Here is a 121,896-nt window from a genome sequence, read left to right as displayed (position 1 = left end):
ATAGTAAAGTTTGGCACTTAATCGCAGGAAGCTCTTCCAGTTCAATGTCCTGTCATGAAACTAAACAGGTCTTCAGCTTATAATAATGCCTAACCACGCTTTCTACTCAGCTTTTACAACAGATATCTGGCGATAAAGAGTTAATGCTACGGCTCCTTCGTACCACTCCTACTTCTTGCTAGGAGTATCAAGGGACACGTCTGTTTATCTGTGTGTCTACTTTTCCTTTGTGTTTTTGAGGAAATAGAAATCTTCAAAAGTCACCGGCCTGGACCTGCGATTCCTCTCCACTACGATATAGTATTACATCACGAGGCGGAGTGAGCTCACTCTAGCTTGGCATCCTTTATTCTATACGCAGCGTTTGTAACCCTCCTCCTATTCCTTTCTCTGCCCTGAAGTTGAGTGCATCCCTATTTTTCTGGTATGGATTTTTGCACGAATTTTGGATAGTGGAAGAATTCATGCTCTCAGCTTTATAGCACTCAATAAGGATCAGGTGACGTATCCAGTTTAACCACTTCATGATGCTGGGGGACAGCCTACTGCCCTTTCTGTTAATTGCATTTTCAGCAAACCTTATAACAAATTGGATGGTTGATATGCTCCTTTGCTGCCAACCATCAGGAGCAATCTGGTGCATATTACTTGCTGTAGCGTTTTCCTTATAAGATCCAAAAGACAAATGGATCTGCAGGAGAATGGCTCAGATGTAGGTTTACCAAGATTAGCAGCAGCAAAAAATATCCCTTCGGACATGCACACTTCAAATAACTGAGCGAAAACCTATGATCTTAAATTTACTGTAAGCTTAAGGACGTTATCCGCCATGCTTGCTAGCCTTGCAGGCTTTGAACAGCTCATCTCTGGTTATTGCTGAAATTGCCTTCATATCCAGAAATCACTGGAAGCAGTCAGTGTACCTCTTGTGTCGGGGACAACTCCTGGGTGATTTTCAGCAACAGAGTAGGACAAGTGGATCTGTGGAAATGAATGGTCCCGTAATCACGATTGTATATGCGCTCTACATCCACCTCCCGGCAGAATCCCTTAAAGTATTCCCTCTTGCTCCACTGGACGTGCTATTTTTGCCCCTGATCGATCCTGTCTGCCCTCTGAGCCATCATCTGGCTGGTAGGCTGGTTGAAGGCTGACCTCGTACTGTTCCACCAGCAGTTAGGTCTTTTACTGGGCAATGAACATCTCCATGGCATGCATGAGTCTTCATGTCTTTCTCGGTTTCGGGCATACTGGTTCTCTGCTCTGTGGTTCCCCATAGTTTACAGAAAATAATGATGAAAGACATATGCTGCATCAGTGCAGGGCTGACAAAGACCAGATTCAAAATCGAGCCAGACGCCTCTTTTCGAAAGGAATTCACATCACCTTCTATCAAGAACAAGATTGTCAAGCATTTTCTCGAATCCAGACTCATGGTTCATTGTATGGTTTGCGACTGTACGCCCATATCGCCGCTCCATGTTTATGTAGGGCTCACGTGTGTCTGTGTGTATGAGGTGGGGAAGAAGTAAAGCCCCAGAGCACTCGGACCCTAGTGAGCCATTGTATTCGATTTCACTCCATTCGCCATCCACTTTATGGTGGACCGGACCAATTGGGAAGAAACTTTCTCTCACTGCTTTGCCCCCCCCCCCTTTCTATTGTGGACTAGCACCCAAATTTGTCCAAAAAAAGTATTTACTGATTCGTCCAGAGCACAGGCAACTCGTCAGACCATGCCTCGAAACTGTTGTGGGATTCAGGACTCCCTCATATCAAGAGCCGACAGAGGCGACTTACGGGTTCCGTACCAGGGCATAGGTAATTCATCAGAGGAGACCTCAATTCCTGCCCTGGGAGCAGCGTGACCGAAGCGGTTCACAAGTGTTACAGGCTCCTTTTTATTATTCGCAAAAGACAACCTAGGTGCGAATTATATCGATAGTAAATCTGCCCACACTTCAGACCAAAGAGGAGTCCTAGGTTTATGGACTGTGCCCCGTTGGGAAACCGTAAGCTGTCTTCGTCGTCTCTCGATGTTTGATACTTAGCCGCTAAGCCCGGAAAGAGGAGTCCGCGGATGACCGGTGACCGATGCTTCTAAGTAACAATTTTACTACCATATACCGCATGGTGAAAGAGCTTGCATATATTTGTAAGCGTTTCAATGTTAGGGGCGTTAACAGTCGATTTTTTATCCACGATGATGTATAACTGATAAATTACCTTTGTCATCAACGTATTCAAACGAGTCCATTCGCTGGCCTTCGTGCGGAGCTGTCCATCGCAGCCTCTGCGAAGGCACTACCTCCACCCATTAAAAAATCCTAAAATTTGGAATCTTTCCCAATGAGGGAAAGAAAGAGGTGATCGTCAAGATTCGAGGAGGGACAGGTCCCGATTGCGATAATCGGAGAGGTATTTGCATGGCTCCTGTGGTTGAGAAGTTATTAACTAAAATACTGTTCCATCAGCTCTTCATCGATTTCAGGGAATTTTCCGACAGCCTGAACAAAAAGTGTATGTGGAACGCACAGGGGGGGGGGGGGGGGGGCATTCCAGAAAAAAAAGTGGCTATCATCAGAGCAATATATGCTGGAGCAAAATATCACTTGTTGCATCGAGATAGAATCTCAGGAAATTTGAAGTCCAACGCGGAGTCCGTGAAGATTGTCACCGATAGTTTTTTCGATGGACAGCAAATGGGTCGCCCTAGAATTACATGGTCAAGAACGGTGCCGAAGGAGTGTCAGCTTCGCGGAAAGTCACGGGGGGAGCTAAAACATATTGCCGGGAACAGATAACGATGGTGCGTGTGGTGACGGCCAGTTAGCACCCTGCTATCCTTACAAAAAAAAAAGTTGATTTCCAGCCGGAGATTAGGACATTTGATCTGTGGAGGTAGACCACATCTAAGTCCACCCATTTCCCCACGAGTTTGCCTCCGGCAGCGTCTAATGAGTTACCTCTGCCCTGGATGAAACCATTAGTCCCTATTTTTCAGTTCTATTTAATTCCATTAAATATTAGCTGATGGGAGATGCCTATTACATTTCGAAGAGATCGTTGGACGAACTGAGAATGTGCAGGCAGCTGCCTGGAGAAGAAATAGAAGAGTACGGACACAAAATGTGATTAGCATGAAGTATCCTCGTGGTAATGAAGGACTAAAGAGAGAAATGCTGGTACAAAAAAACCATTTAGTGGGTAGAAGCTGGGCGACAGTTGTGAGCTTTTGGATGTTTCGCGGTTCGAAGACCAGTCATTGGGGCACTTTCCCGGGTGTAATTGGGAGGCTACCAATAGAGTCCCTTACGGGAGTACGTTGTATACGACTGGGGTGAAGTACCATCCACCCAGGGAGCTAGTATCGAATAATGTCCCCGGTAATATCAGCTTTTCTCCCATCCGCTCTTCTCGCATCTTCTCCATTCCCTCTACTATGTCGGAAGCACAGTATTACGTAATACCGCCGGCGCAAAATCGACTTTGGTCTGACGCGGAACCCCGGGATCCTCGCAATTAGCCCCGGTCCACCCACTGGTAGGGCAGAAAAAATATGGACTGTTTCAACTGTTGCCATACGTAGGGACAATGCTGTCGACAGGAATTTTCCCCGGTCGCCCCAGCAGGGTCGACGTAGCGTGAACTTTGTGGGGCTTCAAGATGATGTTGATAGGCAGAAGAGCCGAGAGAATGGGCTGGCGCTATATTGTAACTCCTGTGCTACGCGAGATCACGGTCCTTCGAATTGTTTGCGAAAGTATCTGGCACCACAGAGTCAACCAAAAAACAAAGAAGGGAAGATAAAAAACCCTAGACACGTATAAAGGTCGAGTAAAATTAGGTACAGGATACTACCCTTTTGTAATTTTAATGTAAATAGAGACCAGGGATCCCTTTTGTACGATGCAGGTAGGAACTTTCTATGGGGTCGGGCAATTATTGATTGGGTTGTTGAAATTTTACGGTCTTGAATGAAGCGCTCTAACATGCTTCAAGGCCCTGATCCAATATGGATTGTTGGGCCAACGATTATTATTATTATCGTTGGAATTTCGGTAGGGAGAGGTAAGAAGGAGTACATCCAGTATTGAAGGGGCTATATGTTGAGAATAAGGAAACCATGTCAGAAAGTACCAGAATAGCGAGGGAGAGGGTGTGGGAGAGAGAAGAAGAGCATAACAGTTTAGTTTCAGGACTCGGGAACTGGAAAAGTTACATACTAGGGCAATCAGAACAAGTAGATATTAAATATTAGGTGAAGATGGCTTTACGGTTTCTTGGTAGGGCAAAGCCAATTTGTTAGACGCTGCCCCTGCCGTTAAATGGTCCCTCATTTAATTCGCAGAACACGACATGACTGGAAGCTTTGGTCCAAAGCATGGTCGGGTTTACGCTCAATATAATTAGTGTCAAGTCGTATTTTGCGAATTATATAAAAGAGCATTTGACATCTGCGAACCGCTTCGGTCACGCTGCTCGCAGGGCAGATTTGTGGCCTCTGCCTCTGCTCTGGTAAGAAACCATAAAACCATTTTCGCCCAATATTCTTTAAGTTTGGGTACTAAGCCCTAAACCAGGGGTCCGTGAACCAAAAAAGGGGATGTAAGTTGTTCCTCATTTGGTCCGGTACGACATCAGGTGGATGCAGACTTAAGATTCCTCGATCCTTAAACAAGAAAAAGTGAATATTAGGTTATGTCCTGAAGAGGAAAGCATCTTGGAATTATCCATATCATTTAAAGAGTCCCGGATTTGGCTTCAGCAAGAAGTGGTTCTGGGCATATCTTTAAGTAATACCATAGTGAAACCCCGGAATGGGACTGTATTCGTTGGACTCATAAACGTGAATGAGGAGGAAATTAATTTTCAGGATTTGGGGGAGGGGGGGAGGACTTGCATTTAGGCATTTGTTAGACTATAAACTTTGACGATCGAAGGAGAGAAGGAACTAACAAGTTATCACAAGTAGGTTTGGGCAGTTAAAGGAGGTGCTCGATAATGATATATTCCTGATTCCTAGGGATAAGTTACCATTTACGTAGGTGAAAACTTTATCGATCCCTCTGTTGCTGGGTGCAATGCCCACGAATAAACCTTAGTACCGGATACCGCAAGCTCATCTGAATGAATGCAAGCGGCAAATAAAGCAACTTTTGGAGGACGACATAAATGAGCGTCGGTACAACTCCCCATTTATTCTGGTACCGTGTCGATTCCAAGATCTGCATACCAAAGTTTTACCTATGTCGTACCCGCTACCGCAAGTTGATAATATCCTGGATGAACTTGGAAATTCAAGACATTTTTATACCCTTGACTTTGCGGGTAAAATTGCAATCAGTTTTATGTATCAGTACTTATAATTTAAATGGTTACCTTTCAGTATTAAAACCGCACCGGCATCAGTCTTTACTGAATCAAGCCCTAGGCAGGGTTAGAGGGTATAAAGTCCTTGGTATACCTGGATGATGTGGTTGTATTTGCTAAAAACTGATGAGCCACAACCCTCCTTTTTCCGCACGACTTTGTTAACGATGGTATTGTCACTTATATTACTTGCCATACTGTTGAGGGAACGGGTTTTGATTTTTACTTAAACTCTCTTTCATCTTAATGCCACTTACTATGATTTTAAGGCTCTTACTATGTTTCTATTGGCCTATTTTCTGTGTTCTTGATGTGTTATTTTTTTTAACTACTCTTTCAGCTCAGGAAGCTCCCCTGACTTCTATCTTTTGGCGCTCTTATCTATAGAAGACAACTTGGAATCGAAAATCTTCCTCTGAATTGGCCCTTCTGTAGTCCTGCCTCTTACACTCTCTCCCTCTCTACTGCTCTCTTTTTGGCGCATATTTTACGTTTTGTTATGCATGTTCTTAGTAAAGTGCAACTTCTTCTAGCTCATGCCATGATAAATTATCCACCAGTGAAGCCCACAGTCCGCTTGTTCACTTTTAGAAGCGATGTTGGTCCAAGCACCAGAGATGTCAAAATATCTGCCTGTGCATACTGTTACATTGAGAGTCCAGATTTTGATCACTTTGGCACCAAACACGGTCACCAAGGCTATCAATCAACCAAACTCTCCTAACAGGTTTGCCAGTCGCGAACACCGAATGCGCGAGATAATATATGGAACCGGACGGCACGTGCTGGAGCCAACCCCAATGCTAGCAGTTCGGTGAGATATGGATCAGGGTTCTTAGTTCTCACATATTATCTCCCTGTCAGGATACAGAGATTTAACCGCGTGCCTTGACTCAGGAGTTAACAAAACTAAACCCACCCGGGGTAAACTACTCTATTAGAGACGTGAAGTCTCGGGGCGGAATGATACCACCGAAAGTTTCAATTCTCCAATGACGAAGACATTCGAAGGCCAACCGCCGACCAAGTAGATTAATCAGCCCAAGGGAAATACTAGAATAGGTTTAGGAAAACTCTACGTTCTGTGAGGAATCTGCCCGAAGTCGCAGACCTAAATCCCTCCCAAACTAGGGATGGGGTGACGGCACGGCCATCCTCCCAACTTCGACTAGTCCGGTCGAAACTCAAAGCCACAATTCAAACCAAACACCCACAAAGTCAAAAAAACGCATAAATGAGCTTTAATTTTAATCTATTGAATCATTAATTAGAGCTAACTCCTCAGCAAACATTTAAAAGGTGGAGCTCCTGAGTTTCGGATGGGCAAGTGAATGAACAACGCCCATTCTACTTCTTTCTACATCCTTGGCAATAGTTTCAGCCGACTATGCAAAGAAATCCGCTGAAGACCCCTGTTTTGAGCCTCAAGCTGGAACTTACAAAAGGATGTTCACCTGGTGACCAAAATCCTCCTACAAGCGGAGATTTATTGTCTCCTATTCTACCGCAACCAGCAACTCGCCTCTGATTACTGAAAGAATTGTCGTCAGATCCAGAGGTATCTGGAAGCCGTGGGTGCCCTATCTCTTGTTGTCGGAATAACCCCTGGATGATTTTCAACAAGAGGATAGGGCATGTGATCTGTTGCCTGAAGAGTCGTTAGCATTCCTTAATGGGTCGCTTACGATACGGGGGGTGGCGTCCTCTAGTTACCCGAGCAAGTAGTTCTGACCCCCTAGCTGGCATAACACCTGCGTCCTAGGTAGTAGTTTGTCGCTTAAGAGCGAATTGTGAATGATCGATACACCCTGGAACACACTGAGACTTGTCGATGGGATGATGTGTGTCTAGCTCTGCCAAGGTAGTAGTTGTATCGTGTATCAGGAGCCAGACCGTTCGGGACTCCGGTCGGGTAGAGTGCATTGAACCGGTTTTAGAAGATCGCGTTGCCCCGAGCGAACACTGATCCGTCAGTGAGTTCCGGGATCAGTTAAGCATAGGTCGGGTCCCACGGAACTCAGGTAGGAGCATTGTCCTTGACAGTACACCCGTCCCTGGCTATTGTGGCCCGCTCCTTTGTACGCTATGCGCTGGTAAAAACTTCAATGAAGTGCAAAAATGACAAAAATTCGGAGAGAGTTGGAGTGGAGAAAGAGCTGGCTGCGTTCGTACTCAGCACTAAAATGCGTCGCTAGCCCCAGCTTCTCACGAAGGACGCAGCAAGGACTGAAATACTCGATAAGACATCGAGATGCTCTAACACAGAAGAACGCTCGCAGAATAATGGGGCACCTAGAAGGGAGACGGCGACCCAGACAGTACCGTGCAGTACTGTTGCCGCGGAAAGCGGCACAGCCGAAATTGCTGAAACTGACCAGATGGCTTCGAATATAAGCCAAGTGCTGTCAACCGTTCTTGCGAAAACCGAGAAGGAAAGGCTTATCAAGAAAATCGCGAAAGTTGTGAAACGGTGAATGCGATTTGCGACGTTCCTGCAGAAAAACGTCCATAAAACGGTGAAAAACGGGCTGATCAAGCTGGAGGAGCTCTTGGACAGAATTTCGTAATACAGGCGAACATGGAGAGTAACAGAAGATGGGCGAAATGCAGAAGCAACCGCGCCCCCGCTGAGAACACCGCCAACGCCAAACGGATCGCAGATAGTTCGTTCAAGAGTGAAATGGGGAAAAAAGTAATAGGCAAAGAGGGGCACAAAATTAATAATTAAGGATGAAGCACCAAATGAAAAGGCAGGGAGACGAAAGGAGACTAGACCGCCAGCTAGAAGGCAAGACTTTTGTGGAAGTCCTCAACGCAATCCATTATAGGATCAAGCTCGAATATAACGGAGCGGAAGTATCTTCCATTCAGGAAACGACTGGTGGTGGAGTCCTCGTCGAATTAGGCTCGAGGACAACAGATAAAAGTACGTCCTGTGAAGCGATCAAGGGATTACTGGGAGAAGAGAAATCCAGGAACTTGACTGCCTAATAGAAAAGAACGAGGTAGGAGAGGCTACCAAGCGCGAATGTCCAGAGGTAACCAATGACGGAATTGGTAAAACTCGTTGTGGTGGAAGTTACGGAGCAATACGCGAGGAAGCTTCTTAACACCGGGAAAATCAGAATCGGCTGGGTGATAGGTAACATACGAATCCAAGCCGCCCCAACGAAATGTTGTAGATATTTGGATTATGGGCACTGGAGAGTAACATGCCTCAGATGCGGACAGGTAGGTCATAGGCTAATACCTGCAATGACAAGGAGAATTGCGTTATATGCAGGCATTGTGGTGCATCTGGTAAGAGCAAACTACAGGCTCGGGTGGTGTTCAGTCATCATAGCAGAACTGGAAAGAGCTACGACGCGATCAACATGATCTGACATATTCAGAATCACTACCATCTGGGTTCGGGATGGCACTCACCTTAGGGTTCTTGCCCCGGGCTGAGAGGACGGTTTTGTCTGGGTTTTTGGTTTGCTTGGAGGTAACGTGAGGTATTCCAGAAAACTTAGAGCGTTTGAGTGATAGTGGGATTCACTTTCCATGTGCACAGAATAGTTTGAACTTAATCTTGGTATTGAGTTAACTTCTTCAGTCTACTTCTACTTACCCTGCTTCTCTTTCCAAATTCGCAGCCATTCGGCCAAGTCAATGACCCAGAGAGAGAGCAAACAGATCTCATCAGCGTTGTCGAGGTGTTTGATGAAAGATGCTATCCTCTACTGAATTCCTCCACATCCTTCGGACAGGGCAGCATGAAGAATGTCACCGATAACAAGAAGAAATAATATAGGTGACAGGATGCAATCCTGGTGGACTCCGCGTTGGACCTTAAAATTTTCCGAGATTTTACCTCGATGCAGCACGTAGCATTTTGTGCCATCATATGTCACTCTCGCTCTAGTGGAATACCCTCCTGCGTAAAGCGCTCCAGATACACTCCCTGGCACGCTGCCTGCTCTCTGAGCAGGTAGATGTCCTTTCAATTGGCACACCCAAAACCGGTGCCCTTCTTTGAAACCTTGACAATCGTCCCCTTCTTCCATTCTCAGGGAGATATCTCGGATTACCAAGATTTCTGTACCCATGGAAGAAGCAGATCTCCAGTACCTGCCGGTGCAGCGATAAAGAACTTTGTGGGGAGACCGTCAAGCCCATCGGCTTTACTCCGTTTGAGTGCATTGAAACCCAAAATGATTCCTCTTCTACTTGGAAGAGGAGTCCGCATCCGCATGTTAAGGTGACGGCCGTCCACAAGGGGAGGAACTTCAATAAAGATGAAGGTTGCATTAAAATAATATGGATGCAAACTACTAGAGTAGAACTGTGTCATACCTGCGTGCTCCATACATTATTTCAAACGTTACAGAACCTTCTATATAAATTCTTTCGCCGAAGAAGCTTTCAGATTAATGGTCGTCCCCCGAAAGCATCCTTCAAATGCGGACAGAAAAAATAATCACAGGGGAACCAATGCATTTCCTATATTTCATTTTCCCATTAAAGTCACTTGTCCTACAGAACGGAGATCTCTCTGGTGGGGATATTCTGTCTTTTGTTTGGCTAGACACCATACTGTCACACCAAAGCTGCTAGTAGTAGGTGGCATTCAGCATATGGCAAAGTTACAAAATAGGGTAAAGAAAATTTTGAAATCAAAATGCTTCTTTAGGGTTTTGGTATATTGTTGCACATTTTCCTCAAAAGTTCCTTGAGTGTAGAGGGGGTGGGGGTGTGGTGACACCTCTACACTCTGACCGCAGTCGTCCATTGTACTCGATGCAACCTCTGATGGAATATCCAGAATTCGTTTGAATTTCGTAAGATTCCCTTTTCCGAACAGATGCCCAGCTAAATGAGACGATACCAGATTTTCGACGCAGGCTTGATGCTCTGGGGGATCTATCATGGGCACAGAGGGGCGAATCCCAGTCCGGGGCGACTTTAATGCCAGGACACTTGAATGGAGTATGTCTCAGCTAGACCCCAGAGGGAAACGAATTCTCGAAACAGCGGCGAGAATGTATAGCTATAAACCCTGGATCCGCCCCAACGTTTCGGTTCCCAGGCTGCAAGGGAAGCATTCCCGGCGTAACCTTTGCATCGGAATCACTGCTATCGCTGGTAGACAGGTGGCGAGTTCTGGAAGATTTTCGGCAAGCGAACATTAATATATTACCTTCGGTGGACGGCGGATATTGCGAAGCACCTGAATGATTGTCACAAACTCTAACACCTGACGTAACCCCTAAATGATGGGAAAGAGGATGTACCATAATCGCAGAGTACAGATCAGCCAAAAGGAGGCTCCAGGGGACAATAAACAGAAGCAAAGCTCGCTGCTGGCGACTTTGTCGATGAGGTGAATGGGGGTCCGTGAAGATTCGGTTACAAACTGGTAACCCAAAAAATTGGGGCCCTGCAGAAACCCTGTTGACTTAAGGTAAAACAGATGGACCGCATTGTACGGGAACTATTCCCTGCGCATTTCGTACTGGATGACTCTGGAGAGCGGCAAGAACTGTCCACTATTCTCTATAGAAGAGTTGGAAAAGGCAGTTCTCTCTATGAAAAACAAGAAGGCCGATGGCATCCCAGTAGAGGTAAACTAACAGGTGTTCCAATTTCGGCCAGACCTACTGCTTGGCCAGACCTACTGCTTGACCAGACCTACTGCTTGGCCAGACCTACTGTGGGGAGAGTTCAGCCTAAATTAGAAAATACTTCAGCCCAAATATTCCAATTATTCAATGAATGGTGTCATCTTTATATCCACAAGTTTTCCAATTTATCTAGATACATTCCATGAACCGACAAGTAAGCAGCTGTTCAATGTGTTCTTTAGCACTGAGGCTTGTGCGAGTTCCAAACAGAATAGTGACTGCCTCATGTTTGGCACATATGACTTCAGCGGGCTATGAACTAACCACAATGGGGTAGTGCCGCTAGCAACGCTGGAATCCCCGAACCAAAGGTACTCTACATCCGAAGGCACAGAGAGACTATGGTTACCTCCATTTCCTGGGGAGAGTCGCTTCATTTAGTTCAGAATAGTGTTACCAGGGGATCACTTAATTGAGACGATTCCAAAAGGGACACGCAGGTCCAGCATTAGTTGAATGGAATCGGGACGTAATGGAATCGAATGTTATCTAAAAAGTTCAAATGGAGTCATCCAATAATCATTGAACCCTGGACTAGACACCATGTATGATACCAATAACTGCTCACCACAGAAACAAGGCTGGGCAGGAGATGTAATGGTCACGAATGGATAGTGTGTTTGGGTATGGGAGGGATGATAGCTTTACAGATTGGATGGGTTCGATCGGAGTCTATTAGGGTTAAATGTGCGTTCACTTCAAGTTGTTAAAGACTCCCGGCTGTAGTTGAGAATTTTAAGATAACTCAATTTCGTGTTTCAGATAGTTGAGTTTAGTCAATCATTCATTGATTGGAAATAGATGGATGGGCTTGAAAGTAGTTTGTTTGCTTCTTGAAAATAGGTTCGAGTTAGTAGCAAGCAAATTGGGGAAGTTTTCCATTAGAATGCATTACGAGCATTGTTGTAAGGTTCTGGGTCGATGTAATTGTTCAGAACTCTTTGAGAAATGATGTTTAGGTCATGCAAGTCAGCCAACCATTTGCTGGGTAACGAGAATTTATTCCGAGAAGAGTTTTAATGTGGGTTCAGAAATCACACAATGATTACTCAGGCAACCATTATAGAAACTTGAACAATTTACCTTAAACAACTTAAATCCCATTCCTTCCACTAGATATACTGGCATTTCGCTCAGATACAACACTAGACACAAAGATAGACGGCATCCTGCTACGTGCACAAATATTTAGAATGCATCCTGAATTATTCAAAGAAATGACTCAATAAATTTACGGAAGAGGTGCCTCCATTTGTAGGAAGCCATCGAGAAGATGCAGAATGTATAATATCTATCGGATGCTTACTTTTTCTTCGTTCCTGAACTACTAGTTGCATTAAATATGTAGTACGGACGATTTACAGTGGCTGGGATTCGACTGAATGTTGCAGGGTGGTTTGTTTCCACAATTGACTGTTTTAAGGGATGAAATGTTGAAGGATTAAATTGAGTTTTAATTGATGATGGAATGGTCACAGGCCCATGTTGGATTACTGTTTGGTTGGGCTAAATGGAATCAACTAAGTATGTGTATTGAGTTCCAGTGAATGTCAATCTCTTCCTGCATCCGTTTTGAATCCATGCACCCTGCACGAAGAACAATCCAAGAAAGGAGACTGTGGTGTCGAAATTCCAGCAATACTCACCCTTCAGACGGTATCCACCTTTCAGCCCCCCTCCCTTCCAGCGAAAGGTTCGTCTACCGGTCCACGAGGAGTGGATATGTATAAAATGTTTCTTCCTTTGCCACCTGTCCAATATTCATTCGCTTCGAAACCGATGGAAGCAAACAAATGGATATCGGCTTTCAGAGGCATTCGTGGCCACAGATAGGATTAAAATGGGATCGTCTGAAGCGTGTTCTGGCATTTCCACCGAAAAATGCTGCCTCGTCTCCTTGGGAGTAACAAGTTATGGTCGGGTCTAGGCTCCATGGATTACAAGGTCTTAGCTATAGTAACAGCTAGTTCCGTTCAATGTCGTCTACCCTCACTAGACCGGGGCAGGGACATTTATATTTACTTCACTCATGCCGGAATTCATGAAGATTTTATATTCCAGTAAAGTATGCTTTCATGTTTCGTCACATTTTCATAATTTATTCAGTTATCCGTGGGATACATGTATCCTTAGGGTCGTCGTCGTCGTATAATTCTTCGCCGTCCTCTTTACTGAGTATCCTTTTTGCGTACGAGTACAAGAAAGGAGTGGCAAAGACGATATCCAGGACGATATCAGGACAACAAGCAGGGTTCGATGCAGAAAATATTGATTTGGCTATTTTTGATATTTAAGAAAGAATAAATTCAAGAATTTCATAGAAATTTTTGGAATAGAGCAAGGAAAAGGATATTAGAATGATAATGGGGTGTCATCGGCCCAGACTAAGTATTATAGATGGGAATTTATAGGGTGGAGAATGACTTTATTTATGTTGATAGGACAAGGCAAGATTGGGCGCAACTTTATAATTTGATGAAATGTAAGATTTATGAAGGTTTAAGGCGAAAGGGTTTATAGATGGTGATTTGCAGGAGATTAGTGAACTGATTGCTGTGATGTTATTAGTTGATTAATTGATGGGAAACGTGGGCAAAGGATTTGACTTCATGAGGATGTATTAGGTACGTGAGTGAAAGTCAGGGAAAATACATCAAATTAAACCTTTAACCAATTTTCAGATTTGACATCTCATGCCTGTCCTTTGTCCTGCGTCGTATCATTTAGACCTGTAACCGATAGAACCCTACTTCCAAGTACTTCAACATGGCATCTGGTATTAAATATTCTCCCAGGTGCCTGAGCCTATTTTGCGCGAAAGCCGGACACTGTCCCAGAACAGGTGTGCAGGTTTCATCACTCTCCTCACAGAATCTACAGACAGTGTCTGTAGACATCTCTAACTTCCCCAGATGATAATTGAGACTGCAGTGACCATTAAGTATCCCCACTATAATCCAGAGACTCTTCTTGATGAAGTTTAAAAAATCTTTCGAGCGCTTGGGTTCTTGTCCCCCAATGAGCACCCTGGACTGTTCCATTCCTAGGAAGTTCGCCTAATAAAGTTCCTTCAGCCGTTCCTATTCGTTTTCCAATGTCGTGGCCATGAACCCGTTTCTGACTCCACAGAATGGCACTGGCCTGTATAGCTGCTCCTTTCCTGGCCAGTTCGTCCACTGCTTCATTGCCTTGTAACTCAGTGTGGCCTGGAACCCAGAGACTCTCCACACCTTATTGAGCGAACCGGGCGTGTATATGGTAATGCCCTAACAGAGTTAGGGCATTACCATATCAGTTTGGAATTTACCTGGTAGGACCGAAGTGCCTCAACAACCGCTTGGCTGCCGGTTTGAATAGCAATTCTCTACCCGTATAGTTCCTTTCGAGGTTAAAGGGGGCATATCTGTCTATGGCGTATATTTCCGCTTGAAATATGCGATTGGTTCAAAGTGCGTTTTCCTTGGACCAATGATCCCGACACCTTCTCCCTCTATTGTAAGGGATCCGTCAGTGTACGAGGTCATCAGTTGCTGATTTGAGTCTTTTGTTTATGCTATGCTGTCTCAGTTTGCCCTGTTGCTCCAACGTGTTTCAAACTTCTTATCGAAGTGAATCCTTTTTGTCGTGTCATCGCTTGGTACATTCTAGTAATTGAGGATGTTGTTTAGAATGAATATCAATTTTCTTTCGATTTAGGTAGCTCCCCGCCTCACTGGTACTCCCGGACATTCTGAAAATCGCCCTCCTTGCCTAAATCTGTATGTGCAGATGGAGAGGAGTTAATTCCAGAAAGACCTCCAGGGATGCCTTTGGGCATGTCCTCATTGGCTCTCTGATGCGCAGGCAAACCAGTCTTTGAAGTTTGTGTAACTCCCGGGCTTGTGTGCTGAGTTCAGTTTTTTCTGCCCAAATTACCTCCCCATAGGTAATCAATCATTCGCCTTATTATTGTAGTGTATATCCAAAGTAGTATCTCTGACGTCTGATATCTTGATCTTAGACGTACCCTTGCTCGACGTTGACTTGTGAGCGGGGACATTTTTGGGTGCGGTCTTCGCAGTAAACTAATATTGGCCTTGTCTCCACTACTTGACCTCTTCTCCTTTCTTTGGTGTAGTCACCTGGCTCTCAATGTTGCGGAGATTTATCTCCGCCTGATGGGCTTTTTGGGCTTTTTTGTGTCTCTATTTTTTGTACTCATAGGCGACCAGATATCAGTGAGCTGGGGAGGGTGTGTCTTTCAACTCCTCAATCTAGATCTGTAGCGTTCGTTTTGTTAATGGTAGGGTTACCTCGTACTCAATGTATGACCTATGTCCACTACAGGAGCGAAGTTCTTCATTTGACAATATCTCAGGTCAGATTACCCCGATGGTATGGCGGATACAGGTCATAAAACGGGGTGGGAGCATTTCCCATATACTGCTTCCATACGGTACCACAACAAGGACGTTGGCGAAGAACAACTTCAGTTTTATGTTGGTGTTGAGATGCTTGCATTTCCTGATTTCGAATGAAACAGCAAAGGCGGATTTAGCGCTGTTAATTTGTCGAGTGACATTAAGTTCCGGTTGACAACTCTACCCAGGTATTCAAATTGCTTAACACCTCAATTTTTCTGCCTATTAAATCAAGTAGAGAGAGTGCGATAACCAGTCAGACTAAGGAACTTGGTTTGTTGGATGCATGACTTTAGCTACGACCTTCGCGGCAGCAGGAAGCACACAAATACCCTTTCAGTTATCGCGGTGCCCGTCTTTGGAATCCTCCCCTTCTTTCACTTATTGGGAAACGTCCCAGATTCGCAGAATTTATGAATCTGTCATATCATCCACAGGGTGTGGAACTTTAATGGATGTTATACGATTCAGGATCATGGTGAACTTCCCGCGCTCCCGGCTTACAATCAATTGCTTTTTTAGGATGCGGTAAATCATTGCCATTTGCAACCATTTTTCTTCTTCCCTAACCAATGCAATGCTGGAATTCTTTTTGCCACGGGGTACACTACGCTGAATTTTTGATACCTTTCTATGGTAACCGAGTTCCATTAAGCAACGAAACTTGAAGCTCCTTACGTTCATTGATCCAGCTCGACGATTCCGCACACAACCAGGTCTAGTAGCGTCCTTTTGTGACCTGGCCAACAACTTGAGTCTCTATGAGCTGAATATATGGAATAACGTATTTCAACTCGGAGCGCATATCGCTTAAATACGGCAGGAGTTTCGGATAGCTTTCGAAACCGCTAGTATAACCGCCGAACCAGTATTTAGAATTTTAGAATTAGACCCATATTGCTGTGACAAATTCAATAACTGCCCGTAGGACCCGGATATTGTAGATTAACCTATACAGTTAATACTTATTTATGTAAAGTGTCTAATGAACAGGTGTCAAAGGATCACATAAAAGAAGAAACCATTCGCTATCGATATGGGATTGCTCCAATCCTAAAGAAATTGCGAGAGAGGCGTCCTCGATGATATGGGCATGTACTTCATGCTGATGAAAACTCACTTGCCAAGATTAGTCTCAATATCTAAGGGAAACGTCCTAAACAGTGGCGGAAGCAACGTTGCCTTAATATGTTAGATTGTGATTTAAGGGTCCCTTGACTCCATCTAGATCAGGCATTTGACTAAGTAAAATGGCGCAACCATCACGAGTGGCATTTCGCGGTATAATCTGACCATGTCGGCCTTGGACACCATAAGTGAGAACTCCGAGATCATCCGCTTGCTGCGGTTGACCGTCAGTCATAATTTCCAGGTTGACCGATTCCTCAGACGCACAGTTAGACAAGTTGCTCACTGGCTTCGCACTCAGCAACCGACGTCCCTCGCGGCTACTACGCCACATGCGCCCACTCGTGAGCACGTGCATAGTAGACGACATCATTAGGGTCAAATTGCTGGACGTTACGTTTACGACCGCACCACGAACATACGCTTCCTAGTCGCCTCAAGCTCGGTTCTTTCCATCGTCCTGAAGCGGTATGCAGATAAACCCCTTCAGAAGCATAACCTGACACAGTAAGCCGCCAACGAGCACCCATTTTGACTTTCAACACCCAGCAGCTCACCCTAGATCTCGAGCTACGCCGACCCTTCCACTAGCCGCTCACCACCGCCGATGTGCAGACGGACATTTTGGGAGCCGATGCTCTTTGTCACCACGGGCTTTTCATAGACCTGCGCTACAGACGACTTTTGGACGGGAGTACGAGTCTCTCCACGGCCCACTTCCGGACGTGCTTACCATCATCGCCGTACCCACACCATTGTTTCCCGACGGCCCCCTCAGCGACGCATATTCTGATATTCTCTTTAAGTACACCGGCCCATCTGGAGATTTGGCCTTGATTGCTGATCTACCGATTCATCACCAGATTGTCACCACGGGACCACGGTGAGTTTCACGATCGCGCCGCCTCCCTGGATAACGCCTTAAAGCCGCAAAGAATGAAATCGACCTCCTTCTTGAGCCCGGCTTGATTCGACCATCGTCAAGCCCATGGACCAGCCCCCTTCATCTAGAACCCAAGAGTCTCAGCAAGTAGCGGTTCATAGCCGATTATTGCGAACTCAACGCGCATACTCGACCGGATCATTACCTGCTGCCCATCATCAAGGACCTCCTCCATGATGCCTGCGGTCGGTTTTCGCGGTTATCGATGTAGAGAAAACCTTTTATCAGATCCCGATGGCCCCGGACGACATCTGCAAGATCGCGGTAACTACGCTCTTCGGCCTTTTTGAGTTTCTTGGCATGTAGCTGGGTCTGAACAACGCCAGGCAGACTATGCAGTGCACCATGAACCACCTCTTCAGAAAGTTCCCTTTCGTTCGGGCCTACCAGGAGGGCATCTTTGTCTTTTCCGACAGTCACGAACAGCATGAACGCCATCTGTGCCAGTTCTTCGAAACGTTCCACCAAGACAAGCTTCGACCAAGTCGGTTTCCTAGGGGTCCTCTTCGTCGGATTTTCAGTCAAAAGCGAAGGCTTCCACCCACCACCATCGAAGATGGGTGCTATCACCCACTGACACTGAGTGATCGCAAGTCAGGCGCTTAATCGGTATGATCAATTATTGCTGGCGTTGCCTGCCTCTGAGCTGGTAAAAGGGTGCAAAACCAAACGGTCCAAGGTGAGCTGGGCACCGGACGCCGATGACGCTCTCGAATGCTACGAAAAAAGCATAGCATCCAAAGCAACCACTGCCTTTCTCGAGCCTTTCCAACCGTTGGATCTCCGGATCGATGTTTCGAACACAGCTCTCGGCGCGGTACTCAATCAGCACCATCGGGGTCCCCTGGGTTTCTTTTCGAGGAAATTATCGGATATCGAGCAGCGATACTCAACGTACGACCGCGAGCTTTTTGGCAAGCTTCACGGCCATTAAGTACTTCCAACGCATTCTTGAAGGGTGGAGTTTCGTCATTCACACCAATCATATTCACTTCTGCTCCAACGCAACGCTCTTACAAGGCTTCGCCCAGGCAAAGTAGGCAACTGGATTTTGTCAGCCAGTTCGACGCGCCCCTGTAATACAAGACAGACGCGGACAACGTGGTCGCCGACCCTCTCTCACGGGTTGAGACCCTCTCTATGGCCACAGCGTTATAGGGCCCATACACTATCAAACAAATTGTGCAACGCAGGCTGTTGCGCAATAATTTGCTAATGTATGGGCGCGATGGATGCGTTGCGCAAATATTTGACGGATTTCAAACATGTTTGAAATCTTTTGCGCAACGGAGACGTTTGCACAACGTGTTGTTTAGTGTATGGGCATATTGTGCTCTGTTGCACAATATTTGTCAGGTGACGGCTGAAATATAATTTTCGAGAAAGCGGAATTTCCAACCTCGTCACCGGAGGAGGTGGAAAGTTTATGGAGGAGGAAGGGTATGCTGCCTCCTGTTCAAACCTGGTCAAAACTCAATCCGCTTATCGCCTTTATAAGGTTATGGCCATTCAAAATCGGGTTCCTTTTACATCAGCATGGCCAACTTGAATTTTCAAACCTATCCCATGAGGAGGACATGATGGGGAGGATAGGTAGAGGAAAGAAAAGTTCTTTTTTTCTAACCCCGTTAAAGGACAGCGGCGGTCATAATCCCTTTAAAAGATAGGGTTTAATTTTGGACCCTATTCTCGCAGTGATAAAGGATGTCGTCTCTCTCGAATTCCCTCCGTCTAATGGGGGGTATTTTGTTACCATCAGTTGAGTCTGCTTTCCGTACCCCCGGAGAGTAAGAGTGTAAAGAGGATATATAGAAGGAAAAAAATGTCCCTCCTTTCCACTTCTGTCAAAGTTATGGCACCCCGAAAGGGGCTATTTTTGAATCATAAATAAGGTCGAGTAATTATTGTCCCAATTGGGAAGGGGGGCTACAGAGGGGGTCACCTCCACCATTCTACCCCTCCCGATAACAATACAGAGAAATGCAATACCATTTTAATGGCATGTTACTCGTTCCGTTTCCAACTTGCAACTAATGTTTGAACAAAATTTCACTAAGTTTATGGGAATTACAATTGCACAATGCAACGTTGCGCATCGCTCCATTGCGCAATTTGTTTGACAGTGTATGGGCCCTATTATATGCGAATAACATCAGCGAAGGGCATTCAGCTACCTCACCTTCTGGGCAGTCCTCGTCTCAAATGGCACCGGATTAATTTCGACGGCTACGAGGCCTACTATGCGGAGCTCGATGGTAACATCAAGCCGAACGTGTTGTCTTCTCTTCATCGACAAGCTTTCGATACGGCATACTGGCTCTCCCACTCGAGAAGATGTGTCACTACCAAGATGGTAGCGCTTAAGTTCTTCTAGCCTAGTCTTTATAAGCTCTCGAAAGTCGTAGCACTTGCGCCACCTGCGACGAAGACGGCAACCCACACCGTACCATGCAATGCTGTTTTCGCGGAAAGAAGCACACTGAAAACTATTGAAACTGACCAGATGGCTTCCAATATAAGCCACGTGGGAGCGCTATTGACTCTTCTTGCGAAAGCCGAAGAGGAAAGCCTTATTAAGAAATGCGCGGCAGCTATGAAGCGCATGCGGACTGCGACGTTCCACCAGAAAAACGTCAGCAAAGGGGTGAAAAACTGGTTGATCGAGCTGGAGGAGCGCTTGGTGAGAATTTCGCATTGCAGGTGGACATGGAGTGTAATTCCAGATGCGAGAAAAGCAGAAACAACACTCCTCGCTGAGAACACCGCAAACGCCAAACGGATCGCCGAAAGGAGGAAAGAACATCTGAAGGAAACTTTATTCAAGTACTCTCCGGTGCTCAAAAGAAGAAGGGGGACAACAGGCAACAACACGCCACACAATCAGAGAAACCTCTGCATAAAATTAAGGTGGATACGAAGGATGGAGCACCGAAAGAGAGGGCGCGGAGACGAAGGAGAGCTAGACTGCCAGCTCTGCGTATTGAGACGACGGAAGGTAAGACTTTAGAGGAAGTCCTCAATAAAATCCGTTATAGGATCAAGCCGGAAGATAACTCAGCGGAAGTGTCCTCCATTGGGAAAACGCGAAGAAGCTTCCTAACAGCGGGAAAATCAGAATTGGTTGGGTGATCTGTGGGATACGAATCCGGGCTGCTCCAACCAAATGTTACAGATGTTTGGATTATGCGCACACGTCTGCAACCTGCCGGAGGGCAATATGCCGGAGATGCGGTCAGACAGATCATAAGACTAATACCTGCAACGAAAAGGGAAGTTGCGTTACATGCAGGAATCGTGGCACGTCTGGTGAGAGTGCTTTGCACAGTGGGCTCGTGCGGCGTCCAGTCTTCAGAGCAGAACTGGAAGAGCTACAGGTTAACTTTAATTCGACCAAAACTATTTCGCATCAAATCACAAAGCAGGCATGGTTCCTCTTATCTAGGCAGGTATATGTGCATGAAATCAAGTGGAATTGTTCAAAACAATGAGTAAGGCGCCCCTTAAACATCAGAACTAAACATTTGCGGTTGCTCCGATTACCATTTCTCTTATTTTACTTTTATTTTGATTATAAGTACAATTACATAATAAATATATAGCAATTTGGAATTTCATGATTTATATTTTTAGCATTTTAGACATTTATATCGACAGAAACAAATATCCAAGCCACTAGGCGTCATACAATAATAATCGATGATCAGAAATCTTACTCGCTTCCCTTAAACTAAGTAAAACTACAAAAGCGATTAAAACCAATAAATAGTGAAATGTACAAGGGTTAAGGGTAGAATACTTGATTCGGAGGAATACATCGAAATCAGACTAAAATTAAAATCAGAGACAACAAATCATGTTGGGGGCAATTTATCGTTTATCATTGTATTGGAAGAGAGTTGTCGGGTCAAAGCCAAATGCAATTACATTAAAAATACAATCGAAGAAATCATACTAAAACGGTAAAATCAATTTTCTATAACCATGGAAAAATGCAAGATTATTTTAATAATATATTTGGGTCTCCTAGTCAGTCATTTGCAGTAGCGAATTTATCGTTTTGTCTTTGTTTCCTCGATTTGCCTCGAATACCGATTTAATGACTTCTGGATCAATGTTGGGGAACATTTCCTGAACCTGGAAGAGAAAGGATTCTGGTTTTTTCCTCGTTCTGTTCTATTTGATTCTAGACCGTGTGACAGACTGACAGTGATCCGATTTTGTGTACAACAAAACAAAAGGACATGAAACTCACCTGCTTAAAATCAACTTCACTAATTTGCAATACTTGTGGATTAGCTGGAGGTTGTTGCTGCATTTGTTGCTGTTGGGCTGCCACATAAACAGGCAAAGGCGGCCCACTCACACTTGGTACCATAACGACCGGCGCCGGAGTCAATTGTGGCGTGTAGACAATCGACTGTGTCGAAAAGCTTAATACCAAATCAATCGAACCCTCGAGTCCATCACCTTGTTTGCCACTCAATGGATACCAATCCTCATGCGTTTCACCTCGTAATACTTTCTCCGGGATCGGAATCTCAGCCCACGCAATCAACTCATCCATCTTAAAGCTGCACTCATCGTAGATTTCGATCGAGATCTTATTCACACCGGCTGGAAGTTGACTGTGAATGACGCGATTCCAATGCGGTGTTTTCCCTCCATTCGGATCTGTTTGGGTTTCGAATACAAAGTGACCGACACGAATTCGTACGTAAGGGTCCATTCGTGTAAGGCCATAGTTGCGAACCAGCTTTGCCTGAGCCACTGTTATACTGAGACGACCAACGCTGTTGGTGGGCTGGAAAGTGAGTGAGTGTGTTAATTTCCGAACAATAATAATGAATCATTGTTTGGGTTTCGATTGGTTTCTTACCACATACGATGATAAGGCTTGTTGCTGATAGAGAGCCATTGCCGCTTGACAGTCAGCCTGTTCCTGAAGTTCACGAGGTGTGGCGATACGTAGAAAGTCTGGTGGTAGTTCTCCGACTACAGCCTACGAGTGGAGAAATAATTGTAATTGCCAAAACACACACTTTCTTTTAATCAAATTTGCCTATTGGTGGAAATTCCAACATTATCAGCAACAGAAAAGATAAAATTAGAATTTCAAGATAAGTCTTTATCAGAGTTTGTTAGTCATTATGATTTCTGTTTGTGAGACTTCAATGTACGACAGTCAGCCATACTAATTCCTCTTCATTCTAATAATTTGCAAATTTATGGATTTTTTGGAATTTTTTTTGGAAGGGAGGACAAAGTTATATTTGGTCGCATTGGTAGCTGCGTAAGGTTGTGTAAAAAGTCAATTTTCAAAAGGGAAGAAAGTAGGCGGAAACGAAAAGTGCGGCCTTAAAGTATAAACGTCCCTACATAAAGAAGTCCTAGTTAAACTCCAAGCAGAACAGTGACCGTATATTATCACTTCAGTGAGAGCCCCGCATACTTTTCAAATTCACATTTAAAATCTTAATTTTTGGAGAAGTGTGTTCATTGAGAGAGCAGGAATGTGTCAGTTGCAGGCCATGCTGTCATCTTTTGCCTTGAAGCTGATCCACTGACAGTTTTTCAGGTCATATCCTATTGACTTCGTCGAGAGGTGAGAGAAGCTCTTCACCAGTAAACATTTTTTCTTTCACTTGTATAATGCACAGATTATTCTCGGCTGTCAAAACCACATTTGAAATTTCCTACCAGTCGCCAAAGTCCATACCTCATGAATCATGAGTTATCGGTAGGGAAATTAGGGTGGTCAAAGGACAGTATAGACTCCAGGACGAAATGTGGATTGGTACCCACGAAGGAGCATAAAACCTAGGAAACGCCTGCTGAACAAACACCAGCAGCTTTACTACCAAACCTTATCTTCACCTCCCGTGGTGACCGCTGGGAGCTCTTTTTCAACGAAAATCTGCATACGGAGAAGGATGAAGGCGAGTCTCCCGCGGCTAAAAACGGGACAAATTGGACCAACTGGTCCTCCAGGTTGGGTAGGGCTGACAACTCTACACGCAAAACAACTTGTTACGAAACCACAACAGGATCCTCGGACTGGACTGATAACACAACAACGAACTCAGCAACGACAACGGAATAACGATTTGCGCATTTTCTCATAGAACGTGCGCTCCCTGTACAGAGATGGAGCTACCAAGTCGTTAGCCGATACCTTGTCCCAATATAGGGCTGATGTAACAGCGTTGTAGGAGAGGCGTTGGGCAGGGACCGGGTTTCTGGAGAAGAGTCGCTACACCATATATTATAGTGGCCATCCAGTAAACCATGTGCTCGAAGTAGGTTTCTTAGTCAGCATAAAAAATGAAACCTGCTGTTATCGGCTTTGAAAACATAAGCGAATGGCTATGCACTTTGCGCTTGCGAGGCAAATTTAGAAATGTAAGCCTCATTTACATTCACGCTCCTACAGAGGAGATTCCAGATTGAAACGCTTGCGAAACATACAAGATCTTTTTTTCGACTCATTAAGATTAGATAATTCAGAAGTCTTCAGCCGAGCTCCCCGCGGTGGCCACTGCAAACCGTTTTCGGGCGAACCAAGAGTGTCCAGGGGTGGCCTGGGAGGAGAATCTGTTCGCTTGCTGGTCATGTTTTAAAAGCAAGTAGATCTAGTGAGTAATGAACCGAAGCAGCAGCACGGGAACCGATTTCCTTGCACTGCAAAAAGAGCTAACAGGACCCTTAGTCAAGGTGGAACAGCATATACCGAGGGCGGCGTGGCTGAGGGAAAGTTTGGTTTCTAATACGCGGAATCCGAATATCTTGGGCACATTCAATTTTATGTAGGATCCTTACCTTGGTGGCCGGACTAGCCAGGGTGAACATTTTCCCGGATTAATCGTGGGACCAAGACCCCAATCTAAAAATCAATAAATTGATAAAAGAAGAAAAGATGTTGATAGTAAGTGCACCGAGGTTAGTACAGCCAATGCCAGCCGTAGTACCGCTGTACTGGAACCAAAAGCGAGGCGGCAAACAGACTAGTTTTTTTTTCCAGCGAACACGTCCTGGGCGTAGCGAATGTCGGCCCTAGTACTTCGTCGGGGGTCTTCAATGAACAAGAGTCGACAAGAATGTCTGCTACCGAAAACGAAGAACTGCTTCTTCCGATGGAGGCCTGCTCAAGAGCCATTACCAGACGGCAATCCACATTTTAAGCAAGATTGCAAAGAATATAGAGGCCGATACTGCCGCCGAACGAGATGAGAAGGACTTTGCTAAATACCAAGCGATTGTCGAGGAATACAACAATAAACGCCTGGACAACTAACATAAGACAAAGCCAACGGCCTTCAAGCGCAATGGAAGTTAAAAAAAACAAGAGGAGCAGAGTGTGTAAGGGCAGCAACGGCCGGCCTACGAACCATGCACTGCGAAACCCTCCAGCGACGTGGCCAGGAGTTACTTATGGGTGGTAACTCTGCCAGCGGCAACTGGATCCGGAGGTGTGGACAGGCTGTCGGAGATAGTAATCGAGTATTTCCTGGATGGCACAGGTGGTCCGAGGTTACCACGTCATAGGACGCGAGGGTCAATTCTCCAGGGACTTCTTCGGCTCGGTAAGTCACGCTTAGAGTGGCGTAAAATTCAAGATTGTCTAATACGATGAGATTCCTAGTAGGCCAGTGGCTTGCAACTGGTTGCTGAACATCCGCATGGGTAGCAATAAGTTCATCTAATCCCTGCGTCTTCAAAACTCCAAGATTTAAATGGACAACTGAATAGAGATCAAGGAGAAGGAAGCCCAGGTGAAAAGCGAGTGTTTTCTACTCTACATAAATGGAGAGTGACTGGAGACATGGAAAAAGGCGAATTATAAAGTGCGTTCGGAATCAGGAACGCGCTTCATGAAACCGGGCAAAGTTGACGACGCCAAGAAGCTCTTGGTCGATAAAGAGATCGACGGTTCGACGGGGATTGACGATTTTTCAACGCAAGCAGATTATGCTGAGGGTAGCACAGATAAACCTACAGCACTTGGAAAATCTAAACTGCTGGTCGTCCTCCGAGAGGAACACATCGTCGTCGCTTTAATACACAATTGTTAGGCTATGGATGAGGCATTCAAAACCTCGTTTAAAATCTCGTGCCCTGCAAAATACAGGATAAAAGCATTGCCACGGACCAGGAAGACTTTCAACATCTGCTTCTGACATAAACACTGGCAGCCAAACAATCATTGCCTGAAGAGTTACAAGTCGACCATCAAACGGTCTTGGCTGGAATATTGGTAGAACAAGCGAATCTTCGAGACTCAGTAAAATTCTGTCGAAGGAATATAGGAGCTCATCTTTCTTAAAAGTTCGAAATCTCCTGACGCGACACTGGAGGTCAAGAGCAGAACCACTGGTGAGTTATTAAAAATGTAAAGCTGCGTCAAAATTGTGGACTTGCTCGCGTTAATACAGAGAATGGGTGGTTCCGGCGACTCAGGAATGAAAATACTTTGAATTTGATAGGGCGTGGGTGACTTTACAAGGCAGGCACACACGATGTCGGTGATGCGATTCCATTGTGGCGGCACATTGGAGACAAGAACCACTGACTGCATTGCCGGCGGTGAGAACACCTCCGCCGTCACAGCTGACGGTCTGGCACGAGGTTAGTACGTTGAACTTTCTCTTTCTTTTTGTACTGACCACTAGGAAGAGATTTTTCATTTTATTTTAATTATATTATTATTTTTGTTAGACTGATGGTAACGAATTGTAAGAGAACGAAATGTACGTGTCAAAGTGGTGACCCCGCAGAAAAGTGAATGTGCTAAAGTGACTCAACTAGCGTCCTCGTGGCCGATCGGACAATGGGGGACGTTGCACAAAAATTAGACGAGAGAATCCCGTGACAACAGACCTATCCTGCCGCCTACCGAAAACTAGGTAAATCCAACGAGCAGGGTTCTGGTTGCCTTGAAAGAGATTCCTCGGAAAAGGGCCAACGACGTGGACCTCAACGACAGCATAAAGAAACATTGCAAAGATTCCAAGACGAGAATTCAAGCCACCACTTGCATCTGACTCTCCACAACATTAACTTAACTTTACTGCAGATGGCCGTCATCACTAAACGACAACGGGAAGTTGCCACTTCCCCGGATTCACGCCACCGCTTCCATCTGCCTCTCCACAATATTAACTCAACTGCGCACTAGATGTCCGGCATCACTAAACGACAACGTCAAGTTGCCACTTTCCCCGAGTCGAAGCCAAGGTTACCCGGAAGCGCAGGACAGAAGAAGCGTCTCTGCACTAAAATCAATGACATATCCAGTTCTCTAATTTCGAGTCTGTCGATAAATCCTACAATAATAATCGTTGGCGCAACAATCCATATTGGATCAGGGCCTTGAAGTGTGTTACAGCACTTCATTTAAGACCGTAACGGTACACTACAAGATAGCCTGTAGGAGACAATGTGGTCAGCATTGCGCTCGTCGGATATTATTGCCTTGATTTGACTCTGGTACTCATTCACAGTTGATTCGACTGGTATCCCCGTCAAATCATGATACAAATACCACTGCTACCAGTGAGATATGAACCGTGATCTTCCGTGCAGTGGCAATCTTGCTCCACTCCGGGCTAAACAGAACTTCAACCAACGGAACTAAGACATACTTAGCGATTCTGCGTCGGAAGATCTTCTGAACTATCCACCGGACCAGCTTACGCCAATTCCGCCGACGCTTGCAGTCGAGTCTGCTCCGGTACAAAGCAAGACGAAGACACCGCAACCGGCTTTCCTTGGCCTTGGGTGCTTCCCTTTTGGCGGTGCAATCCGGCGGCGTGGTTTCGCAAATTGGAGGCGCAATTTGCGCTCGCAGGCGTCACAATGCACGTCACACGTTTTAATCACGTGCTTATCGGTCTCGATGAAGAGACCATCGGACTAGTCGCGGACGTGTTGGGAGGACGGCTCCTATGACCGGCTAAAGGAGCAGCTCATATGCCGGCTGTCAATGAGCGAGGAAGTGAAAATGAATCACTTGCTAAACGAATTGACACTGGTCGACCGCACCTCTAGCAAGCTACTTCGAGAAATGAGGCAACTGGGTGGGGATAAGGTCAACTTAGAGCTTTTGAAAACTCTTTGGCTGCAGCGGCTCCCGGAGAGCACCTGCGCTAACTTAGCCTGCGCGGATTCGTGGTCGCTGGAGGTGCTGTCCGCCACGGCTGAAAAAGTCCACGAGGTATACGCCCCTCGTGGTCGCAAGTCAATTGTGACGACACTTGCAAACGCAGTTTCCAAGTTTACGGCGACTGTAGGCACTTTGTGTTCAGGACATAGATCTCGATCGCAGTCACGGTCGAGGTCTGCTTCCCGAAAAGGGCCTTCGGGTAGTCGCACGGGATCCTCATCGGCCCCGACAATTTGCTGGTACCACCATAAATTCGGAACTCAAGCGACTAAATGTACCCCGGAAGCTAGTCATCTCCGCTCCATACGGTCTCTAAGCCAACCGCGAATGGAGGCCTTGCGGAGATTATAGGCGTCTGAATGCTCTCATCCAACACTTCGCGCATTAACTAAAAAACTGCCATGTTTTCACGACCTTGGATCTGGCCAAGGAGTATCACCAAATCCCTGCTGCTCCCGAAGACATACAGAGAACTCTTTGAGTTCACTAGGATGACTTTTGGCTTGCGCAACACTGCGCAGACTTTCCTGTTTCTTCTTCTGTTTCGTCAACATGGATGATGTTTTAGTCGTTGCTCTTCTTCTGAATCTGAGCATTTACACCACCTCAATTGCATTTTTCCGCGTCTCCTTGAGGCCGGGCTCGTTCTAAACGTTGCAAAAATGCGAATTCCTACAAAAGCAGGTGAAATTTCTTGGTCGCATGATCACCCCTGACGGAATTCAGCCAGACCAGATCCAGACAGGGTTGAAACGATCAAAAACTTTCCCTTGGCAAACACAGTGAAGCATCTGCCGTCTATCGTCATTTCCTGCCCAAAGCCGCTCACCACTAAGCAATCCTCAACGCTTCCTTACCTAGGCCCGAAACGAAGGACTCTCTCGAGGTTGCGTGGTCTCCTGAAGTCGTCTAGGCGTTTGAAACTGTCAAACAACAGCTTGCTGATGCTACACTACTGGCATTTCTTCGACCAGATGCGATTCCAGGGTGACACACTCGTCAGCCATCTAGGAAAGTTTGTTCTTTTGCATGACATAGCCAGCAATGCATTTATAGCCCTTTCTTAAAATGTAGTAATAAAAAAAATAATAACAATCGTTGGCGCAACAATTTATATTGGATCAGGGCTTCGAAGTGTGTTAGAGCACTTCATTCAAGACCGTAACGGTACACTACAGGATTACACTAGAGCATTGCGCTCACTCGAAATTATTACCTTGACTTGACTCAGGTATTCACTCACAGCTGAGTCGACTGGTGTCCGACGTCAAATCACGATACAAATCCCACTGACACCAATGAGATTTGAACCGTAATCTTCTGTACGATAGCCTTGTGCTCTACTTTATGCTGGTGTTGAGGAATTTGCATTTTCAAATTCCAATTCCAAAAGCAGATCTAGCTCTGTTAATGCGCTGAATGACATCGAACTCATCGCCACCGTTCACAGAAACAACGCTAATAAGATAGATTAGTTTATTGTCACCTTCGATGTTCTATCCAATGATGTAGATGGGGACAGTGCGATAACTAGTTACCTAAGAAACGTTGGTTTTCTTGGTGATTATCTTTGGCCCGACTTTCTGCTTCCGTCTTTTTCCAAAATTTGGAGTTGCGCCAAGATCCACGACTTGATGAGAGAACAGACAGATGTCATCGGTGCAGCCGAGGTGTTAAGAAGGTTTTTTGAAGCTCACCGGACTTAACTGTGGCACTGATAACAAAAGGGAATAATTTGGGTGACAGAATGCATCTTGCCAGACATTTCCGTGAACTTCAAGTTCCTTAGAAAATTTGTTTCGACGCAGCAGGTGATATTTTGCACCATCATATGTCTCTCTGATAATAGCTATTAGCTCCTCCAGAATGCCTGTTCTGTGTAAAGTATTTTACGTTGACACAGTCGAAAGCTTTTTCGAAATTTAGGAAGAGAAGGTGAAGTGGGGATCTGAACTCAGCACACTGCTCCAAAATGATCCGAAAGGTGTTGATGTGATCAATGCCTGGGTATACAGAGCGAAAACTAGCTTGCTTTTTGATGACTAACCTTCGGAGATGTTCTTTAATCCGTTACAGGATAATTTGAGCTATTATCGGCAGAAACCATGCAAATACCTCTCCAGTTGTCGCACTCAAGGCGGGTTCCCTTTTTCGGAATCTTCACGATCACTCATTGACAAAGGTTTTGGATTACTAAAATTTTCGGATGAGTGGAAATACAGCTCTGCAGCGATGATCAGTCCCGCAGGATGTTGATGTTCCTGTGTTTTTGGAAGATATCAATCCGCAGGTTACGGTGACTAGCCATTTCATTCACAACAAATGGAACTTTACCTCTTAAGTTGTTCGTCATCGTGGAGGAGTGACTTTCAGCTTCCGCCTCTCTGACCAGCACAATAATGAAATTCTTTATATAACTGCGCCCGCTACGTTTTACTTCCCAAAATTTTTCGCGATACCGAAACTCAAACGCATCTTGTTCTCCTCCACTCACAGCGACAATAAGAATCATGAATTCATCGATCCACCTGTCTCTCCGGCGATCGTGAGCGAACTACGTTGGGTTGCAGGGGTCGAATCAAATAATGGCTACGCTCGAGGCCGATGTCGGCGCCACTTTTATTTCATACACTCAGACAGCTTCTAAATCCACTCCTGATCGCAATGTGGTCGATCTGGTTAGAGAAAGAGTGCTGGTCAGTGAACACCCAACTGTCCTTATTGCAGGCTCTGTACCTGAAAAATGGGTGATCGGAAAACCGCAAACCTCTCGTCTTATCATTACAGTCTCCAAGACCGTGTTTCCTTATCAAATGCTCGATTAAGGTTTTATCAGAGCTCACCTTGGCATTCAGAACTCCCATTACGATCGTAATGCCTTCTTAGAAAGCCTCTCGTGGACTGCATTGATTTACTCATATTATAGGAGGCATCATTTTATTCTGTATCGGAAGTTTTAGTTGGTTCATAACATTGCACTATTAAGGGGGGAACCACAGTTCAAGCCTTTCAGAAGAATTCTTACGTGATCTTGCAGTAAATTCCTTGAGAAGAGGAACATCTCGATAAATGAATTTTCAAATTCGGTGAAGGACAAACCCAGATTTTCATTTTTCTTTCGGTTCGGATCTACGCACCTCAATAAGCCATTTGCGATGTGAAATAAAATTGTCAAACAAATCTTTATTTCTCACGAAGTAATAAATCAAATCAATCGAAAGGTACACCATTAGAAAAGGGAAACATAGAGCTTTCAAACAAAAAAAAAAATATTCAAAATGGCCGCCGCTAGCACCTATACAGCCCCGAAGTCTGTGAGACCATGCGTCGATCGCTTCACGCACGGTGTGAAGCGGCATTTCTCAAGATGCACGCATGATGCCGGCCTCCAAACTCTCCAAATTGGTGTAAGTTCGATCGCAGGCAGTCTCTTCTAACTTATCCCAAAGGCTATAGTCCAGAGGATTCAAATCTGGGCTGCCTGAGGCCCATTCATCCGCGGTTATGACATCAGGAACATGCGCCGCTAACCACTGCTGAATTATCTTTGCTTTGTGAGCGAGGACCGAGTCCTGCTGGAAGCACCACGGCTTTCCAGCGAATAGAGATTCATTCAATGGCTCAACTACATCCTCTAACATCTTTTCGTACACGCTCGCATCCGTTTTGACGCCGGCCTCGCAGAAATAAATATCAGTTTCTCCGTGATATGAGACGCCTCATCATATCATGACAGAAGTCGGATGGTGACGACGTGGGATTCGCAGAGGATTTTCTTCTGCTTCATAGCAATTGTCTACATAATATACTTGATCATCTTGAGAGCGGCACACCAAGTTCGTCGTATTTCCTCCGGTTTGGCGTCATCCTAAAAACGAATCTTTCGTTTACGGGCAACAAACAAAATGTGAATCTTTTCGGGGTATTTCCACATTGGTGCACGCAATAATCGCGATTCTTTTTTCATAGTTACCGAACCCCATCGTGTTGTCGTTCACGCGCTACTGACCTTCGCAACCTGAAAGTCTGACGGGGGGAAAGAAGGGTATGGGTAGATACTCTCCGTGCGCAGTGTTACCAGTTTCGACCGCCTCGCATCGATTGACAGAACTTATGGCCACACTATGCAGTTGCTGTGAATACAATGGTAAATAGTCAAGCAGAGTGTGCTTGTCGATGCCGCAGACACAGCGGTGGGCGCCGCTCTCACCAACGGATGAACCAATCCTGGCAGCCGTTGAGCTTCTTCTCGAAACAACTCAAGTGTACGTGCCAAACCGGCTTGATTGACTTCGTGGTCCGAAAATTCTATTTTCCTGGCTATGAAAACGCATTTATCTACTTTGATAATGACGCCGGGGCTACTAAGTCGCTCAAACCAAGTGCGCAGATGTTTTTCGTGTTGGTTAAGGTTCTGTGATGCGACTAAAATGCCGCCAGTGCCGCCTCTGACCTCTATCTTATATCCTCTGTCCCCTGTCGTCTGTCCTCTCTCCTCTGTCCCGTGTCATCTATCCTCCATCCTCTATTCTCTGTCCTCGGTCGAAAAGGAGATGGTTGAATTGACGACAGAACCCTTTTGGGAGAGGGTAGGAGAAAAGGAATGAGGGATAGGAGAAAGCTTTAAGAAGCAAAGACAACAGTAAGTTACGAACCTCCACTCCATTGTTGGTGTAACAAAATTTACACCCTCCCAAGGCCATTAAGAACAAGTGGAATTTCAAAGTGTTCGTAATGTGATGCAGAAAATGGGATTGAGCAATTTCGGAACATGCAAAAAATCCCAACCCATCGTCCAAAATCCTGCCCCAGGATCTAGCTTAGGAATAATATCTCAGCGAGGAATAAATGGGATTGCGACAACACACTGCAATTATATTAGGTTGGGGGAAAAGTAATGTCGTATTTTGTCAATAGATGGCGACACTTAAACATATCTTATGTTGTAATTATCGCATCGGGTCATACTATACGGCGATTTGAAGACGACAGGTGTCTCTTTGACAGTTTTATGATCGTACGTTTCAGTTTCAAGTTATAGCGCGTCAAAGATGGAGTTCACCAAGGAAGAAATTCGTCATATTTTACGTTTTTACTACCTAAGAGGTAAAAATGCAGCGAAGGCGGCCAAAAAAATTTGTGAAGTTTATGGGTCCGATACTGTAACGATTTGCACAGCACAGCGTTGGTTCGATCGATTTCGTTCTGGTGTAGTGGATGTCGAAGATACAACCCGTACTGGTGGGCCAATTGTCGTAGAAATCGTCGAATTTATCCAAGTAGACCGGCATGTGAGCATTCGCTCGATTGGCCAGGAACTGGGTAAGGACCATAAAACCGTTTGGAACCATTTGCAGAAGATTGGATTCCAAAAAAAAAGCTGGATGTTTGGGTGCCACACGAGTTGACGGCAAAAAATCTCTTGGACCGAATCAACGCTTGCGATGCACTGCTGAAACGGAACGAATTCGACCCATTTTTGAAGCGGATGGTGACCAGTGATGAGAAGTGGATCGCGTACGAAAATCTCAAGCAAAAAAGATCGTGGTCGAAGCGCAGCGGGCCAGCCCAAATCATCGTCAAGCCCGGATTGAGGGCCAGGAAGGTTTTGCTGAGTGTTTGGTGGGATTGGTTACAAGAGGGGGATAATGAAGTTGCCTTCTAAATGGCAACAAGTTTGCGAACAAAACTGACTTAAATCGGATAATTCTGAGTATGTTAAATAAAGCGTTAAAGTTCGATCACAAATACGACATTACTTTTCCCCCAACCCAATATTAAACGATATGTAGAACTCCTTGAGATGGAAATGTGCAACGATTGCCTTTCTGGCTGAAAAACGAGTAAATTGTGCAACAGATCGCCTGGAAGGGGAGCAACTCCGAAAATAAATGCTGGAATGGAAGGCAATTGTCGCAACCAGAACTTAACCCTGAAGGTGTCGATTTACCATCTCCGACCAGCTCACCAAGCCACGAAACCCAATCCTCAACTGGCCCAGTTTCTCTGCCATTTCTACGGCTTCGCCACGTTCAGACAATCACGGGAGCGGGGTCGCTGCTGAGACGAAAACTTGCAATTTACACGGTTGGCATGAGTCACGACGCCGACCCCAAGGTCGCCATCGGCCAACCGATCGTCTCGAATCGACAATTAGCAATTCTTTGCGATAAAGGCAAATCTCATGAATCAGCCTCGCATGAATTGTTGCGTAAATGATTGCTCAACAAACAACGAAATGCGCCGCGAGCTCGACACTTTCAAGAGCGCAAGAAGCAGCCGGCACCTCCCGCAAACGGGGAAAGTTGTAAACAAAAACAATTTACTTTCGAGATAACATCAGGGCATTGAATGGAGCATAAACACTCCTCGCCCGTTCGCTGCCGATCGTCCTTCACGTGCAAGAGGGTTTGCCTTATTGGGTATTTGTCGTACTCACCCGTTTCCATCGCTCTTCCCGCGATTCGACGTTGACGGCGGCCATCCTTCAGGACTGGTATCGTTGCAAAGTGTTTGGAAGCTTTGAGTTCACAGCAAGCGAAGTTTAGAGACAGAAAATGATGCGAAATTGCGAAATGTCACGCTGAAGTGACGTACAATGACTCGGGCGACCCTCTCCAACCGTGTTTTTTGCAAAAGTGGCAACGACTGACAGCTGGTGTATTGTGTTTTGGGAAATTTTAAGAAAGGAGAAGGAGGGGAAAAAGTGGGAAGAAATTTGTTGGGGTAAGTCGCTGAATATGTATTTGAGCTAACGAAATTCGAAAGTAATTAATTGAATTATAATTTCCAGGATTTTGAAATTCAATTATTGTTGATATGAGGTTGTATTGCAAATAAAATGGATGATGTTGAAATTATTTAATTCAATATTAAACTCTGGACAAAATTTCCCCTGGGATAGGCGTCCAACTTCACTCTGCTGCGGTGTGACATGCAGAAGTCAAAGTAGCGGCTACAAATTTGTTTTGTCATTGGTGTCAGGGAGTGAAGATGGTGAGTTTTGTGAAGAAATTGTGTTATTTCATCCAATCGGAATATAATATTTAAGTGGGACGTACCGGACAATGATATAGCGTCAAGGAAAGATTGTTTAGTCGTGTTACTTCCAATTTCAAAAGATTTTTTCCTTTCTAACCTCACTTGACTAGGGACAATCTATGGCAATTCATCTCATATTGAACTTTTTAAAAGACTTCTGGAGGTTGGTTGTGCGGCGATTGTTTTGAGGACGTTAAGTTAAGTATCCCTCGAGTGTGCAGAAGGAGTTCTGTGGTCTAATGTTCCTGCGCGCAGCTTGTGGAGCTCCTTTTGTTTGCTTCCCGTGGTACATTCTCTCTGTTCGCGGAACAGATCCCATTCTTTGAGCGTTTTTTAATTATAAATTGTACCGACATGCATGACATACTTCTCTATGCATCATTCTATCAAATTGAAACGAGTTTTGCCGACAGAACAGTTTTTACAAGCAAGCTGGTCAGGTTCCTCGAGAGCAGGAATAGCGTTCTCATTGCCGGGGATGTCAACGCCCACTGGGGATCTGCTAGTGATCCTTACACTTCTACCCAAATGCCGTGCCTTTATTCGGAGCCAAACAGCAAGCCTTGCGTCAGGCTCGGATGGTGTCATCCTCACCTTTGTCCAATGTCCGAACCAAACGGCTCGAGATCTGCTCCTGCAAGCCTCAAATGAAGTATGGATCAACCAAAATCAACCCCAAGATTGATACGAGGTCACACTAGTCTCGATCCTCAAGAAGGGTAAATCTCAAAATGACCTCAACAATTTTAGACCGCTCTCCCTCCTCAACATTTTCTCCAAATTAACAAACTTCATGGTTAAATTTAAGCTTGTCTAAGCTCTTGAGGATTTTTACCTGCTCCCGGATAATAGCATGCTGACAGGAAACAGCGGTCCACCCCTTCGTGCCTCAATCACTTGCTACTTCACATCTCCATTGAGAAGAGCCACAAAAACGTGTTCTTGGTTTATCAATGAACGGCAGCAAGGTCTACGGGAGGGTGCACCTGTACTTCCTCATGGGAATCATACCCGAAACTAACTATGCAGGGCCATCACATCTTGATAAACGATAACTTTCCCCAAGGGTGTGTCTTCAGCTCGGTTATTTCACTTACCTCTACAAGAAATGCTTCAGCAAAGTGGAAATTCTTTACTACACTGGCGCTTTCCTAATTATAGCCTCAGGGGACACGCGGGAGGATGGAGAAAACACTCTCGCGATGCAGGCGGAACTCTACATAAACCGGTGGAAATCCCTGAAACTTTCGGTCAATCTGGAAAAGTCATGCACGATTGCTTTTGATCGTTCTCTGCTCTATGTTTTCAGGCTAAGGCAACATCAATAACGCCTGCCTTGAACACATCACTTTACTTAAGTATGAACAAGCGATTTTATCATCATCAACGGTGCAACAACCGGTATCCGGTCTAGGCCTGCCTTAATAAGGAACTCCAGACATCTCGGTTTTGCCCCGAGGTCCACCAATTCTGTCTGGCGTCCTAACCTACGCTATCGCCCACACCGCAGGCAGGGTCTGCCTCGTCTTCTTTTTCTACCATAGATGTTGCCCTTATAGACTTTCCAATTAGGTGACCTGCCGCCGCAACCTATTGAGCCGGATTTTATCCACAACCGGACGGTCATGGTATCGCTCATAGATTTCGTCATTGTGTAGGCTACGGAATCGTCCATCCTCATGTAGGGGGCCAAAAATTCTTCGGAGGATTCTTCTCTCGAACGCGGCCAAGAGTTCGCAATTTTTCTTGCTAAGAACCCAAGTTTCCGAGGAATACATGAGGACTTGCAAGATCATTGTCTTGTACAGTAAGAGCTTTGACCCTATGGTGAGACTTTTCGAGCGAAACAGTTTTTGTAACTTGAAATAGGCTCTGTTGGCTGATAACCGTGCGCGGATTTCATCGTCGTAGCTTTTATCGGTTGTGATTTTCGACCCTAGATAGGAGAAATTATCAACGGTCTCAAAGTTGTGGTCCAGTTTGATGATTTTTATTGGTTGGTTTTTGGTGCTGAGGTTGCCACCATATATTTTGTGTTGACTTGGATACACCGTGTGTATTCGAGAAAACCCCCGCGCCGACTCCACAGGCCATCTTTGATTCATCCGTGAAGAATACTGTATCATAGTTTTGCAACACGCCGCCGGTCTTCCACTTTGCCCTGGTTGGAAGGTTTACAGCAAAGTTTCTCGTGAAATTCAGTTTGCGTGTGGCATAGTCCATGGGGGATGCCCAGATTTCTCGAGGTATTTCATCTTGGAATTTGCTGTGGCCATAGGACTTCGCTGCCCAGCATCCGGACTCACGTAGTCTGACGGCACTGCACGCTGCCACATATTTAATGTGCAGGTCTAGGTGGAGGAGATGCAGGAGTACATTGTACCGGGCAGGACTGCAGAACCCCAGTAGCACCTGCACACGCGGTTCTTTGAAACCTATTAAGTTTTGTTCTATTGTATTTTTTCTTCAAAGCCTGCCACCATATAATAGAGCCGTACGTTAGGATCGGACGCACTACAGCGGTGTACATCCAGAAAACCATCCTCGGTCGGAGACCTCATTTCTTTGCAAATGTTCTCTTGCAGGCGTAGAAAGCTATACAGGCCTTCTTAACCCTCAGTTTTATGTTCAATCTCCAATTTAGCTTAGGATCCAGGATTACACCCAGATACTTTACATTAGAGGAAAGAACCAATCTTTGTTCATTCAGCCGTGGTAGATGGAATTCAGGTATCCTTGCCTTGGTGGTGATTAGCATCAGTTGCGTTTTCGTTGGGTTTATGCTGAGTCCGCATCTTGCGGCCCACAGGCATATCTTTCGCAACGCTCCTTCCATGATGTCGCTCATAATGGACAGAAATATCCCTGATATTCAAATCACCAAGTCGTCGGCATACGCCACCACCTTCACCTCACTGCTGTCCAATGTACGTAAAATTTGGTCCATTACTATTAACCAGAGCACCGGTGAGATGGCGCCACTCTGGGGCGTGCATCTGTTCACAGCTCTGGTCAAGTGGTTGCCTCCCAGATCCAACTGGATTATCCTGGTACTTAGCATGGATATAATCCAATGCGTAAGATATCCCTCCAATCCAATACCGGTCAAGGCTTCCTTGATGACGTTGTTAAAAGTTCCCTCTATAGCCTAGAAGGCAGCTAGAGTATACTGCTTGTACTGCAGCGACTGCTTAACCGTGCCAATTACCTCGTGGAGGGCGATTTCAGTGAATTTTCCTTTGAGGTAGGCATGCTGAGACTTTGGGAAAGGCGTTCTCTCCATAATCGTCCTTAAGTGAATGTCTAGGAACAATATGATATTTTGTTATTTTTTCTCCGATTTCTGGTTGTGTTGTTGTTGTTGTTTTCGGACGCCGTTGACGTGGATCGTCTTCAAGGCTTGTACGACCACGTTTAACTTCAGCAATCCATTTTTCTACTGTACTAATTGAAGGCGTAGAGTCCTTATACACTTTCAACATTCGTTCATACATTTCCTTTGCTTTTAAACCTTCGAAAAATAAAAATTCAATCACTGCACGATAGTTGATTTTTTCCATTGTAAAAAATACTGTGACAGGTCGATACTAAATGGGTTGTAAACAAAGAATGAATTGACAGATTGCAATGAAACTTCACACAATTCATATGAAGAGTGTACCAACATAACAAAAAAATTTAGGGTAGTAGCAGCGCCCCGTCTTATCGAACCGCCAAACTTATTGAATAACTTAGTAGATCATTATGTATATTTATATATGTACATTACTGCAGTATTTTGCATATGGTTTCCATGATCACCTCAAAGGGGAATAACGTGGTAAACATACCTACATGTGATTGCTCTGGGATGGTGAACTCCAATGCATGAAATAGCCAACAATAGAATTGCGGCCCTATCTTAAAATGTAATCACTCCATTTCCACTTCCGCCTTCTAACCTCTTGCAAAATCTGACTATACGTTGATATTTTGCGGAACAATCTGGAATTTATGTTAGCGATGAGATATCTTCATTTCCAGATTTTATGCAATACAGTGAGGATGGAGCTTGATGCAATGAATAACATCGAGTTCGTTGCCGCCGACAGCAGAAACAACGCTTCCTAGCTTTACAATTTGATTCACGCCTTCAATGCACTGCCCATTAATGCAGATAGGAAGAGTTTTTGTCTTCAGCTCGATTTTACTTGCCTCCGTCTCCAAATCCAGGACTATTTCATCATCAGCATAGTCAAACTTTTTGGATAAGATGGCTTCGTTCACTAAAATCTCCCAGAGCAATCCAGATACATTCCCTGTTGATGTTGTCGACAATTTTCTCGAAGTCACAGAGCTGGCGAAGCGGGAGTCGGAACTCCACAGTGATTCGCAAGGTATTGATGTGTTCGGCGAAGGAGGATTCAGAACTGAAACCAGCTTGCCGCCTATATCGAAAAAGGTTTCGAGGCGTGTTTTGATTTTATTTAAGCTCTGCATGTTGGAGGTATTTTTTCTTATTATTTGGATGCTGCTTACCTGGTCGATCCTACACGTCGATTTCCGTAGCTCAAAGTAAATATTTCATATTCAATATTGATCACTGTGTCATTGAACACTCTTAAAATATTCATCAGTAATTTTCGGTAATAGGAAATTATATTAAAAGGGTGGCCCCAAGTTGGCATTTTGCTGATGAACGGTTAAATGTCCTAGTCTCCCGTATTTTGGCATTGTTTAGGTTTTGCAAGTAGCACACCATCTGAAGTTTCGTGTTTCCAAAAACGATTGCTCCCGATAATTGTGATCCCCTTCACTGTTGTTGACGATGTGTTCCCTTCGTTTATCCGAATTAATTGAATAATTTGAAGCGATATCCTCGAATTGGTCAGTGATTTTAGGCTTCGCAGAGAGTCGTGGTTCTTGTGATCTTCTTTTTCTTTAGCCTCTGTCCCGTTCACAAGCGGGGCCGGTTCATTGCGATCGTTAGCGCCATTTTATTTTATCAAAGGCCTGTTTGAGATGTAGGCGGGAGGCCTCCAAATCGCTATCCCGCGTATCAAGCTACCGTTCTTTTGGCCGGTCTTTTGGTCGTTTATCATCGACCTTGATGTTCAGAGCAATTTTGGCAAGTGAATTCTCTTTTGCACGAATTACATGAACATATCATCGAAGGCGCCTATCTCATTTCGGATGTGATCAAGCCGTGTCACGCTACTAGTACAAAGCAACCTCTTCGTCTCCATTGCGGCGAGGCGCGGTTCATTATCTTCTATGCGATCCATGGAGGACTGCAGGACGATTAGATTTGAGACGTTCGTTGAGACATGGACCACAACGAACGTCAGTTGTGGAACGCCACTTCATCCAGGTTGCGCTAATGTATGAAGCAATTTCATGACTCAATTCTCTATTGGCTGATATCATTGACCCGAGGTATTTCAATAACTCAGTTCTGGGCAGTTGTGGTTCTTGTGATCATCTTTCTATTTATACTTGTATATTGTATATTTTTAGTCACAGAAACGTTTTGTAAAAGTAATAAATTTCTTTCTCTCGTTACAGTTTCGAAATCAATATGACAGCGACGTTACCGTATGGAGTCCACAAGGACGACTCCATCAAGTCGAATACGCCATGGAAGCCGTCAAGCTCGGTTCTGCAACTGTAGGTCTGAAAAATAAGGACTACGCAGTACTCGTTGCACTAAAACGTGCTTCATCCGAGTTGGCATCCTATCAGAAGAAAATCATTCCCATCGATGATCATTTAGGCATTTCAATAGCTGGTATCACTGCCGATGCCCGACTCCTAAGTCGATACCTTCGCTCCGAGTGTTTGAATTATAAATATTCGTACGACACTGCGTATCCTGTGCCACGACTGATCATGAACTTGGGAAATAAGATGCAAGTGACAACACAACGTTACGATCGACGTCCTTATGGCGTTGGGTTGCTCGTGGCAGGCTACGATGATCAAGGACCGCATATTTATCAAGTTGTTCCCTCGGCAAATTATTATAATTGCAAGGCGATGTCAATTGGATCACGGTCGCAAAGTGCTCGTACCTATTTGGAGCGTCATTTGAAGGAGTTTAAGAATCGGACGAAGGATGAGCTGATTATCGATGGAATTAAAGCTTTGAAGAGTTCACTGCCCAATGATGAATCGTTGTCGTCTTTGATGGTAAGTTAAATTGTTGCTTAGATATCTCTTGTCAGAATCGTTTTAACAATGATGACAACGCCTTACAACCTCCATATCCATCGCGTTGCCCTGAATATCGGATGGTTTGTACTTGGCTTTAGATTGGCTTCTGGCTACATTAGTTCATTCAGGATCATTTTGTATTTTTCTGTGTTCAATGTTGCTCACTTTTTTTATTTTTTAAATTTTCCAGGAAATCTCAATCGCCGTTGTCGGCAAGGATCAACCCTTCAAAATTCTCGATGATGAGGAAACCAAACAATATCTAGACCGTACACCACCAGTCGGACCACAACCTTCCTCAGCAGCAGCTGCACCGGCAGTCCCTGGCCCTGGACCAGGTCCAGAGGAGGACTACCCGGAACGCGATCCGCCGGCGGACCCCGCCGTAGACGTGGGCACAATGGAGCATTGAACGCCCATTCCTTTATCGCCCACGATCATTCACCTTCGTTATTTTTCTTTTTTGTACGGGGGACTAGGGAATTTTGAGTGGGGATTCGTTGCTAGTTTTGTTTTTAGGAAGAACGTGACTAGTAGCGGATCCCCACTCAACACATTGCGATCAGATGAGCTTTACAGTTATTTAGACACTGTATTTGGTGTTATACTTATCTAATATGCTTCAATTTAAATTCTTTTCGTTTTATAATAAAATTGAGATATGAATAAATGTCTTTTGCAGTCAACACATTATCTTTTATTTTTATTTGAATTCTCGCTTTGTCATGTGTATGCGTATGGGTATTAGCGGTTTGCAAACTGCTTAACCATGGGTGAACATGTGAAAACAACTCAGTTTCTTTTTTGTTTAGGGATTGAAGACTCCTAAGTCTGCATCCACTTGATGTCGGACCGGACCAAATGGAGAGCAACTTGTTCCCACTCTTCATAGTCCACCGACTCCCATTTTAGGGTTTAAGACGAATGACGAAGACGGCTATGGTTTCGTACCAGGGTGGAGGCGACTCATCAGATGATGTCTCACCTTTGCCCGCAAAACCTTAATAGGGACGTCTTGTAAATAGTGGCCTGAGGATGTCAAGGATGGGAGGGAGCCTCAGGGGCCGCACCTCAATAACTATCTGAGGCAGAATAAACAATGATTGGGACTGTGATTCGTCGTGAATCTTCCCTCACGATCGCGGCACTCGGCTCCGGTCGAGCCGTTTATTTTTTTTTTATTTTCCACGTTCTGGTTTTTGTCGTTAGGCCATCGCGAATTTCTTTATTTGTTGTCTATTTTGAAATCTGGTGCGGACCCACGCGTCGGTAAAGATACGTTAATTTTGTTAATGACACGTGAGGGATCAAAGCGCCCAAAGGACGATTTGTTTTGCACCCATCATTGCTCTTTCTGTGTTGCTATAAAAAAGTGAGCTCCACTGTTACTCAATTGCTCCAAGGTTTCGTCAATCCCTGTCTGCATCGTCTCATCGGAGTACGCTGGCATGACACTATCTCAAACGAGCATCTTGGGCGGCGTACAGGCTTGGCACTTGTATGCGATGTGATAGGAAGACGGAAGCGGCAGTGGACAGGTTAAAGATTAAGGAGGAGCTATGCCATGCAGTGGAATCCACTCTCCCAAGATGGCCGACGAGTGGGTCAGGACAATAGAGGAGGAGTGCGAGCGTCTCGGGAAGTCGTGGGAGGAGCTGAAACGCCTTCCGGATAACCGCGAGCGATGGCGCGTAGGTGTGGTTGACGCACTATACCCCACCAATGGGTGAAAGGCAATCATACATTATGTTTGGGTATGATCAATAGACACTTTAATCTTACTCCAACACACCTTATACATTCAAAACCCCAATTTCTGTCTGGTGTCCTGCCTTACGCCATCGCTCCATCTAAGTCATCGTCTCCCAAGTCTATTTTTTTAACACAGATATTGCTCTGCGAGTTGTCAACAACCGTGTATGGACTTCATCATTATAGCTGTTATCAGGGATTCCAAAGTTGCAGCCTCCTATTTTCATTGCTTTCATTTCACGAGTGCTATTGGATGCTGTTTGGCATTTGTCTTTGGTGCAGATGTTGGCGCTATGTACTTTGTCTTGTGTTTATGTGCAGTTCAAGATCTTGCTCCGTCTGCTCGATTTGAATGAAGGCAGATTATACATATTCGGTTTTCTTTCCCATTTTGGTGGAGCGACGTAACTTTACCTTTTACAATCATCTACCATCGAGCGGACTTCGCTCCATTGGGTGGAGGTGCCAAGAACTGGTCATTCCGCAAAGAAACGGCTCGCGCATTTCGTTGCTTATCGTCAGCCCGTACGACCTATTGCTTCTGGCATACACCTCAGCATCGTGAATCACTTTTTAATGCCAGCTTGAAAAGGATGCATGTAGTTTGCAAAGCTCACGGGGTGCTCTTGGGTCCAGGATCTTCAGGGCTAGCTTAGTCCACCAAATCAAGATCACCAAACTAGACGGTCATTCCTTCATGCTGAAGTAGGAGAAGAAACCAACCCTCATCCTCAGAGGGATCTCCCCTCACGAATTCATCCCCGATGACGTGGCTTTAGAAATTAAAGAGTTAACGGAGGGTCCGGCTATCCGCGTATCTAGGCTTTCCACCCTATGCTCATGAGCCAATTACACTAATCTGAGCCCCTTCCGAGAGACCCTCAACTCTGAGGCAGATGTTAACTTAGTCACTAAGCAAAATATCCTACTTTATCAGCGGATTAGCTGGGAGAAACCCAGACAAGGGGACATCATCCAATGTTTCAATTGCCAACAATTTGGCCACATTTCATCAAACTGCGGATACGACCCCAGATGCGTCAAATGTACGGGCCCACACGCCTCCAAGGACTGCCCTCGTTCGAATGTACAAGACAACGCTGATGAGGGGTCAGCGACGCCCCTCAAATGTGCAAACTGTGGCCAACTGGGTCACCCATCCAACTTCTGCAAGTGGCCCCATAGGCTGGAATTAATCCAGCGCAAAGAGAGAGCCAAAAGCATCCCGCACTCCCGATATGCTCCGTTCTTCCTCAACCTTCACAGAAACTTGTTTGTTCGTATCTCTCAGCCTAGCCTTCTGCTTCACGCCAACTGGACCGCCCCTTCTCATTGACTCCGTCTTTCGCGGCAGTGGCCAGGGGTCGAGCAAGACCTTTAGCTCTTTATCGCCCTCACATTTTTCCATTCCCAGGGGCTTCTTCATGGAAGCCAGGTCCCTATTCAATATGTTATTCTCCTCTCTGTGGAACACAATCTCTGATTTCTACCACAACTATATCCGTCTCCCCCTGATGACAAACCCGAAGCATACTTACAATTCCTCTTCAAATCGGTAGACAACCAAAATGAAGGTGCTTACACTCAACACTAATTTGCTCATTTCTAAAGAAAAAGGGCTGGGACTGGGGAAAGTCCCTAACGTAAAACGATATGCTCCCGGTTACATTACTTTCCGCAAAGGCGCGGGCAAAGGCACGGCCATAGTAACCAAAGCGGGACTCAGGCAAATAGCATCCCATCGGCTGCACTGGCATCAAACCGCCTGTTATCAGGAGTCAGACTTCTTGTCGGGGGTGGAGGCGTCCTTCGAGTCTTAATCGGCTCCCTCTATTTTCCGGGCGGCACATATCGTCACCACACTCCCATTCTGTCCGAACTCTGGGAAATCGCGGGCAGTTTCGATGCCTTCATTTTTGGAGGTGACCTCAACGTAAGGCACGTATCTTGGGGCGACTCAGTTAACAACGAAAACGGCCAAGTGCTCTTTGATTGGCTTCAGTCAGGTCCATTCCTTAGCGCGGACATCATTGACGCTGGTGTGCCATCTTTCCCTCGTAGCATGTGCCACTAGCTGCTTCTCTTTGGCAGCCTACTCCGACCGTCATGCCCTTAGAGTCTCCCTACATCTACAGCAAATTCTCCCTTTACTCCACCAGCCGCATAAATGGATGGCGATTTCCAATGCGGCTTATCCAGTGCACAGGGTTTTCCCCTGGACAAACCGCGCATTCATTCTAATGTTGAGCTCGATACATACATCTGGAAACTCAACTCTGCCTTCGAAACTACAATTGACAAACAGCCTCCAGTTAAAAAAACTTACGTGTGAATTTCCCCCCTGAACCCTCCTCTAAGTCCGCGATAGAAACAGACTACTGCAGCAGAGGAAACGATTATTTCACCGGTTACGGAACAGATGCAATGCTGACTACCGTCTCAACTCCGAGATCATCAAAGATCTGTCCAGCAAAAGCAAATGAGCCATTCGGTCCGAACTGAATGCATCTTGCAAGAAACTCCTCAAATCCCTCAAACCTGGCCCACGAGTTTTCTCAATAATTAATCGATTGGCTGGAAGAAAAAAATCTTCTCTTAACGTCAACTACTACCCGATAAAAATAGGTAACCTCCAGTTTCATTCCCCTGAGGAAAAATATCTGCTTCAGTCACTTATTCAGAGCCAAATTGCCAGCGTACCCCATCTGGAACTTGGTGGTTATTACTGTCAGCAATAAAACGTTGAGGTTGGAAGGGTCTTATCTTTGCCCCTCTTCTCCCAGCTGCCCGGCTGATATAGTCAGAATAGGCCCGTTCGCCTCCTTCTTTACCTCCCTAGAAGAAGTCGAACTTGCAATCACCCGGTTCAACAATAAAAAATCTTCGGGTCCCGAGTACATCTCTAAGTTTGTCCTGCGGAAGTGGGTAACTACCATCAGTGAACGTCTCGCCATCCACTTCAACAACTACCTGAACGACGGACACTTCCTGGTATTACAGAAATCAGCCCTCCTTATACTTATCCCTAAGAAGGGGTGCTCGGGCGATCTTAAAGATATGTGGCGTATCTCTCCTCTTTCCGATGTTGGAAAAATCTTCGAAAGTATCCTACTAAGTCACCTCATTCCACTTAATCAATTCCGCTTCGAAAACCTCAGATCCGCCGAGCACGCAATCCTGTATCTGCAAGAACGTATCCACAATCACCCGGAAAATAGGCAAATGCACCGTAGTCTGCGCCTTAGACCTCGAAAGGCATTTGATTCAGTTTGGAAAGAGGGCTTGCTCTACAAACTAATTCAGTCCAATTGCCCCCTCCCCATATTCAGAATCTTCAGAGACTTCATCTCCAACAGAACTTGCCACGTGCGCTTCGATGGACTTCGCTATATCGACCTCTCCGGTAAACTATGTAGTTGCTCAGGGATCTATTCTTGGCCCGAAATTTTTTAACATCTTCCTCCACGATATTCCCCTCCCTCCTCGTAAACTTATCCCCTACGCCAACCGCAACTCAGGCAGCCCCTCACCTGCCCTGTTCCCCTAACGACAATGGTCCTCCCGCATCAGGAGGGATTCTCTTCGCTGATGACACTATCCTAGGACTCAGGCCCTCACTAGCGTCCCTCTCTCTTAAACTCTTAACCAATAGGGTCATCGGGTATTTCAACCGGTGGTAATTTGCTTTAGAAATTCTAGTGGGAAGTACCATTGGCGCACAATTCCAGAAAGTAAAAATCTCCATTTACGCATTGCCAACCGCACGCTCAAGTTGAAACCAAATATAAAATAAGTGGGAATCTCTCTCAACAACAAACTTAAATCCAACCCTCACGTCAAATCTGCTATTACCAATGCTTTTAGGGCCTCAGCTGCCTTCAAAAATCTCCTCTCATCTCGGTCCCAGTGCCCTGTCGCCAAAACTGTTCTACACAAAACTCTTATTCGTCCAATCCTGACCTATGGTTTCCCAGCATGGGCTACCATGTCACCTAACACAGCAGAAGCCCTTCAACGCTTCGAAAGGACGATATCCAGGAAATGCACGGCCAAATACAGAAGGTCAAACCTAAAATTTCACAAAAATTCTCTCCTGTACGACCTCTCCGGGGTTTGCATCATAATTCTACACATGATCAAACTGTCGCGCGTCAAAATCAAGAAGTGGCTGTCCCACCCTAACCCACTGATAAAAAATCTCGCTAAGCGCAATGCCTATGCGAGCAGATGTACGACGTTTCAGGGCTGGGTCTCCTCGCGGACAATATGTGATATCTGTAAATTTAAGGTCCCTCCTCCTTCCAATTAGGCTCCACAATACATGCCCCACAATCCCACAGTCCTCTTCTTTCCTCCTGTCTTTGGTCACTGCCCTTGCACAGGTCCAAATCGAGTAAAAGGTAGCCCTTTCTCAGTTTGCTATCACCATCGAGAAAGTAATTACGTTGCAGCGTGCAGTGCCGTCAGACTACGTGAGTTCGGATGCTGGGTAGCGAAGTCCTACGGCCGCAGTAACATCATATACGAAGTACCTCAGGAAATCTGGGCATTCCTCACGGACTATGCCACACGCAAGCTGAACTTCACGAGATACTCTGATGTGGACTTTCCAACAAGGGCAAAGTGGAAGACCGGTGTCGTGTTATGACTCAGTATTCTTTACCGATGGATCAAAGATGGTCTGTGGAGTCTGCGCGGGGGTTTTTCGTATGGTCTCCCAGGTTTCGCCAGTGTATTCCAAGCGGAAGTACTGGCGATATTGGAAGTCTGTCTATGGCTAGAGCGAAATTCAAGCCTCAAGCGTGACATAGCCATTCTGACCGACAGCCAAGCGGGCATCAAGGTCTTGTACTCAGCGACGACATCTTCCAGGTTGGTGGTCAAGGTCACCCTCCTTTGGGTTGTCAGGCATAGGAACATAGAGGGGAATGAGCGGGCTGACGGATTATCTAGGCGAGGCTCTGCTCTTGACAGCGCTTTATTGAATATGGTCGGTGTTTCGCCGGCGGAGGCTATTCGCAATACCTAGCAACCGGGGCCTTAGATGGCGTAGGCTTACGAGCTTTCAAGCGAGTCAAGGAGAATTCAGCCCACTTACAACATAGGCTGATCACGAGAGCTCCTGTGCCAGACGTGTGCAAATGCATTCAAGATTACGGCGGTCTGCATGGAGCACTGGGTCATAGGGGACCATGCCGCCAGGATCGACATACCCTACAATTCGCATTGCCGAAGCTGCCGAGAAGGAAGGGAAACCCTACGGAGAAGAAAGGGAAATCCCCATGCACCCTCCTAAAGACTTTACTGTCATTTTTAGATTGAAGTTGCCCACCTCCCGCCTTTTTGGAATCGGAATATGCCTCATTTTTGAATAGTTTCCACTTTGATCTTTTAATAACAACTGAGCGCATGGAGTACCCTCAACGTAGTATGAAGGGTCCCCAATTCAGCATGAGTATATTTAAAGAGATCTTCTTTGCCTCTAAAGGCAACTTTCAAAGTTATCTTTTTGGTATGGCTCCGTAAATATCTTTAAAGCGGAACTCTTTGGAACTATCTGCCATCTTCAGCAACTTCACTTTTCTAGGATGCCTAATTAAATAATTAGAAATTCCATTAACTGCAAACCAAGGAAAATAACACTTTTCAGCCGCAGCAGCTCAAAGCCAGTGAATGCTATTTAAGATTCTCTACATGCCCAGATACTATACCTGCGTCCTGGGGCCACTGAAGATTTCAAAGGGACGAGGTCATAGTGCCCAGAATAACTTTCGGGGCACTAACAGCGTAGTACAATCACGTCGTTACGGGGTAGCTTTTTGTGGCCTCTCATTTACGTGAAATCTCGTCCTTTTAATTTGTTAAATTGCCAGCAAAAATTCAATGACCGACAGTGTTACGTTTGTTTGGAGTGCTGCCTTTGGCCGCTGCCCGTAGCGGAGCCATGAAAAAATTTGGATTTTCTATAGAGACATTCTGAATAGCCCCACAACAAGGATGCAATCGTACAGGACATCCGACCGTATCTGCATTTGAAATTGCACGAATGGAACTGTAGACAGTGGGAAGCGGAGTAAATAGAGGAAATTAAGAGGATTTTGTGCACACCGGCCGATACATAGGCCACACCTTTCCAGAGGATGTAATGTCCTGAAATTCAATTTAGAAAATTGCCACGGACTGAATGGAATATTTGTGTGGATGGGGACGTTTTTTTTTGAGCGAGAGTTTCGGTAAAGGAAAAATTACTAATTAACGAGGTCTCAATCCTTTTGATGTGAACTTAACATTTAATTATGGAGTTAAAAATTGATGTCACATCGATAGCTGTAATAGAGTGATTGGTATATTTTCTGAAAAAAGGTTGTCAGTTGATTGACCATTTTTACGTTGTCATTCCAGTTACCTTTTTACTAACAGTGGAGGTCGACATTTCATTGTCCATATCGATTGCATTGGCCTTTCTCGTGTTGAAGCCAAGAAGGTTCAACGAAAAAATGGTGGTAAAATTCGACTTCTAGTTAAGGTAATGCCTCGAGTAAAGGGGGGAAGTAATGCTCCACTCAGTTCGGTTCGTTTTCGGTAGCCTTTCACACATACCCGGTTCTCACACGGTTCCTATTCGGTCAACTGTTTATTTCACCCAAATAAAACCTGACAGCTTTTAAAAACTTATCATTAAAATTCACACACTGTCAGGTGAAAACCCAAACTGAACCGTGCATATGTGAAAGCCTTGATTGCCTTTTGTCCCTTGCATCCGAACTCGAACCGTATTGAAACCTAATAAAACCTATTCTTGCTGTGGGAGCATTCGGTCCTATACAGTTCAATGAGGTACCGAATAGACACCGAAGTGAAAGCGAAACATCGTTTCACACTTGTCGGTAATGACCAGGACAAGTGATGTTGATTAGGGACTCCATGTTTTTTGGTCTTGTGGTATATAGAGCATTCGCGCTGTCTGATCCTTGTCAATTGTTGAAAATTTTGATACACAGTTTATAGTCTATGGTGGGAGGAGCAGAGTTTGGGATGACAGGTATAGAAGGTAAAAAGTTCCGGGGTACTGCGATTGCGGCTCCTATAGGCCAGTAATTGTACAGGTTCTCTACTGTAATTAGCTGATCTTCTCCCCTCTCAAATGAATGATGAAATGATTTTTTACTGAGCAGTCAGTAATCCATCCGCTTACCCGTCGGATCAATATGCCAAGTTTGCTTTGCGCATGTTCAACAGTGTGTCCGGCAACAAGTACCGCAACGTCGTCTTCATAACCGACCAGGCTTATCGAGTCTCAGCAGACTATCGTAGGAAGCCTTCCAGAGGTCCGGTCCTAGGATGGATCCCTGTGCTACTCCCGACGTGATTTCCATCTACCTCTGGCCCTCTAGCGTTTCATGGAGTAGGGACTTGTCTCTCAGATAATCCCTCGAAACATCTACAAAAGATAGCTTGGCTCGTGGAATGAGTTTTCTAATGTGCCTAGCATATCTGCCCATTTTACGGAATTGAAGGCATTTTTGACATCAAGCGTTATGAGGAGGACTATTTGTCGAGACTGGTGGCTCGATGAACCGCATCTACCACCTTCATAATAGCATCCACTGTGGATCTCCCTGTTCTGAACCTGAACTCCTTTGGGGTTAAATCCCCGCCAGCGCGGATCGCTTCGAGTCTACTCCTATTGAGCTTGTCGAGCACTTTTCCGGCCGCGTCAAGCATACACAGCGGTCGGTATGCAAAGGGAGCTCCGGGTCTCATTTATCCTGATTCCTGATCTGTCTGGACACTTTCCAGTGACAAGGAAATATTCCCTCCTTCAAGCTTGTGTTGAACGCCTCAGTAGCAAGTCTGGCCGTTGGCGGAATACCAGTTTGTAGACTTCCGCCGGGATGCCATCAGGACCAGGCGCCTTCTTGCTTTTCATAGGGAGAACCACTTCTTCGAGCTCCCTTATTATGAAAAGGGGGCAGTCCTCGACGCTTTCCGCGCTATTGACATCAACCTGCACCGGATGTCTGGGGAATAATGACTTCTTTTTGCTGATCTATACTGTGCCTTTAGGGCGTATGCTTCCTCGTTGGCGTGTAAACGTTGCGCCAAACAGCGGAGCTTATGACACTCCCTTCGTAGGTCGGCAATTTCTGCCGTCCACCTGTACATATAAGGCTTGTCGCAGCTGGGGCCCCTCTGGGGCATGGAAGTCTCACACGCCGTCGTTATCAGGTTCATCAGGGAATGTACGACGGTGTCAACTGCGACGTTACCACCCCAATGCGGATTTGATTGCCCCAAGAGCTTCGACGAACTTACCGATGTTTACCCTCGCGACATTTCACAGGAAGGGGGGAGCGGCGGGTTGGTGCTTGCCGGCAAGTAGCGTCATCACTTACCGAGAAGTCGTCTAGCACTCGCCACCCGTCCATCGATGATGCCAGAGATTCCGACGCAAAAGCGATGTCAGAAATACTTCATTCACAGCCTGAGCGCTGAAATATTGGCGTGAATCCGGTGTTTAAAACTATGGGTCAGGTTCTCGTCGCCATTTCCAGAATCCGTTTCCCTCTGAAGTCTGACCGAGGCATCCTCCCTGGCATTAAAATCACCGCCTACCAGAATTTGTCCCTCCGTGTCCGAAACGTTATTCCTAAACACCAAATCCAGACAAACCCATTCCCTCGGCCTTGGGCAAGAACACGAGGCCAAACGTCGTCCTGAATCCAGATGAAAGCGGTGCCGATAAGATGCCATGAAGCCGGGTCCATGTTTCAGTATTGCTCGCTGATTAGCACTAGATCAGCATTTACTTTCGCAGCGAACTGTACTAGCTATTGGTGAGCGGTTGCACTTCGGTGTATGTTGATTTGTAAAATGCGGATTATGCCATTCGCGCCCTAACCCTTTCCAGTTCCGCCCTGAAGACTGGACACCGTCCCGAGCCCGCGGTGTGTGCGGCACTCTCATCAGACGCGCCACGATTCCTGCAGAGAACGCAGCTTTCGATTTCATTGCAGGTCTTCGCTTGATGACCTATCTGATCCTCCTGTCCGGTCCCTTGCAAGTGGCTGACGTGTGTTCATAGTCCAGACACCTGTAGCACTTGGTGGGGACTTTTCGCATTCGTACCCTGCATACTACCCATTAAATTTTGATTCTCCCACTGTTAAGGAGTTTCCTCGCATATTCCTCGGGGACTTCCACCACGGCGAGTTTTTTGCCTCGAACATTTACAGAAGGTGATGCCTATCCGGGCATTGGTTACCTCTGGACATTCACGCTTTATCGCCTTCGTTACTCCAACCGTTTCTGTTAGGCAGTAAAGATCTCGGATTTCTAGAGAGCACATGGGCTCTAGGCTAGAAACAATAGCCTTCTCCCCTTATAACCCCTTGATCGCTTCGCAGAATGTACTCTTGTTAGTCGTCTTCGATGAGGACTCCGCCACTCCTCGTTTTCCCTATGGAAGACAAGTCTGCTCCATTGTCTTCGGGTTTCATCCTGTAAGGGATTTCACTAAGGACTTCCGTAAATGTCTGACCTTTCGTCGGCTTAATTCGCAGAGCCGACGGTCTAGTTTTTCGTTTCCAGGTCTTTTCTGCTCCTGGCTTTTGACGGCGTAGCCAGTCGTTACCTTTTTTCCTTCTTCGCCTTCTATTTTTGGGCCCTGGAAACTACTTTGATAAAGTCTCCTTCAGCCACGTGGTCCTCTTTCTGCCTCTTTCCCAGTTCGGTTTGCAGTGCGCTATCTGCGGTTTGTTAGGCGCTAGCAGTATTTTCAGCGGTTGTGGTTGTTTGTGCTCTTCAATCATCTTCCGCTGCTCTCCACATTTGCATATAGAAGGAGATGTGGTCCAATAGTTCCACCAGTTCCATCAGTCCGTTTTTGACGCTTAGCTGATCCCGGAATTCACGGACGGATCAGCGCTCGCTCGGGGCAACGCGGTATATGCATACTACCCGACCAGGATCCATAAGGGCTTGGCTCCTGATATACGTCACAACTAACACCTTGGCAGAGCTAGGCTCACATTATCCTAGTGACGTAGACAGAGAGCTGTGACGGCTCCGGAGACTCCCAGTGTGTCTCGCCTGGTACTGGTCATTCGCGGTTCGCTTTTCACTGAAAGGCTTTCTCAAGGCTACTACCTAGGACGCAGGTATACTACCAGCTTTGGGGGGGGGGGGCAGAACTATTTACTCGGGCACTTCTAGTTCTTCGTTTCCTCGTCTTTTCTGCTCCTGGCTTTTGCCTTGCAGCCCCTTGGACTTTAGACAGAGAGGTTTCTGGCGGCGTAGTCAGTCGTTTCCTTTTTTCCTTCTTCGCCTTCTTTTTTTGAGCCCTGGAAACAACTTTGATAAAGTCTTTTTTAGACATGACGTCCTCTTTTCAGTTTTTCCCCCAGTTCGCTTTGCAGTGGGCTATCTGTGGTTCGTTTGGCGCAAGCAGTGTTCACAGCGTTCTGTTCGCTAATCATCTTCCGCTGCTCTCCGCATTCGCCTATACAAAGAGATGCGGTCGAATAGTTCCTCTAGTTCCATCAGCCCGTTTTTGACGCCTTTGCTGACGTTCCGTACGTACGGTTTGTGTCTGAATCCATCTGCTCAGAAGTCTTTTTCGGAGTAGGGGCATTGCAGGGTATTGGAGTTGCCGTCTCTGCACGGTGAGTAGCACCACTTGGTAAGGCTTCCTCTTTATTTGGGCGTCCCGGTGTCACATCGGGTATGTCAGCCCTCGCTGCCTCTTTCGCTGATCGCTGCGGTGAACGTCCCACTTAGCTCTTTCTCCTTCACTGTTATTTCGTCGATTTTTTTTGTTGGTTTATGTGTGTTTTCCATGAAAAATTCACCAGCGCATCGTGTGCAAGGTAGCGGGCCGCAATAGTCAGGAACGGGTGTAGCCTTGGGGACACAGCCCTTACCCCAACTCCCTGAGGCCTGAGCTACGCTTAGCTGATGCAGGAATTCACGGACGGCTCAGCGCTCGCTGGGGGCAACGACCAGGATCCATAAGCGCCTGGCTCCTGATATACGTCACAACTAACACCTTGGCAGAGCTAGGCTCACATCATCCCAGTGCGGAGCTGTCGACAGCTCCGGGGATTCCCAATGTGTCCCGACGTGTACCGGTCATTCGTGGTTCGCTCTTCACCGAGACCTAGGACGCAGGTATAGTGCTAGTTGGGGGGTCAGAACTACTTACTCGGTTACTTGGGGACGTCACACCTCGTATCGTAAGCCACTCGTTAAAGGTCGTCTGAGTCAGATTAGGGAGCAGGGGCTAGCACTAGCAGACTAAAAGGTAGAAGCAGTCCACATCAAAAAGCGTCATAAAAGAAACTATGCTCGCAATAGAATTGGGAGGCATATCATCATATCCTAGCTGACCATCAAATATTATACTTGGGAGCGACGATAGATGCGAAGCTTAATTTTAAGTGTGGCCCTGGCAAGAATGATGCCGAATGTAAAGGGCCACGGGCCCGAAAAATCCAGATCACGTATTCTCCCAATACCCGAGGTTCGTGGAAGAAAAGAGGGACTTAGAGAGCACTCTAGGTGATGTGCTATCATCGGAAAATTTGGCCCGGAGAATGCTAGCATGCTAGGAGGACTGAGATGCGATTAATTCGATGATCGCCAAGATTCAGGGTAAACTGCGGAAAGAGGAAGAGGTAAGGAGACTTAAAGTAGGCTAACTCGGCCCCATGATGATTTGAATGAATTTGGGAAAAAGGTGTGACAGATGTGATTATCGGTTCTGAAGGGACAATTGACCGAAAGATGAAATGGAGGGTCGAAATGTGGGCCCGATTTCAACGTTGATATCTTTGTTAGTATCCTGGATTCGAAAAGGAATGAAATTAGTGACGACGAATATGAGCAGTAAAGTGGTGCATGGGGTATGCGGTTGAAAAAGGAGGAAGGGGTGACAAAAAATCTCGAAAATGAGGTAGTGCTAATAATAATTCGAAGACAAGGAGCCGGGTATGGGGACCAATAGTCTGTAGCCTGTGGGGTCGAAAAATTTTAGATATTAAACTGTTCAAAATAGTTCAATCCATAAATCATATCTTTTAATTTATCGCAAACATTGATTGCTTCCTCTGCTGCTGGCTTCCACCGCCATTTTCGCGTGCACTTTTCAAGATATAATCTCCTTCGAGTCTTATTCTATCCACTTTTCACTTAACCATTTCTGCAAACGTAGCATATGAACAGAGCAGCAATGCAGTAGGTGAATGACTACTTCCCCCAATAGAATAAAATTGAAAGACACGACAATCGATTTAAATAGGGACGGTATCCACCATGGCCAATAACTGTAGGAGCCCCTTCCCGCTAGAAAATATTAGTGATTGATCAATCGACTGAAAAGTGATTTTCCCGGAAAATGAGAAGTCAATAGGATATGAATATGATGAGGAGGCGGAAATGGTTTAATTTATTATGGGGCGCAATACCATTGACCGATGGGAGGCATGTCTTCAGCCGGCTCTATGTAGGAGCTAATTGAAATGGGGTTGAAAAATAGTTTTGTTTGAAGAATATGGGGCTCTATTGGCTCCTGTTATGTAGCTGAAAGGGGGGACCTTCTTTTCGCAACTACCATTTTTGAATAGAGGAAGGATGCTTATTCATCCTGGAGGGCAGTCTTGCGTTTCTACATCTTAAATAAATAAAATTTTGTCGAAATTTCCAAGAGACGGATAAGTCTCGATCTTCAGGATGTAAGCTCCAAACTTCATAACGTTTCACAGTAGTTTTTCGTAAACTCACTCATTACGGGTATGTTTGCCATCTAAACGAAACTTTAAAACATATTCAGCGAGAAAGGAGAAAGAATTCCTCGTCCTTTGTTCCCAGGCCTTTACTTCTGCACGGTGGATTTCATCTCCTCTAGGAATCACACTTCCAACCTCACTCAACCTGATAGCCTGCACTGTGGTGCATCCTAGAACCGAATTAGGATGGAGTTTATAATAAATGAGAGAACGACGTTAACGCGAGGTAAACGAAGCTGGAATAGAGGTGATGAGGTGAGGGCGTCTGTGTTACTTTAAACAGGATACCAGGATTATGGCTGTTCCAGAGTCCTCAATGTCGTCACTGAAACAAGTTGCATAACGTTGCATTTTCACTTGATGCTGTAATGAAAATAATACCGTAGCAAATATGAGAGGAATGTTGTAAGGACGAAAAAGTAATTTCAGGACCTGGTAACGAACTTGGGCATCAGGTTAAAAACACGAGAGCAGTACATGCTCAATTGTCTAAGGATATTCGGAAAATGTGGGAATGTGCTTTGTCCTTTTTTATATGGAATTACATTCTTATGAAGTAGAGTTATTTTTGCAGGAAAGATAGTCACTATTATTGTTGGAAAGGAGACGTAAGTCTTCCAAGCGTATCTAGTCAGATGAAGTTATCCCTACCCTATTTTGTCCTGAATTTTCTGTCATTTGACAATAATAGGCATCACACAGAGGAGAGATATAGCTCGTAGCAAGATTCTAGACGCAAAGGATGAAAGAGTGGGGGGAGGGGGGGGGGGGGGTTGACCAAATATTATCTTATACTTCTTCATAATAAATTCGGTCTTCCGGACGTCCAATATCAGACCAGCGGGTTTCATACTGAGAGCCACTCGAAGTGAATTGGAGTGCTCAAACGATATGGTCACGAACGGATAGAGTAGTTGCCTTGGAAGGGTGCATATGGTCTTATTCCTATTCCTATTCCTCAGTCCGTAGAATTTACTAAAACGCGTCCTTCAGGTCTAGGCTTGTGATAGGTCCTCCTCTGAATGAAAGTATCCTTTGCGGTAATACTGTTCCCCCCACGCGCATTAGGGTTAAGATGTTCTTTACCTGGTTTCCCCGCAAGGATGACTGGCGAAAACTATGAGGTGTATTGTGGGACTTGTATGTCCTAACTGTCCACGAGAGTATCGATACTTGTCCGCTGCTGAAGGTTCGTTGAAGATGTAAATGAGCCATGTATTAGTTGAAACTTGTGTATAAACTTGGCACCAAAGACAGACATCATGGATGGTCCAGCTAATGAGGACAGCGGAGTGGCAGAGAGAGCGATTGCGCGTCATTCGCTGTCAATTCTGTCGTAAACGAAGGGTGGAGCGCATAGTCATGTGTGTCGTTACCTCCGCAACCCTGAAAATCTATTCTCTAGCTATTTGGTATGCTGATGTTAACATACAACGGTCTCAGCACCGGCCGGTCTTCCAAATTATTGGTGGTAGTCTAGCAAGTCCCAGTTAAAGAGAGGTTTATGTTTTAGCACGGTAAATTTTGGCATTACTGTAGCAGACTTTATCATATGGATCTGAAAGAGGGACAGCCTGATGGTTGGACAATCGATAACCGAAGAAACTGCTCTCACCCAAGCAGTCTTCGAACGAATGTCACACCTGCCAATCAGTCTAGGAGACCAAATGAAGCCAGAAACCTGGGGCTTCAAATTAAGGGTTTTCGCAGATGCACTGAATGCTTACCTTCTCAGCAGATTCACAGAAATAATTGATGATTGATCGGAGACCATACCTGAGAGGCTTCTCTCTAAGTCCTCACTCTGTTGTACTGTACGTTCGGCCTTTACTTTTTCCCCATTTCAAAATTTTCATGTCGAACGCACAACTTTCTGGTAACTCTCAAAATTCTCGACAGAACCTTGGGTGCGATTTTCCATCAGTTGAAGGATATCCCGTTCATCCAATGAGTCTTTAAATTGCTCACTAAGAGCCTCATGAAAAGTGGTCCACTCGATTCGACCGAAAGACTGTTGGTGGAGTAATTGAGTATCACTCCGCTGGTCAGAGGTAGACCAGCGATTCAGTGATACTGAGTTGGTGCGTGAGTACACAGCGGTCTGCAATCTCGCTGTAGGGTTGAGCCAGTCAATGCTTTCACGCCGAACTTAACCAGGTGATGAGCAAAAATGTTGGGGAGCCATCAAAAGTCAGTTCCCAGTATAGAAATGATCCACTAAGATGTGACTAAGTGCTCGTATCTGGCGTCCTCCAGGCTTATAGTCATATTCGTTATGTCTGTAAAAGTTGGTTGGTCCAGATCAATCGTTTAATTGGTAAAAGATGTCAGATTTAGACTTGCTGTCAAATTCGCACAATTTGGGCTGTCGTGTAGTCTGGAGCATCGGATGCATGTTTGAAGTCGGGGATTAAAAAGGTATTAATCCTCGCGAGGAAAAACCAGCAAGTCTGTCAAGACATAGGAGATTTTTTTGGTTTGATATCATTCAGTTACCCTAAGTTGAGAGCGACCAAAAACTATTCAAAATCTTGAAGGGTGAGGATTTCTCTCCATGGATGTGATCGAGCATTTTCTTTTATTATCGTCGGACTTCCGCCGACGATACCTTGATCGAGAGGGGAGGCCGAACAGATTGCGAAAATGAAACAACTTTTACGCTATGATGTCGAGGAGGCGAGATAACCCGGAAAAACCGCCATCGAGGAGACTGGCCGAAATCCAAGGAACTTGAAAAATTCCATGACCCCCGGGTCGACAAAATGGCCAAAAATGTAAGATCGTCAGATTTTCTCGGGCGATACCCAGCTTGACGGCTGTGGATCACAGACTGGAAACCCGTAGTCCTTCTGCCGCCTTGCTTCGGGAGGTCCCTGCGGTTGGTTTCAGTACAACGGTGCTACGGCTGACGCTGAGCGTGGTGCTCTCGACGGCTACTGTCTCCTGGCTGGATGCCAGCAGCTCGTTTTCCGGTGATGCGCCAGGCATCACCACCTCCTCTTCTGTCGTCGGTATGTTTGTTTCTTTAATAATTGAATTCATGTCTTATACCCACGGGCAGGTCGGAAAGAATGTCCAGGGTGGCTAGTCGGACCACCAGGGTAAGGGTCTTATTTGAAACTGAAGTTGCCCAAGGTATTCACAGTTCGCATACTAAAGACTAAGCTCCCCATTGGTCACGTTGCCCACGGCGTATGCTCTTCCAGCTTGGCTTGGGGTCCTATTAGCACCTTCTCCAGTGCAGGCAGGACGATCCCCAGGCTGTTACTTCGGTTCAACCCCCCGTCAGATCCACTTGCCCTTAACACATGACCAGCAGGCAAGCAAATCCCGATCAGTGGGATGAGCCTACTCCTAGCCCGGCCCTACACACTCTTGGCCCGTCTAAAGACGGTTTCCAGCGGCCACCGTGTCGGGGTCGTGTGAGGACTTGCCGAATTATGCAACTTTAACCTGAAGCACAATCAGACCAGGCCGCAGATTTCTGATAGCAGTACCTCTCCAAGTCTTTTCTTGGTTCCGCCTTTCTTCCACAAATCTTGGACAGTGCTCCGGGTCCTCTGGGACTCCATCGTAACTTGGATAATAGGGTAAGGTGTCCAGTTTAAACATGTGCGAGTACTGGCAATATCGTCTGTGTCTCGTGAGAAATTGGGTACGATTACAGTTGACCTTAACGTGCCGTCTTCCCAAACACTCATTGACGGCAGGGATCAGCTTGTGAGTCCACCGATTTCCGGAGTGTTTCCAATGCTTTTGGTAACAATTTACAAATATCTCCCTTTCGGCTATCTTTTTTTGCAATAAGTAAGAGATTGACACTGTATTGTTCGTCATTTCGGCTGCCAAGAGATCAATCGAAATCATTTCCAAAGTGACGAACGCTGCATCATCTGAGACAGTCCTGAAGGCAGAACGCACCCTTAGGGCTATCCTCCTGTATACCACACCCAGTTTGTTAACTTTGACTAAAATTTGCATTGTCTATCTCCAAACTGGGGCTGCATAGACCATGATTCAAGCTCACTACCCTAGTTATGTGCAACCTAGAGGTATACTACTTGTCTGTCTGTCACACGTACTTTTCTCAAAAACGGTGGCACCTATTGACTGAAAATTCAGGAGAAGAGTTGGAACTGTGAACTCACACACACACGCTGAATTTCATTGCTGTACGTTGAATTTAAGGTCCCTCACTCCCCCTCGGGGGGGGGGGGGGGGGGGGGGACAAAGCCCTGAAAAAAGTGTTCAAAATTTCTTTTTACCGAATATTGCATGTGTGGTATCAAATGAAAAGTCTCGAGGAGTACTTTCCGAAGCAAGTATTAGTGTGACATTGGTTGCGAAGGAGAAGAGTGAGATCCTCTACTTTCTTATATTTCGACTATAACTTCATCGAATATACCTTTCACAAGGAAGCTCGTCATAACATAGTATGCTGGTCCCAAGCCCAGGTAAAGGAGGAGGGTTTGAGACAACATACTTTGTACTATCCTCAGCGAAACAAAAAAATAAAATGCTGAGATCGGGGAGGTAAAGTAAGTATAGCTTGCGAAAAGCCGAAGTGAACCCACACAGGATATCGAAAACTTCTGTTGCGTTAATGACAAGAACGGTACTTTACTTACCAACCGTGGAGCCGCAACGGATAAGTGGCGAGAATACTTCAAAGAGATTTCAACTGAAAAAATTGCTCATCCTCCATTTCCACAATCATTGCCGTCATTTGGAGCGGTTCCACCTGTCGATTCAACTTCGGCTGAACCAAAACCAAGTACCGAGGAGAGCCTCCATAGGGGTGGCACTGGGAGACGCTGTACCGCATTGATTTGCCGGCCGCGATGCAGTAGGCGAACGCTCCAAAGGCCTAATTATGACGATCAGACCCGAGTCTGCACGAGGACTCATCTGAAGTGGCAATAGTCACGACACCTTACCATGGGTATACTGGTACCATGGAAACCGGGATAGCCCCTGAACTCACATACTTCAGGAGAATTCCTGTTGTATGTGCGTTCAACTCGGTTGTTTGCGGTTGGCCCCCTAGTGCCCCCTAGTTGCGTTCAAGCGAACAGAGACCTTCGGCTCTCAGCGTGGTGTTGTGTTTCAACACGGGTGCCGTACTCCTTAGTTCGGTAGAGATTTTGGTAGGTCTTGCATCCACCAGTATGGATCCTATCGTGGAAAAACTGCGAGAGAGGCGTATTCGATGGTATGGTCAGTAATCCGTGCCAACGAGAATTCACTTGCCAAGATTGGTGTGAACATCGAAGTCGATGGTAAGCGACCAAAAGTTAGGCCGAAACAACGGTGACATGATACGCCGGATGGGGATTTAAAACACCTCGCGATTGCGCCCAGATCAGGCATCTGATAAAATAAAATTGCGAAACCGATCACGACGAGCCGACCCCGCTTGTGAACGGGACAAAGGCGGAAGAAAAAGAAGACTTTCGACAACTTCTTGGATGTAATGTTTGCGCAGGATTTTTGAACCGCTGGCATTCAAGCTAAATTATCCATATTAATGGAATATTCGGAAAGAAAGATTGACATGGTGATCCCTGAGGGAGTCAATAGTTAGCGGGTGGAGAAGAGTGTCCCCTCTTCAAGTTCTATGAAAGCTTGCAGTTGCCCCTATTAAAAAATTAAGGTCTTTCATTTTCTTCGTGGTTAAATCCGAATTTTCAACTCTACCGTGAAGAAAGAGGAAAGGCTCCTTCGTCAAGCCTCCGCTTTAAAACCCATGACGGCTCAAAGTGGGGTTACATGTAAACGGCAGCTTGTAATTTTGTAATTATCTTCACCTCTGGGAGTTTGGCGTTCAAAAGTAAACGCTACTGTGTTGACATGAAAATAACTCAAACTCGAGACGTCATTTCTCTTTAAGGGGAGTGGCCGCCGCCTATATTTAACGGAATTAGAAAGAGAGGTTTCTTCTTTCTTTTACATACCCTTGTCCGTTCCCCTAGACGGGGTACAGTTGAAAATTCATGTTAATTTAAAAAACCCGCTTTGAAGAGCCAGGACTTTCTAAAGGGAGCTGACCGCCCCCCGTCTGGATGTATTCTGTGCCCTATCGACATACGAAAATATACGAAAAAATATATTCACCCACGGGCTTGTGCATCACTCCCCACCTTGATATAAAATACCATTGCGATTGGCGTGCGACCACAACAACGACTTCAGGCTTGAACTGTCTATACTTAGTACCTGCGTTTATTATAAAACGATTAATCCTAAAAACAAATATATACGAGTATTATTCACGCAAAAGTAGTTGTCGTTTTTCGCGGTCAACTGTTCGGGGCTGAGCAACTAAAGTGATGTCGTATACAAGTTACTCCCAACTGATCATCACTGGTAGCTATACAATCTTTCCACCGTGCATCTAGTTGATCATAATGCCAACAACAGCACAACAACAATAATGGGAAAAATAATTGGTGGAACGCAGAGATAAGTGGATTGATGGCAGCAGGAAGAGAAGAAGAGACGGACGATAGCACTAAGATTCGAGGCAGCAAAGGGTAGATCAATTAATTTAAATTTGCCTGGAAAAATTTGGTCATTTAATATGCAGTTTTTCAGAATACTCTCGTCGTCTCCTTCTGACATTGACCATGAACACCATCGATTCCATAAGCTACTCATAACTTCAATGAAATGCATGCTCTATTCTAATGAATATGACGAAATTGGGCGAATTCTTGAAATGTTGCCAACCTCCCTTGGGGACCAACACAATCACCATTTGTCCCAGGCCCCGGTCTTCCACTTTATTGAGAGAGAGGGAACTATATCCCCAAAATATCGTCCGCATAAACTCCAATTAATTTCAATTTGCTCAACACAAAACCGAAACCAACAAAAACTCTGCAGCAGCATCCAAATGAAATGAGTTTCCACAATAATTCTCAAAAACTGTTTTTCATCTTCCCGTTGGCAATTATCTTCATGCTTCATACCCTGAATATCTGTTTCCCTTTCCAATTCCACTGTTGTCCTGGAAAAAAAGAAAATATAACACACACAAGTGTATCCAGGAAGTTATTGGAACGAGACGGTATCGCAGCTTAACGATTGCACGGCTTATGGTAACGTCGTTGAAATATTTTCCACAATTGCGAAAAGTCTGGTCCCGTACGAACCCACGGAGCTCACGGTCGGAAAATTGAAAAATATAACAATAAAACAACAAACAAAAAAATTCAGTTCAGCACAAAACAAGAAATTAATTAAAAATTTTCGAAAATCGTCTCTCGCTCTGTTTCGGCTGCGGCTATAATCCCTACCTCCAATAAATCCACTTTTTCACGGTCCCTATCCTGTCGATAATCCTGGGTAGTGGTCCCGGAAAATACTGGAAGTTCTAAGAAATTGTAACGTATTTTTTGTTGGAGGCAAAACGATCATTAATCGGCAGACGATACAGAACTGAATCAATTTGTCAGTGAAGTGGTAGGAACAAGTGGTGTTGAAAAATTTTTGAGTACTTTAGAATATGAACAGATGACAAGATGCTGGTTGAAAATGATAAGAGGAAATGGAAAATATTGTCTCAATTTGTAGCCTTCAGGCGAATGCTTGTGAGGGATAACTAATGACCGTCAATATTTCAATTCGATATGAACATCCTCAACAGGACTCGTGGTTGGAAATGACTGAATTTATGATTTTCTCCAATTTCACTTTCTAATGATTGAATAGCCTTGAAATCGACCCCAGCAAAATATTTCGGCACTATCTTCATTTGAGAACACAATATTTGATAACACAATATTTTCCACCCTTCCTAATCCTTGAAAGTAGAACGCCTCTTTCAAGGAAGCAATTACTATTGCTCGGCAAGGAAGCTAGCAGGAGGTACAATAGAATTGTTCGTCGATCCCCTTTGATCTGCCTTCAGGGTATTAAGTGAGACTGTACTTTCAAGATTCATTCATATCAATTTGGCTCATCCAAGCCACCCCATATAAAGACTCTAGAGCTCGACACCAGGAATCCTAGATCTGCCTTCACTTAATTACAGACTAAACTAGTTGGAGAGACTGCCTTCCAGTATTTTAATCCACGATCCAATAACAGAGGTAAGAAGGTTGTGTTTTCTCTGCCCTGGATGAAACCGTCAGTCACAACCCCTTTGAAAAATACCCACGTTTCCAATGAGTATAAAGGAGTATCCAACACTTATAGGGGGTCAGGCGACGGGGAATATAGTACCCTAAGGCCAACCTATCTTTCTCTGAGAATGAGCTGTCTCTCTTGCAGAGTGATGTGTGCTTTTCCAGGTGCCAAGCTTCTCGTCTTTTTTTTTTTGAGGAGGTGTAAATCTTCAAAAGACTCTGGCCTGGGCACGCCAGAGTGTGGGATTTTTACCCACTAAAACCACCCCCGACTCCCCCCCTACCCCGTGGAACCACCTTTAGGTATTACAGCACGGGGCGGAGTTAGCTTACTTTAGCTAGGTCTCCTTTCGTCTACCTGCGGGGTTCGTAACCGCGTCTTCCTCATTGGAATTGATCGCATCCCAGTCTTCCTGACAGGCTACCATTCTCCGGACAAAATTTTCCGGTGATAGTACTTCACCTAGAGTTTCTTCTAGGTTCCTCCTTTCTTCCACGAACCTAGGACACTTGAAGAAAACATGCGCTGGGTCCTCTGGGAAACTGCAGTTTGGAAAATTAGGCGAGGTGTCCAATTTAAACCTGTACAGGTATTGATGGTACCCTCCATGGCCGGTGAGAAACTGGGAGAGATTATAATTGATCTCCCCATGCTTTCTCTCCAGCCACTCCCCGATGGAAGGGATCAACCTGTAAGTCCAACGACCCTTTTCTGAGTGGTCCCATCGCTGTTGCCATCTGCTTATGGATCTCTCCCTTTCGGCTTTTTTCATCTGAGATAAGGAAGGGATGGACCTGGTGTTATAAATGTCCATCATTTCGGTTGCCAGGATGTCAATCGGCATCATTCTCGAGATGACGAACGCTGCATCGTCTGAGGCGGTCTTGAAGGCAGAACGCACCCTTAGGGATGTTCTTCTGTAAACCGTACTCAATTTATGTGTATTGCCTGAACCTGTAGTGCTTTTCCCCCAAACTGGGACTGCATACAGCATGACAGAGCTCACCACCCTGGCTATGAGCAGCCTGCAAGTATGCCGCGGGCCTCCTACGTTCGACATCATCCTTGCCAGAGCAATGCTCGTGGTGGATGCTCCTTTACAAGTATGCTCTATGTGCTGCTTAAAATTTAGTCCTCCATCTATCATCACCCCCAAGTATTTGATGGCCGGCTTGGAAGTGATGATCCAATTCCCGATTCTAATGCACGCGTAATTTCTTTTGCGGTGCTTAGTGATGAGGACTGCTTTCGTCTTTTCCTCCGCGAGTGAAAGTCCAGCACTCCCTAACCAAGCCTTAACAACACTGATTGGTTCGCTTGAGTACAACTCAGCATCCTCGAGATGCTTTGAGACCACAACCAGTGCTATATCATCATCGTAACCCACCACCCTGGCCTCCTCCGGAACCGGAAGGTTGAGTACATCATTATACATGACGTTCCACAGTAGTGGACCTAGTACAGAGCCCTGTGGGGCACCCGCGGAGACAACGTACTCTTTAGGTCCATCATCGGTATCATACCAGAGTGTCCGCTCTTTCAAGTAGCTATCGATAATAGCGGCGAGGTAGGTGGGAACACCAATAGTCGCCAGAGACTTTCGTATAAGGTTCCAATTGGCCGAGTTAAATGCATTCCTCACATCCAGGGTAACCACCATGCAATATTTGCTGGTACAACCCTTTCCGTGAATTGCATTTTCGGCCAAGCCAGTAACCATTTTGGTGGCATCAATGGTTGATCTGGCTTTACGGAACCCATACTGCCCATCTGAAAGGCCCCCTTGGCTCTCGACGACTGAAAGTAATCTATTATAAATGACCCGCTCCAACATTTTCCCCATAGTGTCTAGAAGACATATGGGTCTATAGGAGGAAGTTTGCCAGCCTTAGGCAACAGCACCAGCTTCTACCGCTTCCATGGTGCAGGAAAGATACTCTCCGACAGGCACGTTTCGAACAGCTCCGCGAACATATCCGGTCGACATTTGAGCTCGTCCCTGGTGACTGGTGGAATCGGCGTCACATTCAGGGGGTGTTGGAAGGTGTCCTAAATTCTGGGCATTTACCATTTCCGGCAATATGCCGGTTATCCCTTCCCTCCTTTTCTTCGCACAAAATGCATTTGGGGTCTCTATTGCACTCCTTGGCAATATGTCCTTTTCCCCACATCTTCGACATCGATCGGACCGACCGATGCCGCTAGTGCATGCCTTCGCGAAGTGTCCAAACATTAGGCATTTGAAGCACCTTTTTAAAGAGATCTGTTTCCTTAGTCGGCAAACAACCCATCCAATTCGAACCTTCCCCACGGCCAACAACTTCTGCGCTGACTCCACTGGCAGTCGCATTGTGGCCGTTTGAGTACCGCCATAAGCTTTTCTTAGGCTCACGATAGATTCTTCTCTGAATTCCTCCAACTTGAATTGTTCCTTCAAGGCAGTGCAGATCTCTCCTCTGGTGGTTACCTCATCGAGATCCTTGCACTGTATATAGACCTCATGGTTTTGGGAACGAACCGCGACATTCTCCCCAAGTGAGTTTATAACTTGGTTACGAAAGCCGTCGGTTTTTCCCACGCTCGATTTTTTCAGCTCAAACATGAGATCCCCTTTCTGGGTCCTTTGGATTTTACTGACACTTCCGCCTAGGTCTTCTAGGTCGGGGTCAGATTTCACCTTCTTCAGTATCTCCGCATATGTAAGATGTCCTTTGCTGGAGATTACAATTGCCTCCGGGCGAATTCGCACCTTTGGTTTCTTATTTCTTTTTTTATTCACGATCTTAGTCCAACCATCGTTTTTATTTTCTTTCAGTTTCGGTTCACTAGCTGATTTTACTATTTTTGGTACTTTGGACCCTTCTAAACTTTTAGTTCCGTTTGTTGGACTGGTCAAGACCCCTTTTTTCCTTTTTCGGGCATGTTGATTCCCCAAAGCTTTCCCCTCCTTGTCTCGCACTCTTTTACTTGAGCGAAGGTGGACGACTTTGCGCTTGGGGGTCACTTGGGTCGCCCCAAGCCTCTCGTCTACCAAGATCGTTAGCCAGTAGTGATAGCCATACCCTGTACGAGGTGACTACATTATGAGCAAACGCTATATATCTAGTCGAAAAACACCTCTCCTAATCCAGGGTGACATACAAACCGTGCTCATTGGATAGTTTGCAGTCGGAGGTAACTGACTGTATTGGAACGGAGCCTCACTGATACCTGGTCACTTCAGTGTGCAAGTTTGATATTACAACAACGAAGAAAGACCAATGCTCAAAAAGCAGGGAAAAGCAAAAGCACGTCTGAGATCAGACGTCAGGAAGGCGACAGGTCTCAGTGGCGCAGGTGCTCAATGGTACGGAATATCTCATGGGCCTTCTAATCCCTCAGAATGGGGATCTCTATAAGCAATTATGGGGAATCTTCAGATGCAAGGTGGAGGGCAAGGGTAGACTCCTCACAATCGCGGTGGATGACCAATCCCTGAAGGCAATCAAACGTCGGAGTTACCATATCAACTATAGATTTGGCAACATACCTGTGCACGTCACAGGGAAAAGTCGAGAAAAAAAACTTTGGAGGAGACGTTGGATGGAAACCTTACCGAGGTCCTCGAAGGGATCTCGGAGACCATAAAGGAGTAAAGAACCGGATAATCAGGGAAGCAAACCTGCTGCCCAGTGAAGGGCTTAGGGTGGACAACGACATACAGGAAAGCGCCATGTCAGAGGAGAAGGATGATACCAGGAAGGATGAGGCCAGGTAAACCTGCACTATGTAAAAGCTATATCTGTGGTAGTTGCAAACGCGAGTTCCAAGGAGAACATTGGAATAGTGCTGGCTTCCGAGCCCTGGGTGTTACGGGGGCAGATTCGCGGTCTGCAAGGGGGAAACACGCAGGCAATTCGGGACTCCTCTTGTGAAAAACCAAGTGCTTGCATAATTTTCAAACGAAACTTAAAATATATATGTCTTTCAGAGTTCCTGACCGAGAACCTTGTGACTACCCAAATCTCACTGGAAACCGGGGGGAACACTCGAGAGGCAGTCGTGGCACCGGGCTATTTCCCAGAAGACGACATCCGGGTTCCACCGGAGCTAGTCGCTAAACTGGTGAAGTACTGTAAGAGGAGGGCGTTACCACTTCTCCTCAACTGTAATCCCAACGCCCATTATGAACTCTGGGGAAGCAGCGACACCTATCGAAGAGGTAAGTGCCGACTTCAATTTGTTCTTACCAACAAGTTTAAAATATATAACATTGGAAATTTGCCAACATTCGTGACCAACACTAGATAAGAGGTGCTAGACGTAACTCAGAACTCATCTTCCGGGGTCCTACTCGACGACGAAAGCGACAACATTCTGCCTTACATCCCAGCAACGAATAAAGGGAGCCGAAAGAAGAACTCGAACCTAGCAAAAGAGGTATGCTCAGAAGAAGGAAGGAAGGAACCAGTGAAATCACCCGGAGTAAATGATATCTTCCCAGCATTAATCGAGAGAGGCCTAGAAATCATCTTACAGTCTCTTCCAGGGGTGGTAAGGGGCAACATATCCCTGGAATATAAATCAACTGCGTAAAAGCTGGCGAAAGTGGTCTTCATTTCGAAAGCGGGTAAAAAAGGTTCTAGGCCCTAAATCTTTCAGACTTATTTGCAAATCTCGTTCGTACCCGAAACGGCAGAGAAGGTCATAGACGTAGACAACGGCGGTCTCTTCTTGATAAATCGGGTTCCGACATCACAGCGTAAAAATTGTTGCATTTTCGCAACCTGGGCGAAAGCGGGTAAAAAAGATCCTTTTCACAGTAAATCCTTCAGACTAATTTGCAAATCTCGTTCGTACCCGAAATGGTAGAGAAGGTCATAGATGTAGACAACGGCGGTCTCTTCTTGATAAATCGGGTTCCGACATCGCAGCGTAAAAATTGTTGCATTTTCGCAACCCGGGCGGCCTACCCGGGGGTTGTTTTTCCGCGATTACTCGCGTTGCCGACATCATAGCGTAAAAATTGTTGGATTTTCGTAATCTGGGCGGCCTCCCCTTTCGATCAAGGTATGTATCGCTTGAGAAAATCTGATGATTTCGCATTTTTGGCCATTTTGTCGACCCGGGGGTCGTGGAAATTTTCAATTTTCTTGGATTTCGGCCAGTCTCCCCGCCGGTGGGTTTTCCGCGATATCTTGCGTTCCGGAGATCATAGCGTGAAAAGTGTAGCACTTTCGAAGCCAGGGCGGCCTCCCTCTTCGATCAAGGTATCGCCCAAGAAAATCCGACGATTTTGCATTTTGTCGACCCGGGGGTCGTGGAAATTTTCAATTTTCCTCGAACTCAGTCATCCTCCCCGGGCGCCGGTTTTTCCGCGATATCCCTCGTTCGCGACATCAAAGCGTAAAAATTGTTGCATTTTCGCAACCGGGGTGGCCTCCCCTTTCGGTCAATGTGTCGCCCGAGAAAATCTGACGATTGTGCATTTTTTGCCGTTTTGTCGACTCCGGGGGCCGTGGAAATTTTCAGTTATCTTGGATTTCGACCAGCCTCGCTGGCGCCGCTTTTCCGCGATATCTCTCGCTCTCGACATCATAGCGTAAAAATTGTTACATTTTCGCAACCGGGGCGGCCTTCCTTTTCGATCAAGGTATCGCCCGAGAAAATCAGACGATTGCGCATTTTTGGCCATTTTGTCGACCGGGGGGTCGTGTTTCCCCGATATATTGCGTCCCCGACATCATAGTGTAAAAATTGTTGCATTTTGGCAACCGGGCGACCTCGCCTTTCGATGAAGTTGTCACTTGAGAAAATCTGACGATTTTGCAATCATAGCCATTTTGTCGGCCTGGGGGTCGTGGAAATTTTCAATTTTCTTGGATTTCGGCCAGCCTACCCGCCGGCGGTTTTTCCGAGATATGTCGCGTTCACCGACATCATAGCGTGAAGTGGTTAATCTGATTGCCGTACAGCGCCCGTCAGTTGAAGCTCTGTCGTCAAACAATGTGCTCCCACAGCGGCGGAAGTTGCAGAAACCGTGATTCTCCACCCGATGTCCGAGCAGGGCGTTGTCAGAGTTCACTTCACCACGATCACAATGAAGACATTGTGATCGTGATGAGTGAAATACTCTTTTGAGTATTTCGATCCCTCACATGTCATTTCATAAAATAAGTCAAACACGAGGGTTTGCGCGCACTTATTGAAATGAACAACACGCAGGCTGGATCTGGAAAAAAAAAGGAAAAAAATATGGCTCGACCGCATGCGTGGTTCCGTAAAACTCCGGACTCGAGTGCCGTCATTGAAAAGGAGGATCCACGGACCACATCCTCGGTTAGTGTTTCCCCTCCTTCAGATATATTGTGAAGGGCGCCTTTGAGGTTCCTGCCCTTCCTTGACATCCTCAGCCCATGATTTGGGAGGATGCCCTGCGGGGTTAGGGAGGAGTAAGATAAAAGGAAATCAGAAGTGTCTAGTGATGTGTGTGTGTGTATGGTGGGGGAGAAGCTACAGCTTCTGAGCACTCAGGCCGTGTTGGCCCATTGTACTCGCCTCCCCCGTCTAATGGAATATTCCGGATTCGTTAACGTATCGCAGGATTTCCGTTAGTGGATGTGATGCTACCCGTCGCAATTGGAGGACATCGGCACCAAAGATCTGATGCCTGATGCGCCATAGGCGGGGCATTCACATAGGAAATGCTCCGTGGATTCCGCTTCCTCATTACAGGAGGGACACGTATCATCTTCGGTAATTCCTATTCTGAACATATGCCCAGCTAGTGAATTATGGGCTGTCAGAATGCCCACAATACTCCTGCAAGTCCTCCTGCTTTTCGACAGGATAAACTTTGTCGTACGTATGTTGGGTTCTGGCAGGAAAAGTTTGGTGTGTCGAGCAGCATTTAGGCTCTGCCACCTGTCGTTATGGGAAACTTGTTCCCAGTTTTTGAAAACAGATTTAGCCATGCTACTGATACCCCAATTGCTGGCTCCGGTCCCGGCATAAAGGAGATTGACCCCTCTTTCGCTAAAGCGTCCGAGATTTCATTTCCCTCTATGCCACAGTGACCAGGTACCCAGAGTAGTTCCACCGTATTGAATCTAGACATAGAGTTCAAACGGTCTCTGCATTCCTGAACGATTTTCGAGGTGATCAAAGGACTGCTCAATGCCCTCAATGCAGCTTGACTGTCACTGCAGATTGCGAGGTGCCTGCCCTTCAACCGCTCGTCAATCACCCAGTTTGCCACCCTTAGGATCGCATAAACTTCGGCTTGAAAAACCGTTGCATATTGTCCCAAAGGAAAAACCCACTTCTCGTTTTTATTCGAGAGGTAGACTCCGGCTCCAGGACCCTCTTCTGTTTTTGAGCCATCGGTGTAGAAGACTTCCGTATATCCCGCCACGCATTCCTCTGGGTCTTCCCAGTCCTCTCTACGCTTCAGGGTAACTACATATCTTCTACCAAACAGATGTATGGGGACACGAGAATCGGAAGGCATTGTAAGAACTGGATTTAGTCCTCCCAGTAACTCTTCCAATGCTCTGTGCCCCCCACATCCGTTGTTTTCGCATAGATCTAATCGAATTAGCCTATGAGCTGCTCTCATTGTAGTGCTTTGAATAAATATATCCAGTTGCTGCAAATTGAGTAGTGCATTCAGAGGTGCGCCGGATGTCGTGCTCATGACACCAGTGATACCCAGACAAACAGTTCTTTGCAGTGCGTCTAGTTTACGGTGAAAACCTTTTTGTCTCATCTTAGCCCACCACATTACGGATGCATATACGAACATCGGCCTAATGATGGCAACGTATATCCACATTACCACATCAGGCCTGAGTCCCCATGTCGAGGCAAAGGTCCGTCTGCACAGCCCATAAGCTGTGAGAGCTCGTTTCATCTTTACCTCTACATGCTTTTTCCAAAGAAGTTTTTTATCTAGAGTAACCCCCAGATATTTCACTTCTTCGGAGAGTTGAAAGATAGTACCCCTCATCTCAGGGAGACAAAGTCCATCCAGTTTTCTCCTTTTTGTGAATAAAACCATTGTGGTTTTATTTGGATTAACTCACAAACCATGTCTAAGGCACCAGGTGTCTATCAAATCAACGGCACGCTGTATATTCCTACACACCGTTCCAAGATCCCGATCAACAGCAAGTACAGCCACGTCATCAGCATAAGCTTGAGTGTGTATTGGAAAATTTTGCAGTTCGCATAGCGGTGAGTCGATCAGCATACTCCACAGAAGCGGCGAAAGCACACCTTCTTGGGGGCAGCCCTTCGTTGCTTCCGTAGTCAGGTAGCGATCGACCCCTACCACAGCGCACAACAATCTTTGCGTTAGCATAGCATGGATCCACTTAATTAAAGCATCATCAACACCATACGCCCTGGAGGCATCACAAAGTTTTTGAAAAGGCGCACAGTCAAAGCCCCTTCAATGTCCACGAACACTCCCATCGCGTACTCATTATTCAAAGTTGCATCCTCTATCTTTGTGACCAAAGAATGAAGAGCAGACTCACAGGACTTTCCACGTTGGTAAGCATGTTGGTTTTCACTAAGTGGGTGTGACCTAAGTGCGTTTCCACGAATGAGACGCTCCACCAGTGTGTCTAGTGATAGTTCGTTACAAAATATATTTTTATAATAATGAGATTGAAGCTACTCCTTTAGACCTCCAAAGGTGAAATTCACTTTAAAAAAATTCAACGTCCTCCACTCTTTCACATCAGGACACATTCAAAAACAAGAAAAAGAAAAATTATTGCAGTTGAAATTTTTCTCAATAACCGCGGATGAATAATCAACGGAATTCAGCAGCGGAATCTGGTGTTGACCAACTATCAGCATAATATAATACAAATATTAGTCACTGCAGATTCCAATCCTTTTATATGCTGCGACAGTTCCATTTCTCCTTCCTAATTCATTCATTTTTTCTTCACTTTCTTCAGAAAGTATTTTTTAATTATTTTTTCTAAATAAAATTTTCCACTGTTCTCCTCTGAAACTTATTACGACCTACGCATACCGGAGCATCTTTTGTTTCCATCTTTGGGGACTTTTCTGCGACAACTACCACCCTGCCCGAACACCTCTCTCTAAATCGACACCTTACGCACAGCTTTTCGAAAGGGAACTCTTCCTTATAGTCAAATCGCACCTTCCTTACTGCTTCCACTATTTACTTAGGTAAAAACTTTTTAGGACGCGTTCAAATCTACCCTTTCCACAATTAGCTTCGCTACCAAACTTGTTGTCCTAAGTGCTAGTCTACAAATAATCTTCCAGTTGCCTCGCTGTTAATAGGTCTCGGTCCCGCTAACTTCGTGCAAAATGCATTTTCATTCGACTCAACCAGATCAACTGTTAGGCCTGCATTTCGAAATATCGGAATCGTCAGGTCTTTGGAGAAAGTATGTTTTGGCGTCCAACGTGGGTGACGTGGCTTTATCTTATGTATATCTTGACCTCTCCATCCTCTCCAAACTCCATGTCTTTCCATTATGTTTAGTATATAGATTTATAACACTTTATATGCCCCCCCCCCCCACAATCAATGGTAGCTCTATTATCCCAGTTTATGTTTGTGGGCACGTTTCTAGACTAAATATAATTTTTGCGCCCCACGTGGGTGATCACTCCTAGGCTTAGACTTAGGTAATATCTTTTGGTTTCCATCTCTTTGAAATTTGGATTTTATAATTTCACAACAGATTCTTGGAAAATACAACAATTCTAGGACTAGATTACAAATAAAAGATATTATCCGCTCTCCAGATTGCAATTTATTATAAAAGCTCCAATAATCTTCCAACCTTTTATCCGCTTTGTTATTTTATTCATAAATTGTTTGATTGTAAAACGATTACATCGAATTTCACGGAAAGCTAAATAACATTATAAATTCATTTTGATGCCGATAAAAAAAACGGAATTACATATTCGAAAAATATGTTAAAAAATAAAATCATGTAAAGTTCGTTCAGTTGAAAAATTACTTGGATTTATAGAAAACGCCATGTTGATTGCCAGCGTCGACAATTTATATTGAATGAAATCGTGTAAATCCCTTTAGTGACTTTTGTCCTTATTCTGGACTCGTTTTTTTTTTTTTGATGCAGGAATAGCAGCAGAAGTCAGGAAAAAAAATTCCGATAAATGTGTGCATACAGTGAACATTTTGATGAACATTTGCATGAGGACAATTGATTGAATGTTGGGCACAGATTTTTTCATTCGTAAAAATGACTTCATTGTTAATATTAATATTTGTATCATTCGCTGTGAAGTATGACGGTAAATTCACAGGTAGATAGATGTATCTTCCATTGTAGTTACGGGAATGCATTCACCTTAGGGGATTTTATTTAAATTGAGCTTTTGGATAGTTCTGGGGACCTGCTCTACTTGTCATTGCAGTTTCCACAGTTGAGGCTGTTGTCGGTAAAATTTCATTTCTTCGCAACGCTACTACTGGCTTCCTTTAACATTTCCTTCAAAATGTTGGGGTTCAGTGCCCATCTCCTCCAATTTTTTACATTTTATAGCATTTCACAATTAGAGTGGGACGCAGCCCCCTCCTCGGTTTCTTGACAAGCGTCATTCCGTCAAATTTTCGTTTGGAATATCCTTTTGGGAATATCACATTGTTCAGACGATGAAGATGACCACCCCTGGAGCCTTTAGTTGAAACTTCTTCCTCATCATAGATTTCACACAACTGGATGCTCTACCTGCTCCGAAATGACTCTCATCTCTTTCGGCAACTAATCCCAATAGTCCTCCTAGAACCTTCCTCGCAAAACGATTCAGTATTTTTATTGTTGGCTTGGTGTTAAGTCCTTAGGTCCTCACACTTGTAGATGGACAGCTTCATGTATACATTTTGGATTCTACACTACGGGCATCACTTCTCTTGTTTGGCAACATTTTCCCAAACTCTGATTTCCTTCACTGTTATATCAAGGCTTTGAAACGTCTCTGTCACATCGGGGAAAGATAGATTAAAACTGTTAATATCGCCGTAATATGCACTTCTAGTCAGATCACGATAGTAGAGTCCTTCTGGTGTCGATGGGGGATTTTTCGACTCCGTTGAAAAATGGATCAGTTAGCGTATTCTAAACCCACTCTTGAGCTATCGTGCACCGCTTCTAAATGCTCTATTTTAAATATTCATCTAATGTTGGTTGCCGAAAAGTTATTAACAATGCTCCGCCAAGTCTCATCAAAAAGATCTCTTCTTACACTTAAGTCTTTGTCCGGGTCAGAAGCAAGGTCGCCCCGTCTTGATCGGTCGCGCCTCGATAATGTCCCTGATCTCCATGGAGTGTAGTATGAAATCAAACCAAGTATGGAGGACGAGAAAGGTAGCTCTTTTTACGTTGCAGGGCTTTGAAAACCTAGTACCGACGGTTTATGGGAATGGGTGCCTCAGTAATGGGAAAATTGGTATCTAATGCTACAAGAGATCTTAGTGGAGTGGAAATAAGGTCTACACCGGATCCTTTTCGCAAAAGCTCAAAACTTGGAGGTCATCACTGAAGGCAACTTTACTCCTAGGTAGTCGAGATTCGTCGCGGGACTCGGGAACGAACTTGGAGAGTTCCCGGAGAGACATAACTATCGATACTATAAAAGGCGATCGTGGAAGGCAGCAAATGGTATCAGCGTTTGTTTCACTGCAGGAAAGCATAAATGAATTCTATGAGTTCATTAAAGAGAGGCGGAATATCAATCAAAATGAGCTGAGGCTCTGATACGTGGTATTAAGCTGTCCTATATCCTATTATAAGAGGCTCGTGAGGTGCCCGAAACGAGACTCCTTTAGAGCGTACTGTGAAGAACTGGAAGGCGAAAGGGAGACTTCAAGGCTGTGCATAGTTCTCAAAAGGGATGAGTCGGCCAAGTTGGATTCTCTTAGAAAACCCGACGGTACTTTCACGAGCTCCAGACTGGACTCAGTATGGACCCTCCTGGAAGTACCACCCGGGAGAACGGGTGAGAGAAGTGGTAGGGGGAGAGTTGACGGTTCTTGCAACCCCTTCAACACGCAAGTGTTGCAAGGGGAACTGGAACACTGCGAAAGAGGTTGTTACCCATGAAAAGGTGAGAGCTGCCATACTGTCCTTTGAACATTTCAAAGCACCTGACATGGATGGCATCTATCCGGCAATGCTAAAGGAGGGTATGGAGCATTTAGAGCGACCTCTAAGAAATATTTTTCGAGGATGTCTTGCTCTGGGCTACGTGCCTTCTTCTTGGCAACAGGTTAAGGTAGTTTTCATACCGAAACCTGGGAAAGATGACTATTCTAATCCAGAGAACTTCAGACAGATCAGCTTGACTTCATTCTTGCTGAAAGGTTTGGACGGACTGGTGGAGCGTCACATTCGTGGAAACGCACTTAGGTCACACCTACTTAGTGAAAACCAACATGCTTACCAACGTGGAAAGTCCTGTGAGTCTGCTCTTCATTCTTTGGTCACAAAGATAGAGGATGCAACTTTGAATGGTGAGTACGCGATGGGGGTGTTCGTGGACATTGAAGGGGCTTTTGACTGTGCGCCTTTTCAAAAACTTTGGGATGCCGCCAGAGCGCATGGTGTTGATGATGCTTTAATTAAGTGGATCCATGCTATGCTAACGCAAAGATTGCTGTGCGCTGAGGTAGTGGTCGATCGCTACCTGACTACAGAAGCAACGAAGGGCTGCCCCCAAGGAGGTGTGCTTTCGCCGCTTCTGTGGAGTATGCTAATCGACTCACTGCTATGCGAACTGCAAAATTTGCCAATACACGCTCAAGCTTATGCTGATGACGTGGCTGTATTTGCTGTTGATCGGGATCTTGGAACGGTGTGTAGGAATATACAGCGTGCCGTTGATTTGATAGACAGCTGGTGCCTTAGACATGGTTTGTCAGTTAATCCAAATAAAACCGCAATGGTTTTATTCACAAAAAGGAGAAAACTGGATGGACTTTGCCTCCCTGAGATAAGGGTACTACCCTTCAACTCTCCGAAGAAGTGAAATATCTGGGGGTCACTCTAGATAAAAAACTTCTTTGGAACAAACATGTAGAGGTAAAGATGAAACGAGCTCTCACAGCTTATGGGCTGTGCAGACGGACCTTTGCCTTGACATGGGGACTCAGGCCTCATGTGGTAATGTGGATATACGTTGCCATCATTAGGCCGATGTTCGTATATGCATCCGTAGTGTGGTGGGTTAAGGTGAGACAAAAGGGTTTTTAAACTAGACGCATTGCAAAGAACTGTTTGTCTGGGTATCACTGGTGCCATCAGCACGACATCCGGCGCAGCTCTGAATGCACTACTCAATTTGCCGCCCCTGGATATATTTATTCAAAGCACTGCAATGAGAGCAGCTCATAGACTAATTCGATTAGATCTATGGGAAAACAACGGATGTGGGGTGCACAGAGCATTGGAAGAGTTACTGGGAGGACTAAATCCAGTTCCTACAATGCCTTCCGATTCTCGTGTCCCCATACTTCTTTGGTAGAAGATATGTAGTTACCCTGAAGCGTAGAGAGGACTGGGAAGACCCAGAGGAATGCGTGGCGGGATATACGGAAGTCTTCTACACCGATGGCTCAAAAACAGAAGATGGTTCTGGAGCCGGATTCTACCTCTCGAATAAAAATGAGAAGTGGGCTTTTCCTTTGGGACAATATGCAACGGTTTTTCAAGCCGAAGTTTATGCGATCCTAAGGGTGGCAAACTGGGTGATTGACGAGCGGTTGAAGGGCAGGCAGGGCGCAATCTGCAGTGACAGTCAAGCTGCACTGAGGGCATTGAGCAGTCCTTTGATCACCTCGAAAATCGATCAGGAATGCAGAAACCGTTTGAACTCTATGTCTAGATTCAATACGGTGGAACTACTCTGGGTAGTTGGTCACTGTGGCATAGAGGGAAATGAAATCTCGGACGCTTTAGCAAAAGAGGGGTCAATCTCCCCTATGCCGGGACCGGAGCCAGCAATTGGGGTATCAGTAGCATTGGCTAAATCTGTTTTCAAAAACTGGGAACACGTTTCCCATAATGACAGGTGGCGGAGCTTAAATGCTGCTCGACACACCAAACTTTTCCTGCCAGAACCCAACTTACGTACCGCAAAGTTTATCCTGTCGAAAAGCAGGAGGACTTGCAGGTGTATTGTGGGCATTCTGACAGGCCATAATTCACTAGCTGGGCATATGTTCAGAATAGGAATTACCGAAGATGATACGTGTCCCTCCTGTAATGAGGAAGCGGAATCCACGGAGCATTTCCTATGTGAATGCCCCGCCTATGGACGCATCAGGCATCAGATCTTTGGTGCCGATGTCCTCCAATTGCGACGGGTAGCATCACATCCACTATTGGAAATCCTGCGATACGTTAACGAATCCGGAATATTCCGCTAGACGGGGGAGGCGAGTACAATGGGCCAACACGGCCTGAGTGCTCAGAAGCTGTAGCTTCTCCCCCACCATACACACACACACACACACACGGCGGTGGAGGAGGAAAATGCCCAATCGGAGGAGTGATGTGGCAAAGTCAGGAGGTAGACGAAGGTGATGGCACCTGGGATGGAATAAGTGAATCTTTTGGTGGTCTTGTAGCGGTCAAGAAAAAAAAGCCGACGAAAGTTCCGGGTAGTTTTCCAATTACGGTTCCAACTTTGGCAAAAGGGGAGGGGGTAGGAAGCCTACAGCTCTTAAACCCGAAGAATGGAGAAAGGTGGGCGGCAAAAAGCAGCACAAGTAGAAAAGAAGATTCGCCCGGAAGTAATCATTATTTCCAAGAAAGGAGACATATCCTACGCCGATATATTTCGGATCTGACAGACCTGGATGGCAGTGTAAGCCGTATCAGGCGTACGTAAAAGACCTAGACGAGGTTACATCACGAGAGGATATCTGTGCTGCGCTAAGGGAACAATTCAACCGTACCGAAATAGAAGAAAGTGCTATCAAAAGGATGAAGAAGGTATATGGAGGTACACAAACCGCTGTTATTAGCTTGTTGGTGGAATCATGGATTACTGCGGGTAAGGTAAGAATAGGTTGGGTCGCGTGCTGACACGGGAAGCAAGTATCTCTCAAGAGTTGCTTCAGATGCTTCGATTTCGGTCACTTTGCAGCAACATGTACTAGTGAGTATGATGGGTCGAGACGGTGCAGGAAGTGTGGAGAAGAGGCCAACCTTTTCAAAGACTGTAATGAAGATCGACGATGCATGTTCAGCAAAGGGAAAACGGCAGTAGACGACCGAAATGTTGAAGGTGGTGGCAGGTGCCCGGCATATAGGAGGAAGCTGAATAGGGGGGGGGGGGGGTGGGGGATTGAGGTCTAAATGAGATTGATACAAATCAACCTCACCCATTGCGAGGCAGCTCCAGATTCGCTTTCGCAAACCATTCGAGAGTGGAATGTGGACGTGGCGGTAATATGTGAACCGTACCGAACTTACGTTAGTGCTACGTGGGTGAAAGACTCATCGGGAAACGCGGCGATATGGGCATGTGGACGGCAAGCCATTCAACAAAGGCATCCCCAGCAGCCGGTTATTTAAAATTTTTGCTTGAGGATTGAGGAAGCCGCAAGTCCGTATGCAGTTGATGTCGGTCTGGACCTATTGGGAAGAAAAATTTTAATCAAAGCATAAATACGGAAACGTAGCGGATGGTATCTGCTGATAAATAAAGTTGTTAAAAGTTGTTAAAAGTTGTTGAAAGAGAATATTCTTGTAGATAACAACCGTGGTCTTCTCTATTATACAGCCCAGTAGCTCCAGGATTTGTACTGTAGCCATGATCTTTCTTACAAAATCGGTTCGCTTCTGAGGTTTTCCTTTCTAGAAGCTCTCTCCCTCTGTCCTAAAATTTTGGTAGCCGTTATGAAAAATAATAATACCGGTTAACCCATCTTCTGATCTAAATCTCCCTCACTTAAACCGGACTATCCACACCTTTAACGAAAAAGCATGCAAGGATTTCCCAATTCATAGCAACCATATCTGACATCAATGCATATGAGGCTCAAATATTAATAATCAATGTGTCATTCACGGTGTTTCTAGCGAACCGGTTGAAGAAAATTAAAATGTAATAACGCCGCCGTCGCTAGTAGCGACTATTTTATTAAACAAATATTGATATTTCGGGAGCAACTTGTTCTTTCTTCAGGTTACGGGTGTATACACAGTATACATTCTCCCTGTGTACTGAAGAAGGCAATTAGTTGTTTCAGAAATATCGATATTTGCCTAATAGTCAAAGGGTAGTATATGTCCAGGGCGAAACGTGGATTGGTACCCACGATTGAGCATAATACCTGGGAAACACCAACCAACACCAACAGCTCTACTACCAAACCCTATCTGCACCTCCACGTGGTGACCGCTGGGAGCTCTTTCTTAACGAAAAGCTGCAGACGGAAAAGGATGAAGGTGAGTCTCCAGCGCCTAAAAACGGGACAAATTGTACCAACTGGTTTTCCAGGTTGGGGGTTGGGTAGGGCTGACAACCCTACACGAAAAACCGATGTTACGAAGCCACGAAAGGAGCCTCGGACAGGATGGATTTTACAACAAACCCGTTAACGAAAAAGGCATAACGATTTCCGTATTTTCTCATGCGCTCCCTGTACAGAGATGGAGTTGCTGAGCAGCTAGCCGATACCCTGTCCCAATATTGGGCTGATGTAATAGCGTTACAGAAGATGCGTCGGGCAGGGACCGGTTTCCTGGAGAAGAGTCGTTACACCATATATTATAGTGACCATCCAATAAACCATGCGCTCGAAGTAGGTTTCTTAGTCAGCCAAAAAATGAAACCTGCTGTTATCTGCTTTGAAAATATAAGCTAACGGCTATGCACTCTGCGCTTGCGAGGCAAGTTTAGAAATATAAGCCTCATTAACGTTCACGCTCCTACAGAGTTGGAGAAGGATACCTTCTACGAGGCAGTAGAACGAACCCTCGAAGCCTGTCCCAGAGATGATGTCAAAATCATACTTGGGGATTTTAACAGCCAAGTAGGGAAGGAGCTCGTATCCAGTCGATACGTTGGCTCCCATAGCTTCTATCAAAATACAAACGATAACAGACTGCGGATCATTCAATTAGCAGTGTCACACGAAATTGTTGGTGGAAGTACCTGGTTTGCGGAAAGCGGTCCACAAACATACATCGGCCTCTCCAGACGGGACCACTTTTAACCAAATTGACCACGTGTTGATCGAACGCCGCCACCTCTCAGGCTTGATGAATGTCAGAACATATAGGGAGGCCAATATAGACTCGGATCACAATCTCGTTGACATGATGCTCCCAGCTCGAATAACAACACCACCCAGAATTGCCTCTGACAATCAGGTGAGAGTTAACACTGAAGCCATCCACAACACAGCCATCCGCAACACCTATAAGAGGGAAATGGATGCCGCAATAACCGCAGTCAACAGAGATCCTGGAGATGAAGCATCAATAAATGATCTTCACAATCACCTGAAGAACATTATCACTGATACGGCCACAAACATACTTGACCCTAGGCGCAAAAAGAGTCGGAATGGTTGGTTTGACCACGAAGGTAAACTAGCAACGGAACGGAAGAATGCTGCATACCGAGTAATGTTGCATTCTCTAAGAACGCGGGCACGCGCGGGAACTTATCACGAACCCCGGCGAGTGGAGTAGCGACTTCATAGATAGAAAAAGGAAGCCTGGGAGAACCAACAAGTCTGTGAACTCGAAAAGTACAGGGAGCAACCGCACCAGGCACGCAAGTTTTACCAACAAGTCAGCGGGATGAAACCTTACACACCTTGATGCTCATCCTGCCGAGACAAAGAGGGAAATCTTATTTCCGACAGAATGGGCATATTGGAGCGATATGTTGAGTACTTTGATGAACTACCAGAACATCAGCGAGTTGGAGGTCCCGCCAACTGAAGACCATGGACAAATAATGCCATCACCACAGGGTCAAAGCTCTTACTGTACAAGACAATGATCTTGCCAGTCATCATGTATTCCTCGGAGACTTGGGTTCTTAGCAAGAAAAATTGCGAACTCTTGGCCGCGTTCGAGAGAAGAATCCTCCGAAGAATTTTTGGCCCCCTACATGAGGATGGACGATTCCACAGCCTACACAATGACGAAATCTATGAGCGATACCATGACCGTCCGGTTGTGGATAAAATCCGGCTCAATAGGTTACGGTGGGCGGGTCACTTAATCCGTATGGATGAGGATGATCCCCACCGGAAAGTCTATAAGGGCAATATCTATGGTAGAAAAAGAAGACGAGGCAGACCCTGCCTAAGATGGAGCGATGGCGTGGGCCAGGACGCCAGACAGCTTTTAGGGATATCGAATTGGTGGACCTCGGCGCAAAATCGGGATGTCTGGAGTTCCTTATTAAGGCAGGCCTAGACCGGATACCGGTTGTTGCGCCGTTGATGATGATGATGATGATGATGAGTAGTAGCCATGTCCATATCTAATGTCAACTTGTGATCCTGGTCTGTCATTTTAGCTTCTTTATCGGGAAAATCGTATCTTCTTCAGGTAAATTTGCGAAATTCAGTGAGACTTCTCACAAATTCGTATTTAGTTTCTTGATATAGTAGATATTTTTTCAATGTTAACTGGCTCCATTACCGGCTGCCCGATTTTGAGTCGATCCCGGTTCACTGTTTCTTATAAAAATCCTGCTGAAGGTGCATGTCAATGCACTAGTACCTTAGATGTGCCCACGTGAAGGGATTTCGACTTATCTTTGCAGAATCTTAAGCAACCGGTTATGATTAAAGGTGTTGATCAATTCCTGGCAATGACTTCTCGCTGAGATGGTGGAGATGGGGGATCCAAGTCAGAAGATTCTACCAGCAGGAAGAAAGTTCAGAAGAAGGTAACACTTCTCACTAATACTGGTGGAGAGAAAAAGAAATGGACGAAATGTTTCCTGTGTATGGGAAAGCATAGCGCTGTCCATTGTCCCAAACTTATTGAGAGTGACGACAAGGAAAGGTTGCTTCGGTAGCATTATCTATGTATTTATTGTGCGTGTCATAAATACAAAAGGGGGGAAACTTGTAATAAGCGCAAGAGTCCCAGGTGCGAAGCAGGTAAAGAGCCGCATTTAACACTCCTTCGTCCATGCAAGGTTGACGGGGGAATAGTAGCACCGCCCTTGATGCCGAAAACTCTACGACTCTCTCGTATTCAAGTACTGCCCTTCCCACGGCGGTGATCAAAATAGGAAAGAAGGATGGACCGACTTTTCAGGTACGGTGTCTAATCGACCAAGGTAGCCAGAGCAGCTATATAACTGAGAACCTGGTGCAAAGACTTCGATTAAGAAGGAAAAAAAATAATATCTAGGTCGCCGGGGTCGGTGACATCTCAGTGGCGAAGGTGTCATCGGTGGTGTGCATCACACTTAACTTGGATGACGGTTCCAAGATTAGTAAGAAGGCTTTGGTGGTAAAAAGGGTGACTAAAAGAGGCCTTCCTCAAATACCACATCGATTGAAATCCTTGCTGCAGGGAAAAAAATGGCAGATCCTGTAACCGAGTATGCCTCGCATGTTGCGGTGTTACTGGGATCTAGCGCTCTTCCGCAGCTTATCGTGAATGGACTGACAACTGTGGATAGTTTTCAGCTCCAAAATACGAAGCTGGGGTGGATAGTGCCCGGCCTGGCTGAATCGATAACATCTCAGTACGTGTCAGTGCATGTATCAATGGAGGAGTGGGAGCTAAAGTTGAGGGCCTTCTGGGATATGCCGCTAAGTAGAGACGACTCCAATCTAATAGATGATCAGGTTTGTAAGGAGCTTTACGTGAAAAGTCATGATCGAGCGGTTAGTACGTGGTACCAATTCCATGGGGACAGGATAATGTAAAGCTTGGAAGTTTTTATCATGAGGCAGTTCAACATTTTCTCGCTTAGGAGAAAAACTGGCTAAGAAATGAGGATCATAAGCTCAAGTCGGACGAATTTATGGCTGAATGTTTGAGGTAGGGACACATGGAAGAGGTTCCAGAAGAGCTCCGCGAGGATACCACCGGAAAAGTATACTACATTCCGTATCTGAGTATGTTCCGAGGAAAGGCATCACCAAAATGTATCGGCAATTTCAATTGAGACCGGAGGATCAATTAAGACTCAAGATTCTTTGGAGAACTAAACCTGAGGAATCCAGACAAGCCACCTGTACGCTCCACCAGGTAGCCGATGATAACGCTCTAGATAATCAAGAATTCAGGGGCCAAATATTTATTTTACGGACCTAATAGAATTCAGGAACCAAATATTTATTTTGCGGGCCTCATAGAATTCAGTGGCCAAATAATTATTTTCGGGCCTCACATTTGACAGGTCAAAAAAAACAGAGAAGCCTGCTGTCGCCCCCATGGGGTAATGGATTGGGCGAAGAGCTCTCGGCAACCAAAAGAGGGTTGCAAATTGAAGAGTTGCAGAGGCATTTTTCGACAAAGTTCGAGGGAAACTGTTTGGGCTATCTTCAAAAGCGGCATAAGTGGAAGAAGTCTGGAAGGCGGTTGGTCTGAAAGTTGTAGGCAGCATGGGAAGGCACGACGTCGAGCAAGAAGTTGAAGCAGTATCAGGTGGTCCAGCTCGAGCGCTGAGTACGTTCTGGTGAGCCTTTAGGAACCTTTCAGCCACCCTTTAAAAAAGTTCCGTCGGAATATCACAAGCGACCTGGAGCAAGCGAGCCGCGGTAACATTTCGGTGGGTGTATCTGGGAATCGCCCCGTCGGTGACGAATCTTTTAAACAAGTATTCATGTTGCGTCCAAGCTTTCTGTATATGCGTGATTCACTGCTTCAATTAAGAGGGTTGGCGGTATTTAGTTTAATTAAAAAAAAGTAGTGTTTTGCATGGTGACCTTTATAATACATCACATATATAACATTTGACAAATTTGACATAATAAAATTACATGGGGTTTAACCCACATTGGGCGCTTATTTACAAAACTAGTTTTTATCCTTGTTACAACAGATTTCTAGTGGTTGGTGGAAATTTTTTTCATTTGGATAAGTGTCATTCCTGTCGAGTCCTCATAGGCCATATTTTTTGTTGATATTTCGCCTGCGCTATCCTTTTGCTGGCATTTAAATGAGTTGATGTCTTCACGGAAACCTAAAATTAGATAAGGACAGAAATTATTATTTTTGGGAAGATCGATGTCCTAATTTATCTGAATAGTATTTCATTCAAATTAAAAAGCATCTTTCTTGCCTGTTTTGTAACAAAATGGGCACATTAGCCTGGATAAAACTAGATAACCTCGGCTCATGTTTGAACTGTTATGATTTTTAAGTTTGAGCCCTAAGAGTGAGCCATTTTCATCCATCTTTGACTCCTGGATGAAGCTAAATTAAAGAGGGTCTGAATTTTTAAAATCATTGCTCTGGAATCATTTAATGAAATTTCCTACCCTTGGGTAGGTAGGTATCAGTGGCCGCTCCGAGGAGACGCCCAGACGGTTGAGCGCATCTCTGCACTGCCCTACCAGCCGGGAAGATGTCGTCGTTGAGTGCAAGGGCTTGATGGCCGCTTGGCTGTCGGTCAGAATGGCTATGTTACGCTTGGGGCTCGAACCACGCTCCAGCCATCGACAGACTTCTAATATCGCCAGTACTTCCGCCTGGAATACACTGACGAAACCTGGGAGACCATACGACTTGGATTCACCGTGCGTATTCGAGAAAACCCCCGCGCCGACTCCATAGGCCATCTTTGATCCGTCCGTAAAGAATATTGTGTCATAATCTTGCAACACGCCGCCGGTCTTCCACTTTGTCCTGGTTGGAAGGTCCACAGCAAAGTTTCTCGTAAAATTCAGCTTGCGTGTGACATAGTCCGTGGGGGATGCGCAGATTTCTCGAGGTATTTCATCTAGGATGTTGCTGTGGCCGTAGGACTTCGCTGCCCAGCATCCGGCCTCACGTAATCTGACGGTACTGCACGCTGCAACATATTTGATGTGGAGGTCAAGGGGGAGGAGATGCAGGAGTACATTGAGAGCATCTGCCGGGCAGGACTGCAGAGCCCCCGTAGCACCTGCACACGTGGTTCTTTGAATCCTATTAAGCTTCGTTCTATTGTATTTTTTCTTCAAAGCCTGCCACCATATAATAGAGTTAGGATCGGACGCACTACAGTGGTGTACATCCAGAGAACCATCCTCGGCCGGAGACCCCATTTCTCTTGCAGGCATAGAAGGCTATACAGGCCTCTGGTCAAGTGGTTGCCTTCCAGATCCGACTGGATTATCCTGGTACTCAGCATGGATGTAATCAAATGCGTGAGATACCCCTCCAATCCAATAATGGGCAAGACTTCCTTGATGGCATTGGTACTGGCGTTGTTAAAAGCTCCCCCTATATCCAAGAAGGCAGCAAGGGTATACTGCTTGTACTGCAGTGACCGCTCAATCGTGCCAATTACCTCGTGGAGAGCGGTTCCTGTGGATTTTCCTTTGAGGTAGGCATGTTGGGACTTAGAGAAAGGCGTTCTCTCCACAATCGTCCTTAAGTGAATGTCCAGGACGCGTTCTAGAGTCTTCAGCATGAAAGAGGTCTGGCTGATTGGACGAAAATCCTTCGTGGACTCATGATCGCGCCTGCCCGATTTCGGTATGAAAACCACTCGTGCGCCTCCAGGACTGCGGTACTCATCCTAAAGAGATGCAGCTCCGGTAAATCTCAACAGGTCACGGCACAACCCTTTCCTGATGATTCTGTAGCATGACTGGCATTATGCCATCTGGGCCTGGAGACTTGTATGCGGAAAAACTGTTTATAGCCCAGCTGATCCTATCCTAGGTAATTACCGATTTGTTAGTCTCGCACAGCTGGGGTTGCCGCAAACCCTCCAAGCAAGGTTCTGACTCAACGTCCTTCTCGCTGGAGGGAAAGTGCGTTTAAACCAGCAGCTCCAAGGTTTCGCTAGAAGATTCCGTCCAGGAGCCTTCCGACTTTTTAAGAAAGGATGGGCTCTTATGTTCCTTGGACAGAATCTTCCTACCCCTAATATCTCAGTTATATCTTTAATTATCCTCGAATTAGAGTGAATTTATTTGGGCTTGCTCTTTCCATTCATTCCTGCAGCATCAGCGCCGCTATCGATTTCCTTTCCAAGAAAAAAACTCCCCGTTCTCTGCCTGCCAGTTCTTTATGCTGTTCTTTCGTCGGTTTTCGCTTATTTAAACATTAAACTGACTGACTGGCGAGAGAACAAATTGACTTAAACCTCTTGTTAGTCACCCGTAAGGCGATCAGCTCACTTGAATTTTTATCGTTGGCGTTATGAGATGGCTATAATAGGATTACGTCCTTAGACTTGCTTCACTGTTCAGTTTACACTCACGATAAACTTTTAAACGTAATCTCATTCACGCAGATTCAAATGCGGTCTACCAGCTTGCAAAATATCTGAATATCGTTGTTGGAAAAGTATCTTTGCTATTGTTCAGGAGTTATTTCGCTTGTGGAATATTATGAGAGCTGACGATGTAGGGCTTCAAAAATTATCGATTGTCTAGCGTGTATGTTGAAGGAATCTGTCGACCTTTCGAGAGGCTTTAGAATGGTGAATAGTAGTCATTGGACTTTGGAAAATACTGGGTGGAGTACGTTTTGTTTTAATTAGAAAAACATGAACAAGCAATTATATCATAACGCAGTTTATTGCTGCAATGAAACATGGGAAAGTTTTGACGTGTTTTGCCGGACCCATGTGTAGGGGCTTTTTATTTTCGAGCTGAGTTCTATTATTGTGCCTTTCATGCCTTTACACCGTCATAGTTGAGGGTAGTTTTATTTTCTAACTAGAGGAAACGATGTTGAATGAGCAACACACCTAACGAAGTCCAATAAGTAAGGGAGGTATGACGATAGGGGCTCATTGGTGAAGTCACCATCACAAGTGTCAGGAATTGATCCTTTATAAGTGGCTAAGATTGAGGGATGTATGTTGGTGATTTGAAATTTTTCGTTGAATCTAGTATGCGGGTCATTTTTAGTTCCTTGTATTTGAAAAAGTAGAAAGGAGGACACTAAGTATTAAGTTACTACCAGATCCCGGATTTGAGGTCTATCCGAAGTTCCAAGAGGGTTTGTTGGACCGAAAGATGTATTCATTTGCCATAATCTACTCAATTCAATTTATTTATTATTAAGGACTTTCCAAATTTAGCTGTGAATACGGGCATTCGGGAGGGGAGGACTTGACGTCAAAGGCAACTAACTCTTAGGTCATGAAAGAAATTATATCCCACAGAGAGTTATCACCGAAAAGTGTAGGAAGAACTTCAGTGAAATATCTCATGAAGTGACATTCATTGACGCCCATCAGTCTCATAACTTTGGAGTGCTACGTAATCGTCGAAAGTCATAATAAAAGCAATTTCTACCTTGACAGCTGATATCACCGATACATATGTGAAAAGTAATGGAAGATTGTTGGAAAGAAATGCTGACACCTTCCATATAACTGTCATTCGCTTGAATCTAAGATGAAATAATGCAATTTCATGCAACAGATTCCGTATTTCTATACGCCCACCAATTATGAATGATAAACGAATAGAGTTTGCCAGGTCATACAAAAATTGTGTAAGGCCATGGTATGATGTTAATGAGGGATATTAGGTCGTCTACCTATATTGTTAGGTAATTGCTTACAAAAGTGTACATTGAATCAAAGCATTTGTGAAAGTCAGATTAAAATGTTAAAGGATGAAGAAAAAGGCCTGTCGGTATTAAGTAGATTTTGGTGGCTTAGAGGATGGGCCCTCGCGAACTCCGCTTTGAATTTCAAAATCTTCTGGGTTTTACCTCGATGCAGTACGTAAATTTGTATTGATCGTCATCATATGATTATGTCGTTGTGATAAAAGCTATTTGTTTCTCTGGAATCCCCCTTCTGTGTAGAGCATGCCTAAGAGTGGGGGAAGTGAGGATCTAAACTTCGTGTACTGTTCGAAAGTGATCCGTAAGGAGTTGATGTGGTTATGGCAGGAGGATCCAGAGCGAAAACCAGCCTACTTTCCGTTGATACGCTTTGGATAAGTTCTTTGATGCATTCTAGGACTATTTTAGCTATTATCCTTGCCCCAGCAGGGAGAACGGAAGCGGTACTCCTTCAATTGTCACGCTCTCAGCGGGAGCGCTCTTTGGAATCTAAATGATAATCCTCTTCTTCCACTCTCTGAGAGAAATCTCGGATTGTCAAGATTTTCATGCGAGTGGAAAAAGCGGATCTGTAGTAACTGCAGATGCAGCGATAAATTGCTCTGCGGGAAGACCGTCAAGCCTAGCGGCTTTACTCCCTTTTAGTGCGCTGATGACCAAAATGATTTCTCTACTGCTTGGTGGATCAGTTCATATCCTCGTATTACGGTGGCTAACATCCTGATATAGCCATCGAAAATTTGTGGCCACATGAAAGCTCTTTTATGGTGCGGTGTACCCTTCTTTCCAAAAAAAGAAGGCGAAGAAGGGAAAGAGGAAACAACTGACTACGCCACCAGAGACTCGTCTGTCTAAAGACAAAGAGACTGCAAACCAAAAGTCAGGAGCAGAAAAGACGAGGAAACGAAGAGGACTAGACCGTCGGCTGCTCATTAAGCCGATGGAAGGCAAGATATTTGGGGAAGTCCTTAGTGAAACCCGCTACAGGATGAAACTCGAAGACAACGGAGCAGAGGTGTCTTCTATACGGAAAACGTCGAACCGGGCCCGAAGACGACTAGCAAGAGTACATTCTGCGAAGCTGTCAAGGGGTTATTGCGGAGAAAGCTCTTGTTTTTAGCCTTGAGCCTATGTGCTCTTTAGAAATCCGGGATCTTCACTGCCTTACAGAAAAGGTCGAAGTGGAGAAGGTGATAAAGCGTGAATGTCTAGAGGCAACATGTCCGGATAAGTATCACTTCTGTAAATGCTCGAGGTGGAAAACTCGCAATGGTGGAAGTGTCCGGGCAATATGCGTGGAAACTCGTTAGCAGCGAGAGAACCAAAATTGGATGGGTAGTATGTAGGGTACGAATGCGGATAGTCCCCACAAAGTGGTACAGGTGTCTGGACTATGGACACACGTCAGCAAACTTGCAAGGGACCGGACAGGAGGACAGCATGCCGGACATGCGGCCAGGGAGGGCATCAAGCAAAGGCCTGCAATGAAAGCGAAATTTGCATTCTCTGCATGGATCGTTGCGCGTCTGGTGAGAGCGTCGCACACACTGCAGACTCGGGACGGTGTCCAATCTTCAGGGCGGAATTGGAAAGGGCTATGATGCAAATGGCATGATCCGCATTTTATAAGTTAACATGCACCAGAGTGCAATCGCACACCAGTTGCTAGCACAGTTCGATGCGGAAGTAAATGCTGATCTAGTGCTAATTAGCGAGGAACCCGGCTTCATGGCATCTCGACTTATGGGTTCCGGACAACGTTTGACTTCGTATTGTTGCTCATGGCCGAGGGAATGGGTTTGTCTGGGTCCAGTATTTCGGGATGACGTTTTTTAGCGTTTGCCTGACGGCGAACGAGACGATGCCGGACTTCCGGCGCCGGCTTGATGCTTTGGAGGATGCCGTTTCGAGCATGGAGCGACGAATCCTGGTAGGCGGTGATTTTAATATCAGGGTTCTTGAATGGAGCATGCCTCTTTCAGACTCTGAGGGAAATGGATTTTGCAAAGTGAGATCTCGCCTCGTAGTTTTAAACACCGCATTCACGCCCACGTTTTAGCGCCCAGGCTGTGAAGGAACCATTCCTGACATCACCTTTGTGTCAGAATCTCTGGTATCATCAGTGGACGGTGGCGGGTCCTAGAAGACTTCTCGCAAGTGATCACCAATTCATCGCGTTCGAAGTGGTTGACGCTACTTGCTGGCGAGCACTAACTCGACGTTCCCCCTGCTTATGGAATCTCGCGAGGGTGAATATCGGAAAGTTCGTGGAAGCTCTTGGAGCAGACAGAGCTGTGTTAGAAACACTGGGGGGGGGGGGTGTTAGCGTCTCAGCTGACACCATCGTAAGTTCAGTGATGAATCTGATAACAACGGCGTATGAAGCTTCCATGTACCGGAGGGGTCCCAGTGGCGACAAGCCTCCTATATACTGGTAGACGGCAGAAAATGCCGACGTACGGAGGGAGTATCATAAGCCATAAAGGCACAGTATAGATTAGCAAAAAGGAGACTAAAGAGACTAATAAAAGCAAAGCTCGCGGCTGGAAAAACTTCAATTGTCAATTAGGTGAATGAGGCCCGTGGGGACTTGGCTTTAAGCTTGTGACCCGGAAAATCGTTGCTCTGCGGAGGCCTTGCATACTAAGTACCGACCAGATGGACCGCATTGTACGGGCATTATTCCCCAGACATTCTGCACCCGGAGCTTCCGTCTGCATACCGACCGCTGTATTTGCTTGACACGACCGGGAAAGTGCTCGAGAAGCTCATCAGGAGTAGACTCGCTGAAGTGTAGGCCTTGCCGGAGACTTATCCCCCAAGGCAATTCGGATTCAGAGCAGGGAGATCGAAAGTGGATGCTATGAAGGAGGTTATAGATGTGGTTCATCGAGCCGAGGCACACAGCCTCCGATTTCGACGGATAGTGCTCCTAATAACGCTTGATGTCAGAAATACCTTCAATTCCGTAAGATGGACGGAGATGCTAGGCACATTAGAAAATTCATTTCAACTGCTAAGCTACCTCTGGTGGATGCTCTATCAGATGCTGGAGGGACAGAGGAGGATGGAATTCACGTCGGGAGTAGCACAGGGATCAATCCTAAATTCGGACCTCTGGAACGCTTCCTACGATAGTTTGCTGAGACTCGATAGGCCCAATGAGTCACGCCTGATCGGTTATGAAGACGACGTTGCGGCACTTGTTACCGGACGCATTGTTGAACAGGCGCAAAGCCGACTTGGCATATTGATGCGACGGGCAAGCGGGTGGATCAGCCTTGCATTGGAAAAGACCGAACTAGTTACCTTGATCAGAAAGGGAATCCCGACCCTGCGTCCCATATGGGTCAGAAAGTTGACTATAGAGTCAAAACTGGCGGGTAAATACCTTGGTTTAATGCTTCACTCGATGATGAGCTTCTTCGAGCAAATCAAAGTAGCAGCAGGCAGGGCTGCAGCTAAAATCGCGGCCTTGAGTCGGCTAATGGCGAATGGTGGGGCCCTATATCTACTAGGAGACGTCCACTTAGGGGAGCAATGCAATTGGTTATGCTCTATGGCGCGGAGGTATGGGCTGATGCCCTTGACAAGGGGGTGCATAGTAAGCGCCTTGCTGAAGTGCAGAGACGGGGAGCTTTGCGAGTGACGTCTGCTTATTGCCCTGCTTCCGAACCGGCCGTGATGATGATCGCGGGAGTGATCCTCGTTGCCCTCCTTGCCAAGGAGCGTAAAGCTATCTACCGCCGTAAGGGCGAGAACTTAAGAGAGGTCCGTAAAGAACGTCAACGCACTCTTACCGAGTGGCAACTCTTTTGGCAAAATGAGCCAAAGGGCAGATGGACTGCGCGGTTCATCGACAATTTAGACCCGTAGCTGAACCGAACGCACGGTGAAATTGATTACTTTCTTATCCAACTTCTAAGCGGACATAGAGGTTTTCAGTCTTACTTGCACAAGATTAGGAAGACACAATCTCCTGATTGTGTGTTCTGCAATAGAGTGGCGGCCAACGCTGAACACACTTTTTTCTCTTGCAAGAGATGGGATGGCTTTCGTCAGCAGCTTTGTGCAGACACTGGGGAGCTCTTTCCAGACAACATTGTCAGAGAGATGCTGAAGAGCGCTGACAGCTGAAATCGTGTTGCTCATTATGTACGGGCTCTTCTTATTGCGAAGAAGATTGAACTCGACCAGCGGAAGAACCAAATGGAAAGGGGTTGAGGAATATATTGCAGAGGACTTTAAAGCATCTTTTCAGTAAGCTCAATTTCGTCCGCAGCCACTAAAATGACATCCTGGTTTCCTCAAACGACCATGACCAACATTTACATCCCCACCAGGAACATCTTTCGCTCCTACAGGCAGTTAAACTCCAGATCAACGGCAACATATCCTAAGTAAGCCAGTGTGAGGTCGTTGGTTACTACTTCAGCAAGAACGGCTTCAGTTCACTAGAGCCCAGAATCCAGGCAATCTCGGACTTCCCGAAGCGCACAGACTTCTCGCAGCTTAGACGTTTTTCGGAGTGAGCAATTATTATTGCCACTGGGTTTTGAACGCCGTTGAACGCGTGGAACGAGAACGTGCAACAACCTAGTCCGTTCTTCCCTTACAATCTTTCGTACCCACATAAATCATATTTTATCCTTTTACCTGGAAAACATAGAGAACTAAGTCCACTTTGCAAGGTCGCAAATCGACTCGAATGAGTTGTCTTTCTAAAATATGTTTCATCCAACCTTCCGACTGTCCCTCCCTCGACCTTCACCTACTCTTCACGTTACTATGAATTTCTGCTTCCTTTTCCAATAATCCCAATAAATTCCTGCGATCCTGACATCATACCCAAATCAACTACATTGCGTTGCATCTTGAAGAACTCCTTGGTCATCCAGATAAGTAACAGTACATTCTGTTCATCCTTTCGATCGTATATCTTGTCCTTGGTACCCATCCTCTTCCCGTGAGCCTCCTCGTGCATCTCAATAGGATCAAATTTCTACATTAAGACGTAATGAAGCGTAAAAAGGGTACATCAATTTCGACATTACAGCACAAGCTACGGACTAAGAGCCATGAAATGGACGGCTATGTCGGACATCCAGGCGCCTTCCATGAATCCTGTCGACAGGAAAAGTCTAGCGGAAAATCACGTCTGTTATCCTTGAAAAAATCTACACTGAAATGTAGATGGATGTATTATGTGGAGGTGAAAAGTGAGTCAAGTCACATATTCACTTTAAATGGAGGAGGGTCCGTAGTAGTAATCGTTAGAGGGAAATCCTTATGGACGCCCACAATCGAAAGCGAGTGTAACATAAATATACGAAAAAAATCGGAAAGAGTGGAGTAACGTAAAAAGGAAATAAATGTCCGATTGAGTATGGCAAATTGCGAACCGGTTGAGCGTGTAAAATTAATGTGAGACAAATCAGCGGTGATTTTTCATAAAAGAAGGAAAAATGGGGAAAGGGCGAAGGCGGCAAAAAAGGATATTTGTGTTTTAAGTACCTTTTTATTGTATTTATAGGTCAACTGTTAACTTTACGGAACTTCGGATTTTTCCATGCTTTGGGAAACGGAAATGTTGAAAATTTAACCAGCGCTCAAGGACGAGTCTTATCTAAATAAGAGCTCCCGAAGACCCCGAAATTCCTGAAGTTATAGGTATTAAAAGTTATGGCATTCACCCTCAGGGTAATTTCTGATTTTCTCCAGAAGTTATTTCAGTCTTTCCTGAAGGGTCCTTTTCACTTGATTTTCCTTGGCATGGTTTCCCGCATGAATTAAAAATAAATTGTGAGCTATTGAAATATCGATTGGTTCCGAACAGCTCTAAAAAATAGAAGGACGTATCCATCTCATTACTCCTTAATAAAGCACCACTCGAGGAACCCATTCTGTTGCTTGCTCCTTGGAAACCAACCTAAAATACGAATCCTTTCATTTAATAGTTGAAATATCCATAATTTATGGCCTGGTCTCGGCTTTGAGGTTTACAATGCCAAATAGACTCAGGAAGTATATCTTAATTTTTTGTCCACACTCCCATATCGAAATAATTCACTTTGGAATTCGGTTGGTTGCCATTGGGTCCGTTGGAGAATACAGGAAAGGATTGGGAGCGAAAGTTCAAAGGGTTATACACCAGAGTTAGAAAAAAATGGATGAATAAATTATGCGATAAGTGGAATCAAATTGTTTTTCTTGGGAGTGGAATTTGAATCGGTTTCCAATGGGGTATATGAGGGTTTTCATGGTGCTAAATTTAATTGTGTAGGAATTGTGGGAAGATAGCGGTCGGTTTGGGTTTGATAGCAGCTGTAGGAAGATGAAGTTTTTTGTTGTTTACAAAAATAATTTCAACGCTTGAATGATTCTCATTGAATCGAATAGGCATGATTTTACGTATCTGACAACAGTTAAAAAGTTCGTTAGGTTCGTGGGGACGCTGAAAGCAGGTCAACTTTTACTCATCATCTACTCCCTCGACGATTACCTACCTTGTCGTAGTGAGGGAGCTGAGTAAGGAGGATCCTCCGGAAACTCAGAGGTGATACTTGAAGCTAAGCGGCAATCAAAACCCGACGCCAAGATGTGACTACCCTACCTCGGGCTGAATGGTCATAGAGGTTAAGATGTGGCCGTGAACCGTGAACTCTGAGTAGCAGGCGACGCCCAGTTTCAACTAGCCTTATCTCGCCAAAAAGGGCTTTTGCCGGGATCGATTTATTTCTTCTGGTAAAATAAAGGCCATGGCAGCCAACTATGAAGAAACTAAATACTTAAAAAACAAAAGAATTCACAGCACAAATTGCTGACCATCCAATCCTTAGCGAAGGGGCAACTCCTAGCTCTTCGAAGGAGTCTAGACTTAGATTCGCCAGTTATATAAGTGGCAACCAAACCTATTTGGACTCAGTCCGTAACGGACGAGTCGAAGAAGCAGTTAAACAGAGCCCCTTCTGTTGGATTCCTGACCGAGGGCTCCAATCAGCACTACCTGCTGAGGCTAAAGTCTTACCTACGGATGAGCATCTGTCTTCAGGCAGCAAAAAGTCTCCGGGCAAATCGCCTTCGGGCAAACCGTCTCCAGACAACCGCCTCCGGGGAAACCGCGTTCGGGCAAAACACAACCTCCCGGTTGTGCCAATGTTGAAGAGAAAGGATCGTCTGGGGCATCTGTGGCTAAGGGCAAACCAAAGCGGTAGCGGTCTTCTGACGATCCCAACTCTTCGGCTCAAATGGTTGCAAAGAAGGCTCGGTCGGCAACGGCTAGGTCTTGATTTGCAGACAATGCTATCGAAGCCGACGAATGGGTCTTTATGACGACACCAATCCTTCCAGTTATGATACAGAGCAGTATCAGCAGCTTAGGGGGAAACTCTTCCTAGCCATAAGGAATGCATCCTTGCAAGGGATTACACTACGCTTTGAGTCTCTAGGTGTATACCGTTAAGTGTTACGGATAAACTTTGCGGACGAAAGCATGAACGAGTGACTTAGACAGTACTGCTCTTTTTTCAATGATGTGTAGGAAGGTGCGCGACTGACCCTGGGAAAGGTTCCCGAACTACCATCATTTAGAAAGTATTTTCTCTGGCTTCCAGACGAGGAGCGTAATGGTGAGATCCTGGACCAGCTTCGACTTCTGAATACCCTCAACACCTTCACCTGGATGCCACTAGGAAGCAAAGGAAGTGGAAGAGCCGATGGGCCAGAAACTTTCTTCACTATCAGCGTCCTTGAACCGGATATTAAGAAGGTTCGGGAACGAAGAAGCTACCGGCATTACTGCGGGCTTGGAACCGTCACATTACAAGCGTCGACTTCTAAAACCATTAATGGGGACGTGCAATCCACGGCATCTTCATCTGAACCGTAGATGAGGTGCCATATCAGATAAATTTGCAGCATTATGAACCGGCAACTGCACTTATCAGTCATCGGATCAATAGCTGCAAGACATTTATTTACCTCATACAAGAACATGGGTTGTTGGTGGGGAAATTACGGGCTTAAACTTCTGACATGCTGACTTGATGTATGCTAAGGGAAGTGATGGACCCCGCTGCTGCATGACGGTGTCAAAGGAACCCCAAGCTATCTTGGTTAACGGCCTATATAGTGGCGGCACCGTGATGATCAAATTGACCATAAAAAGCCAACAGAAAAATAAGGATTTCCCTCATGACGTGGGCGAAGTTCCCAGTGGAACATTCATCAGAGCTAGCCAATATGCCAAAATTAAAGGAATGGGTATAATAGCAGAATGTCATGTTAACGCCCATCATATGTGCTGGGAAAGTTCCAACATCAACGCGAGAGGTTCCAGACTACTGGAGTATCTGATAGGAAAGGGGTAGGGTGCAGATCTTCAATTCGGGTGATGAATCTACTTTCTTCAACGTGGTTAGGCACAAGGTCATCTACATCACAGTGGCATCCCCTGACATTGCGGCTCTTCTTGGACAGTAGAGAGTATTAAACGATAACACGCTCTCTGATTGATTTCGTAATGGACATGGATCCAACTCCACCAGCTCCATTTCGGAATCCACGTAAGGCAGATTGGTCGACGTGCAAAACAAAACTGAGCACCAGAGTTACGATCTCTGGTAGACCCATTAAATCCATTGCTGGAATTGAGAAAACAACCCAGATATCACTACTAGCATGAGAGAAGATTTCGAGTACAGGTGTCCACTCATAATGCCAAAGAAGGGTAAAACACGATGGTGGAACTCGGATTTGGCGAAACAGAGGAGAATGACAAGGGTGCTCCTCAGCCGAGCTCTAAAGTCTGATTCAGCCGCTTGCTGGATTTGGTACGGAGAGGCTCAAAAAGCTCTAAAGAAAAACATAAGGTCGTCCAACTCTCTTGAGGCGACTTTAAAGCTAAAACGGATCCCTGTCAAAGAACCTAGCCAGCAGTTGCTTTATCTACGTTTAGAAACATCACCCGTGGCAACTGAAGGAGCGTTCACAGCAAGAGAAGTATTCAATATTCTTAATTATTTTCTTCCTTTATTTCCAACCATACATGCCATCCCGGGATCTTGTGATGTTGAACAATCGCTTCAAAAATGGAGCTAATGAGATGAAGTTTTACCATATTTCTTCTTGACTGTAAACGTCACAGTTCCTTGATTTAATGGTGGAATCATTTCGCAGACTACGGGAGTCAGAAATTCTCTCAGATACTCACTTTTTTTTAGTTCACCGGCCCCTCGTTTGGGCTTAGCATCTACAATAAGTACTTGAAGAAAAAAGACAAAGACGACCACCGATTTTAACGTAAAAACCGTCATAGTTTAAGCCTAAACTGGGCCCAATCTAAGTTTCGAATACTTAGTTACCAAGTCCAAAGGAAGTGTTCATGGATTATAAAAAGGGAAAGTAAGTTACTTCCCATTTAGTCTGGTCCGATATTAAGCGTATGTTGGACATAGGACATCCCTTTGTCTTAGACTTTATTGGTGGTGAAACATCTTGAGAGTGATTCAACTGGTCTGTCTCGTTGGTCAGGGTCAGTCTAGCCAGACATCTCATTTTAGTCGGGGTAGAAAATTTTGGGATCTAAGCATGTGACGCCACTAGTCCAACGTAGCATCTTCGTCTCCATTACCGCAAGACGCCGTTCATTGTTTTTTATAGTCGGCTAGCACTCAGAACCATAAAGGGCGACAGGACGGACGACATTGCGGTAAATTTTAGATTTGAGACGTTCGTTGATACGTCGATCACAAAGACCATTAGTTGGGGAACGCCACTCCATCCAGGTTGAGTTAGTGCGTGAAGCAATTTCATAACGCAGTTCTCTATTGGCTGATAGCGTTGACCTGAGGTAGGCCAAGTTCTGGGCAGTTTATTGCTATTGACATTGATTGTGCTCGTTTCATGAGGATCATCATTATCAACGGCGCAACAATCGATATTCGGTCTAGCCCTGTCTGAATAAGGAACTCCAGACACCCCGAGTGTGCGCTGAGGCCCACCAATTCGATATCCTGAGGATCGGTCGATAAAAATTCAATTTTATTCAGATTCAATCTGAGACGGTGTTGCGTGAGGCAATCATTCCATTTTTGGACAAGTTGCTCGAGATCATTTTTGCTATTAGATGCTAGGAAAAAATAATCTGCATAAAGCAGTGTATAGGGCGGTGGATGTTGGATGTCCCTTGTGACGGTGTCCATAACAAGAACAAAGAGGAGTGGTGAGAGGGCGTTTCCTTGATGAACACCAACAGAGACACAAAGCGGTTTTGATACACATTGCGAACTTGACTTTTCGGATCGTGGTAGAGCATTTGAACCCAGCACACGAGTTCTTCTGGCACAAGTGCTGCTGTAGAGCATACCAGATGAGTTCGTGTGGCACACGATCAAACGCTTTCTCTAGGTCTAGAAATGCAATGTAAAGAGAGCGATGCTTATCACGGTATTTCTCCATGAGTAACCTCGCAGTGTGTATTGCGTCAGTAGTCTCACAGTTCTTGACAAATCCGGCTTGATTCACGGTTATTTCAACGATTTCGCGAAAACGGTTGTCAAGAATGCGTTCAAAAATCTTCATGGTATGGGATAGTAACCGGATCGGGCGGTAATTTGAACATTCTGCTGAACTACCTTTCTTTTTCCATATTGGAACAGTGGTACTTTCTTACCAGTCAGATGGTGTTCTTGCTTCCTGAATAAGCCGGTTAAAGAATTCCCTGAGCCACAGTGTTTGGTCCCAGCTCTTCGCTTTCCAGGGCACAGATGCGATGTCGTCAGGCCCCGTGGCTTTCACCGATTTCATTAATTTTATTGGCTCCTCGACTTTAGTTGGGCTGATATGAAGGTCCTGGGGGTTTAACGTGAGAACCTGCCGTGTAGGCATAACCCCATGGTCCTCTTCAGACACGGATTGATTTTTAGACCACAATCAGATCCCCGCCATGACTGGCACAGCGGTGCTGGTTTATACTGAGTGCAGTCTCAGCATTCATATCAGTGGATGCAAAGCTTATGTAACACCTTTACTGCAACTAAGGGGTACGGCACTCGAGTTGTGCAGCGCAACTCCACGCTTGAGGAAGCAGTTCTGCCCGCGATGTAGGCATAACCACAACCACCATGAACTCCTACAAGGGGGCCAACCGTAAATAACCGGGCTGAGAACACATCCTCCAGGAATGCTCCTGGAGCATATGCTCTCAGAGGACCATCCCGGTTCCCATTGTAGCAGATACCCTCCGGTGAGGCTTCGTAGCCAGAGCCACTTCAGATGAGTCCCTTTCAGACTCGGGTCTGATCGCCCTCCTCGAGTACGTGGGGCGGCACCGTTGCGCTGACATGTCTGACAGGCTCTAAATGTCGGCAATCATTGTGGAAGTGGAGGATGAGCAAATTCTTCAGTTGAAATTTGCTCGAAGTATTCTCGCCATCTATCCGTCGCGGCTTGACGGTTGGTGAGCAAAGTATAGTTCTTGTCATTAACGCAGCAGAAGTGTTCGATATCTTGTGTGCATTCCTTTCGGCTTTTGGCAAGTCGATGCAGATCTCTCGCCTCCCCGAGTGTTCAGTTTATCGTAAAGTTTTTTGCAATAGTCCGCTCGGGTGACATCGACCGCTTTCTTTGCTTCCCGCTTGGCATTGGCCGGTGTTTTACAGTCGAGAAACTTGTGGTAGAGGCATTTGTTTTACGGACCTTTATTTCAACATCGTCATTCCAAAGTCAAGTATCTCGGTTGCCTTGCCTTGGTGACCCCGATTGTTGCAGAGGCCGCTTTGAGGATCGTGTCTTTCATTTGGTTCCACGATTCTTCCATCGCGTAAGTAAGGTATGTTCTTCTCTCTTTTCACGAAATCGCCACCATTTAATGCATGGTGGGCCAGTGCGTTTCTCATGCTGTTTTATCGGTGACTTGATTCGCAGAACGACAATCAACAGCCGATTTTCAGAGGCGATGGTCTCATAGGGAACGGCTTTGGAATCAGTGACGGTGGTAAAATGTCGGCGTCTTATGAGAATATAGTTGCATTTTACAGTTCTCACTATAAAATATAGGAATATGAGACAATCGTTTCATGAACCATGTTTTCATAAGTGCAAGGTCATGGGTGTCCGCAAAATCGATTATACGCTCGCCACTCTCACTGCGCGCTCCAAACCCCTTTCCCCCATGGCACCTGTTACCGTCTGCCTTTTCATCAGTCAATGATGTGCCTGCTGATGACTATCAGCAGGCACGTTACAGGTCTTTTCATCGAGAAGCCAGATTTCTTTAATGGCATCACGGAAACCCTATGAGATGGTAATGCTAACACTGTATTGTGTGTGTGGGCTACCAAAATAGAGAAGTTTATAGCCATTTTGACTGGGTTCGCGATCTATGTCGCAGCTTTTGGGCCCAGACCATCGGGTTTCTTGCAGAGCCCAGATATTCATGCGCCTGTTCCGAAAGGCTTTTGCGAGTTCCTCGATCTTTCCAGTGAGGGTGCCAACATTAAGCGTGCAGACACGTATTTGTTTTGCTCGGACTAATTTACTTAAATCCTGGCGCCGTCCATGCATCAAGAACGCTTGCCCATTTTGAGACAGGACCGGGGTCCGTTCTGTCGTGTCGGCTGAGGTGGACGCCCTAGCATTTTTCCAAGTTTTGTTACTCGATCCGAACATGTTGACATTAATTGCATTTTCTTGGTCGGCCTGTCGCGGGACCTGTCACTAAGAGAGATCAGGTAGGATTTAGGACAGTGGAATAACTAAAACTATTCTTTCTCTTATCTCTTTCCCTGATATCAGTATTTTGTTTTTGTTTTACTGAAGATAGTAAAAATTACGTTGCCTCAAACTCTCGTTCATTACCTGGGCTTGGGATCTGCATGGTATGTTAATAGCATGGCGGAGTTCTTTCAGGTCTTCCACTAGCTCCTGCAAATAATTTTACTTGTGTATGTTAGTACTTTTCGGATTCAAAAATTAACTTACGAAAATTTATAGTAATTTATGCGTAAAGTAAAATTTTCGGTCTTCCAGCACCCACACTTGGTTAGACAACACTTTGCAGCTTTTGTGCCGAAAGGTACATATGAAAAATAGCATGAATCTAGGAGGTTTGAGTAATTTTCGAAAGTGACCGGCGGTTGAGACAATACCACCTCCTTCAATCATGACTCCTCACGTCTCCACCCGCCAAGAGTTGGCTCCTGTTTGCTGCGTATACATAGTCATCGTCCAATCAACTTCGGTCACAACCGAACATTTTCGGTTCAGCGCCCAACAATAAAAATTCCAGGCATCGTCATGAATACACTCATTTCACAACTGTTTCTCATTGGTCGCATTGATCCGCAGAGCACACTGCATGTGATTGTATGTTGGCATGGGCATGTAGTTAATTGTGATGTGAACTATTGGAAAAGGGATGAATGATCATTTTTGACTTAGAAAGTATATAATGTACTCATTAATAAATGGGATTTATTGTTTCGCGAGATTTGAATAATGGTGGGTTTTTGGGTGAAGACGTCTTGGAAAAGGAAAATGATCATTTAAGATGTAGAGGGTCGGACTGAGGAATTAGAGAAGGGAATAGGAGAAAGTACAAAAAAAAATCCGTATCAGACAATAAAGAAGCAGCCCAATTCGACACAGGCATACCTGGTCAGAAACAGAAATTTTCTTATCGTAGATATGCCTGTCTTCATCGATTTATCATGAATTTGTACCGTTGCAATTGTTCCCCCAAGAATTTTCTCATTTACTTACGCTAATACTGCATAAGTAATTTGAAACCATTGCCATCTACTGTCTGGCACTATCTATCTTCTGCTCATCAAATGAGCTCTGCGCAAGTGGTCAGATAAAAGAGCCTTGTGACTCTTTATTCCTAGAATGAATGAAATACTGCTATCTGTGAAGAATACATCTTCATCTATTCCAATTTAGCTTTTTCTACGAATGATTCGCATATTCAATTTCGTTGAATGGAATCAGCTTATTGTGGCCTTTGCTGTTTGGTTACAATCGGATTATTTAACTATCTCAAAAACAGTTGTTGCATCAGATGGTCATTGGGCTGGTATAGCAATTTCTAAGATTCCGATCAGCAGTTTGTAGCTCTTGTTGTTCCACGTGTCCTTTATCTTAGGAGACGGGCAAGAAGTTCATCTAAGATACTTATGGAATATGTTTTGAAGGTTGTGTGCGTCGCATTCATTATTTTCAATGGAATGTTATGCGGGTTTCCCGAGGATATTCAGGATTATTGTTAATAGTTGCTTCCTTCAGATTTTTCTTTTCTTCGTCCTAGCTCCCCATTGAAACTACAAGTCAAAGACGAGTCTTTTGATTGAAGGGCTCAATTTTAAAATTTAAGGCAAGTTAAAGTTTTGTTTTTTCCTAAAGCAACGCAAACATCTATAACCAGAACCACAAATCGAACCAGGACATTAGGGTGAGAAACTCATGCTAGCTCTCCTCGATGGCCGATGGCTGTCAAGGAGTGACTCTTCCATTGAATTCAACTCATTTCCTTGTTTTTGAATCTCAACGTGTTTGCAAAACGAATATTGAGCCTTAGGGGAAATACTTCCTGTTACTGCTCCTGTAACATTTGCTGTTATCCTTTGATATATGATTCCAATCATTCCCAGAGTCAAACAAAGTCAACATATCCTTAGACTTGTCTGATTTCTAGCAACGATTCCCAACTAATTGTTTGACCGAGATGAATGTCTCAAGGAGTTGAATCAGTTGAAGGATGTTCACACATATCCACATTAGGCGTTGTATCCTGGGGGTCTCCAGAGAAGCCTCTTTAACAAGTCTTCTCTACATTAGTTGATATCCAAAATGTAATTAATGGGTTTTCCTCTGAAAGTGAATAGCACGAATGATTCATGATATGTTACATGTTATAAGTTTGATTTGATATTCATGTTATTCTAGACGAGTGAATTTGATGCATGACATCTTGGATGTGAGGATGCTTTCGTATGGTTTCAACTTCTCTCGTTCAAGAGCTAAAAGGAAAGCTGGATCGTAGGCATATTCATGGTAGTTGAGTAGTTTTAGAAATTTGGAATTATGTCAAGTGAATTAGCATCTGGAGTGATATTTGATGGGCATCACTTCATTTTAGTCATTATAGATGGTGATCATTTTCTTGGATTTCAAGTTTCGGATGATTTCATATTCAAGCTTTGACGGATGAAACAAAGGAGGATTGGAGTGATAAGGTATATTCTCTCATTGAAAATATTCTTATCATTCCATAGTCACTTACTCAATTAATTAATAGTTCTAGTTGCAGTACACATGGTTCTCCAATTACTCATTTCTCAACGCTCTGTTTTAAGCCTTGGCTTCTTTGTGTTTTTCCTTTTAACTCTCTCAATTCCATAACCACGCCCTCCGGTGTCAGACTACCCTTGAAGGCTACCTCGAGGCGCATTCTTATGATCTGGAAACAGGTTTTTAACGGGGTCTTAACGGTGAGAATCTGGTCTGAATTGAGGAACACTGAATTGAATCGGGCTATACCCCAATGGCGATTTCACATACAAAGGGGGATGTTTTCTATGAGCAACTACATACAGTTCAGGACAGGTTTGCCAAATGCGACATTGTTTTGGTGATGGGTTATCTAAATGCTCTGACAACGCCTGGCTTTGATATGTAAGGGGGGCAGGGCTTGGTGAACATTGCAACCAAGATTGCAGGTTTATTGAGTAGTTTAACTTCCACCATCTCGTCATTGTTGGAGTACAAGATCTGCTGTAAAATTAGTTGGGTTTCGACGAACTGGCAACGCACATCAGATCGACCATATCGCAATCAGCGGTAATTATAGTAACTGTTTTCTAAATGTGCGTAAAAAATCGATGCTGACACTGGCCTTGAGAAACCCCATCTAAATCGCCACTTACCTTCGGTTACGTGAAGTTTTTGCACCTGCCCACGGATGTCAGATATTTATGGATGTGAATGTCGAAGTGGCACTGGGTAGGGGGTAACAACTTGAAGGCGGGTTGTTTCACGCACCACTATTCCAGGATTTCCGTCGAGTGAGTCGTCCTAGAGCTATATGGCAGAGAATAATGGAAGAAGAGTGTAAACTTCTCGGAAAATCATGGGATGAGTTGGCTGAAGCACATTGCGAGGAATGAACAGTAGTTGCGTGTAGATATGGTTGACACGTTTTTCCACACATAGGGGTTGTAGAGTGTCCCAACGAACCCTTGTGCCGCAAAATGTGTCTATTTTGATATCATAACGTAGGGTCTAATATCCTAACCTTCTCCTAGAAGTGAGGATGAGCTGGATATAATGGAAGAACTAGGAACTGCTTACCTTTAACCTCGTTGAAAAATGGTTACAGCGGTACTGCCTTAACATGTTCTGGCGCCGGGTAATTCGATATGATCGTGGCAAAGCTTTAGCTTCCATTCTATTGGGGGGGCGAGGGTTCACATTTTCCATTTTTTATAATTTTAGATGTTTTGACAGTACAGTTTTTGGTTATACTTTGCTACCGGCTATGAATTTACAATTTTTCCGTTAGATGGCCGCCTAATATCCAAATTTGTTGGGATGGGGGGCACGAATGAAAGCAACTAGACTTTCGTGGTAACCTAGAGGGATTCTGTTCCAACGCTGAGTAGCTAGACAGTTGTGTGTTCCTATTTTAAAGCTTCCCAATCGAAAAAGTTTGAAGACGCCACCTTGCAAGCATTATTGGTCCAGGACCCAAGCAGTTACCAAAGAACAAGTTTGAGGTTGGACAGTTAACCGTCTCTGGCCATTTGTCAGTTTCATAAAGTGGGGAAGGGGGCGCCTCATTAATTAACCAAAGGCAGATGGAGAAATTGAAAACAGTGTTGGGTGTGGGAACAAGAAGCGGATGTACTTCAAGACCCAGAGGCGTCAAAACTTCTAGGTTTCCTCCCAGCGGACCCTCCACATCGGCGTCAAGAACTAATCATTTCTATTAGAACCAGCGGGTAGTATACCAGCAGATATTGAAACTCACCCAGATGGTCACGGCTGAGCGTTACCGTCAGAAATTAGCCAATTTGAGAATGAGTTCATTTAGGATAGGCCGGAATGGGCGTGTAGATACGGTAATGCCATTTTGCAGCAGATCACCGCCCAAGTCCATTCAATGGCTTTGATGAAGGATGGCATTCTAGCTTTTACCTCATCATCATCATCAACGGCGCAACAACCGGTATCCGGTCTAGGCCTGCCTTAATAAGGAACTCCAGACATCCCGGTTTTGCGCCGAGGTCCACCAATTCGATATCCCTAAAAGCTGTCTGGCGTCCTGGCGCACGCCATCGCTCCATCTTAGGCAGGGTCTGCCTCGTCTTCTTTTCCTACCATAGATATTGCCCTTATAGACTTTCCGGGTGGGATCATCTTCATCCATACGGATTAAGTGACCCGCCCACCGTAACCTATTGAGCCGGATTTTATCCACAACCGTACGGTCATGGTATCGCTCATAGATTTCGTCATTGTGTAGGCTACGGAATCGTCCATCCTCATGTAGGGGGCCAAAAATTCTTCGGAGGATTCTTCTCTCGAACGCGGCCAAGAGTTCGCAATTTTTCTTGCTAAGAACCCAAGTTTCCGAGGAATACATGAGGACTGGCAAGATCATAGTCTTGTACAGTAAGAGCTTTGACCCTATGGTGAGACGTTTCGAGCGGAACAGTCTTTGTAAGCTGAAGTAGGCTCTGTTGGCTGACAACAACCGTGCGCGGATTTCCTCATCGTAGTTGTTATCGGTTGTGATTTTCGACCCTAGATAGGAGAAATTGTCAACGGTCTCAAAGTTGTATTCCCCTATCCTTATTCTTGTTCGTGCTTGTGTTTGACCAGTGCGGTTTGATGTTGTTGTGATGTTTTACCTGGAGCTGCTAATCTGAAAGCAAACAAAGCAGCACATGAGTATTAAGTGTGAACCGGGATTCTTAGGGGTCTGCTCGAACATGGTATGCGCATATTCCTTAATAAAACGAGGAGTCATCCTGGCTCTATGGAAACTAATACTACCAGAGAAAAACGAAAAAAGACCTAGGCGTGCCAAAGATAATCGTGACTTACCCCAAGTAATTTTGGTAGATGAATGTTTTATCCTAATGGCGGTGGTGAAACAGGTTTGTTGAGGGTTGAGGGTAGGTTAAAAAATCTCCACAACATACCATAAATCATCTAGCGATGGTCCACATGACCAAATGCTGTTAATCGCAAAGTTTCTTCTGCAGAAGTCCTATAAAAAAAAACAAAAAAAAAAAACAAACTCTTGGGGACTTGAAAAGTGGGAATGACAGATGGTCTCACCATTTCAGTTAGCAGACGCCAAACAAATCGAAAATTATTGGAGTTTGGCCAAGCTTTGGTGAGAAAGATGAAATTCAAGAATAAAGAATCAACGCATTTTTCTACTGAAACGGACGTGGCTTTATGATGTATTTTACATCCGACAGAAATTTTCTTTCATTTTTGGCCACATTTCCGATTAATCTGGATAGGATTCTAAGATTCTTGCAGCATTTATCCGGTGCCTTGTATCTATAGGATCTTTTTTCTTGGAAGCGAAACAGAGAAATCACAAAATCGCGAACACGATGGCTGTATCCACCTGTGGCACGTTGTAACAAAGTTCACCCAAAAATCAACCAGGAATCAGGGGACGGTAAAACTTATCCCCTTCACGAGGCAGTCTGCAGGTACGGGCTGCAGTTTTGAATGACTGACAACCGTACCGTAGAAGCTCTAGGGGAACTAGCTGTCAGCATACCCGTTAAACCACATCAGCCGTCAATTGCGATTAGTATTGGTATCTGGTGTATACGCACGGCGGTGAAGGCCCTACGCTTCCCCATCGTCCAATTTAACCAATAGGACTATCTGTCAGTCAGGCGGAAGAAGTTAGTACCGCACGAATAGCTTGGATATTTTCAATTGTATGACACACTTAAGGCTCCTCGTCGGTTCATGACCTTTTACTTCGCTACTTTCAAAATCTTCAGTTAAACAAAAGCCGTTTCAGTGTCTCTTACGTTGTGTGCAGCCCATGCCTCAGTAATTCACAGCCATTATTGGCGCAGATTTTCTGGATTATCACGGTTTACTTATAGACATCAAAGTCGGTTGACGTCTGGTGTATACGCACAGAGGTGCAGAAGGCTCTGAATTTTCCTATCGTACAATTCAAACCAATAGTACTATCTTTAATTTAGACCGAAGAGAGTATTTTCGATCGTCCTACCCGCGTAAGGTCCCTCATCATCAATTCAGGATCTGCGTTAGTTCCTTAAGTTTTGTGCAGCCAATGATTCCCCTGCTAGTTCACTATTAATGCTCAGCGTGAGGTTATGTCGATCTTACCTCTGGGGTTTTATTATCGCAGATATCTACTCAACTTTTTTAGGCGTGGATTTTCTGGTACAGCACGGTTTGCTTATAGGCTCCTCTTTTCGAGCATCTGCGTAGGCTCATCGACTCCGTCTAGAAGCAGTTAAGCAGCAAGTCAAGGGGGCCGGCCTACTCCACCTCCTTCCCTGAGGCAGGCATTTTGTGACGAGTTACGCATTTCAGCCTCCCCAACAAGCAAAGGACTATCTTCTGCACGGCTGTCCATTTGCAAGACGGTAATTGGAAGACAACCAGCAGTATCTCTGGCACCCGTGTTAAATTTTTGAGATTCTTTGCAAAGCTTCGCCTATATCCCGATAAGTATGTTCTTGGTAAGAGCCAGGTCGAATACCTCAGCTTGAAGATGCAATCAAACCACGGAAGATCCACGTCTTCGAAAGCCGCGGCATTGCCAGGTCGGGGGAAATCACAACGCCGCTCAATGACCTTGTGGAAGTAGAAACGAGATTCTGGCTAAATAAAACAGCGCTTTCCGCAGCCAGAACAATCGCATGCTTTGTATCAGATGATCTGTTGTCTTTGAGGACCATCGAGTCATCCCTAACACGGCCTACACGGACCATTAATAATGATAACCGTTGGCGCAACAATCCAATTGGATCAGGGTCTTGAAGTCTGTTAGAGTACTCCATTCAAGACCCCAGTGTTACACTACAGGATTACAGTACCCTATAGAAGGCAATGTGGTCAGCATTGCCCTCGCCCGAGATTATTATACTGATTCACAGCTGAGTCTACTGGTATCCGAATTCAGTTATAATAACTAATTCCTCTGTCACCAGTGGGATTTGAACCGCGCTACGACAGCCCAGCGGTCTAATCAGTTGAGCCACCCACACCTCTTATATATGTAGAACTACAACGTTCAGACGCCACGTCAAACTCGGTAGTTAGATTTTTTGTTACAATAACAAGTCAATCTGCGGTATATCCAGGGGACGGACAACATGGTCCTTGGTGTTTTTTCGCGCACGTGCGCCGGAATAACGCTATGAATAATCAGTCAGTCGGTAAAGCAAAGGCGAATGATGCAAAGATGCTTCACCTTTTCAACTCTGCTTCGCTAAACTTTCAGCATTTAATCATGGACGACTATAAAATTTAGAGTGACATATTAAAAGGAAGTGTCAGGACATATCTCTAAGCCACACTCCATAGAATATCTTTCGATGTGCTCCACAACAGGACGTATCCCAGCGTTAAAGCTACGGTATCCCTTATGGTATAGAGATCGGCGTGGAAGGGGATAACAAAAGGACATCCCACGGTGATGCCAACAGTGTCAGTCCCGTCAGCGCGTCAAGGTACACGACTATAACCTATCGGCCCTGGGGATGTCCGTCGCGCCAGACGCACGTTTCAACCATTTCGACATACATCTTGGCTGAGGCTCTATACAGATCTGTACATCGGAGCAGGGGGACAATAAAAAATAAGCGAGGCAGACTAAGTTCGCTAAATTCCTTGGTGTTAATCGGTTATATAAGACCCCATATAAAGAGGTTCCATCGCACGCTTTGATGTGCAATTTAGACATGCCATGACCCGCACTTTTATCAACCCTTCTCCTCGGCCATCGAATGGCATTCAACACGACAGGCCTCACCAGCCTGTATTCTCTGCAGTACTGCACTGAAATTGCTAGTGGAGTTTTTACTTCTTTGCAACACGCCAATTGTTCCCGTCCTCCAGACATGTTGTCCCACAGAAGCCTTATATGTTCTTATGCTGTACTGACTCGTTATAACCAGTCCCTTGGACGACTAGACAACTTTGACTGTCTATTTGGTTAACGAGTAAAAAATCTCTTTAAATTAGGCGAGAAATCTACGCCTCTCCTTCCGGAAGAGAGAGGAGATTAAGGCAAATTTTTATCCAAAAGACCTTGATTCTGTCATCATTAGAGGGTCAAAAGTCAGGCTTTGGTCCTTTCAAGGGTGTCAACTGGAAAAACCCGGAAAACAACCCTTCCCGGGTGTGACGCTGATCGACTGGCATCCTGAGGCCATGATCCGCATTTTGCAAATTAACATGCACCGGAGGGGAACCGCTCACCAGAAACAAGGACCCGTCCTCATGGTATCTCGACTTATCGGGCACCGTTGCCATCTGGGTTCGGGACGACGTTCGACTTCGTGTTCTTGCCGGATTTGTATGGATTCGGTGTTTAAGGATAACGTTTTTTAGCGTTTACCTGATGCCGAATGAGTCGGTTCCGGACTTTCAGCGCCGGCTTGATGCTCTGGAGGACGCCGTTTCGAGCACGGAGGGACGAATCCTGGTTGGTGATGATTTTAATGCCAGGGCTCTTGAATGGGGCATGCCTCAATCAGACTCCAGAGGGAAACGGATTCTGGAAATGGCGGCGAGAACCGGGCTCGTAATTTTAAACACCGGATCTACGCCAACGTTTCGGCGCCCAGGTTGTGAAGGAAGCATTCCTGACATTACTTTTGCGTCGGAATCTCTGGCTTCATCGGTGGACGGGTGGCGAGTCCTAGAAGACTTCTCGGCAAGTGATCATCAGTACATTGCGTTCGAAGTGTTTGACGCTACTTGCCGGCGAGCACCAACACGACGTTCCCCCTGCGTGTGGAATGTCGCGAAGGTGAACATCGGAAGGTTCGTCGAAGCTCTTGGAGCAGGTAGGGCCGCGCTGGGGGGCACTCCGGGGGGTGGTGGTGTCGCAGCTGACACCGTCGTAAATTCAGTGATGAATCTGATAACGACGGCGTGTGAGGCTTCCATGCCCCGGAGGGGCCCCAGGCGCGACAAGCCTTCTATGTACTGGTGGACGGCGGAAATTGCCGACCTACGGAAGGGGTGTCATAAGCTCCGCCGTTTGGCACAACGTTTGTACGCCAACGAGGAGGCATGTGCCATAAAGGCACAATATAGATCAGCAAAAAGGAGACTCCGCAGCGCTATAAATAAAAGCAAAGCTCGCGGCTGGCAAAATCTTGTTAATGAGGTGAATGATGACCCTTGGGGACTTGGCTATAAACTTGTCACTCGGAAAATCGGGGCTCTGCGGAAGCCCTGCATACTGAGCACCGACCGGATCGACCGCATTGTGCGGGCATTGTTCCCCAGACACCCTGTACGGGTTGATGTAAACAGCGCGGAAAGCGTCGTGGATTGCCCCCTTTTCACAATGGGAGAACTCGAAGAAGCGGTTCTCACTATGAAAAACAGGATGGCATCCCGGCGGAAGTTTACAAACTGGTGTTCCGCCAACGGCCAGAATTGCTGCTCGAAGCGTTCAACGCGTGCTTGAAGAAGGGCATTTTTCCTTATCGCTGGAAAGTGGCCAGACTCGCGTTGATTCGTAAGGGTAAAGGAGACCCGGAGCTCCCGTCTGCATACCGACCGCTGTGTATGCTTGACACGGCCGGAAAAGTGCTCGAGAAGCTCATCAGGGGTAGACTCGCTTAAGCGATCCGTGCTGCCGGGGACTTATCCGCAAGGCAGTTCGGGTTTAGAACAGAGAAATCTACAGTGGATGCAATTATGGAGGTTGTAGATGCGGTTCATCGAGGCGAGGCACACAGCATCCGATAGTGCTCCTCATAATGCGTGATGTCAGAAATGGCTTCAATTTCGTAAAATCGAGAGATATTTTAGGCACAGTAGAAGACTCATTTCACGTGCTTAGCTATCTCTTGGGGATATTGAGGGGTTACACTGCTCCCTGCTCTATGAGAGGCTAGGGGGCCAGACGAGGATGGAGATGACATCGGGAGTAGCACAGGGATCCATCCTAGGGTAGGACTTCTGGAACACTTGCTACGGTAGTCTGTTGCGACTCGATATGCCCAAAGAGTCACGCCTGGTGGTTAAGTAGATGATATTGCGGCACTTGTTGCCAGACTCACTATTGAACAGGTGCAAATTAGACTTGGCATATTGATGCGACGGGTAAGCAGATGGATGACTGCTCATGACTTCAGCCTTGCGCTGGAAAAAACCGAAGTAGCCATCCTGACCAGAAGCAGAATCCCGACCCTGCGTCCCATATCTATCGGCGAGTTGACTGATTGAGTCAAAACCAGTGGTTAAATACCTTGGTTTAATGCTCGACTCGAAGATGAGCTTCTTCGAGCAAATCAAATTAGCAGGGGACAGGACTGCAGCTGAAGTCTCGGCCTTAAGTTTGCTAGTGGCGAATGTTGAGGGCCTTATATCTACTAGGAGATGTCTTCTAATGGGAGCAACGCAGTCGGTTCTGTTCTATCTCGCAGAGGTTTTGGCTGATGACCTTGACAAAGACGTGCATCGTAAGCGCCTTGCGCGAGTGCAGATTCGAAGAGCTTTGCGTGTGGTATCTGCTTATCGCACTGTTTCAGAATCGGCTGTGATTGTGATCGCGGGACCGATTCCTGTAGCCCTCCTTGTAAGGAGCGCAAAGCCGTAAGGACGAAAGCTTAAAAGTGGTAACTCATTGACAATTTAGATCCGTGGCACAGGATTGGGAAAGCACGATCTCCTGATGGTGTCTTCTGGGATGGAGTGGCGGGATGGCAAACTAACTATTCCCCTCCTCCCTTGCCCCCCGTTGGTGAAAGGGATTCCCTGACTTGAAGCTCCAAAAGCCGGGAGAGCAGGAGGGCTAGCTCGAAGTAATGTGTCAAACGGTTCCAAGCTAGTTCTCAGCTGCAAGGAGGTGTCTAGTTGGTAGTTCGACAGCGTACTCTTACGGGAGTCAAATACTCTATTCGTAAATGCATTCTTCTACTTAAACTCCCAAAAAAAAAAATGCCAATGGTGACCGCGACTGGGCTCAAGTAATTTTTGCAGATGAATAATGTTTTCTCTTATCCGCAGTGTTAAAGCAGGTATGTTGCAGGTAAAGTAAAAATTGTACATTACACCGCAAAAGATCTTGCAAAGGTTCATGTTTACAGAAGCGTTTCGTTGTAAATCTAGTTTGCAGGAATCTGCTGAAAGACCGGTTTAGAAAAACAGTCTCGAGAAGGCAATTCCCTCAAGAGCAGAAGTGGATGGCAGCCAAAAAGGATTTTGAGCAAGCTCTGGATAGATTGGAAAATGGCATAATTATATAATGGGGTATACCTTGCTACTAACCGACCATTCCTTTCGAAGATAGGATCCTTGAGCAATTGGAATATTTATCCTGTGACCCGAGTATCTAAGCTTTTTTTTGGAAGAGAAACAAAGAACGTACAGAGCCGCCGACAATCACAATTGCGTCCATACCCGGCACACTACCATAGCGTTCATATACAAGCAAGCGGGTCGAGTCGATGCGATCGCCAACTGACACGTGCTAAAATTTTCGAAATGCTCCTCGACCCAGACCTAGAGGTGGCGCTCCTCGATCACTTCACCAATTCGGCACATTTTGGCACCGATTCCAGCTGCATAGATTCCATAAGGAGCTACCGCTCGCACAATGGAAAGCCTTCAGAGCTCGTGCGGTAAATGTGGGCATCCGCCTGGAAGGCAATCACAGAAGGCGTGCTTAGAGTCAAACGTTTGGACATGCAGACATTTAAATGTCAGCCTCCAGTCAGTTGGTAAGGTAAGGCGAACGATGCATCTATCCTTTGCTACTCTGCGTCGCTAAACTTTCAGCCATTAACTATCGAAGACCATCAAATTTTGTGAGATTCATTATCAGGAAATGTCAAGCCATATTTCCCAGCCATAATTCGTAGAACATCTTTCCATGTGCTCCACAAGAGGACCCATCCCAGCCTTAAAACCACAGCACCTATTAAGGCATAGAGATTAGCATGGAAGGGGATAAAAAAAGACCTCGTATGGGGATGCGAGCAGTATCACCCTCGTCAGTATGCCAAGGTACACCACTATAACCTTTCGGTTCTGGGGAAGTTCGTCGAGCCAGACGTACGTTTTGATCATTTCCACATATATCTTGGCTGAGGCTTTGTACACCCAATGGATTTGCCTCTTCGGGTCCCAACACACCCACCCACCCCAATCGTAACCAAACGGCATGGTGGAGAGATTCCATCGCGCGCTTTGAAGCACGTCTGAATTGGCGTGCTACGGTCAGCACTTTTGTCAACGCCTCTCCTGGTCCATCGAACGGCATTCAAGGACAATTTACAGGCCTCCTCAGCCCATATTCTCTTTGGTGTTGCACTGAGAGTACCAGTGGAGTACCAGTGGAGGTTTTACTTCTTTGCAGCTCATCAATTTAGGATCGTTCGTTGAATGCCAGAGACATCTCCATTAGGTCTCCAGACCAGTGTCGTCCTTCAGACATGCCGCCCCATAGAGACCTTTTATGGTCTCACGCTCCATTGGCTCGTTATAACCAGCGCCTTGGATGAGTAAAAAATCTATTTAAATTAGGCGAAAAATTTCCTTAAACTCATAAATCCATGTTGAGATTATTATGAAGAGATGGAAGAGAGAGGAAATGTCGGCGAATTACTATCCAAAAGACCTTGATGCTGTCATCATTAGAGGGTCAAAAGCTAGGTGGGGAGCATCCGTGTCTGAAGATACCGATACTTGGTTAGAAGGGAGCGGAATACCATGCAGGCTTTCAAGAGTACTACCCGCGAGTAGGGCTATTATTCAGTGCATTCGTCCTGGCTTAGGTCCTTTTAAGGGTGTCAACTGGAAAAACCCGGAGAAGGAACCCTCCCGGGTGAGACGCCGTTTATGATGCTATCGAATCAAATTTCAGCCTCAGGCGACCTTCTATGAGATATGTAGACCCTTACCAGGAAATCCATGTCCTTCATTGGGAGTGAGCAAGCGGCCTCCCGGCCGTCGATATCCAACGAGCGCAGTGCCTCAGTAGTGGGAAACTTGGCTACTGTGGCATCTAATGCTACAAGAGATAATGGTGGAGTGAAAATTAGGTCCACACCGGATCCCTTTAGGAGGAGTTCGAAGCTTGGGAGATCACCACCGAGAACAATGGTTCTTTTTGGTAGTCGAGATTCGTCGCGGGACTCTGAAAGAAATACGAATAGTCCCTTAATCGGGATCATTCCTTGTGGCACAAGGCGCGAAAGCAAATGGGAACATACCGGAATGGCGTTCGTTACACTCGGGGAACGAATAAATGAACTGTGCGAGTTCATCAAGGAGAGGCGGAATATCCACCAAAATATTCGAGCCTTGATAAGAGGCATTAAATTGTCTTATATCAAGGCACTCGAAGAAAAGAATTCCCAAGCGTCAGTTTGCAAGGTCACAAGGGAAACGCAGGTGACGCCTCCCCATGATAAGGCAGGCGGAAAGACAGGAAAGCGGGCTAGAGACGGTACCAGCGAGCCTCTTGGACCACAGCAAGTCCCGAAGAAGAAAAAAGCCTCTTCACCAAAGAAGGCGGAGCCAGCGAGAGTACCCGCGAAAGTCGGTAATCTCATGATTGCAGCCACAACACCTACAAAAGTGGAAGAAACCACCTGAACAATGGACTAAGGTGAGCAATAAGAGGAAAAAGGACAAAAAGAAGCTCCGCCCGGAAATAATAATTATTTCCAAGAAGGGAAATATGTCCTATGCCGACATCCTCCGAAAAGTGAAGTCAGACCCGGAATTGAAGGATTTGGGGGATAGTGTGAGCGGTATTAGGCGAACACAGAGAGGGGATCTGATGCTGGAGTTAAGTAAATCCGCCGACAAGTCGGCCGATAACTTCCACGGGAAGGTGGAAAGTGTACTTGGAGAGGAAGCTGAGGTAAGAGCTCGGAAACAGGAGATAGTGGTTGAATGCAAGGACCTAGATGAAGTCACCTCACGGGAGGACATCTGTGCTGCGCTAAAGCAGCAGTTCAACCTTGGCGATATAGACCAGAGTGCCATAAAATGGATGAAGAAGGCATATGGTGGCACACAGACCGCTATTATTAGTTTGCCGGCGGAATCAGCTATTAAGTTAATTACCGCGGGCAAGGTAAGAGTAGGTTGGGTCGTGTGCAGGCTCAGAGAGCAAATCTCTCTAAAGAGATGCTTCCGATGCCTCGATTTCGGTCATTTTGCGGCAGCATGCACTAGCCAGCATGATAGTTCGAGGAGTTGCAGGAAGTATGGGGAAGACGGCCACCTCATCAAAGATTGCACCGGAGATCCACGGTGTATGTTATGTAGTGGGAAAGAGGGCAGGAAGCAGCAGATGTCCGGTATATAGGAGGGAGCTGAACCGCACAGGCAAACGAGATTGATACAAATCAATCTAAATCACTGTGAGGCAGCTCAGGACCTGGTCTCGCAAACCATTCGAGAGTCGAATGTCGATGTCGCGGTTATTTGCGAGTCGTACAGAAACTACGGCGGTGCGACTTGGGCGGTGGATGCGTCTGGCAACGCCGCAATCTGGGCGTGCGGAAGACAGGCCATTCAGGAAGTCATGGCCCCCCCGGCAGCCGGTTTTATAAGGACGAAGGTCAACGGTGTCCATATTTACAGCTGCTACGCTCCTCCTAGTGCTACCATAGCACAATATGAGGAGATGTTAGACAGTCTGGTGTTGGATGCTAGAGACCGCAGCCCTACAATCATTGCGGGCGATTCCAACGCATGGGCCCTGGAGTGGGGAAGCCGATCGACGAACACCAGAGGTCAAATTCTGTTGGAGTCATTTGCGGAGCTGGACATCGTGCTGGCCAACGTTGGATGCGTGCCCACCTTTCGAGGAAGAGGGTCGGGTTCGATCGTTGATCTGATATTTGTTAGCACTTCACTGGTGAGGGGGATGGCTTGGCAAGTGAGTGAGCACTACACCCACAGTGACCACCAGGCCATCTTCCTCCGCATTGGGAACCAGGGAAGCAGTCAACGACACTCTGGAGGTGGAAAGACTAAGGCGGTTTGCTGGTCTATCGGAACTTTCGACGAGGAGACATTCCTGGCCGCATTGGAGGGAGCCCATGATCCGAATGGAACAGCGGTGGAAAGGGTCGCACAGCTGTCTCAGCGTGTAACCGAAGCATGCGACGCTACGATGCCACGACGACGTTTGCACCACGGCAAGAGGCCAAACTACTGGTGGAACACGGAGATCGCTGCCTTGAGATCCTCTTGTCTCCGAGCGAGGAGACTTTCCCATAGGACAAGGGGAAGGCCGGAGCACCAGGAGCGTGAGGAGGAATACAGGGATCTGCGAAGCAACCTTAAGAAGGCATTCGGAGAAGCAAGCGGGAATGCTACCAGAAGCTCTGCATGAAGGCTAATACGAATCCGTGGGGTACAGCCTACCAAGTTGTAATGAAGAAAATCCGCGGGCGAAAATCACCTCAGGTGACATGCCCACGGCTCTTGTTGCAAATAATTGCAACTCTTTTCCCGCAGCAGGAGCAGTACGAAATAGAACCCCAACTGGCAGCTCAGCAGGACGTCTTCTCGATCCCTGATGTTACCGAAGAGGAACTTTGGAAAATCTGCAGACGTATTGGGGACAGCATGGCTCCAGGATTGGACAGAATTCCGAACAGGGCTCTGAAGGTGGCGGTCAAGGCCAGACCAAGATGGTTCGCAAGCACATTCGAATCGTGCATGGCGGAAGGAGTGTTTCCCGCCCAGTGGAAGAGGCAGAAGCTGGTATTGCTACCGAGGCCTCGGAAACCACCCGGCGTGCCCTCTTCATATCGCCCTATTTGTCTCTTAGACACCATGGGGAAGATGTTGGAGAGGGTGATATACAACAGGCTGCTCCCGTTCATCGAGCTTGCGGGTGGTCTTTCAGAGCGGCAATGTGGGTTTCGGCGAGCCCGTTCTACGGTCGATGCAGTAGCAAAGGTCGTGGAATTGGCTCGAAATGCAATGGCCATGGGTAAATGCTGTGCTCTGGTGACGCTGGACGTCAAAAATGCTTTTAACTCAGCCAACTGGGGCTGGATTAAGGGCGCTTTGGCCAAACTGGGTGTTCCTAGCTACTTGGCTCGGCTCATCGAGAGTTACTTTTCGGACAGACTTCTCTGGTACGAGACGGACGACGGGCCGAAGGAGTACATTGTGACAGCAGGTGTGCCTCAAGGTTCTGTATTGGGACCACTGCTGTGGAACATAATGTACGACGGAGTGCTTGGCCTTCGCGTGCCGGAGGAGACAACGCTGATTGGTTTTGCGGACGACGTGGCGGTAGTTGTAATTGCAAAGCATCCCGAGGACGTGGAGCTTTATGCAAATGAAGCCATTCATACCATCAAGTCATGGTTACGAATGGCCAAGCTGGACCTGGCGGACGAAAAGACGGAGGCGGTCCTCATTACCAACCGTAGGAAGAACAACACGGTTACCATCCGGGTTGGTAATCGTGAGGTCGTTTCAAAATCGGTTGTCAAATACCTGGGGGTGATGATCGATGCCAAGCTGAGTTTCAAGGGACACTTGGATTATGCACGAGAGAAGGCAGCAAATGCCAGCTCATCCCTTGCAAGGATGATGCCTAACGTGGGAGGGCCGAAGTATAGTCGCAGGCTACTCATCGCGGGAGTGGTGAGGTCGATCCTGCTATACGCGGCCCCTGTCTGGGCGGGAGCGTTGAACCACGCTGTCAACCGGAGGAAGATATGTTCGGCATACCAACCAATTGCGCTAAGGGTGTGCAGCGCATTTAGGACGCCGTCGACGGAGGCAGTGTGTGTTATCGCAGGAATGATCCCTACAGATCTTCTAGCGAGTGAGGCACACTGGTTCTACGAAAAACGGAAGGCAAATCCAGCCGAGGTGAATGCGGATTTCCGAAAAGCCATCAGGAGACAATTGTGTGGCAAGTGGCAACAACGATGGGATAACTCCGACAAGGGCCGGTGGACCCATACATTGATCCCGTGTATCGAGAAATAGGTCGACCGAAAGTAAGGAGAATTGAATTACCACCTGACACAATTCCTTACGGGACACGGTGGCTATAGGAAGTACTTGCATCGCTTCGATTTGGACGACTCTCCCAACTGTCCTGAATGCGGTGCTACACTCGAGGACCCGGAGCACGTTATGTTCCATTGTCCCAGATTTCTGCAGCAGAAAAGGAGGTTGAACAGCATCTTAGGGGCGGACATCGAGCCCTCCAACCTGGTGGAAGAGATGTTGAAGTCGGAGGAAAACTGGATGGCGGTAAATGAGGCAGTAGCCGTGGTGCAGACAAAACTCCTAGAGTTGGATCGAGCTCGGAAGGCGGCGCGACGGAGACGTGACATGGACGAGCTGGTATAGCGAACCAGAGCCTCCCCCGCGAAGTAATACTTCACGGTGGTCCCGCGGGGAGGGGCGGAATAGTGGGGGTGGTTTTAGTGGGTGTGAATCCCACACACTGCTGCAACCTGGCGCAGCAGCGTCTTTCTAAGATTTCCAACTCCATCCATAAAAAAAAAAAAATGTCCTTCATTGGTGCTAATAACACTTGTTGATTTGAAGTGCCATGAGGTTACATATTTCTTCAATAGATAAAGGGTAACGTCTAGCTATTCATTGTTATTAACCATTTGGATGAGGGCGTAAAAACAGATTCATAAATTCAAACCTTAAGCACAACATGACCGATCCCTACACCGAAATTAAATCAACCCTTGGTGGTGTTGCTTCTTAAAGACATCAATTTATATCCAAAAGCAACCTGATATCCTTCTGGAGTTTCATGACCTTTTGTTTTCTTTCAATTTTTTGGTAAACTTCGCCATCTCAATTCCTGCCTGGCATCGACTTTGACTACGATTCGCGAAAAGTGGCCATGACTTGCAAAAGAACAATTTTTTTTCTTCTCATTATACAAGTCATCCATCATCGCCAATCCATCATCAAATCAAAGACGACATTCAATTAGAGGAAAAGATCTTCCCTCATGATGGTGCTGTGTCATTTGTGTATCCTTAGTGAGTTCACTAGCTTCGCGTTTACTACATGGATAAATTATCTTTTATGTATCTTTACAGTGAATGTGACGGGATGGATGGATGAATTTATTATTCCAAGATATTTCTTTGTAATAAAGTTTGGGGTAACATTTTCAGTTAAGATATTTCGTGGTAATTGTGATATATGTAGGCATAGGGGTATGGGTATTGACTGATGAGTGGAATTGGAACGTGATGGGATTTGATCTTCAAAGTTGAGATTTCAGTGGGAGGGATTCCAATGAAAGGTTAGATGAAAACTTGTCATTTTAATTTAAAACGAGCGAGGATGAATAGAAAGTATCAAGGAAAAAATTGGCACCGGTGCTCCAAAGAATGGTGGGTGTTGAACCCCCGGATGGGGTGGGGTCGAAAATTCAACTTTATGGCTCCCATGCGTTATCCATCTTTATCAAAACTTCACCTTTTGCAAGGGGTTGGTCCTCATTTTTTTGAAGGCTAATGCTTCTGCGAATTGTCTTCCATAACTTCTTAAAGAAATTCCTCTAGACTATGGTACCTGTTTGACCATATCTGTCATGATTAAAGTCAATTACGATGCACATCTACCTTCAGTTGAACCTCCTCAAACATGAATTCGACTTCAACAAAAGGCCACCCCAACTTTATCAGCAACTATTCTGACATTACACAAAGTAGTACGTAATCTCACTTAAGTCATCTCTCAAAGGACTCTCTCCTTCTACAATTTGATAATTACGTGAACTTAAAAAGACATCTTGCTATTTAAAGGGCACTTTTTGTGCTTAAGTTCTTTCCTCTCTCTTTAAGTACCACCTCAAATCATTTTATCGATTTTCTTTTGCCTGTAGTGAAGTTACTTTGGGTGGCATAAAGATTCTATCTCCGGACTTGTAGCTATTAAATCGTTTAATGTTTTTTGTGCTGATGTTGACCCAAATGCCAGATGATCATTTTCTGCTTATTCCGATGAAAACATGCATGAACGCTGGGGGAGAGAGACAGGAATCAATATGTTCAAAGATATAAAGATTTTCAGATGGCCCTTGTGGCGAGTTTGAAGATAGTAAGATTATCTAATGGGGCTCGTTTGGGGCTTTATGGACTGTCGGAAGTATTTGGACGTATTTATATGGACAGAAGAATTGAATTGATATAGCTTGGTGATTTGCAGTTGGTTATCTGCATCTTTGTTTTTTTTTTTTAAGGAGGTGAGAATTTTCAAAATGGGCTGGCTTGGGGATTTTTACCCACTAAAACCACCCCAACTTCCCCCTACCCCGTGGAACCACCTTTAGGTATTACATCACGGGGCGGATTTACCTTACCTTGGCTAGGTCTCCTTCCGTCTTTCCTGCGGGGTCCGTAACCGCGCCTTCCTCACTTCTTCTGCTTTTTGCAGTTTCTCCTGGATTCCTGCGATGATGGGATTGATCCCAGTCCCAGTCTTCCTGGCAAGCTACCATTCTCCGGACAAAAGTTTCCGGTGATAGCAGTTCACCTAGAGTTTTCTCTAGGTTCCTTCTTTCTTCCACGAACCTAGGACATTGGAAGAATACGTGCGTTGGGTCCTCTGGGACCCCGTCGCAGTTTGGACAATTAGGACCGGTGTCCAGTTTAAACCTGTACGGGTATTGACGGTATCCTCCATGGCCGGTGAAAAACTGGGAGAGATTATAATTGATCTCGCCATGCTTTCTCTCCAGCCACTCCCTGATGGAAGGGATCAACCTGTAAGTCCAACGACCCTCGTCCCATCTCCATCCCATCCCAGCGCCCATGTCCCATCGCTGTTGCCATCTGCTTATGGATCTCTCTCTTTCGGTTTTTTCACCTGCGATAAGGGAGAGATGAACTTGGCGTTATAAATGTCCATAATTTCGGTTGCCAGGATGTCAATCGGCATCATTCCCGAGATGACGAACGCTGCATCGTCTGAGATGGTCCTGAAGGCAGAATACACCTTCAAGACTGTTCTTCATTGCCTAAAACCTGCAGCGCGTCTCCCCAAACTGGGACTGCATACAGCATGATAGAACTCACCATCCTGGCTATGAGCAGCCTGCAAGTATGCCGCGGCCCTCCTATGTTCGGCATCATCCTTACGAGAGCCATACTCGTGGTGGATGCTTTTTTACTAGTATGCTATATGTGCGGCTTAAAATTGAGTTTTCCGTATTTGATGGCCGGCTTGGAAGTGATGGTACGATTCCCGATTCTAATGCAGGCGTAATTTCTTTTGCGGCGCTTAGTGATGAGGACCGCTTCCGTCTTTTCCTCAGCGAGTGCCAGTCCAGCACTCTAGAGCCAAACCTTAACAACACT

The 121,896-nt window shown here is 45.7% G+C and overlaps 2 protein-coding genes across 2 annotated transcripts; one reads left to right on the top strand and one right to left on the bottom strand.

The window, feature by feature from the left end:
* Positions 1–21,036: 21,036 nt before the first annotated feature.
* On the bottom strand, positions 21,037–34,329 carry LOC119651050 (toll-interacting protein-like). The gene is made up of 4 exons (XM_038054375.1): positions 34,109–34,329; positions 22,387–22,509; positions 21,763–22,311; positions 21,037–21,644 (listed from the first exon to the last, which is right to left on the bottom strand). The coding sequence occupies exons 1-4, from the start codon at positions 34,151–34,153 to the stop codon at positions 21,534–21,536; spliced, it is 828 nt and encodes a 275-aa protein (XP_037910303.1). The 5' UTR covers positions 34,154–34,329; the 3' UTR covers positions 21,037–21,533.
* Positions 34,330–34,509: 180 nt separating this feature from the next.
* Positions 34,510–41,588, top strand: LOC119651049 (proteasome subunit alpha type-1). Its single transcript, XM_038054374.1, has 3 exons — positions 34,510–34,665; positions 40,255–40,878; positions 41,093–41,588. Exons 1-3 carry the CDS (start codon positions 34,663–34,665, stop codon positions 41,312–41,314), a joined length of 849 nt encoding a protein of 282 aa, XP_037910302.1. The 5' UTR covers positions 34,510–34,662; the 3' UTR covers positions 41,315–41,588.
* The last annotated feature ends 80,308 nt before the right edge of the window (positions 41,589–121,896 follow it).

The sequence above is a fragment of the Hermetia illucens genome, chromosome 3 (genome assembly GCF_905115235.1).
Source record: "Hermetia illucens chromosome 3, iHerIll2.2.curated.20191125, whole genome shotgun sequence".
Classification (NCBI taxonomy): Eukaryota; Metazoa; Arthropoda; class Insecta; order Diptera; family Stratiomyidae; genus Hermetia; species Hermetia illucens.
Note: the sequence above shows the minus strand (reverse complement) of the source record. Positions and strands in the feature narration are given on the sequence as shown.

Excerpts from the sequence above, each read along its gene's own strand:
- LOC119651049 (XM_038054374.1), top strand. Across the intron at positions 40,879-41,092 it reads AATCGTTGTCGTCTTTGATG|GAAATCTCAATCGCCGTTGT; the intron begins GTAAGTTAAATT and ends TAAATTTTCCAG.
- LOC119651050 (XM_038054375.1), bottom strand. The coding sequence starts at position 34,153 with ATGGCCGCCGTCAACGTCGAATCGCGGGAAGAGCGATGGAAACGG. Across the intron at positions 22,312-22,386 it reads AAGCCTTATCATCGTATGTG|CCCACCAACAGCGTTGGTCG; the intron begins GTAAGAAACCAA and ends CTCACTTTCCAG. Across the intron at positions 21,645-21,762 it reads GTGAAGTTGATTTTAAGCAG|GTTCAGGAAATGTTCCCCAA; the intron begins GTGAGTTTCATG and ends TTTCTCTTCCAG.